The sequence below is a fragment of the Rhododendron vialii genome, chromosome 7a (assembly GCF_030253575.1).
Source record: "Rhododendron vialii isolate Sample 1 chromosome 7a, ASM3025357v1".
NCBI classification, from domain to species: domain Eukaryota; kingdom Viridiplantae; phylum Streptophyta; class Magnoliopsida; order Ericales; family Ericaceae; genus Rhododendron; species Rhododendron vialii.
The window spans coordinates 800525-927326 of NC_080563.1; the positions used below are offsets into that span (position 1 = coordinate 800525).

The following is a 126802-nucleotide window of genomic DNA, read 5'->3' on the forward strand; positions in this document are numbered from 1 at the left end:
TTTGAAAATAGCTAAAAAGTAAAAAAGATACATACCCTTTTCAAGAAGATTAATTTTGGGTGGGGACTAGCGCAGGATAAGCTTATTTGATTTTTTAAACTCTCGGTCGTTGAATTAATAAAATCAATTATCAACTATCGATACGAAGAGCGATATGTACTCACTACTCATATCTCATCCATCCGAGCGATCGCCCTACACATGTTTTACATTTTCTTTATAATTGCATCAGTTCAGTTTTTTCCAAATTGTAAAACCATATAGATTCCCTAGTGTCAAACACAACTTTATATGTGTAATGTGTACCATTTTATGGTCGGTACACAGGCCCGCACCGGCTGAGGAGAATGCTAGTGTTGTATGTAGGCCTCACAGGCATGCACCAAGGGAAGGTACACAGTATGTAATGTATGCATTATAGTTAGGACAATTCTTTCTTGAATCATTAGGTTTGGAAAACGTTAGTAACAAAACATGTTAGTAAAACATGTGCAAACTCCCGCAAGTCAATGATTAGGAAGGTGAAAATTCTATGCACGCCTTGTAATTCACGAACTTTATTTTGAATATTTCGAAAAATATTTGGATAAAATTCATAATTTTACTCTTTCGAATCGTCTTGACGAGACGAATCAATAATTCACAAAAGTTAAGCACAAAACTTACAAACACGAAAAAAAAATTGAATAAGGAGAAAACGAAAAAAAATCCAAAAAACTTAGCAGAACTTAGCCGCAGTACAATATTGCCTTACCAGAACATTAGAGATGATTGGGATTTTGAAAATAGCTAAAAAGTAAAATGATACATACCCTTTTTAAGAAGATTAATGTTGGGTTAGACGAGCGCATGATAAGCTTATTTGATTTTCTAAAATCTCGGTCGTTCAATTAATAAAATCCATTATATCGATACGAAGAGCGATATGTACTCATATCTCATCCGCCGAAGCGATCACCCTACACATGTTTTACATTTTCTTTATAATTTTATTAGTTCTTTTTTGTTCAAATTGTAAAACCATGCATATAGATTCCCCCATCTGACATTTTCTTTTTAAAACCGTCAATTTCTATTATATAAATGCATTTAACATAATAAAGGAGTGTCAAACACAATTTTAGATTCTAACTTTTTGTCATAGTGTGATAGAACACTATGGCGATCCATGTTTGAGGGTTGTACGTAGTGCAGTCCTTTGGTCTTGTTGCTTGTTCTTTATTTGTATTTATGTTTTGCTTTCATTGACCGATGTGTGAATGATATTATTCTAACTTTTTGCCATTGTGTGATAAAACACCATGGCGATCCATATTTTGTTTCATTGACCGATGTGTGAACGATATTATTCAAATGGTATTATTCAGACTTTTAAGCCATAATTTGATAAAACACTATAGTGATCCGTATTTTTTAGGGTTATATGTAGTTCAGGTCCTTTGGTCTTGGTGCTTATTCTCTTTATTTAAAGTTACATTTTGCTTTTGTTGATCGATGTGTGAATGAGACTTATTCAAATGGCCTTCATCTTTGCTTGTGTATTATCCTATAATACGCTCCTTCCAAACTTTGTATATAGTTTTTGATTGGTCATCAATTCTCCCACGTACGCGTTTTGACCATTTATAAGTATGACTTGAATCATTAGATGAAGCAACAAAACATAAAATGTAGAGAATATAAATTATTAGATGAAGACCAAAATTAAGCATAGTTTGTGCTCGACCGACAGATCGATTTGAGTATATAGTATGGATATGGATGTTGGACCAAATCAATGACATGACATTTTGTTATTAGCTAACTACAGTAATTAAGGTATGATCAGTACGGGAGATGACAGGGGAAACGGCTTTTTTATTCTCTTTCAATCAAGTACAAAAAGATAAGTGGCTGACCCTTGGTGCCACCAAGACGTGCAATTCATGCTACTGATAATCTTGCTCCCTCTTCCCTCAAAATACTAATACTCTTCCAACTCTACAACATTGGAATGCATGCACCTTGGTTAGGCCTGGCCTTTTCGATCATGAGACTTCTTCATTAGAACTGTTTAATTCAAAGAGGTGGTTGAGCACTTTATTGATTATTATAAAACTAGGGATGATAACATCCAAATTAAACACCAATTCTAACAACTCCCCTCTTTTCTTCTCCCGATCCTAGATCCTAGATCTAGGAGTTTTCCTCTCTTTCCTCCATCACCCCCCCCCCCCCCCCCCCCCCCCATCCTCCTGTACAGCCTCCGCTCTGGGTTGGGCTAGATCTAGGGATGCGATGATGCAAGGGTACGGTGGATTGGTCTTTTCTGGCGAATAAGTTGTCCAATCCTACGAGGCGAGTTCCGGCGACATTGACGATAGCCGGAGTTTATTCCTTGTGAAGTATTTCCTCCCCTCTGCAGGGAGTTTTTCTTCTCCTTTGCGGATGTTATCCGATGGTGGTATTGACAATTTGACATGTTATTTCTGTGTTTGTGAGTTTAATTTGTCAAATGTGTTAGTAATTGCGCGATTCATTGCTTAACTTGTAATAGTTTTGGAAGATAAGTGTTTCTACTTGGGAAGCATATGTGCCTTTGTTGTAGTCCACGCCTTTGTTAAAGGATGAACATGCTCTTTATTTATTTTCCTGATGATTATCAATGGTATCGGTTATCCTTTTGGAAAAGGGAAAAAAAAAAAAAAACAACAACAACTCCCCTCAAGATAATACTAGCCGATAAAGAAAGAAAAGTCCCCTCAAAATAAATGAGGACCATACCGTACGTACTGATGCATTCTTCATTCGCATGATGCAGCCGGGGAAAATTTATTGATCCTCCCAACCATCGCACATGCACTCACAACAAACACATCCTACTGTACAAGCTTTCTTTCACATTACCATTTTCTCTTGCATTGAATGACTCGCATTACCAAAATGATGGATGGTGCGGGAAAGTTGGAGTATTATTTAGGTAAGAGCCCCGTTATGGGTACAACACTTATCAATATCCAACTGAACTGATTTTTTAAAGGGTCTTTCAAAAACTATTCTGAATAAATTGAAATACTCGAAATATATGTGTTTGGGACCTCAAAATGGGTCCCACACAAGGTGGTGTACAAGTATTTTACCCATAGCAATATCGATTTTAGGCCCTTGTCTTCAAATTTCCATAAAATTTAATGGAAATTTTTTCTACTCTAGCCCCATTTTTGATGATTTGATCCCACCAATGGCCATATTGCCTCTTTAATTTAGTGGATACCCACCACTCCCCCAATTGTATCTTTCTGGAAGTTCAAACCTTGCAATTTTTGCCTAAGTGCAACATTTTATTCCAAATGGATTCCTCTTATCACTTCAATATTGGAAAGGAACCCTTTAAAAGTATCCTTTCCAATCACTTCAATATTCTAAAGGAACCCCTTTTTTTTCATTTTCATTTTTGAAATGGGAAAAGGAACCCTTCAAAAGTATCCCTTCTATCGTTAAAGTAGAAGTTGGAAACCTAGAAGGAGAATTTTTTTTTATTTTTTTATTATTATCACTTTGCTTCTTTCTTTTTAATATATTCATTACCCTGGTAAATTAATGTAAAAGCATTCAAATAGTGTTCTTGGGGAATTAAAATCTTGTAGTGTGGGGGTTCCAAACAGAGGTAGTGCGGCATCTCGACCATCCGTTTGGCAATAAATGGTGTAGTGCACCCTCTGCACTACAAAATCCCCATGTCTTGTTTCGGCTTTCTCAAATTTTCAAGAAAAAAAATTGCCGAAAGGATATATACAAACTGCATTTTGAAGCTAGGAAAATCATCATAACCTCTCTATTGCAAATATAGCCCCTACGTACTACAAATTAGAAAAAAATGCACGAATGTAAAAGCATAACATATGGTTGAAGATGCACAGAGAAAAGGCACTGGCCATGCCTTTAAATTACAAAAATCTTAATAAGGGGCCCATTATCCATCACAAGTCTGGGAAAAAAGGAAATCAGCCTACTAGTAGTGGATACGCAGCAAGCCTACGCCCACCGTAATATTTACCGCTCAATATCTCACTGTAATTAATGGTTTGAAATTTATAAAATTTCTTTCAGAGTTTTTTAAAATTCGAACCATTTAAAACACTTTTGGATAGTGAGATTCAAAGCAGAGGGGGAAACGGTAAATGTTGAACGGTGATCGTAGACTTTTCAGAGTACACCCGACATGTGGGGCAACCAGATGCAGAACTCCATATTGGGCCCACGTCGGTTGCCTCTTCTTTTTCTTTTGTTTCTTTGAACCAAATGCTATCTCATGCTTGGATTTGAAAGTACTGAGGAGTGTGCTAGTATAGTGCTATCCCTATCATCAGCCCACACACACAAAAAGAAAAGCAGTCCACTTTGGAGGAGTTTAGATGCCAAATGCCCTCCCCACTTCCCACACTTCCGAGTACCTGTAGTCTGTAGAGTTTTAATCATGCACTCAAGAGGCTTTTAACTGCATTTTAACTCTCTTTTTTAACATCTTCAGTGAACTTTTAAGGGGTCGTTGGCATGTCCTAATCTCAAATTTTTCACCAAGAATGTTGCCTGACCCTGGACACTTTATTATAAATGCGAAATGACTTAAGCTATTGAAAGTTTGTTGATATTACACGTTGTATAGACGGACCCATATCCATAATGAATTTAGTGCTATAAAAAGTACCGTCAACTTGTTCTGATCTCAAATTTTAAATTTTGACTATGACTCTATACACTGAATACGTTACAAAATGCCTTATAAACGCTCTACTTTATATTGATCTTATAAATATATGCGACCCATACTCGTGACGGATTAAGTATTAACGTAGCTTTGTTCCATTCATTATGCACTCTTTAAAAAAGAAGAAGGAAGAGAAATTAAGCTTTCCTCTCTCAACTACAAACAAAAGGAAAAAGGATCTATCTTTATTTCTCCCTTTCTTTTCCTCCATTTTAGTATTTCCTTTCTTTTTCTCCTGCCAAAAAAAAAAAAATTAGCATTAGTGTGAAATGAGGGAAAATGAGCCAGCTGTTTTTTTTTTTTTTTCAATCGATAGAAGAGATCATTTTACATTAGATATGAAGTACACGGTACAAACCCATGACACTACATCAAGCCCATTAAAGGGTAGAAAAAAATGAAAAGTCCTCCAAGAAAAGAGCATCCACACGCAGGTGGGAAAACTCAATCTCCTGAGCTACTAATGAGATGCAAAAGTCTTGACCAACTAAGAGCATCCACAATGTAATAATCAAAACTAAAAGATTGCTAAATTTAGCAATGTTTGCTCAAAAAAGTGCTCACATTGTAATAACCAAACTTAGCAACCTCTTAGCAACTCATTAAATTTTGACCTTTGAATAACCAAACTTAACAACTTTTACCAATAACCAAAACTCAATAACCAAATCCAATAACTAAATTCAAAACTAAAAAATAAAAAAACACCTCACATTAGAATCGTCTCATCGAGACGAATAATTTGGTGTGGTCGGATGCGTGATTGGAACTCGTTTGCAATTGGACATAGATGCATTGCGTATTGTGGGGGTTTTTTTTATAGGGATACAAAAATAACCAATGTGGAGATCAAGTTTGTTAGGTTTGATTATGAACTAAATGGATAATCAAATACTGACGTGGCACATTTTGGTTATCGATTTTGATTATTCCCATTGCGGATGGCCCCAGTTGATTAGCCCGCGGTTGTTTAACAATTCCAAATTTTGAAACTTTACACTTGCGTGGAGGAATGGTCGGTCCGAATTCTAAGAAATGGATTGTTGGGTAATTGAATAGGACCACCGGTCCAAAAAAACTCACGTGACACACGTGGTTCCAAAATCTTGAGTAAAATTAACAACTGCCGACCAGAAAGGATTTGGTGGTCCTACTAATTACTACTTATTATCATCCTTAATTAGATAGTGTGTGTGCTTAATTTGCTCATGGATGAAACTTTGGGACTCTTTACTAATCTACCCCTTCTCTTTTAATCAAGTTGGGAGTGTTCCACAACTTCGAAGATGAGTTTTATGTTTGTTCCTTTGCGCAATTTTGGTAATTTTCTAACGGATGAGTTTTATATTTGTTTCTTTGCACAATTTTGGTGGTTTTATATTTGTTTCTTTGTGCAATTTTGGTAATTTTCTATAAGTTTAATTATCGAGAACTTGTAGATGATGTTGGTTTTCTTATTTTGAGTGATCGATTATTTCCCCTCGTTTTTCACGATTGCATTTTAATTTAGCATTCCAACACGTGTTTTTTTTTTTATTTTATATTCAAAGAGGTTTTTTAAAATACATCATCACTTCATCGGGGCTATATACAAGTACGACGTTACTACTACTATAATCTTGGGTTTGATGGGACCATGGTCTCGTAATCTCCAAAAGGGATCCTTTGAATCTTGAAAAATAATGTACATGCCAAAATTTCCATTGAAACCCGCTCATGTTATAAGAGGATGAGCCCTAAATCTGTGGAGCCACACGAACAATTTTATCATACGATTGCGCATCGTTTTGCCGCCTAACTTTCGACATAAGCAGCATAGCTTGTTTTAATTTTGTTAATTCTATCACATGCGCCTTTCAGAAAAAACAATCAAAGGTGGACAAAAACAACAAGCTTTCAAGAAGAGTAGTTGGTTTTTGCAACAAATATGCTGCAAAACTAACAAGGGAAAAAGGAGTTCAATGAAATGAGAATGTAGGGCTGAGGAGAAATTTTTCGGTGCCGGGTGAGTATATCTCACGTGGTATCCGTTCAGTACATTCGGATCGTCCAATACACTTTTAAACTGTTTAGATTGAAATTCTCTCTCCTCTTCCCCCAACACTTTCTCCCTCGAGCCGTCCAAAAACGCAATAAACAGCTCGAATGCGCCGAGCGGGCACCACGTGGTACCCACCCGACACGGAAATTTTTTTCAGGGCTGAGACATCACAATCTCTATGGGGAGTAAATTCCAACGTTCCTCGGAGTATTGGTGTTCCTATTCAACGTGCGTTTTTGTTTTATTTTGCCAATGTGAGCTTCGAAATTTGTCATTTTGTCGGAATTTGTCCTGATCAGCCATTTTCAGTCGGATAGATGATCCAAAATCCGCCCACAACACTTGAAATAAAGGTTGTAGTTGGATCATGTAATTGTTGTGGGAATTATCATCGGGTGCCAAACACAGGAAGATTTAACTTATTGGTTCACTTAATTTCCACTTTATCTTTTCCTTTCGTTCTTGAGCTCTCAACCAAAGGTTTTTTTTTTTTAATGCAGAATATTCCGGATCGGCTTGAGCGCACCTTAAACTAATTCCTGTAGCCTCTCCCACAGTCGTTTCATACAATTACGTATGGGGGCCGATGAGGTGGCCCAAGAGTTGTTGATAAGAAGAATTGAACCTGAGACCAGTGACGAAGCCGGGATTTTGACCCGGGGGCGGCTTAAAAGATTTTTTTTTTTTTATCAGAACGTATACTTATTATACCATAAGATTTTTGTCTTTCCATTCATTACATTTGTATATTGAAATGATTGTTTAGGCTACTTCAACTGTCACATGCTTATTTTTTTATTTATAAAAGAAATTGAGAAATGAGAATATAAAATAACCAATTTTTTATCAAATCGAACCAAAATTATTAAGATTATAAGTAGCTATATACGAATAATTATCAATAATATTCAAAATCAGATATATACAAAATAAAAATTTTAAAACTCGAATGTTCGGGGAGCTTGGACCGGGAGTCCTGGGCCCCAACATAGCTCCACCCCTGCCTAAGACCTTAAGAGAGAACAAACCCCTAAATCCCAAACCAAGATCACTTTGCCAAACCCTTGGGTTCTCTCAACCAAGGTTTTTGAATCATGTACCGTACGGGCCAGTACTTACCAGCTAACGACTTGTCAACAAGTAGTTATTTCTCAAAACTTATTGCCTACCGAAAACACCTGAGTTGCAACTTTGTTTTCTTATTTTTTTTCCCTAGTGATAGAAAAACCATAAAACAAGAGAAAATGAGAATGCGAATTGGTCCAAGTGATTTTTATATTTTACCCAAAAAAGAAAGGGTCTGTCGTCTATTCTTCTATTAAAAAAAAAAGAATGCGTCTATCAACCTTCAATTCACATAGTGCTTGAGCAGCATGCAAAAACACAACAAATTCACACCACTTGATATTGGGCTGACGAGAAAACCACCAAGATTTTGAATGTATGAATCGACTGTCTTGCTCATGTTATGAAAAAATAGACTCGAACGCAACCACACATCGTCTGAGCTTTTTGAAGTTCGTTCTTATCGCTCCGGATGCTCGATCTGTATGACCTAGCTCAGGGCGGTATTGGAATTTATCATCATATATATCTACACAATTTATCTTCTAGATCACTGTCACGGTGAACATATGTGGTGCTTTGCTTCCCACTTGGCCTCGGCAATTTTCTCCAATAGCCAATAGTGATCCCTTTTGTTTTCTTCCACACAAGATTAATCGATCCACCCTTTTAACTAGAGAGAGAGAGAGGGAAAAAGAAAAAAGGAAAAAAAAAACGTTTTTGATAAGGGAAGAAGTTTCCATGATTCATCTCCTTTTGTTTCCTTCCACAATTATCGATATGTCCACCCTTCACATCAAAAGAAAAAAATTACTAACGTTTTCTGAAAAAGAGATTTCAATATTTGTTCATTTGCCCTCTCACTATCATCATCATATTAAAATAAGACAATATTGGAGAAGTAACAAATTGGAAATTAAGACAGATGCGGATGTGAAGGTTTGTTCACATATTCTATGTACTAAACATATAATATACTAGCGGATATCCGTGTCTTTAGGCACGTTAAAATGTACTATCATAGTCTCAATTTAAATAAAAGTTTCCGTACTACCGACTGCTCTACGGGATAATTATAATCTCCACAAAAGTGTTAGTTTCAATTTTGAGATATTTTTCTATTTGATCATATAAGACAACATTATTTTACATATACATTGCCTAAAAAGTGAGGATAGAGAGAGATAGATTTATTATAGGAGAAAATTCTTTGTATCTTTTAAAAAAAAATGATCTAATGGCTATAAATTTAACATGAAGCAATCTAACGGTTATAAAGGTTGCTCTCATTTATATATCTAGACATTTTTAACAAAAATCGCTCTATTTTTATAATACAAATGTTGCGAAAAAATACACATAAAATATATGTTTATGAATTTCCGAAGTATCAAAAAGAAAAATACTCCGTGCCTATGCACACAACATTGATATATGTGTAAATGATTTCGTGTTTCTTTCAGATGACGTATCTGTATCTGGCATTCAAAGATACAATCTGGGTGCTAAGAATATTGACCAAGTTTAGATATATACTATCCAATTGATGAACACTTAAACCCAAACGACCGCTCACTCATCCATCATTTCAATCAAATCCAACAGTACTTCCAAATTGAAATTAAGGACCTAATAATCGACGGGGTCAACATTCAATAGGAGTATTTTCCAGGCGGTATTAGCGGCGGTCGCAACCGGCCGATGACAGTAGAAGTCTATTTCGCTAAACTAAATAAACAAAAGCCCATGATTTATGGATTTTTTGACATGTCATTTTTCTCACATACATAAATTAAAATGTCATTTAGTGAAAATAATTTAACTATTGCCATTAGTTTGTAGTCCATTTAGTTTAACGAAAACACATCCTAAGTGATATAGTTCCAAGTGCGCAAGTGGGAGAGGGAACGCGAGCACGAGCGTGAAAAGCGCCTTCCAAAAACATCTCAAAGTACGAAAATTCATGAGAACGGAAATTGAGAGCGGAAGCAAACGATTTTTTAAAGGATTACAAAACTAAGAGCACAAGACTAGGTGTTTATAGAACTATGGGGAGGTCCTGGATTGTTTAAATAAGAGGCCTTGCAATTCTTTGCACAAATCTGGCCCAGTTGAGCATACAATAGAACTTCTCGAATATCATCCATATATACCTAAAATTGGGCCTCGACCTTTTTGGGCCACCTGAATATATTCCATATGACCCACCTTGTTTAAGGGGCCTTGCAGGCCCACTCCATGCATTATTAGCTAAGCCTACATCATGAGTTTCCTTCTTCTTCTTTTTTCAAATTGATGGGATGTTAGGGTTATAATAGGAATTAATGGAGCACGTGTTAGGGGTTACAATAAGAGTCGAACACCTCTTCCATGTATTTCGCTTGACCAAAAAAAAAAAAAAAAAGAACACCTCTTCCATGACCATGAGGACTCGAACTCAGGAGACCAACCACACTAGCCGTGGTGCTCTAGGCTCTTGAGTTTCAAGATTATAAAATTGCATTTATGATGATTTTCTTTGTGTAAAGTAAGTGATAAAAGCTTTTTGACAAGTTTTTTAAATGATTCACACAATTACACAAGAAAATTTAGTAAACAGATGATTATAACTAGAGTCTGGTAGGCATTGGCAAGGAATAAATAAAGACAAATAAGTACTATACGAAATTCATTTTCGCAATTTTTTTATCATTGAACTCTTTCTTAATGTGTCATTTATTTACGAGAAATTGAACAAGTACTTAAATAGTGGCGTATTTTTTTGAAAATGAAAAAAAGGGATATAGATTAGGGGTATAAATCACTATACATTTGAATTTTTTTAATCAGATATCTATGGTTAATTTTTGTAATTGAATACTGCATTTTTTGTAAAATTATTTTTATAGAACACTTCTTTTGTAATATTTTTTTTTGGCCAAGCCGGTATACATCAACGGGGTTAGAGGGATTTAATAGGTTAGTTCATGAGGGTTCAAAGGCTATCTATAGTCTTGAAACCCAAACCTCCAGACGGGGCTCGAAACCTAGCCTCTCACAATAAAGAACCGAAAAATACCCTTGGACGACAAGCCCTTTGGCACTTTTTTTTTTGTAAACTCACCTTCGGAACCTTCACGTTCATCAGGTTGTGGACTAAGAGCAAGTTTACCAGTCATTGTCTAAAAAAACTCTTGAACAGTGTATATTTTTCATTTTACCTACTCATATTTTTTTACACTACACCAATACAATCTATTTTACCTATTCTTTATTAAAATATTAATAGAGAGAGAGAGAGAGAGAGAGAGAGAGAGAGTGGGAGAGTCAAAGAGAGAGAGAGAGTGAGAGAGAAAAGGAGAGGAAACAATAAAAAAGTAGATTGCTTATGAATAGTTGTGAGCCATTTTTGGCTCAAAACCGTAGATGGAGGAAAATTGCCTCCCTCTTTAGCTACTCTGTTGTTCGGGTACATTTTCCCTTTTTGTGAGGTAAAATGGCGACAAAGGTACTTTGAAGTAGCTGGTAAAGTTGCTCTAATGATTTAAAAAAGAGAGAGAGAGAAATCAAGTTGTGGAGTAGAGTAAAAGTATTTGAGGAAAGCTATCAATACAATTTTAAAATAACTCCGTACACAATTTCGCTTGGAACTATTCGATGCGCATATGAGTATACATACATGCATCAAATTGTATTGGACGCAATTGTGTTGAGAGCTGTATTTATAAACTTTTTATGCTTTGTTTAGTTTGTGATTTAAGTAGTGTTTTTGGATAACAAGTGGAGAGAAAAATGAAAGTAATGACTGAAAATAGAGGTAAAAAGTGGAGAAAGATAGAGTGAGAAATGATATTAATGATTAGAAAGTTAGAAAAAGATATAAGAATAATAATTGAATTGATAAATATTTTTTGAGTAGAAGAATGAAATGAACAAGGTAGTATTATTAGTTGGAAAATTCTAAAATCAACCTAATGGGCTGACAATAATGAGTGTATGAATGTGTATTAAATGGTATAAAAAGTATATAAAAATGCGTGTCTTCTAATATGTTTATCGTCAGCCCAGTTATTGAAATAGCAAGACCCTTATTACTAGTTTTTGCAAGTGGAGTGTAGTATTTTGGGGATGTCCAGTAGATCGAGTCAGTTGAGCATCCAATCACAAGGTGACAAGTTGTGGTCGTGAATGGGATGCATTCTTCACTAGAAAGTGACGGAGTAACAGTTGGCGCAGGCACACCACGCAATGCAAACGGCGATCTAGGTTTCCGTTTTAGGATACTCTCTCTCTCTCTCTCTCTCGCTCACCAAATACTACTCCCCACTCCCCAGACAGTGCACGGAGTAGTACCCATAACAAAATTGGAATTTTATTGCCTAGGCGCATCCACCCACCCTTGGGTCCATTAACAGTATATGGACTCCCTCCTCTATCCAAACATGTGGCTAAAAGATGCGTTAACAGTGTATTCCCTCCTCTATCCAACATGTGGCTAAAAGATGTAGCGAGTACTTCTGCGAGTACGTAACTAAAAATTCCTGACTCGACGTATACATATCACACAGACACCATCTCGTTCAACAACAGACGCCGTCACGCACACAAAGCTCCCACTCCGGCCCGCGTTTCATCACTCTCTCTCTCTCTCTCTCCGTCGTAGCAGCAGACGCCGCCACCACCTGCGATTCTCGGAGAGAGAAATGCAGACCCTCTCTCTTCCGTAGTAGCCGCACCTCGTGATCGTACCTCGCGAAAATCTAGATCGGGCCTTGATTGATTGATCATTAACCTAGAGGGGTTTCGATGGCTTCGGAGGACGTGAAGACGAGCGAATCGGCTGTTTCGACGATCGTTAATCTGGCTGAAGAGGCTAAGCTTGCCAGACAGGGAGTTAAGGCGCCGAGTTATGCTGTACTCACTATCTGCAAGTCTCTCGTCGCCGGAGGAGTCGCTGGAGGCGTGTGAGTTTTCACTTTTTTTTTTTCTTTTTTTATGTTGCCAACGTTGGATATTATATTTGTTCGATGCCCTGTTTTGTTTTAGCAATTTCTTCTTCCCTTTTTTAATTACTATATGTTATTGTAATTGGATTTGATGGAATAAATTAGCTGAACCAAGTAAGTGAGTGACTGAAAGAATATATAGGCGTCCGAGTTTTTACTTCTTCATATCGTAAATTGTGTTTTAAAGTAGTTATTCGATGCCTTGTTTTGTTTTCCTCAAAATCAGGACATTGCAATTTCTTCTTCCTTTTTCTTTAATTACGTGTTACTGTAATTGTTTTTGATAGAAAATGGAAATGGGAAGCTAAATTAGCTGAACCAAGTGGCTGAAAGATTATTCGAGTGATCTGAATCAGGTGCCCCCTAACTGAGTTACATGTCCAAAATTTATATAAAAAAAAAAAAAAAAAATCCATGAAACTTCTGTCGAGAAATCGACCAAGCTAACAAACACACAATGCGAAGAGTATTCAAGAACGGACAACAAGAACAGAAGACACTGAGTTTTTTACGTGGTTGCCCAACTGTGTGGTTGAATACATCTATGGCTCACACTGATTTCCTCCGTTTACCGAATTTTGAAGAGTACATATATATAACATGCTTTGTATAGAAAGCCCAACAAGTTCCCCTGTTCTAGTTTAGATATTCGATTGCTGAACTTAAAAAACTTGTCATTTAGTCGTCCTATTAAGCTGCTTTAGACTCTGAGTCTACGAGTCTACTGGCCTGCCCCCTTTACAGTGGTGCAATTTGCTATCATTAATCTTCCAATGAATTCCTACATGTCTAATGCAGGTCACGCACTGCTGTAGCTCCCCTGGAACGGTTGAAAATATTGCTTCAGGTAAAGACCATTTACCTGTAAAGATTTGCTTCAGTGACAGTTGGAGCTTTTGCTCCCTACTCATGATCAACCTTTGGTGATCATGGGTAAATTCGTGCATTTTATGCTATATGAAATACTGAAACAATGCAGCAGTCAAGTCTGATTTTTTGAGGCATTGACAAGGCTTCAATTAGTAGGTCCTATATTCTCATCATTGAAGAATCCCCTAAAAGTTCTGCTTTTGGAAGATATCCAATATCAAGCTACAGTCATTTGATATGAGTATAAAATTCTTTGATCATGCTCTGTTGTACTTTATGGATGATCTTGCCTTTCTCTGTTGAAAAAGGAGATGTTCCTTTGTAGCATCAGCGTGTGCTGAATCCAGTCTCTAATTGCCTGGTGTACTTCAAGAGCATTTCTGCTGTGTCCTTGTCTCTCTCAGCTGATTTGTCTGTGGAATTGAATTGTAAATGATTGTGAAACTTATTTTTTATTGTGAAGGATCCCTGCAATTGTCAACTTCTATCTTATGAATGCATTGCAAACGATGTTTGGTCCACTTTACTGTGTCTTACTCTTGATGGCTCTTGTGATGTACAGGTACAAAATCCGCACAGCATAAAGTACAATGGTACTATTCAAGGCCTAAAGTACATATGGAGAACTGAGGGCCTCAGAGGGTTATTCAAGGGCAACGGTACAAATTGTGCTCGTATTGTACCAAACTCAGCGGTCAAGTTCTTCAGCTACGAGCAAGCTTCCAAGTACAATATTTGTTGGTCCCTTGACACCTTTGGGTGTCCTACTTAGTATTATTATTTTTTCCTTCTTTTTGACTACTGATTCCAGCATTTTCAAGTTTACTGATTCTTTTACTGTTTGTGGAACATGATTTGGTCACAATTTGAAAGTGAATTTAACTTGTTAGATTGGGACTATCTGTGTGCGTTTATTTGTACTTGAGAAATGGCTACATTGAAACCTCTTATATAATTTGCGGATCTCTCTTTTTATTGCCTTAGCTATCTAGGTATCGCTGATCCAATTCACTTATTCAGTATCTCTTTATTTCTGCTGGACAGGGCTATCTTATTGTTTTACCAGCAGCAAACTGGGAATGGTATGTCCATTTTACTTCCTTTCTGTTTCTTTGTTGTCTTCGTTTAGAAGCCTTTTTTTTTACATGGATTTACTCATCAACTCAATAGTTTGTGGCTTTATGCACATTGTAAGAAGCAGTTGTCATTTTGGTTTATTGATAATCAGAAACCCAAATTAGCTTGTTATTTCTTGTATGATGTGTTTCCAGATTGCTGCTGCCCATTGTTTGTATATGTTCTCTTTTTATTTAGTGTTTTTGTCGTGTGGAATTTGTTAAACTGCCTGTCTTTGGGTCATCTTATGACTATACTTCACTGCATTGATCATTGTTTAGTATTTAATTTTTAACCAGGATCAACGGGACAAAAATTATTCTCCTTTTTAACCTTACAATTTTTTCTTATGAAGTTTGTGTTTTCGATTATAAGTATCATTTATGCAGTAGTTAAGGTTTCTGCTTCATGTGCAATGGGGATTCCTAGTTTCCTTCTGACTTCCACTTTTGTCTGGCTGTAAAGTGTATGAACGTTTTAAATAAAATATGCTCATTAATTTCTGATATTCAGAGGCATCCTTGCGTCCATGTCAAGTGTATTGTCAAACAGTAATGCTGTAGCTTTCTTTGATTTGTTGAAATCTATCTGTCTATGATACAAAACAAAGATTGTGCGGATTGTCTGTGACATTGTTTTTTCTACTTCACTGCAGATGATGCTCAGCTCACTCCTGTATTACGCCTAGGAGCTGGAGCCTGTGCTGGAATAGTTGCCATGTCAGCAACTTACCCTATGGACATGGTTCGTGGCAGGCTGACTGTACAGGTACTTTGCTTCTCTCTATGGTCGATGATTCTCTTTGTCAGTGTCAAGGGTTTTGATTTCTAGTGAAGTTTGGGTAGCTCCTCCCATCATTTTGCAGTAGAATGACCCCATGTTCCTTTGTCTTACTTCTTCAGACAGATAAGTCTCCTTATCAGTACAGAGGAATGTTTCATGCTTTATCGACTGTTCTGCGGGAGGAAGGCCCGCGTGCTTTGTACAAGGGCTGGCTTCCTTCTGTCATTGGAGTTGTAAGTCTTCTTGTTCCATGATTAGCACAATCATAATAAATCCATGTATGTGAACTTCTAACCACCTAAGGTAAAAGTAGTGAAGTAAACCATTGTTAACGTCATCTTCATAAATCATAACCTTCACCTAAATGGGTAGTTTTACCATTTTATAGACAAGTTTAGAGGAGTTGTGTCAAGGGTAAATTCATCAATTGTCTTTTATTCTCTTTTCCCTTAAACTTTGCTTGATTGATTGTGGCAAAGCATGGACAGAACTGACAAGTAGAGTACATGAAGCAATTGCAGGCCAGTGTGAGCTCAGCCCGAGATTTTCCTACTCCCACCCCTAGAGGGAAAGGTCCAAATTCGACTTGAGCATCCAAAATATCCTTGACCAAAGTCTGTCAAGCTGTCAGCCTGCATTCCTCAAGCTCCTCTGGCTTAGCCCAACATAGAATAATTCCTTCTTAAATGTCGGGTTGAAATCGATGTTGAAATTACTTTGTTCAATTGATTGAATAAATTACCAACTCAAATGTAAATTGAGTGATAAAACATGTAGATCAAATGGGTGTGAAACTATTTGGATTAGAGTCATGGAAGTATGAGATGAAACTACTTTCAAAGCCTTCTTATGGCTTGGCTCTCATGTGAGGGATAGTCAATGCCCATCTTGTGTCCATATTCTGCTGAATGACTTTAGAGTCCTATGTGAAGTATACATGCTCTAACAATCCAGCATAGCTGCTTGCTCTTATAAGCAAATAGTTTCATTATGCGAATAAGACAGAAATAAAGTAGTCTGGTACTTCAGAGTACGAATAACAGGAAGCAATAGGACAAGGCAAACCATGAGTCCTTTTCGCAAAATTCGAGTACTCAACTGATGGGAACTCCTACTTATACAAGTAGCTTCTTAGCTTCCAGCTTATAAAATCTTTTGGGTCTCCAAGCTAAGTAATCCAGGTTTTCTAAATTGTAGATGGGCAGCTAATCACTGGCTTTTAGCTATTCTCCTGCCTGTTATGGGCTTGAAGGCAAATAGAGGTGGCTTGCTGTTTAGTTACTACGTCTTCAAAATTTGCAACTTTAGTACTTGAATTCAGCATGGCAGTGGCACCATCTCGCGCCAGTTATAGTTGCAATTGTATGCACTGGTACCCTTGGATTAGACTTCCTGCAGGCACATGACATTTTCCTTTGCCATCATGGTTTGGGAGTCGGGACGATATTCATTGTACTCACATGATCAAGCGTTGTTGACCTCCTATGCTATTTTTTTTAGAATGTAGCATGTGTCTATCTAATTCTTTTTTTGCGTAAGAGTATTCTTTCTTTCTTAGCTGGAAAGTTGAAGCCGGCAGTCTATTTTATTTGTCGGTCATACAAAAAAACATAGAACACCACTATTTCCCCTTCCACAGACATCATTAAGAATTTAATGTTTCCTTCTTAGGTCATGTACAACAACTTTATGCTCTGATTTGGTATTTGCAGGTTCCGTATGTGGGTCTCAACTTCGCTGTGTATGAATCTTTGAAGGATTGGTTGATTAAAACCAGACCCTTTGGACTTGCTGAAGATTCTGAGTTGAGTGTGACCACTAGGCTTGCATGTGGAGCTGCAGCAGGAACTGTTGGCCAAACTGTTGCTTACCCTCTTGATGTCGTTCGTCGAAGGATGCAAATGGTGGGATGGAACAATGCTGCTTCTATTATCACTGGGGATGGGAGGAGCAAGGCTTCACTCGAGTATAAAGGCATGATTGATACGTTCAGAAAAACTGTTCAGCATGAGGGTTTCAGGGCACTGTACAAGGGTTTGGTTCCCAATTCAGTGAAGGTCAGTCTTATAACATGCCCTCTTACCTTTCATTATTCAATATCCTTTGACCTTCCACTGAGCACAAGTGTTCCACACATATTTAAAGGGTGGAATTGTCTGGTAGAGTTTCTAGGTTTGCTAGAAACGTGTTGCGGGTCCCTCTTGAGACATAATGTGACCACAATTTGATAAGTTGGATAAGTTTAGACAGAATGAAATCTAGTTCTAACTTCTAACAGAAGAAAGTAGTTGATGAAAACAAGCAATGCTAGAGGACATGGTGGAAAGCCTCGAAATATGTGTTTTTGCTTTTTTTGTGTCAGCTTGACTCGTATAGATATCCTCCAGATAGTCTATGCGTCTAAAACCACCGTAAATGAGGCACGCACTGGTCAACTCTTGATGACACGCGATTACTATGGCCAGTAAATCTTATTGTGTGCAATGTGAATTTCTGAGAACAGGCAGTGTATTATAGCATGTTGTCTCCGTTAAAAATGTATGACAAACTTCCACTACTTGGCACCTGGACTTTTGTTTCCCTGCTGTTGTGCTTGGATGGAGGTGCGGGTGACAATTCTTTCATTTTGAATGGATCATTACAAAATCTGCTTCTGAAACCACCTTTGCTTGTTGGAATAGCTGGACTGTAGTTGAGTTATCTGTGCATCACCCTTGTATATGTAATGTCACAATAATGGAATCTGATGATCTCGTTAACTTTTATTCTTGTTCAGGTTGTCCCATCCATAGCTATTGCTTTTGTGACCTACGAACAGGTGAAGGACATCTTAGGAGTTGAGATGAGGATATCGGACTGATCATGCTGGAAACTCTGGTCTCTGTTCAACAGGGGTTTTATTTTTGCAGGCAAGGGGGAGGAGAGAGAGACAAGGTGAACTGGGACTGGGAGTCCCGTCTCCTTGTCTCAGAAAGAGAGAGGAGAGAGGGGGGGGGGGGGGGTGGGTGGGTTTAAAGACCAGTGTGAGCCTGTGTTTAACGCATTTCCTTCCCCTTTGGTTTAGCTATGTATTTTCCCTCTTGAACCTGTATCCAAGTTTAGCTGCTGATGCACACCCTTTACGTCAATAAGCATTTGTGAGGAACTATGTAACGAATGCAGTTGCATGCTTAGCAATTCAAGTGAATAAGGCTTTTCAACTGGTCTGGTGATTCTTGTAATTTTCTGTGTTTAGGAATCCTGTTTCTTCTCTACGGATGGTTATGCACACATTGCAAGAGAGATCATGTATTGCAGATTCATCTTTGTTTTCCAACACTGTTTCTATATTTTCCCGACAATGAGAACATAAAATTGAAACAAAACAAGGATAGCAATTTCTTCCGCAGAGGTATTCCACCGATGTGCATTGAATGGGGAATACACCAGGGAAGCGCTACAAAATGACCAGACCCTTAGTTTGCCGGAGGAAAGAAGGCAAACAGCAACAAAATTTTAGTCCTAAAACACAAAAATGCCTATTTGGAAGAAACGGCGCTATCAAGAAAATCTTCGTTCAACAACACAAATCTCATGAAAATTGCATGTAGATTTCTCCTAAGCAAGCACAAGATCCACTTTTGTTTCATGAATATGACGACGCACTCCGTCAAAATCGGATCAATTTGCAGCAGGTAAACTGGGGTGATTAAATCTCCCTACTTCCTTTCAAGACATCGAAAGAAAATATTCAGCATTTGGTCTCCAACATCTACCTCCTCTGTTGCTTGTTCTTGTACTATTTTCACATTCTTCTGCAGTGCCTGAAAGTAATGTAGAGAAACATTTAATCTCCTATAGACGTGATTGTTTTTATACTTGCATCTTTATAGGGTACCCTAAGTACACATCCTCTCGAGACTATATATATATTTAGTTTTCAAAGATTACTCATGTGATATCCGTGCAATAAAACATGAAAAACTACAAATGCAAAAATCTAACCTGCAATCTCTTATCTTTGTCTGAAACCTTGGTGTTCGCGATTCAACAACCTTAAATTCGTTTATTTCTCGCTTTCTAGCATGCAATCTTGATATGGTGTCTTTCGCTTCAGGAAACTTGACATTCTCATTTTTCTCAATCTCCTCAAAGTCGATGCACTCTTCCGCGGATAATGACATGAACGAGAGGATTAAAACGAGGTTGAGCTTGCCAAGAAAAGTTGTGCTTGTTCCCAAATATGCATCAGAGTCGCGATTCTCTCCGTTTTCTTCATTATCTGTTCCAACCATCTTGCATTCTTCCTGATTTTTTTCTATGGCAGTTTCAGCCATTTTTTTCTGGATCAAAGGCCTGCACAAAAAGCATTTACATTAAGAATGCCTAATTGCCTCAGAAAAAAGTGAGTGCTTATGCTACAGAAAATATAAGCAGATAATAGACGTAATATTTTGACAAGTGTATGGTGAAAAAAAGAAGAAGGAAGAAGAAGATGCCCCTAACCAGGAACATGGCTGGCTAATAATTGGGTTTGATCATTGGGTTAGTTGAGCATTTTTTTTTTGGTTCTTTTTCCCTCTCCATTGATAAAACTGGTATATGGGTTTAGCATATTTGATTTAGTTTTGTTTTCACTATCCTTTTTATTCCCTAATTTAATCTTGTAGTTTACCTCAATATTCTCAAAATACTAAAAACCGCGTGGAACCCTGGGTTATGGATAGACATTAATCCTACTACAACGGGTTTGTCTAGTAGGGACATAGGGGTTTGTTTAGTAGGGACATAGGGGTTCGAAACCTCATAGGTGCTATCAACTATTTGGGGCGAGTTTATACGGAGTTTTGGGAAGCCGTGCTATCCATACATACGAATTTTGCACAAATTTTGCCCTACAGGGAGAACCAATTTACAAAAACCAGTTCTTAATGACACCTTTTCCCGGAAACTAACCACAAACTTAATTACGTACCAAACAATTTTGTGAGTAGTTTCTATCTAAAGCAAACAATTTCCCGGAGTCTTATCTTCTCCAACTAGAATAGAGTAGAGAGGAACAGGCGAAATATTTTAGATTATGAAAACAAACCTTGAACGGTGAAGCTGTAGCCTCCGTCGTCTTGGTTGGGAGAGAGTACCCAGGTTTCACTACAATCGTTAGCAATCCATTAATTAAACCCATGGTTTTCCAACTTCTAAACTGAAAATAACAGCATCGCAACTTGCAGACACGAGTTTCCCAACTTCTCTAAAACGACGTCGGATCGTGGTCCTCATACCTCGTGTTTTCAACATGCGATGTCTTTCAAAACCTTTCTTGGGAGATTGCACAGCCGATTTCTACCTGTATCAGTTATATTTCAATGATCTGATACATTCATCTTGTAGATACTGTTACAGGAATGAACCATATAAAATATAATTCCAATTAAATTCAAATTAGTATCTAATCTTACCAGATCTTTTTGTTTTTTGTGTTTCTTAAAATGAGTTGGGCCACACTGAAGCAGAACCATCAACCCCGTTTCTATCCACCCGCGTTCCACGAGACTGGGAATTTGTACGACGCCGCTTCGTCGATTAGACCTCGCATCTTCAAAACCGGAGGGTCCCTACTTTCTCTTTTATCTCTCAATCCATTTATCAAAACCACTCTCATCCAGCCAAACCCTACTTTCTCTGGATGATTTGCAAATAACCCGTTAGTAGTTGAGGAAGATTATGGCTGAATTGGAAGTCGACAAAAAGTGCATGTGACTGGAGTAAGCTCTATGTTTTTAGCTCTTTTGCCTTTCAGAACTGATTGTCCTGTGGTATAATGTTTGCATTTTTTTTCCCGATAATGCAGATTGTCCCGGGCCGGCTTGCGCACACATTTTCATGGTCAGTTTGTGAGTTGGCCCCAAGTTGTATTGTTCTATGTTGGTAAGACCACTATCTTTAATTGGACGATGCTTATTCAAGTTCAGTTTGTGAGTTTCTGAACAGTGACAGTAAGGGGTAGTTTCCCTATAAATGTCTATTTGCCTTCATTTTATTTTTTCTTTATTCAAATTATTTTTGTGTTTATTAGTTTTGCTTGAACTTTTCTAGATTATTGATTTACAAAAGGTTAGTAAGGGCTTTAATTTTGTACTTAATGGCGATTCTCGTGTATTCATAGGCTCGGGCATGGATTTACTCTCTTAAAAACAGAAAATTGTTCAACTGTGAGAAACGGTAGATTTATTGAAATAGCCATGATCCATCCTTCTTGTGTACAAACACTTGAAGAGAAAATTGTAGACTATTATCCCTTGTTATAAAGAAACATCGTGAAAGGTAATTTCTTGTTGTAATTCAGCTTAAATAACTCGGCTAAAGTTGTGGCAGAAATAGCCTGCCGATGTTACAAAAAGGTGGTACCCAGCAAGCAAGCCTCCCACATACTGGGGCTATCCATAATCGGAAACTAAATGGGAAGATCTGTTTTGGGTGGGGGCAAATATCTTATGGAGGTAAGTCATAGTTATGGGGGCCTATGGTAGCTCAGAATCTGAGGCATGGCCTGATTTTCGTCGTGGTTTCGGACTCAAGGACAGTAGCTGCCCATCAGAATTCGTTCTTATACTGCGTCCACAAGTAGACAGTTGTGGAGGCTTTAATGACCGTCCTTTTGGTGTCCCTGGAAAATCAAAGCCACAGGAAAATATTAGTGATCATGGTTTGCCATTCTGCTCTAAAAAGGATGGCAAAAGATAACACACTGGGTTTCAGCTACCTAGGCACTTTGTTTGGGGAGTGTCTACGTATGGTAATATACAGGTACAATAAAGATGTCGGCATAGGATGAAATTTTTAGAAATCAGTCAAAGCGAGGACAAGCAGAAGTTACTAGAACTTGTTCTGTTTACAGGCGACTTATATTTCCATTTTCACACTTGTCTGTGTTTTAGAGAGTGAATATCTGTGAACTGTGCTCTAATTTAATCTAAATGATGTTGTATCTTATGAAGTCATGATAACGAGATATATTGAGATGATATGCATGGAATCGGTATTATTATGACTGTAGGAATCTTGAATGCATATCTCCTTTTGTTACTACTGTCCTATGTTCTCACAGAAGAATGAGAAAGTATGAGTTCTTGATGGAGATTTTATCTTCAAAAGATTAGAAATTTCAATCATGGATGAAATTGTTGTTGTCATCACAAAATAGTTTTGATCCTCTTGTAACTTCTGTCGAAATATTGCCGCTTCATGTGCTTGTCTGCACTTTTCAGAGAGAAAGATCTGGCTTAATCAATCGTAAAGCTGGAGATTACCTGGCTGTTTGTTGGCTTTGACATCTGTAGATTTCTTCAATGCGGATAGTTTCCTGTTCAAAGTTTCAGGAGAGACTAAAGACTTCCTTTCGCTCACTGTCGAAAATGGGTCGTCCGCACTCATATTCTCATCCCCACAAGCTGAGGCTCCATCACTACCTGATTCAGAGGTATCTTTTTGACATGTGCTTGTTCTCTCTTTCTCCACAACTCTATAAGCAAACATCTGGAATGGGATTTGCCATATCGGCAACATGTCCGAACTCCCCCACATGGAAAAGTTCTTTAAAAGGCCCGCCTCAATGTCAATGTAATCTACCATCGGCATTGGTGGGTCTGGATGGTTGAGTTCGTAGTTCATCACCAAGAACCTCTTAATATATCTGAGAATCCTACAAATGGATGAGAAACTTGGCCTTTGATTTGGGTCAGTGTGCCAACATTTTTTTGTCAAGCTAGTCAGATATTTTGGCGAAGGGAATGGGAACAGTGGCCTCTCTCCTGTCCTAATATTCCGGCTCATCTTATCTCCTTGAAGGTGACTATCCTCAAAAGGCACTTTCCCTGTTAAAAGCTCAAAGCATATCATCCCAAAGCTATACACATCAGCCTTTGCCGTATATCTACAATTTCCTATGCTTCCCAAATGTTCTTGCTCTGCTAAAATTTCCGGAGCATGCCAAATAAAAGGCATTGTCCCATTCTGATTTGGAGATGTCTTTTGGGTGAGATTAATGGAGGATGATAGGCCGAATCCAGAAAGTTTTGCGTGTAGGTACCCTTCTGTGGAGACGTTTCTTGGTTTTACAAGGATGTTAGAAGGATTCAAATCTCCATGATATATTTCTTTCGAATGGAGATATTCCATCCCTCTTGCAATCTGAAGCATCAGATCAACTGCAACAGGAAGAGAGAAAGGAATTCGTTGTTTCCTTGGGCCACAAATCTCCTTGATGTAAATTGAGAGATCTCTATTCATTAGCTCCATTACCAGAAAACACTCTTTCTTTTCCTCGTCAGTAAAGCCGCAATGGATGTGCATTACATTGGGGTGTGAGAGAGACATTTCTTTGGAAATCTCAGGAACTAATGCTTCAATGTCCCCATGGAAGTGTCTCAGAGCAAAACTCTCACCTAACCATTGGATCTCCTTGTGCTGACTTCCACTCCCTAATCGCCTCCTCACCTGGTAATCCTTTGACCCCACCAAGATGGAACACGGCAAGAGTTTACAATTCAATGATTCTGATTCGTTCAAATTCTTGGAAAGTAGATCAGCAAGTTGCCTCTCATGCTTTGTCAAACCGGATTTCCTCTTCTCCTGGATTTTGTTGAGAAGATTCCATCTATCTGCTTCCCAAACAGCTGCTAACCGATTACAGAAATCCTGTGATACCAGGTATTGCTTCCCGAATTTCCACCGGAAAATTTTAGGGTCTTTGCAGTCCTTTTGATACTTCATTGAATATATGACCCTCTTCCTCTGTGTCTCCTCATGGTCCCACCCGGATATTTCTCCCGCGGATTCAATTGCTTCTACGACGATTGGAATGCAACAGAGCAAGTTGTGGATGTGAAATTCTACACAATCAGTGTCTTGATAGAGGGTGATGGCCTTAGCCCACCGGTCTCTGGTTTCCAAGCTCTGCCTTATGTACATTTCTCCTTCTTTGAAAATCCTGTGGAGCTCTCTCAATGGCTGTTCGAGGATTTTCCATTTGGTATGTTTCTCTTCGAATCTCAGGTTCTGTCTCATCTCTTCTGCAATTGATTCGTAAGCGAAACAAAACATGTCAAGCAACAAGCCGCATTGCCGTGGATTGATCTGTATTTCGTCTCGGAATACCATTAGAGCCTTCAAGCTTCCCACTACCTCTCCAATCTGCCTTAGTTGTTCCATACCCAGATTGGAAGTCAAAGATTCTGGAAATGGGGAATTTTTGGTATTCAAATTGGTTGAAAATTAAGAAAAATTCAGAGATTCTGGGAATAGGAATTTTGCGTATTCAAATTACTTAAAAATTAACAGAATTTATGAACATGAACTTTGTTGAATTGAGACACGATCTTAGGACACGAAAAGAGATTATTATTGTTGAAATTCACTCACAAACTGTTTTCTTTGGAAACTCAGGCCTGCTAGACAAATATTTGTTGAAGCAGCAAATCCTTCAACCTGATGACAAATGCCCGGTAAGAACCTCAAAATTTCTTGGCCAATTCTTGCCAAACCATTACGAAATCTGACTGTTCGAATTCCTTGATATGATCATCAATGGCCGACAAACTCACAAGGTTATTGACAGATTCTTGCTTCCTTTGATCCTCTAACAGATGCCCAAGAGAAATGCAGAAATTTCTCGGTAAATTCTTGACCAAAATTCATTTTTTCTTTTGGGTGTGCTCCAATTGAATACATAGAATGACGGGCGAAAATTGGAAGCCCGTGGTTGATTCAGAATCTGGAGGGAAGAAAGAGATCCGCAGGAGGACTGCTAGGGAGAGATTTTTGATGACCCAACACTTGGCAGCCCCTTGGGTTGGAGTCATTGGCCGTTTTGTGTGAAGAGTTCCCACGAGTTTCGACCTTTTTAGTTATAGATAGATAGATATATTGGGGAGGTGATGGAGTGCTATAAAAAGATTTTCCTTTTGTGAAATCCTATTTGGTGCCAATTAATTCTTGAAGTTTGTGAAGGTTCTAAAGATGCGATTGTTGTGGCATTAGCCAAATCTTCTTAAGTTGTGTTCAGATCTTGAGGCTACGGATTATAGAGAAAATTGAAAGCGGATGGAATCCAAAAAGTTTCATCTCTCTTTGTTTTTCCTTTTCACATGCAAATCTCTTCACAAATCTTACATTCAAAGACTGAAAAATCCTCATAAATCTAGACCCGGGGCTCTGGCTAAGTGGTCATGGATGGGCTTAGTGGCTATGTGAGAGGTCTCAAGTTCAATTTGTGGTGCAACATCGCCTTCTTGTTGTAATTTAGTAATCACTAGCACACTAAGGCTAAACAACTTTAAGTATCATTATTAAAAACAACCAACTTAATCTTAAAATAAAAGAAAGAATGAGCCTAATAAATTTGCGTTATTTTTTTTTTCTTTTCCAAATATTTCTCTTCTTGGAGGCATCCGTTTTACTTTCCTTATGATAATCTTTTTTAGAAGAATTGACACGATTTTCATAATTGGTTCTTAAAAATAAGAAGTTTACACAAGTGAGAAAAACCTTCTTGTAAATATTCTTTTTCAAACAAAATCTTCACCTCAGTAGCGAAACTTTGTTTTGGAATCACTAATGAACCAACCAATCCTCTGGTCTGGACTCGATATGGCCAAATGGGTCACAACGTCAAGGAATATGTAAAGGAAATTTGCAAGGGAGATTATCATATCTTAATTGGTTTCTAAAAATGAGAAGTTTACATAAGTGAGAAAAACCTTCTTGTAAATATTCTTTTTCGAACAAAATCTTCACCTCAGTAGTGAAACTGTGTTTTGGAATCACTAATGAACCAACCTTTCCTCTGGTCTTGACTCGATATGGCCAAATGGGCCACAACGTTAAGGAATATGTAAAGGAAATTTGCAAGGGAGATTATCATATCTTAATTTTCGAGAAACATAAAAGAGTAGCACCGAAGTAGGGGGGTAGGATCAAAAAAAACCAAAGTAGGGGCCGTTTCGACAACTTCACAAAAATCAGGGATCTTTACGGAAGACAACAGAAATCTGTCCTTAAAAGGAAAATACTATGTAATTGGAAACCAGAAAAACTGAAAAAGCCCCCGTTGCAGATCTGCTGCGTAACAGTGTAGGAGATGCAGTGGTACGTCGTCGCTGGGCTTCTCACCATCCTCACCAGCTCTCAGGTCTCTTTCTAACCCTAATCTCTTTCCTCTGATAATTGGTATTGATGGTCAAACTTCATGATTCGTGGTATACACAATGCTACTTTAAGGTTTAGCGGAAGCAAATGTTTGATCTCAAAAACCAATGAAATTACTTCTGAAACGCAAAAAAAAAACTTGGGTGCATTTGAACCAATGGACATTTGAAACTGTTGGTCTGCAAATTATTGATAGGAAAGATAACAAAATAAGTAGAGAAACTGAGAGTGTAGAAAACGAAGCCTTTATTGTCTAAGTGAAGTCTTTATATTTGATTTCCGTCTGTTGGATGATGAGAAACTTGTATATGATTGACAATTCTGCCTGCTGTTCTTGAGCCCTTTAAGAAAGTTTGCTGGTTAAGTTTTTGTAGCTTGCTTTAGGCTTTGAACAGGCAATGTATGTATCTAATTGACCATTTGATCTAACAAACTCATTTACGGGTTGCTATTGTCTGTTGCTTTATTGCAGGGAATTTTGACTACATTGTCACAGAGTAATGGGGGATACAAATATGACTATGCAACCATTCCTTTTCTTGCTGAAGTGTTCAAGGTACTTTTGCAAGTTTCGGAAACCAAAAGCTGGTTTGCATTTTTTTTTTTCAAAGAAAAAACGTTTATACGCAAATTGTACAATGATATTCGCTTCCCCCATTGGACCTTTTTCTCTCTTTTTGACTATTTGCGACTGTTAAATTGCAGCTTATTGTATCTGCTCTTCTTCTTTGGAGGGAGATCAAGACATCAACTCCACCAAGAATGACAACAGACTGGAAGAGTGTTCGTTTGTACCCTATTCCATCGATCATATACCTCATCCACAATAATGTTCAATTTGCTACACTGACGTACGTGGATACCTCCACCTATCAAATATTGGGCAATCTAAAGATTGTCACAACTGGGATATTGTTCAGGTGTTGCTCTAAGTCAACAACATATACATCAGACCTAATTTTTTAGCACTTGAATTCCTTTCTAGATTATGTCAATTCACTGTTGTCTTAACGTTTTTAGGCTGTTCTTGAAGAGGAAACTTTCTAATTTGCAGTGGCTGGCAATTGTCCTTTTGGCTGTAGGAACAACAACAAGCCAGGTGCAACTGGGATTTACTGCCTCCATTATTTATCTTGCTTCCTATATGCATAGCATATCATACATTCTATAAACTTGCTTTCTGAACTCGTACTTTAAGTTTGTTTAAAGTGATTGAGCTTTTCCACAACTAGCTAGCACTGTTACAAACCAGGGTGGCAGGGTTGGCATGATAAAGGGAGGGAAACTACAACTCCTCGAATAGCTCGATAAATGGATGGTTTGCATGAGTATGTGTTCCCATATAAGAGTTGACGACTCACTATCCTTAGACAGCTGCAGTGATTCTGGTCATACGATGAGTACTTTCCTAGTTTGTGTTGGGACTCAACACAATTTGATAAACAAGGATGCAATTCACTTGTTTGACCTGTTGAATTAGACTGATGTATCTTGATAACCTGGTAGAAAGAGCTCAATAATGTCTTATAAGGACGGGTTGCACAGATTTGTCTTGACTTCAGGTTTCTTAGAGTGAAGATACACTATATGCTGAAATTGCAATCCTAATACGCATTCCTCTTTCTGTTTGCTGATCATTTAGGTTAAAGGCTGTGGAGGCGCTTCATGTGACTCTGTCTTCTCATCACCAATTCAAGGGTACATGTTGGGGATATTGTCAGCTTGTCTTTCTGCATTAGCTGGCGTGTATACGGAATTCTTGATGAAGAAGAACAATGACAGTTTATACTGGCAAAATGTTCAATTATACACGTAGGTCCCTTCTTTGTGAAAACATAGCTTCTCGTGACTTACACTCAAACTTACATGAACATCGCCACATCTTCCTTGGTGAATCACCAGGAGTTAGGAATGTTCCTGTTCATTGGTGTGTTTTTATTTTTACAGAATGGAAAAAGAAAAAGGAACACAAAAAATAAGAAGTGTGTGGAAGGATTGGTTGCAAATGGTACTTTATCAGTTGCTTTGTAAATTTTGGGTTGGGTTGGAAATGCCAACCTCTACCTGGGATATGAGAATGAAATATTGTCTGATTGAGATGTAACTACTGTATTTTATGACATTAGAGGATGACACAACGTAAGTGTCTACAGTCTAGTATTGTAAAGCAAGTGAAGTTAGTTCCACTGTAACAATTTGTTCAGAACTGAAACATTCGTTAAAGTTGATTCAGGAAATGGCATTCATATTTTCAGGTTTGGTTCAATATTCAACATGGGACATCTACTGTTGGATGATTTCAGAGGCGGATTTGAGAAAGGACCATGGTGGGAACGGCTTTTCAATGGATACACCATTATAACATGGATGGTGGTGCTAAATCTGGGTTCCACTGGGCTTCTTGTTTCCTGGTTGATGAAATATGCTGACAACATAGTGAAGGTATCTCCCTTAAGTTTTTGTTGTCTTCTATATCATTCTTCTTTCCATCATGGTGATATTCATCTCGCACATTATTTACTATGGATGAACCTTGATGAATTGGAATTTCAGAGTGTTCACTTCTCAGTGTCTCACATTTGGGCGTTATCCTCTGGATGACCTCAATGGGCACTTCCTTTTTGTTGCAATATTTTTGTCTCCTTGTGTTTACATGTGTCAGGCCTCATATCCATGCCCATATGTTTGTGTCAAGGCACATAGGCATCAAATATATTCTTTCAAGTTCTCCATCCCTCCGGAAAGTAACAAAATTTACTTCCTTGTTTTTGGGTCATAATTGATTTATGGATCAAGAAAGGTAGGTCTCGGAGTTGGGAGCACATACTCAGATAAACTAGGACTTAGAAGGATCACTCTAGATAAACTTGAGGAACTCCTGATTTTTGAAGGACGAAAAGAAAATACTTGAAAGCAAAGGACCTTGACCTTACAACCTCCTTTAATACAACCATGTGCCGAAACTTTTTTGCTTGTCTGGAACATGGACAACTGTTAAAATACCCCTTTTTTATGGGACTTTATAGGAAACTGACCTCATACTTGATGTAACTAATCAAAATATCAGACATGAATGACCATGGTTCTAATTCTTCTTACACTGAGATCATTGCAATTTCCATATTTGGTGCCTCATAGATAGACTTTTCCTCGCCCTACATAGAGAGCATCATATAGCCAACTCAACAAAGTCTTGTCCCAACTCTTGAGGTTTGGTTAATTTAATTCTTGTCCCAAATAGAAGAGTATGCGTACACACCTGCCTATGTACATATTCTCTCATATCTTTGTACTATTTGAATTAAACAGTTTCTACAAAACATTGCAACCCAGTTGCTTCCTTGTGACACCACTTTTACTGGCTTGCAGTCCTTATATGCTATTTGTTAAGTAGTTATGCCACTCTGTAGTCATCTTTAGATGTTTTAACTTTTGGTGTGCTGTTTTAACTGAACACTAATTGGAATTCAATATTCATCTAGCTTGAAAGTGCTTCACTGTCTATTCATCTAGCGGTGCTGGATGGATTTTGGTTGCTTTTGATGGTTTTTTTGGCATCTTGCCAACATTTTGTATTCTTATTCTGTGTTTTTTGTAGAAAAAAATCAAGAGGTGAGGGGTAGGTTGAGATTTTGAGAGTTGCAGCACTAGAAGAGTCTTGTGTACTCTTTGAAGCTCTCTCTATGCTTTTCTTTTCCTATTTTGGTGGTTTCATTTTTTTATCTTTATGGTAATGAAATTTTCCTTTGCCCATCAAAAAATAAAAATAAAAATAAAAATTGAGCTAGTGGGCAATTGCCAACAGTTATGTTCTTATCTATTGCAACATTAATATCATCGTTTTTTGTTATTTACTTGTAAGTTTTGGCTGCAACTTTTAGGTGTATTCCACTTCAATGGCGATGCTATTAACAATGGTGTTATCTGTATTCCTCTTTAGTTTCAAGCCCACATTGCAGGTAATTTCGCAATGGTTTGTTTTCACCTTTCCTTTTCCCCCCCAGTGGTCAAGCTCTTGTCCTTTTGTTTTCTAATGTTAAACATTTCCAGTTATTTCATTCGTATTAGATTATGATAGCTGATTGTTGAATAGCTTGATATATATTGTTGGACCCATTTCCCAATAACTTAAGCTTTTGGGACAATTGATAACTTAATGTGGTATTGGAGCTCAGGTTGGGAGAGGTCTCAGGTTCAAATAGTTGTCTAAATTTATTCAGATGTTCTCCATTTGCATTTTGATTCTCCACTTTGCAATCTGTTTCATTCCATGTGCAGTTGTTTGCATCTCCCGGTGCAAGATGGGGTTGCATGTGGGGGAGGTAATGAATTGCTTAATATGCATTGTTGGGTCCAATTCCTAATAGCATCTCCAGTCCTTAAACCTTTTCTTCACTCAAACTCAAAAATTGATCGAAACCCCACTAAAACTCACTCCACTCCTTGACTCAAACCTATACCAAATTGAGTTTTACTCAAATCAAGGGAGACTCCAATTTTTAATCAAATTTTGCAAGACTATTTTCTTCCTTTCAAATTTACAATCATGTTATTAATGAAAGCTTTTACTCAAATTTGTACTTAGATTTGGGTTTGCCCATTGGAGTGTTTCATACCAAATGAAGCTTTTGTTAAGTTTTTACTCGATTTTGGGTGAAAATATGAGTAGGGGCCAGAGATGCTCTAATAGCTTAAGCTTTGGGGACAATAGGTAGCTTAACAGACATGTGGTATAGGAAAGTTCATATAGGCTCGCCATAGTACTGTATTTATTTGGTTGCTGCTGTCATTGTTTCTCCATTGGGTACTATGAGCACATGTCTTTGTATGTTGCTAAAGGGACGAGTTAACAATTTCCATTTTAATAGGTGCCCACCTCTTCCATCATTAAATCAAATCATCTGAATTTTGTCCCCAAGGATCTATACATGTCAATAGATAGAGTTATATTGCACACATTCTATGCTTCTATATCTGCACGAGTAGATTGTGGTCCTGGTTTTGTCAGGCAACCACGTATTACTTTTTTCTTGCTTTGCAAGGCAACTTGGCAATTGTTGATCTTATGTAACTCGCTCTTTATCTTTTTCTTGTGTATGTGCAGCTCTTTTTGGGGATTATCATTTGCATTACGTCTCTGCATATGTATTTTGCCCCTGCAAACATGCTTGTAGATTTGCCATTGACTGCAAAAGTGGGTCCTCAGACTGTAATTGACGTTTCTGTTGATCGAAAATCAGATTCCTGATGGTTCATCTTCATTGAAGCAAAACATTTCTGTGGTATCAATGGTATGTTTACATTTTCAAAGAAAATCAATGTGGTGTTGCAAACCAAACCGAGCCTTACGTCCCAATCACTTGGGGTCGGCTACATGAATCCGTTTCCTCCATTGAGCTCTGTCAAGGGTCACTTGTTCACACAGACCCATTATACTCATATCTTTGCGCACTACAACATCTAATGTCAATTTAGGTCTACCCCTCCCTGTAACATTGCTACCTAGAGTTATCCTATCCGCTCTCTTAACTATTGCATCTTCTGGTCTACGGTAGACATGCCCAAACCACCTTAGCCTATTTTCCCTCAACTTCTCCTCTATAGGTGCTACACCTACCATCTCACGAACTGTTTCATTTATAATCTTGTATCGTCTAGTCTTACCACACATCCACCTCAACATTCTCATTTCCGCAACACTCATCTTGCTCACATGTTGTACATGAGATAAAGTTTTGTGAATTTATGAGCCTTAGCATAGAGTGAAATTTGGATATGAAACAAATGATAGGGATTTTAAGAAGACAAAGGATAGAAAAATACCTTTACCATTTTGGACTGGATTCACCATAATCTCTTGTAATTATCACACCCAGACGCATTTCAGTTTGTGACTCATCTAACTAAATTCCAAACAGGGAAATATAGACAAGCCAAATATGCATGTGTATTTTGGCTCTTAGTTTATGAGGCCTCTGCGGATGATGCCTTTGGACATATTCAAATATGGGAGGAATGTCATACTGATGGCTAGTTCTGAAGAGGTGGTCGTGGTATGAGTAGTTCAAAGTTGGCAAGGTGAAGGCCTCTCTAAATGCTGGTTTGGTTGTTTTGTAAGTGGCAGTGTTATGGTGGTATCAAAGCTGTCTGAAGATCATATAGACAAGTATCCACGTACAAGTCTGCTATTGGTCTGGTCAAGTAGTTCTAGCTTTAAGCATCATTTCTGCACAATGTTGGGTACATAGAAGTTGTCATGGATTACTGGATCCATATTGATCAGGATAGAATTTTTTGTTGACTACATGTTGAAGCTTCAAAGAATAAGTATGGAACGTTGATTAACTAGCAAGTATACTTATATTCGTTAATGTGGTGGTTCAATTGCTGTAACGTACAACTTGTGAGACTGAGTTTTACCATCTCACCTAATACCAATTGGTGTTAGGTAGGGCATCACTTTTCAAGTTTAGTCGTTGTGGTGGTCAGACCTCTAGGGCAGTTAGTCCCTAAGACTTTACGCCGGTTACATTGCTCAGTCCATTAGGGGTTGCTAGTTCCTGCGAGTTTAGGAGGGTATTTTGCTCAGTTCACTAGGGGTGGTTTGTCCTACGAGATTACATTTGTGGATTGTTAGTAGCGCACCCCACAAGCGGCTGGCCATCTTTTGATTTTTAATTTCCTTGGTGCTCTATCGGTCTCCCTATATGGTCATGTTTGATGCCATAACTATTGGGTTGGGTTGGGTGTGGGGGAACATATATGCCCTAGCCCCTAGGAGCAGCCGGGCCCGGGTGATTGTCAGAGAATTTGCGGGACTATTTTCTAGGCTACATAATTTTCTCGGGAGACAACTAGTTCAATGGAGAGGGTGGTATTAGCTAATGCCTCATCATCGAATTCTCTCTCTTCTCATCCTACAGTAAAAGATACTCCTGCTTAGCAAAAAAAAAAAAAAAAAACAGTAAAAGATTCTCCTCTGCTTTTATCCCACTCTTGCCAAACAAAGTAAAAGTATGTATGATTTGGGCCATTGTCCTGTGGACCCCTCTGGTTCTCTCCCTCCACATCCATTACCCTATCTTCTCCAAACCTTCTCTATTTAATCCGGAAACGTTGGGTGCACAGAGGGAAACAAAAGAAGGAAAACAAAGAGTCATGTTACAGCAATGGATAACGATAATTTAGCAAGAGAGGGAAATGATATGAGGAAAGGGTCGGATTTGTATGATAAGTCTCTAAAGTGCAACCCAATTGACGTTTTTGTAAGTGTACATAGTTATAGCATCTCAACATAGTGAAATCGCAGAAAATGTGCAGCCCAGAGGAAACAACAATTGGACGATACGTTTTTATTTTGGGGTCTAACCCATTTTGAACCTATTTTAAATCCATTTAAACGCATGGATATATGGGTTAATGTGGTTTACCCATATATGACCCATAAAACAATATGGGGGGATTTGGATGAATTATGAGTGGACGAATATGGGTGGCTTCATGGGCCGGGTTACAAATTGCCACCTCTACTTGGAATGCTCAACGGAAATACCAGAACTAGTAGCCAGCTATGGATCGTATGTCATATCCTTGTAGCTAACCCGGAACCGACACGAGCTGTGGATGGTGAATTTCCTCTTTCTCAAGTGAAAAAGAAATGATTTCCAGATTTTCAACCGTCACATGAAATATAAAGCCAGGTGGTATATGGAACACACTTTTGGTGTCATATTATGCTCTCATTCAAAAGGCCATTTGTATTCCTCTGTCAATTAGTTTGCAAAATCCAGCTAAGTCTGTGGCCTTTAATGTTCGGTAGTTGAGTAATATCTTCCATCACTAGTCATTAAGGTGCAGCCTGTCGATAACCACTATGTATACAGTTGACTCACGTACACTAAATACACTGATTGAAGAGTCGAACAAAGTGATTCTTGTCCATGAAGTAAAATTTGTGGACAAAAACAAAGCATGTACTTAATGTTTCATTGAATATGGGTGGCAAGTTGTTCTGGATTGTTGTTATCAAGCTTTGATATTATGTCATCTCAAAAAAGCAAAAAACAAAAGCCTTTGGTGTTATGTTGAATAGTTCATTGGAAAGGTTAGCAATCCTTGTCCTTCACCAACGCCATTTTATGAGTTCACTACTGCAGAGTGCAGAGTTAATCTAGCTTTGTTGCCTAGACCCTTTTGGTTGGTATTTGGTAAGGTTAAAACTTAAAATTATTTTTTACCATGCGATGAATTTTATCAGAGATGCCATCATTAAGTGATGTTGCATATTACAAACTCTTCTCTGCATTCGGAACTTGAAAACGTTTGTGTGCGCTAGCGTGCTTGTTGAAGCTCTTACCTATTTATCTTCACTCCCGTATTCTTTCCTACTTCCTTCTTATCTTTTTTCATAAGGCTTTGTATGGACATTGGAATTGTGGAGGGGTTACCCGCAGGAAAGGAATAGGAAAACTAAAGGGAGAAAATTTTATTTGTTTTCTGCTCGGTTTAGCTTATTCACATCATTTTCTTTACCTTTGCGAATCCCTTAGCATAAGTTTGTGATCCAATACAGCCTCAAAGAATGGGTTTGGTAGTGTTGCTTGGGAAAGACTATCATCCTATGGGAAGCATGGGTGTGGGGCAGAGCCCCTTGGTGCCCTCAAAGAAGGGTAAATTCTCAATCCAGATTGTAGAGCAGGCAAAACAATTGGTCCTACACTGAAATGAAGAGAGACACATTTTGTGGCCGAAATGAAAAACAGTACAATAATGGTTGATGTTCTTCCTTGGTTTCTCTAACCAACCTCATTTATTTTTGAGGGACATCCATTTTTTATTATTATTATTATTTTTTGTAGTACAGTATTTGAAGTTAATGTTTTCAAACCTAAATGGCAGCTACTCTGTTTTAACGTATGAGTAAATGGGGAATCAATCTTTAGTTTGTGAAGAAGTGGTTGTCACCACCTTAATAAAAAGAATCTCCTCTTTAATCTTTGCTTTCTCAGATATTAATTGCATGCCAACCTCCACGATGCTCTCTCTCTCTCTCTCTCTCTCTCTCTCTCTCTCTCTCTCTCTCTCTCTCTCCAATCTCTATAAATAGGCTGTAGTGTTGATATCAGTGTGTATACTATCACAACAAAAGTTGGGAATCATAGCAGTAAAGATAGTTATGAGTGGAAGACGTATGGAACCCTATGCCAGGCCACCACAAAAACTTGGCGGCAGCACAAATGGGTACCATGTCAAGGAGCAGTACGGATACTTTCAAATGCCTTTGCATTACCCAAGGTACTCCAAAGCTGAGTACGAGGCCATGCCGGAGTGGAAGCTTGACTGCTTGCTCACTGAATACGGACTTCCAGTCACCGGAGATGTCAGCCAAAAGAGGAAGTTTGCCATTGGAGCCTTCTTGTGGCCTCACTAGTAAGTTTTTAACTAGTGGAGGATAGCATAAGACAAGGATTCGCATGTGAGGAGTTATAGCAGCAAAACATTGAGTAGATGCATGATTTGAGCAAGCTGGAAAGGTTGTAGTCACCTGTAACAAAGTTGTGTGTAACCTGCATGTGTCTTACTATGTATTTGTGATCTTGACCAAGTAATGAATGTAATCTTCTTTCTAAATGGTTGTCAAAAATGTCCTTGAGAGAAAACTGGGTTCACGAATATGTCAATATGGATTTGAAGAACAACAGGAGTTGCAATTTTTATTTATTTTAATCGGCAACAAAAGTTGCAATTAATAAGGCATGAATCAAAAACACGAAAACCATCCCTTTCTTGAAAACATACCTGTGTTAATACTGGGTTTATGAATGAGTGATGAACATTTTCCATTAATCATTGGAGACCCATTCATTATTTTAGAGTAGTTTAAAATAATTTCAATAAACTTTCTAAAAAGATCGTAAAAATATGCCATCGTTTTATAGTTGTCTTGAATACTAAGGGAAATAATAAACGTAATTTTTACGATTATATGAAGTGTTTTTGAATGTTATGAATAGAAATATGCAATAATTCAGCATTGTTATTCTATAATTTTTAAACATTTGGAAAAAGGAAATTTTGTTCCAACATGGGCCAGGCCATTCACTATAGGCCTATCAGCATGTTTTGGCCCAACAAAGTCGGAGTTGTTGCCAGCCAGATGATTGTCCGGATTGGGCCTTCAACGTCCACCATGGGCCCAAACAAGTTCTTTACCGGAGTAGTATTTAACCAACACATACCGCGTAAGATAGCACCAACAGCTCACGTTAATATTGGCCGGCAGGCAGAGTTCATCATTTTCAACTTCCCCCACAGAGCGCCAGTGGCAGTAATCACTTCCTGGGAAAAGTTCGTCACTTTCCCTCTCTCTATCTTTTTCGAAAGAATACTCCCCAGTTGTAGTCCCACTTTTTCTCAGATCGGAGCCCTAGTTTTCACAGGAAAACGAAGAGAGAGAAGAAGAAGAAGAAGAATGCCGCGAGAAATTATAACTCTACAAGTGGGACAATGCGGGAACCAGATCGGGATGGAGTTCTGGAAGCAACTCTGCCTCGAGCACGGCATTAACAAAGACGGGATTCTCGAAGATTTCGCTACTCAGGTGTGCTGTTCACTCATTTCCTTCTTTCCCTTTTCTGTTTTGAAAATCCTTTTGGCTGACGAGAACGGAAATTATGTCGAAAGGAAGAGAAAATGAACGGGATTGTCAAGGTCTGTGCTTCATGTTTGGACTTGAAGAAAATAAGAAGCTTAGTTAAGCTGAATTTACTTTCCTTTGGTCTGCTTTTAGTGATTTCTTAAAAATAAGCGAGATTTTGTTGTGTTCTGGGTTCCATTTTATGACGTTGCCTTTGATGGGTTATCTATTGTAAAGATTTTTAACATTTCGCTTAAATTAAATGTTGTACATGTATATGCTATATAGAAGTATCGTAATAAAGGAAACTGATTTTGGCTCTCCACTTTTGTACATGGGATCATTAACTGTCCTAGAGGTTTAGCAGGTCAGCTACAATTCTTGCGCTGTGACTCCAGATCACAAAACAGATGTTCAAAAATTTACATTTTCAGTGCGGAAACTGGTGCTTTACTTGTGTATCGTATTCTTCGAACGAACCCTGGAATGTAATGTTCTAGTTGTGGAGTGGTATTATTAGTTACACCAATACCTGTGCACCATCATGTCTAATATTTGGGCTAAGCTTTGGCCTTTTAGAAGTGAAAAGAGTCACTTGGAACATATTGATCTTATTGTTCCATGGTTGAGCATTGTGGTTTTTGATAAGATAGTTTGAAATGTTGTAGGGAGGGGACAGAAAAGATGTGTTTTTCTACCAAGCTGACGATCAACACTATGTACCACGGGCTTTGCTGATTGATTTGGAGCCCAGGGTGATCAATGGTATTCAGAACGGTGAATATAGAAACCTCTACAATCACGAGAATGTCTTTGTTTCAGATCATGGTGGAGGTGCTGGCAACAATTGGGCCAGTGGATATCATCAGGTTCATTACTTTCGTATTCTCTGCTTAGATTATCAAGACACTCTCGGCTAATCTTATGGTTCTACCTGAGATGTTTCTTTTTGTTAAATGTTGTAAACTCGCAAGGAAACACTATACTTGTTATTTATAAGTGTTTGCTTGTATCTTCATTGCTATAAATTTGTTTGCCGTTAACTACATTTTCCATTATAATGGAATTGAGGTACATACTAATGTTTGACTTCTATATAACTACACTTCTTGGCATGTAAGTTATAAATTACATCTTGTTTAATGACCAGGGGAAGGGTGTTGAGGAGGACATAATGGATATGATTGACAGAGAAGCTGATGGAAGTGATAGTCTCGAGGGCTTTGTTTTATGCCACTCAATTGCTGGAGGAACAGGCTCAGGTCCAACTCTCTTAACATTTCCTTTTTGATTTTTATCATCAAGCATTGTTGAAGCTTGATGTTGTGAAAGTTCATTATTTCTCATGTACCGTCTCACTATGCTTTGTGCTTTTTCTGAACCTGAATTCTATCCATCAACTGCAATTGTAGAATCAACCAGAATGATATGCTTCATTTTCTACTCCCCATTTAAAGAGGCAAACTGACACTCACGCTAAACCAGCTTTGCTGCTTCTTTGTTTCCTTTCTTTGTGTAGATGACATGAATTGCACTTTTTAACTACCTGGCACGTTCTCTGTTGACTGGCGTTAACTTTGTGGTTTCTCATGAATAAATAATCGGCTGATTGCTTACAGGTATGGGTTCATATTTGTTGGAGGCTCTGAATGATCGCTACAGCAAAAAGCTTGTTCAGACATATAGTGTTTTTCCTAATCAGATGGAGACAAGTGATGTGGTGGTCCAGCCGTACAATTCGCTTCTGACACTCAAGCGACTTACCCTAAATGCTGATTGTGTCGTCGTTCTCGATAATACTGCACTTAATAGAATTGCAGTAGAGCGTCTTCATCTTTCAACTCCTACTTTTGCTCAAACAAATTCATTGGTTTCTACTGTCATGTCAGCGAGCACGACCACGCTGCGGTATCCTGGATATATGAACAATGACTTAGTTGGCCTTCTTGCCTCTTTAATTCCAACACCAAGATGCCATTTTCTTATGACTGGATACACACCACTTACAGTGGAGCGCCAAGTAAGTTTTACATATTATTATTGTCCAGTTCACTATATTTCATCTGCAATTCAATTGATTAAATATCAGTGCTTCTGTAGCACATGAACTGATCTATTTGCATTATTTGCTCAGAACTTGTTCTAGCTTTTGTTTAAAATGGTATACATTTCTCATCTTTTTTGGGGAGGCATTCTTGTCCTGGTGAAAGATGTGATACTAAAGTAACTTATCAAAAAAAAAAAAAAAGATGTGATACTAAAGTACAATGCCAATTTTGTGGCTCTTCATCAATAGCTTTGATAGTTGGAGAAATTGAAGTATGAACTGTTTTTAAGATTTAGGTACTTCAGCAAAACATTTATACATATGAGTCACACATTTCTATCATTAAAGCTGTTGTGTCGTCTGATACATTCATATATCTCTTCTTGGCAGGCTAATCTAATTCGGAAAACTACTGTACTAGATGTTATGAGGAGACTTCTGCAGGCAAGAGGAACTTGCTTCTATGTCTTTCAATAAAGCGTTGTACGTTGAACTGATGAATCTGACGGGTTTGTTTTGCAGACAAAGAATATTATGGTTTCATCTTATGCTCGGACAAAAGAAGCCAGTCAGGCCAAATACATTTCAATATTAAACATTATTCAAGGCGAAGTAGACCCCACTCAGGTAATGATAATATTTTACTCATTGCTTTCCAGAAATTTTTACATTGCGTAGTTTTCCATTTGCTTTAAATCCTATCATAGTGATGAAGTCATGGTGGATACAAAATTTAGTAGGTCATTGCACTTCAAATTGATTGTACATTGCCCATAATCCAGGTGTGAAGTTTGTGTTTTCCTATTAGGATGGTGAGTCGGTGACGGTCGAGATGAACTATGTGAGTGAAACAAATTCTGATACTTTTGCTTCTCAAATCAGGTTCATGAAAGTTTGCAGAGAATACGTGAAAGGAAGCTTGTTAATTTCATAGAATGGGGTCCTGCAAGCATTCAGGTATGGCTCTTCTAAGCATTTTGATGGACTACCGATCCGTGTGACTCATATTTTTTCTGATTTCTTTGAATGTGATGGTATCTTGTGCTTTCCTATTTATGCAGGTTGCTTTGTCTAGAAAATCTCCATATGTTCAAACTGCCCATAGGGTGAGATTTTGACTTGCTATTGGTTGTTTATACTTGATTGCTATAGGACATGGTACATCCTTTTTCCATTTGCCATTTTGGAAACAATTTTATGTTGGAAGTCTATTTATCGAAAATACATGTGGTGCACCTTTTATTTATTAGGTCAGTGGACTTATGCTTGCAAGTCATACTAGTATCCGGCACCTCTTCAGCAAATGTTTAAGCCAGTATGAGAAGCTGAGAAAGAAACAAGCCTTTCTTGACAACTATCGAAAGTTCCCTATGTTTGCTGTAAGTTTCCCACCTCATTACTACAAAATCGTATTTCAGCTCTAGCTCTAGTTTCCCACCTCATCACTATTTTGTATGATTACTATACATAGCTTGTAATCTTTAGGCTGCACCTGTTGTATGGGTTCTGTTGTATCTGATCCACTTCATTAAGATGACTGACAAGGTGGTCGTCTCTGGAAGTCATTTAACACACTCCTTGTCTTCTTCGGCTACAGTTCTCACATGTGATCAAAACAGAACTCTGGCTATTAATCAATCATTGGTTTCTTTTTAGTGACTGAAGCACTGTTCAAAAGTGACATGTAGGTTGAGATGGGAAACAATTAGGTACTTTTTTAATTCTGTGGGAGCACATTGCCCTATTTTTTCTGTTTTAGAAAACTTGAGATCAGACGTCCACTCATGCTTGTGTCCATGTAAAAAAGTCAATGGGATTGAAAACACAAGCGCCACACGATCTTGTTGGTGTTGAAGCTCATTTGATGGTTGTCCCATGGGTTCTTCACCATAGGAGGCATATTTACATGCGAACATGATGTTCAAAGAATCAGATTGTGATGGGGCAAAAGTAGCTGACGGTCCAGAACTGATATTGAAGCTACTTGTTTTTTGTTTTTCTCTGGGCTGCAGCCGGCAGTTAATTGTTTGTGAGTCTAGTCAATACCTTTTTCATCAAAGAGAGACACAAGATAGATGCGTCTCTTTTTAGGCTGATATCATAGTTCTGAATACCGTTTCAGACAGGGTACCGGTTTTCCTACTGGTACGGTACGTACCAGTACCGGTTAGGTACCGGGTACCGTTTCGGATTTACCGCACTACAATATATATAATAATTATATATAATTATAATTCAAAAAAATCCCTCATATCATACAATTCATCATAAAATATCTCTACTAGAGATTCTCTAGTCCCACATTGCTTAGTTACAAAACTCTTTTCCACTTTAAATGACTTTGCACACTAGTGATCTTGTGAATGAGAACCCAATAAGAGGTCTCGCACGCTCGAGAAAATGTGCCGTGGCCGAAGGCAATTTGGAAAAACTGATTCGGAAACCAATTAACCGGGTGCGCGTCACGGGTTATTCGTGCGCAGGGGGGGTGCAAATCCGGGATTTAAGCCTCGCGCAGGTACTATGGTTAAGCCCATGTTTTGTTAAAATTTTTAAAAACGTTTTTTAATTTTTTTGGGCCTGAAACCTTTTTTTTTTTTTTTTTTTTGGGACCAGAAAAAGTAAAAAAAAAATATCTGCAAAATTTCGGCCGGAATTTCCGGTATCCCGATACCGGCCGGTATTTCCCGAAAAGTCCGGTACTGACCGGTAAGGACCGGTATTGGGACCGGAACGAAATTGGGGGGTTAGGGTACCGGTTCTTCGTCAAAACGGTACGTACCAGCCGGTACGGAACGGTATCAATAACTATGGCTGATATACTAGAGTGCTTGCATAACTTTATGACATAGGTCTGATTCCCATACGATGTGAAACATGCAGGACAATGATCTATCTGAGTTTGATGAATCAAGGGACATTATTGAGAGTTTGGTGGATGAATATAAAGCATGCGAGTCTCCAGACTACATCAAATGGGGAATGGAGGTAAATCTGCCCTGGCCCCTATAGTCTTCCATCTCTAATTCTTCATAGCTGATCACTGATGTCAGCGAGATTTCATATGTTTGTGCAGGATCCAGACCACATTTTGACTGGAGAAGGCAATGTTTCAGGAACAGTGGATCCAAAATTAGCATTGTGAGCTGTTAACAAAACAAGTATGTTACGTGGCTTTTGCTTCCGGACGGAAAAGATGGTACAGTGGGATTGATATGCTTTTTATTTGGTTTTGCTGCCTTTTAAACATTATATGACATGTAACATATGACATGCAACTTGCCACTTTTGTTAATGTTTTGTTTGGTTAACCTTTATTGTATGAGCCTGCACCTGGGAAATTGAGTAGAGATTCTTTCTGTATATTTAGTTTTGCACTTGTCGGATGAGGAAGTTGTCTATTGTCTACTCAGAGACGCCTGCCATGTGGTACAAAATATTATTGAGTGGTCCTTGGGCACCGCCACATGGTGCCCAACATCCTTCTCCACCACACATTCATGTGGGGCCCAGGACACTTTGTCCTAGGCTTCACATGAATGTTTGATGAGGAAAGGTGTTGGGGGGGGCCCACCACCGAATGATTACTCGGTGTAGTACATATTGCGTTGCATGTTATATGGTCCCACTTATGAAGTATGGTATCACATAATGTTTACTGCCTATATTTCGGTGCATGCATGTTTCTGTGTTGTCCTCATGTTGGCTCCTGGTTGTGCTCATCAAGCCGTTTCATACATGTGGGGTGTTCCCATTTATCTACCAACATTTCGGATTATATGTGGTAACTATGTTAATGTGAGAAAATCTTGGATGATTTTTGCCATTATGTCCATTATATTAGTATCTTAGCAAGAATATGCTTCTGCTCGCATTTAGCCTGATATTTTTGCTTGTCATACTTGCTCGCGTCAAGTTCCTATTGCTCGAGACTGAAAAAACTGGAATCGGTCTTGATGTGAATATGGTTCTGCATTCGCTTGACCACTTTGGCATGGAAATTTTTAAGTTAATTGAGGTTAACATATGAACCGCATGTCTCTAAGTCAAAATAGGTGACTGATAGTAAATCCTAAAACTCCTTATAACTGATAGTGCTCTCGGTATTGTGACTCACATAATGTTGTATGTTATGAAACTTACAAATGTCTGATGCTATCAGTATTTATCTTTCAATAGCTGTTGGAGCCAGGGGACAAATGCAGTTTTTAGTTTGCGTTCAACATAGTTTTTGTGCCTGCTTTCCATGTGCCAACCAAAATTTAGCTGGTGTTTAGTCAGTTAAATGTGCAGGGTGAGCTCAAGTGCACTCTGGTGCAACCTTTATAAAGAAATTTTGTATCCAATTCAGAATTTGAACTATTCGATGGAGATGTCTGATATGTGTATTTAAATCATAATTTTCTCCATTCCCAATCGATATAAGTTTTGTTAACAATGATTCAATTTGTTTAACCATCTTTCAAGTTGGTAAGATTACAGATCAAATAGAAAGTTGTAGTAAAGAAAATACTTGCAAAGATTTACAAACTCGGCATTGCTCTTAACCAAGAGTTGTTTTTTTTTCTTTTTTCTTTTTCCCCTAATACTGATAACTAAAGAAAAGGAAATGCGGAAGGTAAGATGTTTGCAAGAGAGACGAGAGGGAATTGTAGTAGGTGGATTTTTGTACGTATCTACTGGTAATGCTAAGGTGCCTTTTTCTAGACGAGTACTGCTATGGGTACCGACGGTACCCATAGGGAAAATGCACCGACGGCCACCGGACGGCCGTCTCCGGTCACCGGACGGCCGATCCGAGCCGTCCAAAAATTTTAAAAAATAAAACCGAGTGGCCTTACGCGAGAATAAATGGCATCCGAGGTGTGTAGGGTACTTGATCCGAGCACCCATTTTTCGTGTATATTTGTATATACGTGTATATACACGAAAAAGGGGTACTCGGATCAAGTACCCTACACACCTCGGATGCCATTGATTCTCGCGTAAGGCCACTCGGTTTTATTTTTTAAAATTTTTGGACGGCTCGGATCGGCCGTCCGGTGACCGGAGACGGCCGTCCGGTGGCCGTCGGTGCATTTTCCCTATGGGTACCGTCGGTACCAATAGGATTTCTGTTTCTAGACCGCCTTCGGACTAATTAAAGATAACCAGGCCTTTAGGCTAGCATAATAATAGGTGGTCCATACTTGTTCCTTCTCCATAAATAATTTAGAGTTGTAAATGAACCAAGCAGTTCGTGAACATGGCTCAGCTCGGCTCGTTAAGGCTCGGTTCGTTAGTAAACAAGCTGAGCTCGAGCTCAAGTTTTCAACTCATTTAGCAAACAACAAAAGTTCGGCTCGTTAAAGGTGGCTCAGCTCGATTAAAGAGGCTCGTTTAGTAAATGATTCAGCTCGGCTCGATAAGGCTCGAGCTCGAATTTTGGACTCGTTTAGTAAACGAGCCGAGCTCGAGCTCGACAAAGCTCGGCTCGGCTCGTTTACAGCCCAAAGGTGGTCCATACTTCTTCTTTCTTCATAACCTCGTGTTATTAACCCAAAGAATTTGTTTGGGGTTCAGCTATCCAAGATTGTTAAGAACAGTAAATTTGACTCCACTTCGGCAAGGATTCCAATGTATGTTTTGTTTGAAAGTAGATAAGTTAAATTCATTTCGATTTGCATGTGCCAAATCAATTAAGTATCTATACCTTCGATCCTGTTCGTTTTGGGATTTTGAATTTGGATTTATAGGTAATGAGTGTAAAGAGAATAGAGTAATGAGAATAGAGTAATGATTGAAAATAAGGGTAATAATTGGAAAGAGATAGAGAGAAAAATGAAAGTAATGATTGAAATAGATAAGATAATAATTAGAATTCAAAACCTAAAACCCAAAACCGAACAAGGCCGAAGAGGAGAAGGAAAAGTGGAAAACACTTTAGTACAGTATTAGGTTATAAAACAGTATATCCAGTTTAAAATCCAATGATAAAGAGAGGGATAAAAAATTTGAAATTTGAAACTTTGGGTTAAAGCTAATAACGGATACTAAATGAAATAAATCAATCAACCTAACCCCATGAAATAAATGAAGTTCGCAAATTTAGTTACCAAACATGGCTGAAGTCTGAATTAGGACGCGGCACATGGCAGGTCATTTGCAAGTGGGCCCCAAACAAATCCTACTATATAACTAACCGCAATTCCCCCCAATCACAATAGCGAACTAATTCTCTCTCTCTCTCTCTCTCTCTCTCTCTCTCAGTTCCTGTTTTGCTGATTACTTTTTCAGAGAGAGAATGGCCTCGTCTAGGTTTTTCATTGGAATTTTATTGGCCGTGTTCGCAATTGTTTCCGCCGTAGTTCCCCCCTCCGCTCTTGCTCAGTCGATGGCCCCTGCTCCTGCTCCTGTCAGCGATGGTTAGACTCTCTCTCTCTCTCTCTCTCTCTCATATGTTTATGCCTTGTTAGTGGAGCCCCCGCAACTTTAAGAAATATCTCTGTGCTTGTTTGAACTTGGTTCGTAATTTTAGAGCACGGGAGGTCCAATTTGACTTGTCTTTCAAGGAACAGTTGTAATTGGACTACTTGTGCTCTTTTCCCTTTCTTTTGCTCGAGATTTTTTTGTTGTATCCTTAAGGTGGCTTGTGTTTTTCTTTTGTTGTATTGCAGGAACTTCAATTGACCAGGGTATTGCTTGTGTGTTGATGCTTGCTGCCCTTGTTCTCACATACCTCATTCATCCCTTGGATGCTTCTTCCTACAACTTCTTCTAAATTTCAGTACATGCTCAATGCTGGGTCATGGGGTAGTATATCATTTAGTTTGGAATACCATTTTTACTTTCGAGTTTTTTCTTTTTGGTGTTTTCCCATGTAAGTTCTTTTGCTACAATATTGCCAAGTTTAGTCTTTCGCAAGTGGAGTGGTACCACGGAATAGACACCATGTACTTCCGTGCATTTAATATAAGTGAACTTCATTAACTATGACTTAACAGTTCAAACTTTCGCCGAGCACAAAAGGAAAAAAATTTAGTCTTTACATACAATTTCTTATCCTTTAGTTTCTAATCAAATCGGGACCCTTAATACAGGCATGACGTGCATCATTCTCAAAGGTAGAAATAAGGTAAATATTGACTGGATGTCGTCTCAAGAAGTGATGTAATTCTTTTAAATCAGCAATCGAAAATCCTGCGCCGCATGTCATTCTCTATCACTTTATTTTCATAAATATAGAAAAGAAATCCCTCTTATTCTTTTTCCTTTGCATCTCAACAAAGAGATGAAAGTGACAAAGAAGTAATGCCGAATCATCTCTACTTAAGCAATAAATCAATCATCTTCCTGCTCCTGCTGTAATTAGCTTCAACTTTGCGAATTGCCGAATGCATCAACTCTTGCTCGAAGCAGCTGCCACTTCTTGAGCTGCAGCATCCAAGAAAAAATTTCACCTTTTTTTTGCTGAAGTCCTTAGTAACTTTAATGGAAAATGAAGAGGTTCTGGATACAAGGATCATTCATGTCCTCACTGAATTCATTGGACTGTCCGTCTTTTATACATAGCATACTTGACCACTTCATAAAACGAAACCACAATTCCAACCGAAGGGCCGGCACGAGCAACACGAGGACCAACTCCTGTAAATAGTCCCCTCATTCCTCCATCCCTGATTCACGACCATGACTTAGTAGTCGAAGCAATACTTGAATAATGAGACTGTAGAACAAGGAAGGACAAGGAAGGAGAGTGTTACGCACCTCCAGATTTCAAGCAATGTTTGTTTTGTGGTCATCTTCAACGCTCGGCTAGGATCCTTCTAATAATCCAATAATCAACAAGACCCAAGTCAGAACTCTTATGTTGTGCATGTACACTAAATTAACTTTGATAGAATAGTCTTACGACTGTTATTCTAGAAAAAGGATATATGTTCTTATTAACGTCATAAACTAAGAATTACACTAGAGATTACACAACATACTCCCATAATTTTCTTCGTAAAGGTCAAGGAGAAAAATGGAAAAGCATTTCAATATGCCGTGCACTGGAGTAAAGACAAGTGAATATGAAGCTGATCAGGAAAAAAAAAAAAAAGACAAGTGAATATGAAGATAAATGACTACGACTCTTTGAATGCATGTCTTTGGCGAATTGAATTAGAAACTTAGAAGGGTAAGTTGTCGAGATGAATTTTTTCCTGTTTCCATGACTTTCTTCTCCAAGGCCGAAGTGGCAGGAAGCAATGTAGACATTTAAAATTTGGCCCTATTTTTTTTATTATGATCAGAAGTTTGGTCCTAAATTGAAATACCAAAAATGTGTGCCAAGAGAGGTCAGATGAAAAAACCAACCTCTATCTGCCGCCTAGTTTTGGCAACATCTAAAGGACATGTAGCAGCAGCTGCAAGGCTTCCTGCAACAAAGCCAGCACAGAAGTTTGCTCCCAGTACATCGGCCACACTGGGCTCATCACCCATTAGACCCAATATTCTTCTCCTCATCTGCATAGAAGCAAAAACCAAAATCATATCATGTTGAATCTTCAGAATTCATTAAATTACAAGTAAGAACCACAGTGATCCCTTCGGTTCTAAAAAACAAAGAAATCTCACAGGCTCAAGGGTTGCCCAGCAGATGACGGAGAATGGAACGTCACGTGCAAGTTGTGCTCCAAGGCCTGTCCACAAGATGCGGTAACTTTGTACTGCCAGATAAAAGAATGATATCAGAACCAAGAGCTGAGCAAAAATATGCACAAATTACCCAAACGGGGTGTTCTTTCCCCTTTGCTTGAGGGGGTGTGAAATTACACAACACGTTTCTTAAGTGCCTATTGCCTAACATAATAAACTTAAAAAAATAGGGTTTTTTGAGGTGGCTGTCATACTTGTGAGTTCTGACAAAAATGCTTACTATACGGATTTGTTCATTGAGTAACTAATACGGTGGGACCTCCGTGTACTATTTCCATGGGGAAACTTCAGCATGTGGAAGCTCAACTTCCCAGTCCTTAAGGGGAAAAAGAAGTACAAAGAAGGCAAAAGAAGACATTGATATTGAGTTGTGTACCTACAACACCGTCGATAAAATTACTTTCACCACACCTTTAAAGAATTACTTGTTTCCACTACCTGCTACAAATGCATCTCATGAGCATGCGCTTTTGCATTGGTTGTAAGAGGATCGAAATGGAACAATTAAGCAAATTGAAAAGTTACATCAACTATTCCAACAAGCTTCCTCCATGATAAAATCCATCGCCTATCTTCCAGCAGATTTTATGATAAACATGAAAATATTTAATGCAGGGGCGGGGGGTGTTCACCACCGAGAAGAATTGGCTTGAACTAGTAGTCAGCTAGAGGACGGCCGCTTGATTACCCAGTCAAAAGTTACGTATGCTTATTAATATATCAGGTAGACCACGAAATGAAATTTATGTGCACATAACCTTTGACATCTGAATCCAGGGATCAACTTACAGTTTTGAAGGTTGTTTGTGCTCCTGACAGGGGAGACGACCCCAGCCAAAGTCTTCCAAACTCCTGGAGGCTTCACACCATTTTTAGCCTCTTTGAATGCCTACAGTCGAGAAGAACTTCAATACAGATCACAAACGTACTAAAAGCTGATATGGTAACTGAAAAAGTTATCTCCAACACCATGGTAGAGGAAATTAAAAGGTTCTCTAACCACCAAATTCAAGATCCAACATTGGAAGTTGTTCATCAAAACTAGGAAGTTTCATAGTGTAGCTCGTGATATCTAAATTCATTAAATCACTGGCTTTACCAAAACTAATGTATCCAATACACCTTTTTTGAGGATCATTGAAAAAAATGGGGGTCAATGAAATTTCCAACCACATAATATGCATACTGCCACTACATATAGCTCTACATGTCACTGATGTCAGAAATGCAGCAGGTCACACATGTGAGAAATACCAATTTCTGTACGACATGTATTTATACCTGCATACGTGTTCTGGCAAGTTCAATAGGGTAGCAAGTGATACAAGCGAAAGACCGTGCAACTGCGCCAGCAACTAAAGGGACATAGGGTGTAAGGATTGGAGCATTCCTTGAAGTGAATTCTTCCGCATAGTTGCGCAAAATGTCATAACAAGGCAAGTAGATCGCCACCTAGTGGTTTTTTCATGAGAAAATAAATGTCAGTAACATCTTGCTCGTAAGTTCTAAAGTAGAACCTATTCTAAAACCTATATGTGGGGCCCTATAAGAGACTTCAAGCAGGAAGCTGAAATTCTTGTCAGAACAAACTTACAGTTGGCACTGCCAATGCTAAACTTGCATTTGTGCCTCTCCAAAGTCTTGCCAATCCTTCCTGCACATTTTGATGCCCATTAAATGCCTTATAAGTTATAACATTAGTTAGCTTATACATGCACAAGCCAAATATTACAATTTTCTAGTAATCCGAAGTGGCAACCCAATTAACAAGAATTTGATAGAAACTTCTAGTTATCAGAAGAATAACTTGAAACCAAAAGCCAATCAAACTTGTTAAGGGTCACGTGATAATATCATGATGTTAATGCACTTGTTCAGTCAGTAACTTGACTTGAAACATCATATTGCTTCACATGTAAAGCCAAATACATTTCAAGGATGGGTCCACTTTGACTTGTTGGAAAGAATGACATTGTCTGGTTTAGTATGACTAACCAGGTCGCCAAGGCCAGTTTCTTTGGACTTTCTCCACAAAATAGTCTAATTGGATAGAAACTAATACATACAAGCACTTCAATCATAAACCAATTTTAGATAGATGTGATGTGATTTCTAAAAATGAAAATGTGAGTACATGCATCACTATTCCGTAAAATGGCCAACCTGGCGTACGACTTTGTAGAAGACATCCATTGTGCCTGTATACCGTGAACAATCCGGATGACATGCTGGTTCAGCACCAAGAACTGCACGAGCGCAGGACGGAGAACATCTCATATCTGGAAGCATCTAAAAACAATTGCACGTTTCCCCAGTAATTATTAGTCCTAAGTATTGAGCAGAGAAAACCAACAATTTCCTACGACAAACTAAATCCCAACATCAACAAATTAGTTGTATAGTGGAGAAAAACACGAGATAAAAAAATGACGGAATTACACGTTAGGACTAGTAAAATAAGACAAAGGTGGATGATAATGGTATTTGTTGCTAATAGTAGTTCTTAGTAAGCAAGGGTAAAAGAGTCATTCTACTGGTTTTGTGTCTTTCACTATTCATACAATATGTGTTCTGGTTACCCTAAACACTTTTCCCTCTTTCTCAAACAAGAATGATTTCAAACGATCAAACTAATGAGGGGAATTTCATAATTTGACCTAGGGCCAATGACATGTGAGCAGAATGCCACTCCAGTAACGCCAGATCTCCCCGAGGAGAAAAAATATATGCAAAGGTGTTCCTATCCCATATTGAACAAGGAGTCGGAAAATAACCCACAAACGGCAGTCAGTAGGTAAATACAAGGAGAAATGTCACGGTATATAGCTATAGTTCATCTTTGATTGACCGTCTAATAGAAAAGACATGAGAAACAACAATAAAGATTAAAGAGGAGTTTAGCAATGGAATAGGAAGGGGAAATGTATGGACGAAGTGTTTAGAGAATGCATTGCGATTGTTAAATGCCAATCAGATAATTTATAAAATGAAAACAAAAGAAAATTTTCATAAGATAGAAACAAGGAGACTTTTAGTGACACTCAGCCCTTCTTTGAAGAAATCAAGACACTTATCCATCAGATGTAAAACTGAAAGTTGTCCCACCAGCTCATAATTGAAATGCAAAAATCAAGATGTAACCTCTGCAAACTTACCGTGTTTGTTTCGAAACATGCCATACTGCGAAGATCATCGCAAGGGATGCCAGCAGCCTGCGCCTGCAACCTTGTCTGGAAACAGCCAGTAGAAATTAGACCCAATCGAGTTCACCAAACATCTGAAGTTAAATCATTCTAGTAATACTATCAGTGGTCCATATCTTTCCACTGCCAGATTCACCCAAAAAATTAATAATAATTGACGCAGCTAGAAACATAAAAGAAGGAGAATGACGTCTAATTGGATCCATTTGTTTAGTCAAAAAAACCAATATTTTTTGTTTTGGTTAATCAATAGGAGAGATCATTTACATCATGCATGAATTACAAAGTACAAATCACGGGACACTATATCAATTATGATTTATGAGAGTCCACGAGATAACCAAATCCAACAACTCAACCAATACAAGAAATAAACCCATCATATGGAAGAAACAAATAAAGAAACAAAGAGCCTCTCTAAGTGAAGAACACTCACACGCAGGTGGAGAGATTCGAACTGACCTCCTAGTGAGATGCAAGAGTCCTATCCAACTAAACTAACCCCAGTTGGTTAAAAAAACCAATATAATGAACCCTGAAACATTAATTTGACCTCATTTAAACAGAATGTAGAGAGGGCGGATGTTACAACTTCAAGCAAGTAGAGATATGCTACGTCAAGATAGAAACCACTATGGCAAAACGACTACAGCGAATGTTGGAAATTTTATTTGCTTGGAATTTGTTGAAGAGAAGGGAAATGTGAGTAAAATTGTAGAGAAAACTTTACTGTGCTCACCACTTAATTTTGCCATTTTCTCCTCACTTTCCTCTCAAACCAAACAATAAAAGTTTTTTTTTTTAAATTTTCCCTTCCCTTCTTTTCTTTTCTATGAGTTCCAAACAAAAGCGTCCTTTCTGTACAAATGAGAAACCAAGCATAGTACTCCCCCCGTCCCTAAATAAGTGTCCGGCCAGCCCGCAACCTAGGCCTTCGAAGAGATGCACTTTTTCGTTATTCAAAACTTAAAACTCATTGATATCTATTGTATTGTGGGAAAAAAACTGATTTTTTAAGCCCATGTTTGCTATCTGGACACTTATTTAGGGAATGAGAGAGCAGTAAACAGCTAAGCTTACCCTCAGTTCAATCAAATTACACAAATTAAAACTACAAATATGTGGAATAGGAAAATACAAACAAGTGGGTATAAATACTAATGAATTTGGGTGAAATGAAACACCTTGGCGACATCGAGAGGGTTGACGAGGACGGCCGAGAGGACGGCGGCACCGGCAGCAGAGAAGGCCCTCTCTGCGAAACTCAAATCAAAATCGGCAAGGGTTTTCTTGGAATGATGAGATTGCGATGATGAATCTTCAGTCCCCGAAACAGAGGTGACGTTTCCGTCGATTTCAACTCTGGATGATGATGCTGCCGCGCTTACCCACGGAGGAAGACCCTGCCTCGTGCTCACCATTTCCCAACCCGACCTTTTTTCTCTCTTTTCTCTAACAAAATGGAAGCTTGAAAAGTTGGGTTTGAATTACTAGAGAAATCAATGCGATTGAGGTAATGAGCTGTGTGAGAGAGCTGTTCGTGTCAAAGGAGGAGAAGGAACAGACGAGAAGACGGTTTACGTGTGTCTGTGTAGGTAGAGAGAGAGAGAGAGAGAGAGAGAGAGAGAGAGAGAGGTGATTCGTGGCGTGTAACAAAGGGCGCCAAACATTGGGGGGGGATGGTTAGAGGTGTCCGTCCACAAAGGCAACCATTTCTACTTTCGAGAGCGATAAACAAACAAATGAATTCTTCTACTCAGACAGGAATTTCCATCATTTGAGATTTTTATTTTTTCAATTCAATTGTCATCGGCACCTTTCCAAAAAAAAATTTGCCATCGGCAGAAAGAGAAAAAAAACAAAATTTGCGTCATCGCATACGTTTTTCTGTTTCTTTTGTTACCAATTACTACTACTTGCCTGTTCCAAAAAAAAAGAGAGAATTTTATAATGAATCACCATTAAAAATTGTCTTTACACGATTGATAATGTCCATATATACTGTCTTCTAGTGCCATTCAAAAGTCAAATGGCGGAGAACTAGATTCTTTTTTTTTCTTTTTTTTAATCCAAATCATCACACAGGTAAGCTTCAAATACAAAAAGAAAAGATAGAAGAACCTCAAAAAAATTGAATTAAACAGAAGGAAATTAATAAGATGTCTTTGGGTTTAAGTATACCGGATTATTCTTTGCCTTTACTTAATTTTTTTTGTGCCTGCATCTATCGATTATTCATTCGTCTCGACAAAAAATTAGAAATATAAGACATATGAACCAAACTTATTTTTTCAATAACAACGAAAATAATTCAAAAGGTTTGGTTGTATTGGATTATTTTTTTCATCAGTGAATTTTCTCATAATTTTGATCATAATTTTTTACTTTCTAATTCATCTCGTTAAGACAAACTAAACTCTACTAAAAAAAAGACTCGAGTAATACTGGATTTTTCTTCTTTCAAAAAAGGAAGATAGTAATATTTGATCCGCACAAGTACCTAGTTTTAAAATTTCAAAAATAACCTTTTAACATGTACTCCAACCTTTCTTCTTCTTCTTTTTAATCCAGCAACATGTAAAACTCAATAGTAAATTTTCATATCATCGGCACCTGAATCTGCGTAACATAGCTTCACAGTAATCAATGATGAGGACGACGGTAAGAATGAGGATGTAGTACATTCCAGTTGATAGGGATAAAATATTGCAGCAACATATCCAAACAACAGAAAATCTTATTTGCGGATCATTATGTAAACTTTACGGAAGCCAATCGCACGCATCCAAAGTATTTTTGGTTTTCCGGCGAGGATGGCTTGCTCTTGTCGATAGATAGGACTACATATTTGGACATCTTTTGAGGTTGTAGATCGGTGGTGTTTCAGAGGTGGGTGGCGGTGAGAGGAGGGGTGCCGCAGTGCTGGGGTTTGCATTAGGGCTAGATTCGGCCCTCCTGGAAAAATAAGTTTCTTCGTCAATAGGATATGCTTCTTGGAGATCCCCCTACCCTGTGATTATCCGTCCCACAAACCCCGGCATTCTAATTCATGGAAATTCCATCCACAGGCCCATTAGTTTACAAGGAGTAATTATTGCATGTCTCAAATTCTTCTCAATTACACATTTTTGTAGGACTCGTTCTGGGTTAGGCTTAGAGCTAGGGTCCAAACGATCCAAGCCTAGTTTAGTGCCAGCCCCGGCTTATGGATAGATTGCCTAAGCCCGATCTCAAATTTGGTTGTACACTTACTATAAAGACATAAAAACATAAAAAGACATACAAAAAATAAAAACAATATTACATTGTGCTTTTACCTTAAATTACATCACGAATTCAAAATCAAAATGCAACCCTGGTTATGGAGATTTATGATTAACACGATCCAATTAAAAAAAACAATTTCTTCTTGCATTTTTATAAGCAAATTCTTCAATTAAATTATCGTATTTTAACTTATTCAAATACTAATTTTCAATTGAGCTTACAGACAATCCATATAATTTCTCATATGTCATGGTAGTCCTAAGGTAAATTTTTATGAAATCCAATTTCGAAAAGCTTCTCTCTGCCAACTGAAACAACTGTAATCGATACAGTCAACAAAATTTGATAAACAAGCGAAAACCACCATCTTTTCAATAAGACCTTATAAAATCAAGATTGTAAATGGATTTTGTTACTTCTATAAGCAATATTGTTTTCAAATGTCCAAGAAACTTTCTAAAACTTTTTGGATGGAACATATTCCTAAATTTTTTCTTCATTGCATTTATCATTTATTAAAAAATTATGAATTTCTTTTGTCCTTTGCTTGCCCCAAGTCAGGAGTTGCCCAAACCTGTCGGCTTGGGTACCCCTAGTTGGCCTTGGCCAAGCTTTGTAGTATTCGAGCTCAGCTTATTTACTAAATGAGTCTAAAATTTGAGTTCAAAAAACAAGACCTTTTAGTTGGAAATTGATATTTACGCTCCATTTTTTGATATAGGCATTCCACTTTGTTCATGAAGTTACTAGTAACTTCACGTTATAAGTGGAGCGTCTGTATCAAAAAAGGGTGCGCGAATATCAATTCCTCTTACTTACTATTTTATTGAGAGTATTATTTTCATTGTTTGGTTTGGAGAGAAAAAATGAGAGAACTAAAAAGTAAGGGTGCACAAAGTCCGGATTGGTTCGGTTCTCTAGAAAATCAGTAATCAGACCATTTCAAACGGTTCTAGAAAATTAAAAATCAGAACCTAACCAATATATGCATGGTACCTAATCAGAACCAAACCGCAAGACTGATTCGATTTTGGTTCGGTTCCAATTCTATCCAATAAGAATCCAAACATTTATTCACAAAATACGAACTCATAAAATTAAAGAAATAGGAAGATAATATGTGGAATAGGAAAGGAAGGGAAAAAATAAAAGCTTTTCTAGCAAATGAGATTTCATCTCTAAATAAATTAAGTTTTGCAAAGAATAGATTAACCTGCCAAATTCAAATGCATATAGGAAATTTATATAGAAATGGTCCTTCTGGTTTCATCCGAATCTCATTTTCGTCCTCCAAGTATCAATTGCAACTCTTTTGACCATATAGTTTTGTTTTCATACCAAGTTGGTCCAATTGATATCGTCTGTTAGCCAAACTGAACGAAAAAAATCAGATTAAGGCAATATATCATCAATTGGACCAACTTGGTACGAACTGCAATGTCCAAACTGTCATCAATTTGATTTTTTCCATCTAGTTTGGCTAACAGAAGTTATCAATTGGACCAATTTGGTACGAAAATCAAACTTGAAGGTCAAAAGAGTTGTAATTGATATTTAGAGGACGAAAATAAGACTCGGATGAAATAAGGAGGACCATTTATATAAATTTTCCAATATGTATTTAATTACACACATATATTTTTATATGGGCGCCGCTATTCATAACCCTCTATTTACTCCCGTAGCCCACTAAATTTCGGTAAATGATTGTTGAAAATCGTAAATAACATTTCGGTAAATTGCTGTTGAAAACAAGATTATATTTCGGTAACTACATGTCGAAAATATGTTCAACTTTCGGTAAACAACTGCCGAACATGCATTTTCGGTAAACATCTGTTGAAAAAAATATTATATTTCGGTAATTGGACGCTGAAAATATATTTCAATTTCGGTAACTAACTGTCGAGTATAATTGAAAATTTTTAACGGGCTATGGGAGTAAATAGAGGGCTGCGAATAGTAGCGCCCTTTTTATATTTATCTTGGTTTTAAACGGTCCGATCAGGTTTTAATCACGATTCATTAATTGAGAACCAGTAACCAAACAAAAATTAATGATTCTTATTTCTTTGAAACCATAACATAACCGTAGAACCGCAGAATCGGACCAAATAGAACAATTCGATCTAGATCGGATTGGTTTTGCAATTCCGACGGTTATCTTCAACACCCCGGATAAAAAATAGGAGCGTAGAATTGTACCCAGTTCAATTTTTGCCCCCCCACCATTTTTTCCCCGCTTCTTTTCTCCCACCTTCCCAAAGTTCCAAACACTTCTCTCCCTCCTGGAGTAGTTCACATCTCTGTTCATCATCTCTCTTCCTGGTGCTGCTTGTTTTTCAGGGATAATTGAGTTGAGATACTTTGAACATTTTACTACTATATTTTCGTGTCCAGGCCTCAACCGTTCTCTCTCACTCTAGCCATGGCAGCCGTCCCTGGGACTACAGAATCTCTCGAATACGTCTGCAACCTAACCGACGTCGGATCAATAACGCGGCTACTCCACGAATACGTATCCTACCAGAGAACCCTTGGCCTCAACCTCGACGCCACCCTCTCCCACCGCATCGATCTAAACAACCACCTCTCCGACCTCCACAAATCCTCCGCCGACGTCCTCCCCGTCATCAAGTCCGACTCCGACCACACTCTCTCCAACCTCCGATCCACCTCTGACCTCGCCGACCAGGTCACCCGCAACGTCCGCACCCTCGATCTCGCCCAGTCACGCGTCAGCCGCACCCTCCTCCTCATCGACGCCATCGTCGATAGGGCCAATTGCATCGACGGCGTCGTTAAAGCCCTAGATTTCGAAGACTTTGAGTCCGCCGCCAATTACGTCCACACTTTCCTTCAAATTGATGCCAAGTACGAGGATTCGGGTTCTGATCAGAGGGAGAAGCTATTGGCGTACAAGAATCAGCTCGAACGCATTGTACGGAAGAGATTATCGGTGGCTGTGGATCAGCTTGGCCACCCCTCGATCCTCCGCTTCATCAGGTTTTGAAAATGCGATTCATTTATTTATTTTTTGATCGAGAAAACGTGTTTTAGATTAGTAGTTATCAAATAGGGAAATGCCCAGTAGGCAGCAGTTAATTGCAAAAATTCCATGAAAGATGTATAAATATATATGTGAAAAGTACGTTGTTTTTTTGGCATTATGTGTGCATTATCCACCCTTGGTGAGGTGGTTAGCAGAACGGTTGAAAATATGTTTGAAAACTGGACTATACTGCATTCCAGGTTATGTTCCCCTCTCGGCCTCGAGGAAGAAGGGTTGCAGGTGTACGTAACCTATTTGAGGAAAGTCATTGCAATAAGATCGAGGGTTGAGATTGAGCAATTGGTGGAACAATCCTCTGCAAATCAAAACCAGGTAAACTTCGTGGCATGTTTGACCAGCTTATTCAAAGACATTGTATTGGCTGTAGACGAAAACGATGAGATTTTGCGTAGTCTGTGTGGGGAAGATGCAATCGTTTACGCAATATGTGAACTTCAAGAGGAATGCGATTCTAGGGTTTCTTTAGTTTTGAAAAAGTACTTGGATTATAGAAAATTTGCTAAATTAACTGCGGAGGTTAAGTGTTATAAGAGTAATTTGCTCTCTGTTGGAGTTGAAGGACCTGATCCTAGGGAGATTGAGTTGTACGTGGAAGAAATATTGTCCCTTACACAATTGGGGGAAGACTACATGGAACACATGGTCTCAAAGATCAGGGGTTTGAGTTCGGTTGATCCGGAGTTGGGTCTGAGAGCCATGAAAGCTTTTAGGAGTGGAAACTTCAGTAAGGTTGCTCAGGAGATTAGCGGGTATTATGCCATTTTAGAGGGATTCTTTATGGTGGAAAATGTGAGGAAGGCTATAAACATTGACGAGCACGTACATGACAGCCTCACCACTTCCATGGTGGATGATGTCTTCTATGTTTTGCAAAGTTGCTGTAGGAGGTCCGTGTCCACATCAAACATTAACTCTGTGATTGCAGTTCTTGGTAGTGCAGTGAGTTTGTTGGGCAGCGAGTACATTGATGCATTGCAGCATAAAATGAGAGAATCCAATCTTGGAGCAAAGCTGTTTTTGGGCGGTGTTGGCATGCCAAAGACTGGAACAGAAGTTGCTACGGTTCTGAATAATATGGATGTCAGTAGTGAGTATGTACTAAAATTACGGCAGAAGATTGACGAGCAATGTTCAGAGGTGAGTGAGGTTTTCTCTTTCCTTTCATTTACTTTCTCATGTGATCCTTGCCATAAGTTCCAATTTGAAATAATGTTATGGCTTGCCAAGCTTGTATTTTTTTCTTTCTTTTTTGGGTTGGGGGTAGACTGGGTAGTTTCCATTTAAATGCAGGGAGGAAAGAAAGTAGTTCCTCAACGTTAATTATTCAGAAAAATGGAAATACAAAACTTTAGTGGCTCAACTTGGTTGTGTTGTCCTTGAAGTGAGCATTTGAAATACAGTAGGCAGTGGTATGATCACGAAGGATGGTGCAGCTCTAGAGCATGCGATGTTCCATTTGAGCAAGCTATTAGTGATATTGTGTCACTTGTAATGAGTTATGGTTATGGATTATCGGATAAAAAAGAAATGGTTATGGTTTAGGGCCTTTGTAGGACACGACACATTGGGAACAAGTCCAAAACTATATTTACGTAAACTTGTTAAATTATTGTGTAAATAAAAATCATTAAAATCCAATACTAAGGTTCTAATTATAGTAGAAATACAACATTTGCCTTCATTTGCATATGTTGTTACATCATTCGAATTTGTCATTAAATCATTAGATCATATTCCGTATGTGTCTTTATGACCTACTATCAACTATCTTCTATCACATAAAAAGAAATTTTCCGTAATGTCCCCCTTGACTTCTATGGAGTGCCAAAGAGAGTCCTACCATATCCAAAGCATGTTAGAGTGTCCTGCGACTGCTAGTGTCCAAACTCCGAAGGAAAAAAACTACAATAGCAAAAGATAGGGCTGATTTAAATGACGGACATGTGTCCCGGGAGTGCTGGTATTTGACAAAATCAGGTATTGTGACTGATGTTGAACTGAATAACAATCTGTTTTATTCCTTATCACCTTTGGCGAGGAAATGTTCATTTTGATTCATCAATAGCTTGTCTTGGCACTCCACTGCCTATAATTGATTGCCACTCAGTATTTCCCAAATAACTAGCCTACCTCACGGTGACACTGTTTTGCTAGCATACTTCACAGTTTTTTCTCTCCGATACAGTTCTAACAGGATGAACTTCTTTGGTGATGTTATGATGCCTCGTTGCCAAGTTACATTGTATCATCAGAGTTTTTCTGGATAAAAAGATTTCCCTCACATATCTATGGTCTTTTACTTCCTTTTTGTATTCTTTCTCATTATCGAGTTTTTTCTGTACTTTTTTAGTACCATATTTCTAAAAGAGTATGTTGTGATGAAGATCCTTAAAGGGTTTTTTTTTTTTGTGGCAGGTGAAATGTGGTAGTATTCTTAGAGTTGATACTTTTTCCATGTCCATGTGATATTTAGTTGCAACTTCTGCTAACTAAAGTAGAGATTCTCAACGTTGGTTTTCAATATTGGTGTAAATTTCTTTAGATCTCCTATGTGGGTGGATATCCTTAGTTGTGTGTTGAATGAATTGGTTTTGGGTATTTTCAGGTATTTGTTGCACCAGCAGATGTAGAGAGGGTGAACTCCTGTTTGTCTGAATTGGGCGAGATGAGCAACAGCTTCAAAAAAGCCTTGAATGTTGGAATGGAGCAACTTGTAGCAACTATGACAGGTAGGATCCGTCCGGTATTAGACAGTGTAGCAACCATAAGTTACGAGCTGTCTGAGGCTGAATATGCTGACAAAGAGGTGAACGACCCATGGGTCCAGCGACTTATTCATTCTGCTGACTCTAATGTAGCATGGCTCCAGCCGCTAATGACTGCAAATAATTACGATTCATTCGTCCATTTAGTCATTGACTTCATTGTGAAGAGGCTTGAAGTGTTCATGATGCAAAAAAGGTTCAGTCAGCTTGGAGGTCTTCAACTTGACAGAGATACGAGAGCACTAGTGAGCCATTTCTCAAGCATGACTCAGAGGACTGTTCGGGACAAATTTGCTCGCCTTACCCAGATGGCGACGATCTTGAACTTAGAAAAGGTTTCTGAGATTCTGGATTTCTGGGGTGAGAATTCAGGACCCATGACCTGGAGACTTACTCCTGCTGAGGTTAGGAGAATGTTGGGTCTGAGGGTCGATTTTAAACCTGAACCAATTGCTGCTCTTAAGTTGTAAACCCTGTCTATACAGAAGACATCATCCACCATGAAGCCCAACAGGATTTGGTGAACTTTTGAAGACCAATTCCCAATCCGACACCTCATGTTCTTGATTGACGATTTCTTCTACCAGATAGAATTTTATCCACTTCATTACAACTTACAATTGGTTCTTGTACTTCTTCCCACTCATTTAGAATTTTTATTTTGATAGCTGGTGTCTCGCTCAATAGTGAGATTAATTTGGGAGGCCAAACCGACCGATCAAGTCAAGACACAACCCCACATGGACCGGCTCAACACCGGAGTTGATAGTGCACAGGTGATAGTCAAACCCCTGATCAATGTAACTATATTTTGTAATCTTGGGACGCGCTTACTACTTTCTTTTTTTTCGCTATGAAGGGCTTGTATTTGGCAATTCCACTGTCAACTTCACTCATGTGTCAACAGATGCCAAACTTAGGTTAATCATGAATGCAATGACTTAAACTATGGAAAAGTGCATGCACTAGGGCCATGATTATATGTTTGCCGAACATATTTAGGCTAATTCAAGAAATTGATGCTGCTGCAAATTAGACCCTGAATTGGACACATCTATTACAATGCCAATGGTAGATCAAATGCAATGTACATCAAAATTTTCTAAACAAAATTATCTGTGATTTTGTCTAAGACTAATTACCCAGATGAAGTCTCGCGTCCCACAAATTTCAATTACTACCGCACATAATTCGGGTCTTGTACCCGAGACGGTTCAGGGCTTCATGGAATTTAACTATAGTCTATGGAGCCCATGAGTTATCAAAGAAAAAAAAAATTTCAGCAGCTCTAACTCCCTACAAAAAGTTTGATTAAGCTTTTCTTTTTTCTGTTCTTATTGTATGTGCATGCGCACCGATCAAGCGAATATATAAATGACCCGCAAATGCATATGCATATGTCATCGCAGAAAGAGAGTAGATACTATAACAAACTTTTATCGAGCATTTATCTTAGTCCTACTATAGTATTAACAAGATGCATGATTGTATCTGCCTACATTTGAAGAAAAATCTCTGAGATATGAATGGATTTCTAGTCATCAACAACTTTTGACTTGCACCTCTCATGCGCCCCACAAAATCTAAACCAGTAGTTAAGTACACACCAATCTAATTTCAAATAATTTTTTATTTTTCGCTTTGCAAGACAAATCATTCTTTCACAATTCATCATCTTTTAATTCAAACGGGGCCTAATTAGTAACAAAAAAACAACTCATCCCATGTACGGAAAGAAACTTCAAAATCAGCTCCAAATTCACAGATAGAACAGAAAAAAAAAAACAGAAGAAGAAAGAAGAACCACAACTGATAAAGTACCAAAGAGATCGATTAAAATTAAAATAAAATAAAAAACCTATGTACCGAATATATCTAGTCAGATTTTCCCCACATTTTCTTGGCAAAGCAGAAAACGAATATGTACCCAAACCAATTTTCCCATCCATTTTCCTTGCAAAGAAAACACTTTTTTTGTCAATTTAGAAGCAATCATCATCGGATCGGAGAGGGTGTTCTGTTCAAATAAGCAAGTCATCCACGTTCCACGAACAAGACCAAAATTCTTCTTCCAAGTTGACCGGTGGAAAATCACAGAAACCACCCTCCATAGTACCAGACTGAGGAGGCACGTGACTTATCACGTCCTCGTACAATTTTCCACCCGAAAGATCACTCAAATCTCCTCCCAAAACAGGGTGGTGCGCCACGTCACCAATCACTTCCTCGAGCAGTACCTGCGACGGCGACCGGTAATCGAAGAAATCATTCAAGAAGCATTCATCCAGCGGCAAGCAACCATCATCGTCCGGCAAACTCACAGCCTCCGCCGCTGACTCTGCCGGTCTCCATCCCCCACCGCTTCTCAACCGCTCTGTTTCTTCTTCTTCCTTATGACTGAAACACAGAACGGAGGTCGGCGACGAGAGGTCGCCGTAGTCATACCCTCCGGTGATGGACACAACCTTGATCTCAGCCGCCGGTGCCGGAGATTTCAAGAAATTCGTGATGGCGTTCTGTCCGCGTATCCTTATCGCAGCCTTGTCGTACACCAGCGCCGCCTCTTCTGCCGTGGCGTAAGTCCCCAGCCAAACCCTAGCCCCCCGCGATGGGTCTCGTATCTCCGCCGCGTACTTCCCCCACGACCGCCGCCGCACGCCTCGGTACTTCGTCCCATTCTCCGACTGCTTCTTCACCGTATTCTCCTCCCCTTTCTTTGGCCTCCTCTTCTTGCTAACAGCACGATTTTTATCGTTCTCACAACAAGCTTGGAATCTGATTTCAGTCACGCGTTTCTTCACTCCGTTACAACGCCTGAACGGCTTGTCCTCATCGCTCGACGAATCCGTCGCATCCCCGTCGGCCACGTAAATCCGAACAACACGTGGCGTTTTGGCGCTCATTTCCACCAGTAACCGCAGCTCCGGCAGTTGGCAGTTGTAGGTAAGTAACGTTCTGCCTCTTCTGCTTCTCTCTGTTTTCAATTAATTACTGCCCTGCCTCTTCTGACTTCTCTCTGTGTTTTCAATTGATTACAAAACGTTTGTGTTAAATTTTTGCAACGATGAGAGAGAAAGTTTGAATCTTTAAATGCGGCTTCAAGAGTGAGAGTAAAAATCTCTTGAAGTTACCTGAAAAATCGATAAAAGGAAGAGAATAAGTCACTCACACCCCAAATCTGAAATAAGAGGATCGACTGACTTAAATACCCCCCGCTCATCGTGGTGGATACTTGCACTCCAAGTTTTTCTTAAAAGGATAATTGACTAGCACCACCTTTTCAGTTAATTTCTCAACAAATTGATTTGTTTTGACTTGACTATATATTTAAGAATGTTTAGCCTACTAAAAGGAGTAATTGTTCGGCGTTCCCGGAATATCACGTGGCGTTGCCTACGTAGTACTCTCAACCATTTACGCAACGAAAATTTATGCAGTAATTATGAACATAATTCATTTTTGTTGGGTGATTGAGAGGGTGACGATCTTTTATTTGAAGGGAGTACTGCGTGACAGTACCACATGATACTCCGAAAACACTCAATAATTGGCCAAAAAGGAGTCACTGAGATGGTGATATCAAGCACAATTTTATAAGGCGGTGGAATTTACATAAGAACTTTCCTAATTTAAGGATATTCCTATCGCATAAAACGTGCTTTATTTAGAGACACTATTCCGTTTCCAAAATGAATGGGGTGCAGGAATTTCCCAAGTCTGCCACACATAAGATGTTTTTGACTTTCAAGTTTTTTAAATTGGACAAAGTAGAACATCATCTTATATGTAATACAAGTGATACAAACATATGTCTTGTGCTGACTGGACAAGCGTAATTTAAAAAATAAACGTTCGAAATACCAAAATACAACAATTCAATATCGTGAAACTAAAAAATTCTAACGAATACTTGTATGCAAGAATATGCTAATTCAGCAGTCCGACGTCAATCAAAGCTTTCAAGTATTTTTACATGAGTGAAATATAAAATCGCATGCATCAAGATGCACGGAGTATCTCAAATGGTAGTTTCAAAGGTATACCAGCAGAGTCCTATTATCCGTGTGTCTCATTATCATATTCCCATTTTAAATTTTATATCAGGTGCAGGGTATATTTGACTTTTACTAGTATAATAATTTATAGTAACAGAAAAAAAAATCTCTCTACCAAAAAAAATCTTGTACCAAAAGCTTGGGCTCCAAGCAAAGAGTCAGATCAGTTTGGTACTCTTTCAAGAATTTACTACTCCTAGGAAACCCAGTCTCTGACTCTATGTTTGGCTTTCTCCCCACGTGATCTCTCTTTCCTAAATTTTTCTCCCAACCGTACAATTTCTCTTTTTAGAAATTGGAGAACAGATTTATAGAGAACTTTGATTTTTACTGATGACGCTCCACTAAAATCAATTTCCTTTATAAATTGCAATCATGCATTACCTCTCCCTCTAACTTGAGCGAATTTGACTTCTCTTTAGAGATCACTGGCAATTTATTTCATGCCTATCGGCCTCTTAACTTCGTATCGTTTTCCATTGCAAACTGAAGGTTTAACTTGTATGAAAACTTTTAGGCGCTATCAACATGAATCATGCGTTCGGTTATTCATTCAAAGTTCATTTTTTGTGCAATGTCCAAGCCAAAAAACATTTGGCATTACAGATGCATGTTTTTGAAAATTAAATATGGACCGTACCGTCAAATGGCTTGTTATGATGGATACAATTACCTTCCCAATCAAATCGTCCACCGTGTCTCTCTGGAAGCCGTTGAACATGAGACTTGACCAAATAGGCAGAAGAAAGCAAAATTTAGAAGAAGAACAAAAACCCAAACTAACCATTATTGGGCTGAGACAGATAACTTGGAAACAATTCCAAATCATGCGGTAGAATAGGTACAAGGTTAAATAGACATTATTTCCTAGTTTCATAGATTAAATTCCATTCAAACAATCAAAGGATTCATCTTCGTTTCTTTTTTGGAGCATACAACTAAAGTTCAATCCCACATTCGTGCATTACAGGGGTAGAGAGGACAAAGCAAATTTCATTTCTACATGATATCAGACCAAGCTCCTAGAATCCTTATAAAAGGGGCAGAGACTATCCCATGGCATACTTCTGGGTCCAGCTCCTTGCAGTTGCCTCATACTTTCCCTTGTCTGTCTTGTACATGTGAGCAATCTCCGGTACCAATGGATCATCAGGGTTTGGATCTGTCAACAACGAACAGATCGACAGTAGCACCTGAAAATAGCATTGATAAATGTTTCAATAAATCCATCTGAAAAGTTTCGCTTAAGCAATAGAGTTGAATCAAGCAAAAACGAGAGAATGATTTGAAGCGTTCTCATAACAGCAGCTTTGGGCATATTGTGTGAATATCAGTGACTCAACCTAGTGTCGTGCTTAAGAAGTGTTTTCAGATAAATAAAACATACACACAAAAAAATGCATAGAGGAGGAAAAAGGGTCCAAATAGTTCAAAATCATGAGAGAAGAATTCGAGCCAAAACAAAAATGGAAGGCTACTGATGGACTACTAATCTGATATGATGTAAGCTACTATGGGATTTCCCAAGTACAAAATAGCTACGCGAATTGATTATTCCCTTATCAACGATAAACATTAGGCAACCATGACAACCATCTATAAAAGGAGATCCACGTGGTAAATTAACAGACTCAATATAATCTCCTTGACAATATCCTATTGCCTGATTCTCCAGGAATTGAAAACCCTCATATAATACACCGTAAGGAAACTGAAAGCTTATAAAATAAGAACCTTGGAAATAGTCAGAGCGGGACTCCACTGCTCCTTTAAGATATCAAGGCAAATACTACCATTGCTGTTTATATTCGGATGAAAGACTTTTGTCCTGAATGCAACCTGCAAAATAGTCACAGAAGGAAGCAGAAAGAGGTTAAAGCTGTAAAGCCACATCTAAAATTTCAGGAAATAGGTTGACCAATGGAAAAAGGTGTTGAAAAGTGTTAAATGTTATGGGCTCAATTGAAATTGATACGCTAACCCTACATGCCACACTGTAAATTAGCCAAGCAAGATTTTCATATGATAGACAGCTTGTCACTAAGCTTTGATTTATAATACTTCTTATATGATTAAAACAACTAAAAGCCAATTGAGGATGAGATTTTGAACATTCTTGAAAATCAAGAACTGTTCGAGAAACTTTGCAAATTGCAAATACTATCAAGAAACAAGCATTTGAACCAAAAGCAACGCGTTTGAACTTGGTCCATAGGAAGAGCGTATGAGGTAGACTTGAGCTTCCCCGCAAACGCAGCTCATCTTTGGACATGACCGGCGATTGGGCACCAGCTTCTTATACATTACTATGAGTGTAAGACGTTACTCGCTACTAGGCTTCATTTTTATTCTGCATTGCAAATGCAATAAAATGACAAGGTAAAATATCGTGCAATAATTGATTCCACATCCCCCACCCTGGTCAGCAGAGAGGAAAAAAGAAGAAACCATCCCATTTATGGTAATAACTAAGCAAGAACGAATCCCAAAAGGAAGAGCATGCTGAAGCGTTCAAATAAAAAGAAACTAGGAACATTGTCAGCCACAGACCCACTAAGGCCTCTATAATCGATATCTATACCAAGTGAAGATCCATCTCACCACATCACCGAAGCATATGCACCAATGACTCGTATCAAAGTAAATTTTTTTTTAAGATGAGTATCAAAGCATGTAGTGAAACAAAAAAATAACTAGTGTAGTACTACATGAGATTTCCAAAGAGCTGATCAAAGAAAAATTCCCAAAAGTAGGGCATAGCATGAAACTGCTAGTAAACATATCAATAAATAGCATTAACCCTTTCAAATTGAAATTCTTACAGTACCTTGGGAGGTTTAAATGGATAGTCAGGAGGAAAATGAATTGTAACAAGAAAAACACCGCCTGCATAAGGACTATCAGCGGGACCCATTATTGTTGCTTGCCAATGAAACATGTCCTCTGCAACAGGGCCTATCAATATAACGAATGCAACTTAAGACACTAACCAACAAATAGTTCTAACAGGATAACATACAGTAAATCGCAGGACTCCAGTATAAAAAAGCAGCAGCATTAAATAGGCATAAGAATCAAGTGGCAATATGGTTACCGCGAGGAAACAACTGTACATGCATGTCTAATTCTAAGATGTGTGTATTTTTTGTGTGTGTGTGTGTGTGAGAGAGAGAGTGGGAGGGGAGAGAGGGGAAACCAAAATATCTTGTTCCAGGTTGCTTCATTGGACAATGACTCGCCTTTCAGTCTTTGAGCTCTACAACAAGTCAACCATAACCTCCACAGAAAGCTGTAATTCGAGTCTCGGCCTATTTCAAGTTTTGAATCATCTCCCCATCATTCTGTACGGTGTCCATAACATATATTTGACCAACATTCAAATCCAACTTTAAAGAAGAATGATTGTTATGTTTTGCTCGAGTAATAAAGCAGCACTTCCTTATACTTTCCCTGAATCTGTGTTAGATTATGTAAATCAACACTATTAATAATCTAACTTCTCAATGCTCCCTCTTAGGTTTGAGGTTCGAAACTTATCAGGTGCCATCAACTCTTATGGGGCAAGTCCATACGGGGATTTGCCCCTGCTTTACATGGGACCCCCGGCCAGCAAACAATGTAATTGGTCCCCTAGAGATTAGTCGAGGTGCGAGTAAGTTGGTCTGAACACCCTGAGTTATCAAAATCTAACTTTTCATAATGGACTACTAATGCTACACATTCAAAAAGGATGGAAGTGAGGAATAACGGATTGTTATCAATTATTTCCACCAAGTGCAGCAACGATCACCTCAAGTAACCATGTGTCAGCCAGCATCCAAGTCAAAATACCTCCCAGTTCAGGGCACACCATACTACTTTGCTCCTTCTCATGTTGAGCTCTTACAGTCCAAATATGATGTACTTGGCCTCAAACCTGGAAATGATCATTAAAAGGAACTTGCATGACCTCGGGAAGTTATGTATTGATTACGTCAAGAGTCCTTTTGGAGCGACACCTAGGGTATCCTCTGAGCTCAATGCCTATCTTATGTACCAGCACTAAATTCATGAGGTTGCAGCCAAGGGACTCGCTATTCCTACCCTCAACTTGGTCGATCTAAAGAGGCAGAGGACCCTCAAAGTCTTTCTACATGGTTAAATCCATCAGGCCACAGAACTCCATCAGGCCACAGAACTCACTCCTAAAGTTCTTCAAAAACGACAGGAAGTAGGTCACCCCTTAATGGAGGCCCTGCCACAGCCCACGGGAATAAGGAGACTACCTTGGTCTCACCCAACTCGTACCCACTGTAGCCCCACCCTTATGACTTGTTATACCATCATCCCCTGCAACCTTATTGAGCAGAAACAAAAACACATTCCCAGTGTTATACAAATAACTCTTCTCAGTTATTTCCTTCTCTCCCAACGGGACCACACATATCGATTTATTCATACAACAAGCTCATATAGGAACAATCAAGTTGAACTCACATATGTGGCACACATCATGTAAACACAATCAGACATATACATGTAGAAGCATGCATGCATACATAAACTCATGTAGCTGTCAATTCCAGCTAATCATTAACAAGCAGTAGAATATCTGTTAATTTTGTTTTCAACACACTCTTCAATCACGAAATAGTCAACGAAAAAGCCAAAATCCCAAGGAATCCAAAGGAAATCACAAAAATATGCAATACAAGAGTTTTACAAGCGTTTATATCGGTATATAATCATAGATCGGCCTGAAAGAGTACTAGTAACGAATCGAAGCAATAAATTGAGGCCCAATACATATGGATATCGATATTTATACGTATATACCGGCGCTGCAGGAGGTGGGAGGATCCTTCTGGAGATCCTTGAGCTCCTTCAAGATCCGTTTGGAAGCCATCTGGAGAAACGCCGAGATCTACAACAACAAAAACAAGAACAAAGGACGATCGTTCAGCATATGCATAGATGTGAGCATATGTAGTACACACACATATATATACACGAATACATACGCGGATGAGAGCAGGGGATTAGGGAAGAAAACGAAAACGTGTTGAGAGACAGAGGAGGCGCTGACCTGGATTTGGGGGATTTGGAATCCAATTCGACGACTTCTTCGCTTTCAGTCTCTGGTTCTTAACGCGGCAATTATGTGGAAAAGAAAAAAAGAACTAATAACACAATTTTAAAACGAGGAGGAGAACGTGCAATCTCAACTGTCTGTTTTGGCGCTAGCGTTAAATGAAGGTAGATTTATATGCTTCTAATGGTTGTGTCCGAAATTATCCGAACATAATTTTTGCGTCCGAAATCAATTTTAGTGTCGACAGTTGTGTTTTAAAAATTTGTTTGTAGCATTGCTCTTTCGGGGTAGAGGGATTATAACCACTTAAGCTCGATCAGACACCAAAACGTATTTATTCAATTGGAGGATGGTTACTTTATGACCAGGTCCATCTGTGTGATTGGTGGGTTCCTTCTTGGGACCACTCGAGTTTGCTTGATCCAGCCCATTGGGCCAAAGACCTGTTTCCTTCCTTGTTTAACCTCACCTACTCTGAAATGTCCAAGAACTTCACATGACACAGACATCTAGGTGGTGGAAAGGACCAGTGGCAATGAAAAAGCACCAAATCTAGGGTAGGGGCATAGTTTAGTTTACATGGTATTGGTGAGGTTTTTTAAAGGAAGAGATTTTTGCACGGATCAGGAAACGATGCTGTGCACTGCTCATGTAGTATGCTTGTAGTGTAGCATTGTAGGTTCAAAAGTATTTTTAATAATTCAGATTAAAAACAAATCTTTTTAGGGAATCATTAGTTGATGAGATCGACGGTTGTGTACCGCTATACAGCGCAATATAAAAGGATGCACTATAGCACCCCGAATCCTTTTTGCACTCCCCAGATTGTTCACCGCACATGGTTGATTTTTGTATTATCCAAATTATAAACTTTTGGAGAGTGCGGTTAACAATTTAGAAAGTGCGAAAATCACTCCCCCTTATTAAAGTGTATTCTACATTGCAAGAAATTTACTTCATTCTACTTTAACTTAGGAGATTGATTCGGAGAGGCGGGTGGAGTTTAAAAGACCTAAAACAATCCCCTAATACAAAAGAGTACATAATGCCTATCCATTGGAGTACCACTCAACGAGCTACTACCACTCAAAAATAACAACTGAGACATTAAAAAAAAAATTAAAAAATAACAAAAAAGAGCACAACAAAGAGAAGCCGTGGTTGAAGTAGTTAAACGTAGTATTACTACAATATTGTGGCACTATCCGAAGCATTTCCATGAGTCGTCCTTGCAATGGGATGATGCTAAAGAACTTCTGTTCACATATCGATGGATGGTGTAGTAGCTAGGACTATAGCCTCCACTAATCAAAAGTAGTAGAGTATTTTTTACAAAGAAATTCAGCTTCTAACTTCTTTTCGTCTCAGAGCTAATTCATGCCACCCAAGCTGAATACAGGAAAATAATTTACGAGCAATTGTGAATTGGTGGCTACTGACAATTAACCTACTTACATGTTCAATAGGACTAAGGATACTTACAATCTGATAAGCATTGTGAATGCATTTTTTTTTTACCCTTATTACAATGACCCTTATGCTCTATGAAAGTTTCAGTTACTAATATCCGTCTGGTATGAATAACTAGTAGATTGATTTCTTGAAGTAAAGGAGGGGGGAAGTTTTCATTTTAGTTTCCTATCTTTCTCATCATTGTAGAAATTTATGAACAAATCCCGGTCCGAGAAGAGCCGAAAGAAACTAGTCAACTGGAATGGTGATTGATCACCTAAGAGAAGCTAAAAGCAGCATAAGAGAAGCTAAAAGCAGCATCATTTCAACAAAATCAGGCCAAATGCATCCAATAAAAGGGTAGGTACATCACAACATCTTTCCTTCACACATACTTGCAAATATCCTTGCTTCAAAGGCAGCCAGGTTTCAGTAACCTCAACAGGTTGCCCTTTCACTTTAGCACACCACCACAACTTTACACTTCTTGCTCACAATAAGAAACAGGTAAGCTACCTAGCAGTTCCATCGGGAATCTGAAGAGCCCCACTTCCGAACCCCACAAGCATAATAATTGACCAAAAATAATTTAAGAACATCATTAATAATGCCCATGATTCCCTCATGAAAGAGACACATAAATAGGTATATCATTTATGCATATGTGTGGATTATCAATATTATTGTCCCACAAAGCAAGCACCATGAGCCAATGACAGGTACACAGACAAATGTTAGGTTGCTATAAATGATGCATTCAACACTAATCTTTCCTCCACTACTTCCTTAATATAGTACTAGTATCTGTCAAGTAAAGGATAATGAAAATCCAAGATATAAAGTTAGGTATACAATCCAAATATGCAGTATTGCAGTCTCAAAGGTCCTCATCAGGACTCAGGAGTTACACACCAGGCCAGTCTCTCTCCTTTGAACTCTGTGTCGCACAAAAAACTGTATAAATAGGATTGGGACACACGAACCGTTTGCACACATTATATGGGTAAGTTGATCCTGCAGCAAGACAACAGTTTCAGATTCAGATTGTTAGCAGAGGGGAAGATGTGATCTCTAGACAAGAAGCATGCATGAGTAACTCACCACGTTCCACCAAAGTACATTTTATGACTCGATGAGAACTAATTTGCGCAACACTTCATCCAACGCAGTGGAACTCACTATTCAAGCAGACACAGTGAACGCCTCCTCAGTGAGAAGTGAGAGGAATAGTGGGACATGCACTCATGTAGTGCCTTTGAAAGGATAAAGAAAATTATACTCCCATTTTCATGGTTAACCACACACGGAAGTCTATACATAACTACATGCCTACTGTTTTTATGAAAAAATACCAAACAATGTATAATCATGAATCATCATTTTCCATGAAAACGAATGCTATGCACAGACAAAACAAGGAAAGGAGGTGGGGATGGGGGAGTCATGGGTGTCCACTTGAGACATGGAAGTGTTTTATCAGATTCTGTTTTCAATTTATAAATATCTCCCAACTGAAGAGCATGTGAAATAATTGGTACGCCTGAATACAATAATCCAAGGCTTCACGAATGTAAACAACTAAGCTAATGAAAATTGCATAGAATTATTCTTAACAAGATCTCGTTATCTTAACAGTAATCCTTTTTTATATGTTTTAGAAAGCACCGATGCAAACAACTAATGTTGTGCCAATATGTCTTTTGGTTTTTAGCTATATTGTTGTTTTTAGTGATGTATAATTTGTCATTTTTCATTGCTTGTCTCTTCAAAAAAGTTGACCAGAAACTACCAAAATTCACAGCGAATAAATGAATCCAAAAAAACAATCTGATTTGTAGACATCCCTAACAAAGCCCTACATGATAGACAAGGAAAGAAAGAAAAACATAAGGCCATGGTCAAGACTCAAAACAGTTACTAGTACTATCTAAGCGAATGGAAAAATGCACATTCTTTCTGTTAAATACGAGGGAGATGCAAGGTAACATAATCAAGCTAAGTTCTTGCACATCAACCCCAAAGATTGGTGTGGACCTCGGATTTAGGAATTTGCTCCTTCTAGGTCTCAGATTAGTCCGTGACTTTAACTTAGCCCTTTTAGTGAACCCTAGGGTTAATATATATCATAAATTAATCGAAGTGCGCATAAGCAATTTTTTTTAAAAACTTCGTGCACATTAGTTTTCTTGACCTAAAACCACTGCTGTTAGGATCAATCCATCAAAGCAATTGAAAGAGACGCAAATAAGGACAGAGAGGGATAGAGAGCATGGACAAATGGGTAGCAAAAACACTAGGCTCTAGCAAACTACACCCTAACGAAGATTATAAAATGTCCACAAACACAACTTTAGACACAATGGCATCTGACATTGTTCGATGCATGTCAACCGATGTGCATCAAACGTCTCCGGACGCAGATGTGTCCGGAATTGTATTTTAAAGTCGTGTTGGTGTAGCATTGCTTCAAAGACTAACCAATCATGTTGAATTGGAGTGCACATACCAGTTGAAAAGGATTTTGCATTTAGGCACAGCACCATTCTCAACCTCCTTCAAACTCACTCCCCCACACACCGCCTTAACCGACGCCCTAGCCGTGTTCCACCCGTTCGCACCCATCCCAATCCCAACCCTCACCTCCGTCCCCACCACCACCCCCTTGCTCCTCACCCCTTCCTTCAGCCTCTTCGCCGCCGCCTCGTTCCCAACCAACACGCCCTTCACCTCCGTCGTCAACTTCACCACCGTCGTGTTCTTCTTCCCCTGCGTAAACCCCGCCACCCCCGCCGTCCCCAAATCCACATTCTCCGCGCTCAAATCCGCCTCGATTCTCCCGTAATTCACGTGCAAAAAGTTGTTAGGATTTTTCACCTCGATCCTGACGACAGCTCTGGAGTTCACCTCCGGTCCGTCTGGACCCGAGGTGACGTTGAAGAGGGGGAATTGAAGGGACTGGAGGCGGAAAACCGGAAGGCGCGGCTCGTAGTAGAGGTAGAAGCAGCCGGCGGCGACGGCGGCGAGGAGGGTGACGAGGATTATGAGGAGGCAAATGTAGCAGCAGATGGACCGGCAATACCTCCGTCGTTTTTTTCTCGGTCGGAGCGATATCGGAAGGATCGGTTGGGGCGGTTTCCGAGCAGGTGGTTTGGGTGGGGCCTGGACCGGAGCGGCTGGGTCTCGGTAGCCCGGAGGCTTTTTCAGAACAGGCTTTGCTTGTTCCGTCATTTCCCCCGAAAACTCGAGCTCAATTCGAACAAGCGTCCTACCTGTGCTATATGCAATAGAGAATTTTAGTAAGAGGAATGAATGTATGGGAGGAATATATATATATATATATATATATATATATATATATATATATATGGGGCAATTGAATTGGGGAGTGTTTATTTATTTAGATACGAAAAGAATGCTAGATTTTTGAGAATTGGAACGAGATTACGTGAATGTGGGATTTAATGAGGGGGGGACTTGGGGAGATTTCCGAAGATTTTTCTTGAATTGCGGTAAATAATGGAATGGAATGGAATTGAATTGAGAAGAGATTAATAAGCATGGAGGTGATGTTTTTAATGTTGGAACTTGGACGGCATTTTGATTGATGGAATTCCTGGGAAATTAAAACCTTTGAATTTGCAATGGAAGCAGATCCCAATGAGGGAATGACGAGACGAGGAGGAAAGCATTCCCAAAACAAAAACTAGAGAGAGAGAGAGAGAGAGAGAGAGAGAGAGAGAAGGGGTTATCTGTCTGTCTGGTTGTGGGAGAGACGGAAGATAAACCGGAGGAGGGAGAAATTCAAGCGCGAGATTCACGCGTGGCTTGTAGTTGATGACGTGGCGCGCGGGAAGGCTTTGAAGAAACACTGCTGTATTTTCTGAGTATCTTATATTATTGGCAAATTAATGAGATGAAATTAAATTGATGGCATAAAAAACAGGCTGTCGGCTCATTGGATCTGGAATCGGATTCTGCTCACCCCATTTTATTCTCCCTTCAGATATCCTATTTTTGTTCCAGAAAAAAAATACTGTATTTATCATGTGTCATAAAATCCTAGTAAAATAACTAAAATCCTATAGGTACCGACCGGTACCGTAGGGACGGTCGTGCCGGGCCGTCTCTGGCCACCGGACGGCCGATCAGAGCCGTTTAAAAATTCTAAAAAAAAAAAAAACGAGGGGGCCCATGCTAGATTCAATGGCATCTGACGCGTGTAGGGTGCTCGATCCAAACACTCCATTTTTGTATATATTTTTGGACGGCTCGGATCGGCCGTCCGGTGGCCAGAAACGGCCCGGTACGGCCGTCTCTGCGATTTCCCTACGGTACCAGTTCGTACCTGTAACAATACTCGGAAAATAAATCATTTTTAGTACTATGGCATATAGTCATAAAATTCCAATATTCAAAGCCCACGTACGTAGTTTGGTTACAATTATAATAGCACTAATAAAAGCATTACTACCATCACATAGATATGGACAACATGGTGTTTTCGTAGAGCGGAAAACACGACGCCCAAGGCATCATCGTCATTATCCTCCTCCTTTTCACGGATCCTTCAAGAGGCATACGGGGAGAGAGAGAGATTGGAGACCAATTGGGCGGCGGGCCCTGTTTCTCCTCCTTTTGGATTCGTAGCCAGCCACAGTTGGTGGGTTTTCTCTTTTGAATATGCGGTATGTGTGGCCCTATAACATACATTTTTCAATCAATTTGATGGGTTTTCCCTACCTATAAAATGAACCTCATAAGAATCGTTTTCACATAGCAGACAACCTCCAAGTGATGTTGCACCCATCGAATATAGAATTGCGATGTTTATTGAGGCCAACAAACACAAATAAATGTGGAATTGAATATCACACAGCCACAGGAGTCATGGATGAAAGATGGCCTAACTAGTTAAGGCAAAACTGAAGAACGGTTCAGAAGGTAGACCTCAACTCCCTTGACTAATCATCGCACATCAGATAGTGAATGGTCAGAAAGAGATTTAATCAGCCTAATCCTGCTATTTGATAATTAACCACTCACATTATACTATCTTGATTCTTCTTGGCTATTAAATTTTGGAGTCGTTGGCGTCTAATCCTTAAACAAGATGATACGGCCTCAACTTAAGCGCAATAAGTTCATACAAAAAAACATTATGCATTATGTATTTTTCCAACAACATAGGAGGTGTTATTTGCGATTTGGTGCGACCGTACCAGTCAATGTATTAAGAGCAACAAATTCTATGCTTTTTGGTTAAGAACCTGTACTAAATACCAGATGCTTTCACGTGTCAATAAATTTCATAGATAAGTATTCTCCCGCTTATAAAAAAAGAAAAAAAGATATCTGTTTTTCTTATCGGAGAATTCTTGATTCCACAAACTTGAGACGTACTTTACCATTAATTTGATGTACTGGAGCAAGGAAAACGAAAGAAAAACTTCGTATTAAGCTTTGATCTTCAGAATAAGAGTTGAAAGAATTTCGCCTTGCCAACCCCAGGAGGTGTCCACCCGAATGCATCTTGCCAGGAGCCGGCTAGATAGGTATCTGTGCAGGTCAAGCGAAGAGAGAAAGATTAGAATCGAAAGTACATATTTTTACGATACATGTTTCTGAAGAAGGAAAAAAGCAGCAGCCAAAACAGATTCCTATTCTTGCCCGAAGAAAACTTGGTTATGTTTTGGTAAAGAGAGGTATAAGACTGCTCTGAATTTGTTAACCATATAAGCTCGAGCAATTAGGGATCATGAAAGTGCCGAACGAGCCGAGCAGATGGTGGATGAAGCTTAGTTTGAAAACTTAATAAGTTTAAAAAATGTGTACTTGTATGAGCTAAGCTTGTTCAGGAGAGGAGCCAATCTCGAGTAGCTTCATTTCTTTATACTTCTTCTGTACCATTTTGCATGCTCTCGTTTTCTTTTTGAGCTGTCCCAATGTGTTTGCGATTTTTCATAATTAGATATCACCAAAATGGAAAAGTTTAAATTATACCCCTTTAGTTTACAACTAATTAAAGTTATTGTTTGTATTTTTCTGAATGGTATTTTTCAAATTTAAACATTTTCCAACCCAAAAATTTTGAGTCAATAAAATGGAAGGTGAAGGAGGAGAACCAAACACCACCACGTCGACGTTTCCATTACCGCCGCCATCTTCAGCTGTTTTTTCTACCGAACCGCGCTTCCATCCCACCGTTTAATTTTCACAAGGGAGGTAGATTTATCGCACTCAAATAATTTCCCTGAAAAAAATGACATTCCGTTCAACCTTGCAGCCAGGTTCTTTAACATTGCGTTTAAGAGCCCGTTCGGTTGGGTATTTTGGTTTTGGATTTGTAATTATTACCCTCTCTATTTTCAATTATTATTCTCATTTTTTTCTCTATCTCTCTCCAATCATTCCCCATATTTCCAAAACGAACAAGGTCTAAGTGTTGATGCCATGCCCTTGAACCTTGAGATGTTGGGTTGGGCTGGGCTGGGCTGGGCTAGTAAAGACCTTATTTTTGTTGGAAAGTGGGCTTTATGTTGGTTTTTTTAGCAAAAGCCCGTTGTAAGCCCTAAATCACCCGCACTGTTCTGTTTCTGCGAAAACCTTCCCTCACTGTTACTGCGTCTCTCTCTCTCTCTCTCTCGTTTTGCAGATATGGAGTACGTGAGCCCCGAAGGTCTCCGGCTAGATGGCCGCCGCCCCCTCGAGGTCTCTCTCTCTCTCTCTCTCTCTCTCATAAAGTCTCAAGTTTTAGCAATGAATTTATGGTGATATTACTTCCTTGTGTTATATTCTTGTTCTTATTTGTTCCTTCTATGTTGTATTTACATGCATAATTTCCAACTTCAGATGAGACAAATTAAAGCTGAAATAGGTGCCGTTTCCAAGGCTGATGGGTACTGAAACTACTGGTTGAATTGGCATTGGTTCTTTCTTTCTTGTTTATTTATGTTTTCTTGTTTCCATTAAAGGTGAGGTTAATTCATCGGGTTTAGTGTGATATGTGCTTCAATTATTTCAGTTCAGCTGTTTTCGAAATGGGTAACACCAAAGTCATTGCTGCAGTGTATGGTCCTAGAGAGGTACCCTCTCTATGCCCCTTGACATAGTTTTCTTATATTAGCAACTCTTTGCTATATTAATTTTTTCATCATGGCATAATATTTATGCAAGTTTTATGCATTGCTCATTTCATACATGTATGCTTTAATCATTTCAGGTCCAAAATAGGAGCCAACAACTTAGTGATCAGGCCCTGGTACATACTTTAGTAAATGTTCTGCTAATTCGAAGATAATTAATATTTTTCCTGCTAGTTTCTAATGTGACACTTGACGCTGTAGGTCCGTTGTGAGTATAGCATGGCTAATTTTAGTACCGGAGATCGTATGAGAAAGCCAAAGGGTGACAGGTTACTCCTTTTTGAGAGCATCCATTTGATTGGAAACATTGTGAAATGCTTTTGGACATTTGGATGCTGTCATGTGGATTAAATATGCTGGCAATTTGGTTCTCTTCTTTGTACATGCAGGCGATCAACGGAGATATCTCTGGTTATTCGCCAGACCATGGAAGCATGCATATTAACGCACCTAATGCCTCGATCTCAGGTTCTACTGCAAGCTATGCGAAACTTTCCCATACGATTGGAAATTTCTTTGCTTAAAAGGTTTTTTTTTTTTTAATTTGTGTTTTTTTCCAGATAGACATCTTTGTCCAAGTTCTCCAAGCAGACGGAGGTAAGTGAAAACGGAAGCGAATCTAATGTAGTGTGTGGACACTTGCCTATATATTTGCACAGATCTTTACTCCTCTTCCACCGGTCCAACCCATATTCAGTGTAGTTGACATAATTGGGAGTTGGGACCATATTATGCTGTTTTCAGTTCTTTTTGAGGTGATGAATGTCCTCATAAGATGGAAAACATCCTTAATTTGGGTTTGATTGCCTGCAGGAACGAGATCTGCATGCATAAATGCTGCGACCTTGGCCCTTGCAGATGCTGGGATTCCTATGCGGGATCTTGTCACTTCATGTAGTGCTGGATATCTTAATAGCACCCCTCTGCTTGGTGATTCCATAAGTCCCACTTTGTTGTTATCTATCATTTGTTTCTTGACTCTGTATTTTTCAAACTGATTCTCATTTTTGTACGACCCAAGTTTTATAGACAAGGTCATGTTAATTGAGAAATTTCCTGAATGAACAGATCTAAATTATGTTGAGGATAGTGCCGGAGGCCCTGATGTAACAGTAGGAATTTTACCTAAGTTGGATAAAGTTACTCTGCTTCAGGTTATCACCTATCCATTTGTTGCCGTCATAGGATAACCTGCATACTCATTCACTATTGCAAATCTGTTCTTCTTGGCTTACTTAACATAACAAGTGTAAAGCCAATTTTTATGATTTGGAAATGATGCTATTTTATTCCAGTATCTTGTACATTGTCCATCATGGACTAATCCTTTCCTTTTACCTTTTCTAGTTATTCATCCAACCTGTTGATTACGCTCTGCTGTTTCCCTAGTTTAAATGAGATTCACGTTCCACATTAGAACTTGCACATCTGCGTTTCTTGTGTGTGTGTTAAAGAACTCATAAATTTTGGTTCTTTATTGCAGATGGATGCTAAGTTACCCATGGATACCTTTGAAAACGTAATGCAACTTGCAATAGAAGGCTGCAAGGCAGTAGCGAATTACATTCGGGAAGTAAGGACACATAAACTTTATTTGCTTGTATGGTTTTTTAATTCTTCATCCCAGTTCTTGTTTAAGAGAATTCATTCTCCAGGTCCTACTTTCCAATGTGCATGTAAGAATCACTAGTGGTTTTTTTTGGCAGGTATTACTAGAAAACACTAAACAGCTAGAGTGTCGGAGGGGCATGTAACATGTAAAGGGTGAGAAACTTGAGCCCTGCTGATGTTTTCTATGATATAGTGAATGAGAGAAATACATTGTTTCCCTGATTACTGCCCTACCGAATAGTATTTGATATCACTTTCAAAAATGCTGCTCAGTTCTTTTTATCTTTCTTGGAGGATAGAATTTTGTTCTTGTAGTCAATAATTAAGAAGGAATCACATACAATGATTCCTTTCCTCCTATATTGCAGGGATGCAGGCTCTGGCTCGGGATCTGGCTCTCTTGCTTATATGAAAGCTCAGCACGAGGAACTCTGGATACTGAATTGATGTATGAAATGTGTGTTGATATGAGGTTTTCTGTGTCTCTCAGAACTGCAAATATCAACTGATGTGGACTTTCGCATCCCCAGAAGGTTGCTTTTCGGGGGTGGATGATTTGTTACTCTTTTCTAGGAACGACATTCGGACTGTTGGAATTCCTCGTCTTAGCATATATCTATGTGAAAAGTTTGTTTAGACGATTTGGGCTACCTCTCTATGATTCTCAAATTCTCCATACATTGAATCCCCAATATCAAGCACATCTTCCATAAGTCATCCTCCATGTTTCTTCTCTTCTTTTTGTTTTTGCCTTTGTTTCCTTTGGGCATAATGACATCACAAAATAATTGCTGTTAAATTTGGAATTTCCGTTACCACCTGTGCAGGCTTCTTACCGGATGTGAAAGTCCGTGATGTTTCTGTCTTTTTTGCTTTGTTTGACATGGTTAATAAAGATGGGAGGATGAAGGTGCTACTAGTTTTGTATTAGAACAGGGAAAATGTAAATGAGATGGGAAAATGATTGGCAAACACAAGGACAGGTCAGAACCCAATTTCCAAAACATTTCTGTTTGTTTGGTACTACATACATGCAAACATGAACATTTACAGAGACAGATGACGTTTGTAATTTCATGCCATCTACATTTGCAATAGCGATCAGAGAACATTAATAACAGAAGTTAGCAATAACCAAGAGACGAAATAGTGAAGAATGTGGATATTTGACTGAATAAACTCCAAATTTTCCCGCTAAAAAGAAAGGAAAACAAAACAAAATTGGAGCAGCATGCTAGCAAAAACATAGGCTTTCTGCTCTCCATTAGAGATCTATCACGATCCCAGTCACACAACTCAAACTATACTACCAACCGTACAAACCCTAGAGATACCACCTATGCCGATATTTTTACCCGAAACAGTTATACTATTGTAAAGGGGATCCAAGGCCCTCACTACAAAAACTTGAAGGCACAGCCGTGAGTTCCAAACGTCCAGTCCATTCTTCACCTGGCTTCAAAGTGATTGGTTTCTGAATTGCTGCCCCATTGACACAAAGCATCTGTTTGTACTCCTCATCCCCAAAATCTGACATTGCTCTTGATTTCTTCTCCCATGGATTCCACACCACTGTCTCAGAAATGAAATAGAAACCAATCAGGACAGAGAACAAAAATGATGGCCCCCGTTGACAGGTCCTTTGTTTATCTTGATCTCTTAAATTAGTCAAAACTAGTCATTTTCGACTAAATGTTTGCCATTTGATTCCAGCTAAGTTGATTGTGCCTAAGCAGTATCAGAAGTCTCAATTTTTTCTTTCCCTTTCCTTAGGTATGAATAGTGAAAGCATTGTGTGGAGGGCGTGGGGCATCTTACCAACATCCGGTAGCCCTTCCTTCCTTATCACATATGTTCTTTTCCTCTCATGATCTAGGACTGCGATGACATTGGGAGAACTAAGATAAAGTCGATCCACCTGTAGAAGGAAGAAGAAACAATTACAACCGGCAGACTTATAGGCCAAAACCCTTCACCTTGCTTTGATACAGATAAAGTTAACTATTCCTACCAGTAGTCCTAATATGGCTTTGAGAAGTAAATTGTTTCGTTTCAATTACAAATATTTTACGTCATAGTAAAATTCCCCCATTCAATTGAACAATATGTTGTGTGTTTTGCAGACCCATTATTAGTGGAACTGCCCTACGGATACAAGTTAGAGGGAAAGGATTGGAAATTCAACCCATCCCCCTAACTTCATGTCTTCCGAAGCAACTCCATAATATCACTACCCAAATAATAAAAAGAAGTTTTTACCTCGGATTCAAAAGTTATGGCATCTCCTTGTTCTGTGAAACGTTCTCTCTGGCAAAGGTTGTCCAGATAGTCCAGTGTTTCTAACCCTTCAATCCTCACTTCACTGCATAAACAACTCACTTTCATGTAATTCCAGAAATATTACTTATCTTTAATAGAAAGGAATAGTTATTTCAACATCAGAAAAACTGGTAGTAGTCATCACTATCTTGTCCTGGAAATTCAACCCATCTCCTTTGCCATCGCAGAGAAATCCCAGCGACCTTTGTTTATAATGCTTCCTATTTGTTTTGTTCTATGAAAAAAGAGTATGGACACAATGATATATACATCTTTATCATGGTTCGTTAGGCAAAATCTGTTAAAAGGGTTTGTGGAACGAAACTAGAACAAGAGTTTGCGCGATACTTCTGCATTTAAACTACTAGGGAGAGGAGAAACAGCCATAGTACAGTAATAAATAGCATTACATGCCAGAAGTCAAAGTTCAAGAGAAAATATAGCTTACCTTATGTCAGAGACAGACAAGTACGTATGATAAGCAAATGAGAAACTAAACGGCTTGCCATTGATGTTTCGGATGCGCGATATCAAGGTCAATTTTCCATCTGCTGCAAGAGAAACCCTAAGACGGTACTCGAAACTGACAAAATAAGGAAATTCAATCAGCCCCATATGTAAACATAATGAACACAGGAACATCATGTTGGTGGAAATCATGTTGAAGAATGCATTGTAAACATCCTCAACCAACTATTTTCTGAAGTCAGGACAACTATGACATGAAAACAAATATTTTACTGTGATTTTGAGCCACTTCAAATAATTTAAAATTTCATGTAGACATTTTGAAATCATTAATCTGAACGAATCCTGAAATTTACAGCAGGTCTACCAAATTCCCCCTTTAAACTTAAAACATTGGAGCCCACGTGATAATGGATCTTATATGCCTCTTCCCTGCTCTAAGAACCTCTATCTACGATGCAGAATGTCATAGGAAAATCTGAAGATAAGAAACCAGAGAATCAAACAGCACAGTGGGCACTGGACGGAGAACCATAGGGATTATTGAAAACCAAGAGCAGCGCAAACTTCATTCTATTAAGTAACGGAATTATTAGAGCAAAAAGTGGGTATTGTAAAGCATAAAAGGTTGTACCTATGTGGCCAGCACTTCAGATCTTCTTCAGATGGTTTGAGTACCAGGTCAACAAAGGATTTTCCAAGAGAATCATTTGGGTGTAAAGGAGGAGGATTCTTGTCGATGGTCCAGATTTTGTTCCTTGCAAATCCATGTTGCTCAAGTGATCCGCAATTTCCAAACTGCACTAGCATTTACACAGGCCATCGATTAAATCCAGACCCCATAAAACAAACCACAAAGATACACGCATGGTATGTAGTCAGAATCACAAAGGAATGGTTGAAGAGACCTGAGGGAAACATATAGGAATTCCTCCCCGCATTGCTTTTGGAGGCTTAAAGATAGCCTACAATCCATAAAAAAGATGAAGTCATTCTCTTATATAGATATCAAGTCTCAAGTAAATCATTACATGTAGACATTCAAGTGATGATCCACACTGATGGGCAAACAATCAAATTACTTCATCGGCAATTGTTCTCCTAAACATCATGGAAAGGCAGAACTGAAAATTAGAGGCAGTCCTGATTTCATTGGGGAATTTGAACTAGCATTCTAGCAAGATAAATTACCATCGATACGGATTACCGCAGCACGGACCACAATAAGTAAAGAGAAATATAGTCGGACCAAGATTGGTGTCAACCACCCTTTTTCTTGACACACTCATGACACAGCCATTTTATTATGAGATGATGCGGACTCGACACAACTAAATTGTATTATTCTCCAAATATAAGTTAGTACCCGAAGGTATTTGCAATTTTGAATCAAAATGAGGCACCCGGTGTTGGAGAATATTCCTACTCTCTGGAATAGTTCATGAGATCTTCCCCCCTCAAAAACCAATTAAGGTTACAAACTTACAATATACCTATTTTACTACAAATCCCCACCATTAAGCACTAGTATCATTTATGAAATTATCCATGACACCGAGAGAAATTGGACTTCTCTAAAATCAACCTTGGCTCTGGACCACAACTAAGATGTTGAACATAATGCTAAAGCACACAACAGCAATACAGACAACCATAAACTCGAAAACTCTACCTTGTTACTAGTGAATAGAAGTTCTTCACCTCTATCACTCCGCCACGAAGTGACTTGACCTCCGTGCAAGCTCACCTAAATCACACATTGATAAGCATTGAAGTATTGGACTAACAAATCGAGAAGTTTTCCCGTATTTGATTTACTACCAAAGAAAATCAAGAATCAGAGGTACAATGGACTCGAACTTAAAAAAGTTATGATTGAAGAGGATCTCACCCTTGCAGAAGCCCCTTGTGGGTTCCGAAGATCGATTTGATCAATCCCATTCCAATCCTTTGTCAATTCAACTGCTGCCTTGTGATCCCAAACTGGAGCAGAATGTCCCATTTCCTAAAAAACAAGAAAAAAAGAAGAGAAAGTTTCTAATGCTCTCCTACTTCCCTTTATCCAAACAGACTTCCCAAAGAACTTCGAGTACCCAAAAGAACAACTCAAAAACAACAAAAACCAACAATCATGAATGAATGGAAGCACATGTCACTAAGATAGTTGGTAAATTTGAACTCCTCCTAACACCTTTCTTTTGAGGAAATTGGAATCTCGTGAATGAAATTCAAAACCCAACTACCAATTCAACTTTCCCAAGATTTCCCTCTTAAGTATCTGGATCCAAGAAACCCCTCAACCCAGAAACTCCCAAAACAAGTTAATACCTAAGAAGATTTCCATTTCTTGAAACCATTTAAAGATGCATCCAAAATGCAAGATTTGGTAAGTGGGTGGTAATAATGCTAATCCTGCCACCCAGAAATAAATCCCAAGAAGTTTGCCGTTTTTTTGTTAAATAAAGACAATCACATGTGGTAAAAGACGGAGAAACAACTCAATCAAGAAAGGCTTTGAATGCACCCTTTGCTTTGATGACAATTTGCCAAAATAACTTCACCTTTTCGTCAAAAGAAAACAACCCAAATCCCAATTTCGCATCCAAATCTCAAAACTCGAAGAAACCGACTTCAGTGAGGGATTAAAGTCTAAATTCCTAAAACACTGTTAAAACCCACTTGGAGACGTGAAACAGGACAACCAGAGCCTTCAAATTTCAAAATTTTTAGAGAAAACAGTTCTCTACAATGCTCTCACTGGAAATGGAATCTGAATAAAAAACAAAGAAAGGAGAGAGAATGAGAATTACACTGCATGCCGATGAATTAAAGTGTGAAGCAAAAGTACGCGCTAATAAATCAATGATGCATAATTGAAGGAAGTTATAGATTTGGGAGGAGAGGCAATAGCATGGAAGTATACGCGGCACTGTATAAGAATATATGGAAATAGTTGGTGAGAGAGGAAACGAATTTTTTATGTGTTGTGGAAAACAAGGACGTGGATATACGTGAGGTACCTGATGCTGTACAAACGGTCAAATTTTGAAAGGGCATTTTGGTGACAGACAAATCGATCGAATCCATGGACACAGGGGCGCAATTTTTGAGTGGATAAAGAGGGAAGAAGATAAAAGAATGGATTAGGCCACAAATGGGGTCCTTAATGTCGGTCCAAATTGATGTGCATGAATATCTAGATACACTTAACAGAATAGTGGGGGTCTTTATTGTTCAACTCTTGATATTACAACAATTTCATTACACTGGCGAAGTGAGATATCTAATGCAAAAAATAGCCACCACTTATCATTAATTTGAAACTCTCCGATGAACGATGTCCAAATTCATAAGTGGCTAAATCATGAGTTATATACATTATACTTTATTAATTATTTACAATTTTGAAAGTAATATTATATTTGTTGATATAACCCACAACATCAAGACGAAGTTAGAGATTTAAGGACAAAATTTGTAAAGAAAAGTGTTTTTTTTTTTCGTTTCTAATTGGATCAAGATTGTTGAATATTGACATTTTAGTTATTGTGTATCTAATGGCTCTAAGACTTGATCCGCTGGAACAATTCAAACAATTGATTTGTTTTGATAGTCTATGGAATTATATCTTTCTTTGTTAATGTATTAGCTATTTTATATTATTTTTAGAACAAACGTTCTTTTATTATTTTGGCATTGCTTAAAAGTACAACTTTTTTTGTTGAAGTGTGTTTAAAAGGCGCCCTCACTATTGTCAATTCTCAGCTACGCCACTAAATTCAAACCGGTTCGCATTTTGAATGGGCCCACAATCACTTCCTCATATCTTAAAAAATGTGAAAATATCCTCATTTAAAATAAAAATAACAATACTAGCATCCATTATTGTTGGAGTCATAAAAGTAATAACTTTGCCTAGGTGAATTTGGTAGGTGAAATTACCCTCTTGCCCTCTCTCAAAAAAAAAAAAAAACTAGAGGATGAGAGTTGACTTGGTAGTTTAGATGCTAGCTACCTCATCAAGTGTAATTCTTGATCGATGCCGACTAAATAAAACAAAGATACAAACATCGAAGGTGGGAGGAACTTTTTCCTTTTTTGCCTTTCTCATTTGTTATACTATCAATTAAATGTTTGCAGAGTTAAATTTACGAGGAAAAAAGCACCAGAAAAAATTGCGACATAATAAGCTAAGATGATAATGTCAATTTGTTATCCGTATTTTAACGGGTCAGTTAAATAACGACTGACACCGTAATTTCTAGTATTAGAGGTTGGGTCCAATCTGATACTACTTTTTTGCGAAACTTTGAAAATATAGTTTACACTTTCTATTACCACAAGAGTCTCAATGATGCATCATGCATGAGCACATAGTTATTGAGAATTAGTCTATGATATGGTTGAAAAAATCTAAATCTTATGATAGCAGTCATGCATGAGCATACTGCACATAGTTATTGAGAATTAGTCTATGATATGGTTGAAAAAATCTAAATCTTATGATAGCAATCAAAGAAATTAACCCAATGAAAGATATTGATCCTCTACAATCATAGCTTGTGGTTGTACAAACCAAAAATGGGAATCAAACAATGAAAATAATAAATACTATGCATTTGAACAGAGTCAACAAACATAAGATTCAAAAGTTGAAAATCTCTCTAAATACTAAATGCATTCATTTGTCTATTCTATTCTATTCTATTCCATGGACTAGCTCTCAAGGATTAACAGTGAAAAGGGCCACAAGAGTTTAATTTAAGGATTGTGATTTTGGCACTCCAAAAATTGATGGAGGGGCTCCAAAATTGCACAGTGTTGATACGCAAAATGATATCGTTTTGAAGTCCCCCATCAATTTTTAGAGTGCTGAAATCAATTTTCTTAATTTAAATGGGAGTCGGGACTCCAAAGGGGCCCCCATGTGTAAATATGGATCCAGCGTCCATATGTTGGGAATCTAGGATGGATATGCAGGACTATCCTGTCTATTTCGCTTCGGACCAGTCTAGTTTATTTAGTGTATTCGGACCGTTCAAAACACTTTTGAACAACTCAGATTTAAAGAAAGTGCTTTTGATTTATTTATTTTTTTGAAAAACACCATTTTAAATTTGGGCTGTCCAAAACAATTTTGAACGACTCGAATGCACCAAATGGCCCAAAGCAAATGGACGGGATCCGGTCCGGATATGCATGTATGTACCACCAACAAAATAAAAATCGTGGCTGAATACGTACGTACGAAGAATAAGTGGGGACTTCATTAAAAGCCGTTAAGGTCGAAATAAAAGCATTTTATTGGTGGGTTCGTCTTCACCAATTCCAAACTAGTGCCTGTAACTGTAATGAAATAGTACTCGGGTGTAAGAGCCTGTGGGACCAATATCGGGCCAACTCGGGTCCGGTTAGTTGATCTGAATTGTGCATTTTACGAGTCCAATTGACAATCATATATTTGGCGGGCTGAGAGGTATTTCGGTAAGCTAGAAGTAACATATAATTGGCGGGCTGAGAGGTATTTTCGATAAGCTAGAAGTAACTATTTGTAGTCAAGTTGTTCCGATTAAACTAAAAGTTGTAAAAAATGTGATGGATGTTTGTGAAAGAAAATGTGTTTGATGTTTAAGTTTAGGTCCCATTCTACTAATTTTCTTATTTTTTTTAGTACTTATTTTCTGCTTTACGAGACAGATCATTCTCTCTCAGTACATCACTTTTAATTCAAAAGATAAGTATTTATTTTAATTAATGGAATACCCAATCGGTGGAAACTTAATTTTTGACAAAAGAAATTTAGTATGAACAACTTTGAAAAAATAAGTTGTGGTGGAAAATTTTAAGTAGTTTACTTGGGAGTCATCATCTAGGGTAGATAGATGTACGTGAATGATACATGAATCACATGGGATAGACCCAAGTTGGCTACTTATTTTTCTTAGACTAGAGAATCAGAGGGGGACAAAAGCCGGAAAATCTTTATGAACCTGTCTTTTACTGAAAAATACTAGGTGGCCTTGGGGCCAACACGGGGACCTGTAGTGCAAGGTTGCAATGCGAGAGTGCAGTGCATCATTTTAGTTGTTCACTTTGATAATTAATGATTTAGATTTTTAAAAATATTTTATATGATACATATCTTTTCTGTAAGATATCTTATTTTAATTTGGGGACTATAAAAACACTTTTGGATAATCGAGATGATACACTTCGCCTATGTAGTGCACTCTTGCACTTCAAGGTTTAGTGCCGTCACACATTTTTGTGTAACCAGTAGTAAATGTATGAACTCTATAAAAATGGGGGTAGATAAAAGATTGGTGCGCCAATGGGCTCTAGCTAAAGCCCATTGGCATCTCTTGGTCCTTCTCATGTAGGAGGCAAGGATTCGAGTTCCATCGCAGGCGTTTGGAATTCAGGATTATGGTTAGCCTCTGAAATTTTTTGTAGACTAACCTACTAATATCCCGCTAACACCCTTGCACTACAAAGGTTCCAGATCCGTCTTGGAGCACAACCCGTCTTGGAGCACCGTTGTGTATTGTTCCAACACCTTAATCCACTACACATTTTTGTGTAAGTAGTACTCAATGTATGAACTCTATAAGAATATGGGGACCCGTGAGTGCTGTAGTGCACTCCTCGAATCCGACCGTTCATCTCAGCAATAGACGGCTGGAATTTTCATCCAAACAACGGACGGCTAGGATTTGTAGGAATTCGGATTAAATTCAAGCCGTCCTTGCCGAGATGGACAGTCGAATCAACCGTAACAAGTGCACTACAACCCCTCATATTCCAAAATATGGGGTAGATAAGGATTGGTGCGCCAATGGGCACTAGCCCAGTTTGTATCTCCTAATCCTTTCCATGTGGAAGATTAGGGTTCGAGTTCTGTCGTAAACATTTGTGATTCAAAATTATGGATACCTTCTAAAATTTTTTGTGGACTTACCTACTAACTTCCGTGTTTTGGGGCAGGGGTGTATGTTGGCAGCTTTGGGCTATGTGGACCCAAGTCAACTTAACAGTAGGTGCACGTTAGAATTCCTTTCGCGTGATAAAAACTTACGCCAGATGCGCATTGCTCATTCTGTTGGCTCCATCATCCGGGTCCAGTCCAGTCACCAGACACCTCTGTTCAACGCTCCTCTATGATTTTGGGCTCTCTCGTTCATTCGAATTTGGTCCGGTTTTGTTCGGACGCAAGTTCGAAAATGACTGGCGGAACATTTTAACTATCCTGCGCTCTGCGGCCTGATGTTGACTTGGGGTTAGGGTTATTCTGAGGTCGGCTTAACCTGCTGTCCTGATGCATGCATGGGTGGTGTAAACACAAAAAGTTAGGATCCAGAAAAAGATTATTTTTTTTCCCCGAAAGTGAAGTTAATGATTGGAATTTACTTTGGTGTGTAGGGCTCAAACATCAAAATGAATCATTCATTTCTCTTTTTCGGGAACATTTTCAAGAAAATTTTTCATGTACTTTAACATTGCTCATTGGTGTAAATTGTGTAATTAGCCTTTGTTTGAGTATATGTTGACTCCCAGAGACAGGTTGTTTGATAATGATAAAGGCTATGAGAGATTTTTGGAATAACGAGTGGAGATAGATAAAAAAATAGGCTTGAAAAAACTTATTGAAAATCGTGTGGGGAGAGTGCGAAAGGTTCTGAAACCCGAAGCGAACAAAAATATTGGGTGGGCAAAGACTAAAAAAAAAACTCAGAAGATATGAGAACAAATACTTATCATTTATGCCAATGCAAATTGCAAAGTTACCATAAAAATTATCAAAACTTATCCGATTACAAGAGTATGGATATTTACTACATATACGTATTATTGTGCATCCATACCTATTTCAAAAGGACAATATAGAAGTTAGTGTTTCATCTCTTTATAAAAGGATAATCAAATTTTATGTTCATTGCTCTTGCATGACGTAAAATTCATTTGCAATCGAATTTCGATGGACGGCTGTTAGATTTTATAAGAAAATGTTGAACGGCCGAATCTATATCACTCTAAAATTTTTGGAAAATAAATTATAAGGCCGGTTGTCCCGAACTCATCCGCCCGCCCTTTTATTGACTCCCATTCTATTATAGGCCGGACATAGACCTGTCTACAAAACATAGTCTGAATCTAAGGAATATCTAGAATTTTGAATTCAATTTGGAAAATGGATCTCAGTTTGGTCAAGTTATGAACAGATTATATCAAGATTATATTTGGGTCTGCCAAATATCCACAATCCAAATTCAATTAAGATCCAACTGCGGTTGAGGAATCAGATAATCCTTGTTAAAACCTCCAACCACCATTTTCACAACTTTAGAACCAAACAAGAAGTCCCCAAGATAGAAAAGTACTGCAGCAAACATACATCTACTTCTCCATTGTCATAAAGGGTGTCATAAAACAGCTCATTAAGTTACAGAAACCAGGTTTATGTAGTCTGACAATATGCCTAACCCAAATTTTTTGTTACACCACCTTCTTGCGGCCTTCCCGGCACTCTGAACTAATAAAACACACCAGTTCTGCCCAGAGAGAGCTACATCACAAAGTGAAAGTAAGAGTCTTCCGTTCGTCAATCCTAACCTGTTATTCCATTCCTCTACTACTGTTAGTGGCAATTTTGGGCTTACAATTATGCCAAATTGCACGATTCAGCTTAACACTTAAATTAAAATCTGCCAAACAGTTGTAAATTCCTCAATCAGCGAGCAGCCACAGCATCTGCCCTTGGACTTGCATCCAGAAGCTGATGGAGCTTTGTGCCTGATTTGGAGCTTTTCTCGTACATTTCATTGCCTTCATCACTTCCATCTACAGATCCAGAATTGTTGACTCTAGAAAGCAGGTTCTCAGTGCCGCCAGGCACCCTCTTCTCACTTACCTTAGTTGAAATAACTGCATCCGTTCGTCCTCCTTTTGCATTCTTCATTTTGTCCTGAGTTACAAAGTACAAACCCATTCATGAGACCCAGAGAGGAGATAAATTCAAACAAGCCGCTGTTGAGTGTTCAATCAAAATCAATCAAGAAAGCAAAAGGTGTACCATTAGCGAAGCATTTTCAAGCTTCAGTTTCTCTGAAATCTCAGTGAGTCGACTAATTTCAGACTTGAGCGTCATATTATCAGCATTGAGTGATTCTACTTTCACTGAAAGTTCTTCAGCCTCAGCCTGGACAAGAAAAATGAAAGCAAGAGTCTCATACACCAAGATCCAGCATGAAGTCCTGTACTGCGCAAAAAGGATCAGACATAACGTCAAAGTTGTCTGTTTTCATATTTACTACACCTGTCTCCTCAATCTGGACCTTCTTGCAGATTCTCGATTAGATTGTTTCCTCCTCTCCCGTTTCAGCTCTCGCTCATTCTGATCATAGAATATAGAACACCAAAAAAGAAATTAGATTCAAAGAAACAAGTCCGATTCACAGCATGGAATGAGGCCATCTGAGCATCCATGATCGTAGCATGGACAACTTAATTAGCATTACTGATGCACATACATTGATCTTATCTTTTTGAATGAACTCAATAAGCCCAAAGCATATATATGTGATGCAGAAGAGGGGAAAGTATAAGCATATAAAGAGGAATATGTGAAGAGATTTGTACCTGTAACCAGGCTTCATTAGGTGGCATCACCGCAGGACCAGCCTTGTTAACACCAGGAGGAACATCTGGACTATTGTGTGTTTCAGTTTTCCCATCTCCACCTGTCGGTATGACAATAGGGCAATTAACAGGAAAACAAGTTAATTGTCGTGCACTGGTTCATATGCATATGTTCAACATTGTACGACAGAACCTCTTGCACTATAAAAGATTGATCTTAGTGAAGAAATTTTACCGAGTGTTGGTGTTTTCTTGTGGCTCCTCTTCCTAACACGACCAGCCTGCAAAAGAGGCGGAATCCCTAAGACTTTCAAAACTCTTCCTCATAGTAAATAGAAATACCACTATGTGTAAATTAACAAACTGATGAGAAAGATCTAGCCGATGGAAAGAAAGGCATGAGCAGAGAGACAGATTCTTACCCCTGCTGTATTACCATTACTTGTATCACTTGAAGTTTCTGTCTCTAGACTGTTCACATGAGCAAAACACTTCCAAGTTAACCTTTCTAAGTGAGGCCTATATCTAGGAAGATAAAGAAGGCAGACTTCCAAATCTGTAAAGGCACATATAAAAACCATTTAGTTGAACACCAACCTCTGCGATTGCACATGGTTAGATCCACCGTCAGCACTGTTGGCATTACTGTTGCCTATTGACATTGCTAGCCCATCAAACCCTTTCAATTTCTTCACTGTGCCTTGATCTGTATGTCCTGATGACTTGGTAGGTGTTTCCATGAACGGAGTACCAGCCTGCATTGCTAAACAAATGAGATCCAAAATCCATCCCAATGAGCCTACGCAGCTAGAAAACATAGTAGTCCCTACCCTAACTAATGCAGCTCCTTTTTCCTATGAGCAGATAAATTGCTTAAATGAAAGATCATTGGGAATCTAAATTCTTTGGCCACTGCATGACTCATAGATAGGGAAAACAACCACTTACCAATTACAACTTAATTTGCCATTACATTCACTGTTAAAGCATCCAACTCAAAACCAATGGGCAATGAGTGGAGAGGCCGCCCAGGCTTATATACTAGGTTTGGAAGTTGTAACACGTGGAGAGGTAAACAACAGATTCATAAAATAGGGACCACAACAAACAACGAAACAAGGTGCGCTTAAGGCACAAACAATCAAAAGAATCTTGTCCAAAAGCCTTTGAAAGCCTAGCTCTGATACCATGTCAAAAGGGACCCAAACTCAAAACCAATTGGCAATGAGTTAAAAAACTGCCCAGGCTCATATACAAGTTTTGGAGGTTCTAATTAACCAATGTGAGACAATCTCTAACATTCACAATTTCATTTAATTCATGAACTTAATTCCATTAAAGTGCTCATCATCAGCATACGGGATATAGTTGGGAGAACAAAAAGAGAGGACAGAACATTCTAAGGTGAACTCAGTCTATTGTGATTCCCGGACATAAAGAAAACCAATCGAAAGCGGACTTACAAGAGGAACTCCGGGATGTGCATAAACACCTCCATGTGCATAGATTGCAGCATACGGCGGTCCATAAGGTGGCATCATATGCTGAGAGAACGTATATACAAATCATTCTCAGTTAACAGTGCGGAATTCTTGCTTCTGCAACTTTATATGGCTCGCAGTAGCTAAAAAGTTCATACAAAATTATAGAAATGCCTATGAATAGGATGATACCTGTGGTGGCCCCCACATATAGGGGTGAGGAGCATGACCAGATGTAGCAGCTGAGTTGAAATATGGTGGTACAGGAACTCTGGGGCCATAATATGCCTGTGTATACCACACACTATCTAGAATCACTACTTCAATTATACAATTTGAAGAAAATGATCACTTTAACTTTGTGTAGGATACTCATGTTTGGGCAATTATATAGTGATAAAGGAAGAGTGTGTGCAGTTGGTGAAAAACCTGCACGGCTGCCCAATCAGGATAGACATGAACGTTGGGCTGATCCTGAAATATGAAGGGAATGACCATTCAGTAGCCTTCAGGTGATGATACTACAAAGTAGTAAAACCATACGCTTAAGACTCATATGTTGATAAATACAACTGTTGCACTTGATGAAGTTGGGAAGTCCAAACATCCCAACTGAAACAAACAGAATTTATCAGCTTACCTGTGGAGGTGAAGATGGTTTCTCAGGTTTAGAAGGCCTTGTGTCGTCACTTTTTCCCATGATCAACCACCAAAGTGGTTCTCCTGACAAATAGAGAGATGCCGCAGAGGAAAAACGTTTGGACAGCCACGTCTTCTAGTTCTCTGACTGAACAATCAGTCAGTTGTGTTAAGGACAGCTATATGAAGCAGCAACTTACAAAATGAGTTGCATTATAAACAGACTGTGCCACAGAATAATAGTAATGGCTATCTACCAACGTCTCGAAACATTGCAAGTTTGCAACCCCCCACACAAAAAGTAAAGGTATTGTTAGCAACCTGAAAATTATGGAGTTCCTCGTATGGCTGTCACTGCAAACATGGCTAACCAGACAAATGACTTGCCGATCTAATGATAGATGCCGCCTCTAGGGACTAAGAAACTCATGACCACACAAGCATAGTAAAATTCAATTCTACACGACACTAGCAAAGGTCAAGGTTAATAGCAGAAGAAGCGCTCAAAGTATTTACTAATTATAAGTCATGCATAGAATGGTCTCGGGGCTGAGAACCGAAACAAAATACTTGAACTAGCATTCACAGTTACTCCTAGAACTCAAACTGAAGATTAACAAACCCTAATAATGACGAATCATAAACAGGATAATGATTGATCTCCAAATATAAGTAGCAACAAGAAAGGCCTTCCCCTTACCATCACAAGCAAAATGAAGTATCATCCAAAAAATATGATTTCAGAGCCGTAAATAAGACCTTCAATTGACCAGAAACCATGCCCAAGCAACACTATAACAGAATATCGCTCAACTAAACTCTAGATAGCCCAATTATTCATCATTAGTCATTCTTACGTAGTAAACGAGAAGGACATAAATGCTTCCTTTCTGCATCCGTACACAATTATCCGGAAAAAAATTGCCAGATCATGAGGTATTGTCAATCTAACATGCCAAGGAGGGAGTAAATGAAAACTACCCTTGTAGTCAATCACTACATATTTTACATAAGACAAATGATATAATCTCATTACGAATTACCTAAAATCTATTCTCAGTGTTTCTCCATCATAAGCCATTTGTTATTACCAAAACTCGTGGATCAAAAGAGGAGCTGGACGAATTTATTTATTCTTTGTTAAAACTCCTCACACCATCCTAAACTTTAAGATAATCAAAAGGATCCCAAACTTGGAATCCCACGCCAGACACTTGAACAAAACCTCCAAAAAGTCCCTGAGCACTCAACAGAAACAAGGACAACGAGTCTTCCTAGTGCAGTAATGCACTAGGGATACGGGGTATAGTGCGCCTCGGTAGGCTTTATATGGAGATCTCATCATTGTGATCTGAACTGATCTAAATCGTTCAATTTGTAAAGTTCCCAAACAGGGGGAAATCAAAAGCTTCTATGTGTCTGCAATCGATTCTTTATCCGGAATAGATCCAAATTTTCCTACTCTTTTTCCTTTTTTCCATTTCTTTGGTCACTATCTCTTTCTCCAAAATAATAAACCTGATTAACAATATCTGTGATACAGAGCAAATTTACGGCTAACGTGACGTGAAACTAGGACTTAAGTCAAATCATTAAATAACATGCTCAACATTCACAATCCTCAGCAGAAACAAGACAAATTCGAGAAAACAACCAAATTTTCAGCTCAAAAAATAAAAATTCGACAAGTAAACCCGCAATTCCAACACCTACTAATAACAAAATCAAAATTCTAATTCACAATACCTGCAAATCTCAAACCAGCTGCTTCTGGGGATATAAAAGTTGTGATAATTAAAACGAAGAAAACAGTATAACACCAAGAGCTCCGACAATTCTCCGATCCAGAAAAACAAAAAAAAAACTTTTCTTATGCTGTGGCCTGAGCCCTAGCTTCTCGAATTCTGCATTAACTATCTACTTTCTCCCACTAGAAATTTGAGGAGGAGCGAAGAGTTCAGTTCTCACGGAGGGTTTGGAGAGAGAAAGGGAGGAGAGAGAGGAGGGTGATGGAGGGAGGAGGAGGAGGAAGGAGGGCGCCAAGGCAATATCCACGTCACGGACACGTGTTCGTATATTGACGCGCGTATTGGTATTGCATATCAGATCGTATATAATGACAGTGAAGTATTACTCGTCACATCACATTATTATTTGTCAGATTTTTTTTTCTCGTAATAAATGTATGTCTGTGTCAGTTTATTGACATCTCGACTAATTTTGAGGTTTTAAAAATAACGATCGGATACAACTCTCATTAGCCTGTTTTGGAATGACTGGCTTATGTAGGATTCAAACATTCGATCTCGTGTCAAACACCCATTTTGCCGATCCCTTGTGATTATTATTTGTAGGAAATTCCACCGCATGTACGTTGAAAATTCCGTGGGATTGGGCTTATTGTGGTTGTTGAGTTGGCCCGTCCACATTCCCGTTGGCAACATTTATTTATTCGAATGCCGTTTCAGCCGTACACGTGTATGTCTACCGATGCGTAGCGGGCTACGGTTCTTCTACGGCACCGAATACGCACACAGTTTTGTGTATGACGTGGCCTTGGATGTAGTTAAATTAAATGGAATGGATAGGTCTTCTGAATCCGCGGTGGGCCCCGTACGAGTAAAGGCTCGTTTGCTAGCTCAAGATATTTTTTAGTAGGAGTACTTTTTAATAGGCTTGATGCGGTCCATTTCATGAAGAAAAATTCTGCTGCCATATTCAAATACACGTGCTTTCACAAAATATAAAGGTTTCACATACACTATATTGTGTGTGATTTTGGATGTGGTTGTAGCATCTTTCTTTCATGAATGCCTCAAATTTGCAACAATTTGAATTAGCAGTGAGTTTGTGTTATTAACAAAAACTTTGAAAAAGATGTACTACTAATTAATAGAAAATTGTGTAAAATATTCATTCCATTAACTATTGAGTTACTTGTTAGTAAAAAGAAAGGATTACAAAATTTTCGCTCCTTATCAAATTTTGCTCTACTAGCTCGAGATGCAAAACATCTTAGCTTACAAAATTGTGATATATGTGGGAGAAGAGATTAAACTGTTAGTAATTTATTTTAATCAATCAGTATATGTAATCTTAATGTATGGAGATTAATAAGTATTTAATATTAACGGAGCTCGTAATATAATTGAGATAATGATGAGATTGTAATTATAATTCTGTAGTGGGATAAATTATAATTTGTGAAATAAGAAATAGAATCCTGATGGGATTAAGTTTTCTTATTTACACTGGGAGTCCAGACTTATTACTCAATATGTCCCTATCGTAGCCCTATATATACATGTTATGTTATCTAGGTCTGATACACGTTTTTTTATTATTCACAAAATAGAGGCAGGTTTAGAGAGAGCAAACTGGTCACGAAAAAGTCCACACATAGTTCGTGTTCTAGATGTGCAGGGAATGCTATAAAGATCACACGATAGAAGATCATAAGATACGGTCGAGCAATATTCATAGTTTATAGCAAGGCGTGCTATAACAAGTTCAACCAACGTTCATGTGTAGAACCCTAATTCTTTCTTGTAAAATTTTGCAATTTTTGTTGTTTAATCTGTACATGTCATTACTGATTTTTGGGAATCGTTTCCCAACATAAACATGGAAACTTGTTAGGGCGAAAATCTGAGACGCCCTCACCAGCAAATTTGATAAAGCTTTTGGTAGAAGTATTGTGATAGATATTTGTACTCAATTGGAGGATTTTTGCTCTCAATTCCCGAATTTGTGATAGATATAATAAAGCTATTGCAATTCTGAAAATATACAACTCCATATCGATGTTGACTTATCAAAATATAATTTCTCCATTTAAAAACCTACACATTCTATTTCACTTTCACGACATTTAAGAACCTGTGGGGAAAAATTTTTCCAACTCACTGTCACGACAAATATTTCACCATTCATCAATTGGATATACCTGTCTTTTTCGTTGTGAATATGAATAAAAATGTACTAACTTCCTACGTGTAGTAAAGCATTTGAGCGAATTGGGGGATCGTGCCACGATCCGAGTCGAGATGAAATGTGAGTCGTCAAATGCATGATCCGACGGCTTGGATCGTGAGCAGCACGTCACACAAACCAATTAATGTTATGGATAGAACTCCAAAGTGCAATTCCAAATTTGAATGTGTTCGAAATCTTTCGATGCCTATGGACCCCGCACGTGCACACATTCAACGATTCAGAACACATTTGTATACTTCACTTTCGTCAAAGTTGTGTTTTGAAAGGTGTTCCCACTTTTCTTTTCTTTTCTTTTTTCTTTTTTTTCCGGGGAAAATTGTAGGTGGAGTGAAGTTGGAAATCAACCTCAAAAAGAAAATCCAATTTCGTTGGCACGTTGGCACCCACTCCTTCCGACGCGATGAGCACTTCACCATTCGACCCCATCCCACTTACCAGCGATCTCCTATCCCAGCCGTCCAATCTTAAGATCCTTAATATCAACGCTTTCTGCGTCGCGTCACGTCACCGGCGGACCACGTGTAGCCTCACCTGTCGTACAATAAAATAAAATAAAAAACCCAATAAGCTACTAGTACTGCACTAAAAAAAGAAAAAAAGAAGAAGCAACAATCAAGGCTCTGGGACCCACTTTACACTCTGAGATTTCAATCCAATGGCAAGAGTGGACAAATCCTACTGTGAAAAACCAGCCACGCCGCTTGATGATTTTCGGAGCAATTTGTATCTGTGCCAACGAAAGCCCAAAAGGCATCTATCTGTACACGTATTTCCGTGAAGTGGTCCCCACAAGCTTTTTTTTGCTTATGTCGGTGAGGGGTTGTGGTCCAAGCGGTGACGTGTCACCTGCTAAGGAGTCAAGCGTGGGTGGGTCCCACTAGCGGGGTTTGCGGGGAAGGTTGCGTAGCCAGCTCACCAAGAGAGACTTTTCTGAAAGGAAAAGATGGCTCAACAATACTACTCACACAATTATTTAAACACAATAATTTACACAATTTCTTACATACGTATGGAACCCACATATAGTAATATATATGAAGCCCACATATATGCGAAAAGTTGTATTTGGTGTTGTGTGAGTATCATTTTTAAAAGATGGCCCACCTGTTACGTCGAGAATCCACGTGGTTTCCTCGGCGTGCTGTCCTGTTATTGGCCCACTCCCCTCGTACACTCCCGTCCAATCAAATTATGAGCAACCTTTGCCAATGTGTGCGACTCAATTAATATACTCCTTCCGTCCCACTTTGTTCCGCCTGTTTTCTTTTTGGAACATTTTAAAAAATTGTCTATATCTCATAATCTATAATGTTTTTTATGATTTCGAAAACTTTGTTTAATAAAATAAATTGAGATCTATCAAACAAGATCTATATTGAATATATAAAATATTATAGATTGTGAGATATAGACAATTTTTTAAGACGTCAAAAAAAAAAAAACAGGCAGAACAAAGTGGAAAGGAGGCAGTACACCACAAATATTTACATACATTCATATTTTTTGGCGGGACACATATGTAAAGGCGTTATGTGTGTAGATCTCAATATGAATGAAAGTAAATTTGTATGAATGTTTGTAGCTTTTGAATGATTATTAATATACAACCACACACACTACACATACAATTATATAAACTCATTCACATTAAGTATGGGGTCCACACAAATTGTGTGTGTGCGTGCAGTGTGTAGGTTCTATGTTTGATGTGAGTGAGTTTGCGTGGTTGTAGCATAACTCGTATGCTACCCCATGGACTTCTCATTTTCATCTCTCTGGCCCTAGTGTAACGTTTGTAATCGTTCCTCCCTGTCATATTAACAAAAGTGGTAACCCACAGGGTTGACCTAGTGCTCAAAGGTTCACTCATGGCGTTTGCTTCGTCGAGATTTCAGGTTTGAAATCAGGGACAGAATCAAAATTTTACTCTAACAATGATGAAATATATACTAATAAAATAAAAATTGCATTGTAATCATCGACTCTAAGAAAAACTCAATAAGGGATTTTTTTTTAATATAGTGCAAATATATATTATCTATTGCTCAATACAAACTCAATAAAGAATTTAAAACATTCAATTTTTTTTTATCCCCTCTCTAACTTCAATTGAACATTGAAAAATTGAAGAAGACTAAACATTTTTTCAATGAGTTTGAGAAATTCACACAAGGCACCAAAAGATAAATGATTTTTAATTTTTTTAGAAATCCACTACTGCACAGTGCCGACATTGGAAATTTGGAAGTCCATTAAACGAGAAATCCACTATTGCCAAGTTGTGCACAGTGCCGATTGTTTTGGTTACTTATTTATTTTTTAGGTTAAGTTGTTTACGTTAAAGTGTGGAGTTTTTTCCCCCTTAATTAGACCTCATCCTTTATATTATTTAACTTTGGCCAATTGAATTTAGTTTTGTATACTAATTTGGATCTCCTTTCTTGAGAAAAAAAAGAAGATGATTTAGGACTAGTATATAGCAAAAAATTAAGGAAAAAATATAGCGGTGGCGAGTCTATATAAGTTGAGGATAAATATTTTTTTTTACATATAATGATTCCATTTTCTAAAAATCGTGTCGTGGCAGCCGCCCCTATTAGACCCCCTGGCTCCATCCTTGTTTGAAACCTCCTAAATGCTGGCAGTGAAAGTTTGTCAATAGTAAGCTTCAGGACATCAAAAATTAGTGGAGGTGCCCAGCACTTGGGCTGATCACCTGGCTATAAAAACAAAAAGGGAATAGTGACTAAGGTGGTGCCCCTTCAAGTGTTGTTTTTGCTTGAAGATCGTGCTGCATGCTTCTACTTTTATTACCGACTCAATTGGCGTGTTTTTTTCGTTTTGATCTCGAATTGGCGAGGTTTTGGTTACTTAGACAATTAATTAGTCCATCTTCAACTGCGGGCCCAAACAAACACACGTAGCCCAATGGAAGTGAGGGTTGTTTGCAGGGCCTTCTTTTTGTTCAAGGGCACACCTACGTGCGCCCATATATTTACAGCTCTTCAAATACAGCGAATTTCACCCAAGTTAATTTCTGGTCGGTGTCAGGTCGGGATATCATCTTTGGGTTAGATTTTGGTTGATACGGGGAAATCATTGAGAAGGATATCACAGGTACACACACATACATATCTCCCATACATGGATGCTATATTACTACTATATATGCACACGTTTGTACACGAACTGTAGTGTTTTATTTTATGAGAAAATTGGGTTTGGTTGGTTGACTCTTAAAGAGAGCTGCTACTTCCCCCCCTGACGCACACACACACACCCCCCCCCCCCCCCCCCCCCCCCCCGGCCCCACCTCAATTCCCGGAATTACCCCCTCTCTCTCTCTCTCTCTCTCTCTCTCTCTCTCTTCCTTTTCTTTCTTTCTTTCCAGCTTCCTTCTTTCTTTCTTTTTTTTTCCTTTTATTTCCAGTTTGATTTTTTTTATTCATTTTATTTCTTTTTCTTTCTTTCTAGTTTGATTTTTTTTCTCTTTAATAATAGGTTCAAATATAATTCTAGGCTTTGTAAAGTAATTGAGAAAAAAAAAAGTGTTTCAATTGATCATGTTTATACGACTGTTTTATTTTTCTTTTTTTGTCCTTTATAGATTAAAAAATATAGTTACGAAAATAAGTGTTTCAATTTTCAATCCGTTTGAACTAGTGCAAAGATATTATTTTTTTGATCATTTCATCCTAAATGGTCGTGATAAATTTTTGGCTCCTAGGCCTTTCAATGAACACCCTAACCCTAAGAGAGTCCTGAAACTAAATAATGAGTCTTAGGGTGCTCGTTGAAAGGCCTTGAAGCAAAAAATTCATTAAGATTACAATTAGTGTTCGGGAACTAATTACGAAATGTATTTTGCAAACGACGTACTAATCCAGAATACAAATGTTATATTTAGGATTACTTTTTTTTAACTATAGTACAATTTAATAAATTTATTAACCATTATTTAGCATAGATCCTCTTAACTGATTCAGTAGTATATTGCTTCAAATCACGTTTCTACTCCATAGGATTGCAAATGGCTGGTTTCTATTTTTTTTAAAACTAAAACGGAAACGTTTTAGGGGCTTCGTAGGGGCTACTGTGCCAATGGGAACAGCAGAGCCCTCGGGCCCCCCTACTTTTTAATTTAATTTTTTAAATTACTTTTAATTATTTAATTTCTATAAATACACCCTTTGTATATTTAAAAATATAATTCAAGAATTAAGTGCTTTAATTTTCAATTCAGTTAAATCAGAGCAAAGATCGTTTTTTTTATTATTTTATTTTAAATGGTCATAATGAATTTTTTGGTTTAAGGCCTTTCAACAAATACCCTAAAACTCATTATTTAGTTTCAAGACTCTCTTAGGGTGTCCATTGAAAGGCCTTGAAGTCAAAAATTTATTACAACCATTTAGGATGAAATGATCAGAAAAATAACATCTTTGCACTGGTTCAAACGAATTGAAAATTAAAACACTTATTTTTGTAACTATATTTTTTAATCTATAAAGGGCAAAAAAATAAAAATAAAACAGTCGGATAAACATGATCAATTGAAACACTTTTTTTTTCTCTCAATTACTTTACAAAGCCTAGAATTAGACTTGAACCTATTATTAAAGAGAAAAAAATTTCAAACTGAAAAGAAAGAAAAGGAAATAAAATGAAAAAAAAACGAAACTGAAAATAAAATGAAAAAAAAAACGAAACTGAAAAGAAAAGGAAAAAAAGAAGAAGAAACAAACGAGAAAGAAAAGAAAGCAAGAGAGAGACAGAGAGTAGAATGGGAAAAGGGAGGTGGGACGGGGGGGGGGGGGGGGGGGGGGGGGGGGGGGTTGTGTGTGTCTGGGGGGATTAGCAATTTACCTCTTAAATTTGTGTTTGTTGATTTTGATAATTTGTGGCCCCTTATTGGTTGACTCATTGTAATAAGCAAATGAGCGTGGATAAACAAATTTAACAATAATGCTAAAAAAACACCTCATATTGTAATAAGCAAAATTATAAGTCTTTTAACAAATAACCAAATTTCACCAATTCCATAACCAAACTTGACAACTTTTACTAATAACCAAAACTCAATAACTTAATAACTCAAAAACACCCCACATTGGAATTGTCTCCTCGAGACAGATAATTTGATGTGGTCGGGTACGTGATTGGAACTCGTTTGCGATTGAAAAAATATGCATTGTATATTGTGGGGTTTTTTTTGGTTAGAGATGCAAAAATAACTAATGTAGAGGCAGATGTTATTAAGTTTGATTATGGACTAAATGGATAATCAAATGCTAACGTGACACATTTTGGTTATTGATTTTGATTATTACCATTGCGGATGATCTAAGATACTTACTTCTTTTTTTTCGGTCAAGCGGAATATCTAAGATACTTACTTTTAACTGTTTGTATAGCACATTTTTCAAAATTTGAAGTATGAGGGGTACGCGGTGACTATAGGGGGAATGCATACATAATGTTGCTACCAAAAAATTACAGTCATGCTAATATCTGCAATATCTTGTTTCTATTCCTTACATTTATAGTTTTGTACTTGTGAATGTTCTTTTTTCTTACCTTAACCTAAATGGGATATCTTTGAATTGAAGGAATGGAATTAACTAGTGATTTGGTTAAGTACACCTATGAAGACTTGAATTCTATCACTGAGGGCTTCAGTGCCGAAAACTTTATTGGGAATACCCAATATGGAAAGGTGTTCCGGGGAAATATTCAGCAAGGTTTGGAGACTCAAGTGGTTACTGTGAAAATATGGGTAGAGTTTGGTTGTTGGTCAACTGTTCCAAGTCGTCAGGTATCTAGATGGGAAGTATGTATCCCCGTGGACTTTTTCATTTGATTTTAGTTGGCTTTTTCTTTTGTCGGGTTTTTGTTGTCTGAAGTACGATTCATATATGTCACAGAAAGAAATCAAGCTACTGACAGATCCAGATGTGAAAGTGCATCCAAACACGGTAAAGTTGATTGGGTGCTGCGGTGAAAATGGACAGCTTGGTGTTGTGTATGACTTACAACCAATTAACTCTCTGTCCAACATAGTTCTTCAAGGTGATCTAACTATCTAGTATTCATGCACAAGTAATAGGTTTTTCCCCTAATTTCCAAAAAAAAGAAAAGAAGAAGGAATGGAGTTGTCAGCTGAAAATTTGTGTGTGTTGGGCCGGTGGTGTAAGAAATTATTTGGTCATGATAGAGTATGGCACAAGTAGAAAGTAGTAATTGGAAAAGAGCATAGAGACATAGGGAGGAGAAGCTAAAAAAATAAAAGGAATTCTTCCACTAGTTGTTATGATGCGCATTGTAACTAGCGGTTTTGTGTTTCTAGATGATTTTAAGTGGATTCATCGAATCAAGGTAGCTCTTGGGTTTGCACGCCTCCTTGATTTTTTGCATGATAAAGGACTTTGGGTTCACAACATCACTCCGGATCATTTACTGGTTGACCAGGTATCCCACATTACTCTTGCTTTATCAACCGCTGTGTTCTTGTTGCAACTTTTTGGAATGATTGTACAATCTCGAACGTTATACTATACTGCATGCAGGCTTTCAATCCAAAACTATTTGACTTTAGTATGCTTGTTGGTGGAGTTTTTGGTGAAATTTCTGACCATAAACGTGAAGGGGGAAGTGCTGGCTATATTGATCTGCATGGTGCTGAGATAGGTATATCGCAGTGTTTTTTCCATACATGTTATTTGGAACTGAGGACACACCTATATTTAAATGTTGTGTCTATTTAGTCACGTGACTCACGTGGGGAGTCGCTGACGGAGGAGAAGTTAACAACAAATAAAACAAAAAATTAAAGTATGACATAGTTTTTAATAGATCTACCTTCTAATTTTCGAGTCTCGTGGTCTGAGATTTTCCCTTTCATAGGTTGATTGATGTGTGGCGAGCAAATGGTATGTTCTAATTCCAGTAACAAAACTGTAGAATTTCTTTGAAGTTATGGGTTAGAATTGCTTTCGTGTGACAGTTGAAGTGAAATTAAGAAATTTAGTGATTTTCCGCTTGACCCAAAAAAAGAAATTAAGAAATTTAGAAGATAACGCGATTCTATTTTCCTCTCCAGTTTTTCTTCTCTAATTCTTTTTTCTATTCCCCACGAGGATTAGCACCAAAAGGTTCTTGTCCCTGGCATTTTTATGCTCCCCCGTCCTTTCTCCACTTCAACATTTTTTGTTGCCCCATAATAGTTGTTCCTTTCCAATAGTCAATGGGCCAAATTTGTAAAACTCCATTTTTGTCCCTTTATGTGGATTGATGTGACAGTTCAACGAATGACAGTGTTGGATTTGAATGAGCGTTTTAGGTGTAATAGTTTTGTCACCTTTAAAAGTTGGACTTTTCAGAAGTGGACAAAAAATTTGGGACAGAGGGAGTATGGTTTGTTAATTACTTTCAGCACATGCTCTTTTGTTATTTTTCCCCCGGTAAATAGCGCTCGCTCTTCAGTTATCTAAAATAGAACTAGAAAAAGGCATGTATGTCTTAGTGCTTAGCTAGCATAGCTGCATAGGTTGACAATTAATGATTTATTTGTGCAACCCGAGGTGGAACACAAGTTACACAAGCTACTGCCTCAAGGAGGGCACATTGGATCACCCATGTAGAGTTGGAGACCAAGTACTTGAAATGCTGTGGCCTGGGGAGTTCTTCATTGGCTTCATTTGCATGAGCTAGTTTGGACAAAATATGAAGATGCTCGTGGGAGATGTTAATCGCCACGAAGAGTGTTATAAGAGAGCTTTAATTTATTGACATAATGAAAGATATGGACCAAGGAAGGACGGAAAGATATGATGCGGACTAGCTTGAAAAAGTCTAGGTTGCGCGCACTTGGTCCTTCATGGCATTTGGTTTGTCATTTTATCTGGAACGTGAACAATTTCAGTTCTCTGTATGATTAACCATGCCTCAGTCTCAACAAACTCAGAGTGTGGTCAACCAACTCACCATCATAACAAATAACTAACTGCTAGAAGTTGGATTACAAAGTCTCCCAACACACAAATTTTGGTTTCTTTATGGTTCATATTTCATTAGCTATCTAGGTAATCATAACAACACTCTTAATCACATTTTCAAGTCAGGTGTTTATTAAACCTTGTCCGAGAGATTGGTCTTGAGGTACCTTCTACATCCATTGGTGTTGAGACCTTACGAGTTCTCATTTCATGGTAAATGTCTACTCTATTGGGCAAAAGGGTGATTCAAAAGATTAATTCATCCTATGTGCCCGGTGAAAACTAAGGGGATTGCGGTTGTTCACTCAAGGCAAGGGGAGCCAAATGAGAACTCACTCTATGTTATGAACTTATGAAGTACTTTTCTGCCACCCCACACCCAATCTTTGGTCTGTCTTATAGACACACAATCTAGAAGATATTGGTGTAGCTTGTTATAGCAAAGTGATTTGGTCAGTAATCTTTCTTTTTTTGTGTGATTTGCAGAGGTTTGTGGGTTAGTTTAGTGAAATCCCAAGCCTCTGCTAAGGTTTTTTAGGTGAACATGAATGAAAACCGTTTGTTTTTTATGGCGAAATTCAATGTGGTAGAGTGGGAGTTGATGTAGGCACGAGTGTTGTTCCAAACACTACAAATCCGCCTGTTCATTTACCAAATCTTACACTATTTTGAATCTGGCCATTGTAGTATTGAGTGGTTCATCTCTACTGGAACCTATGAGAAGTATGAGGCATTTCTCCAAATAAACGAAGATACAACTAGAACCAATGATTATTAATACTTCAAGACTTTTCCCACTTTCCAATTAGAACGAAGTATTAATAGTCATTAATACTTAAAGACTTCACATCAAGAATGAATGATAGAGTGCGTGATCAAAAGTTGAGCGATAAAGACCATACATGAGGAAAATAGTGCTGAATACCTTATAGTGGCTTCCGCATTCCACGTACAAGATCTTCACCACCACTGACAACATAACGTTGTGGGTATCCATATACGCTTCTTCCTTCAGGTCACCGCGTAGAAATATATTTTTGATATTAAGCTGGTATAACGGCCAAGAGTGACTAGTTGTTAAACAAAGTAGGATCCAATTAGAATTAAGGTGAGCAACTGGAGACGAAATTTCCAACTAATGAATGCTCCATGGTTGTGTGACGTCTTTACCTTTTGCATTCAAGTGAGCCTTAAGCAAGGTTCTGAGTACTGCTACTGTATCGTTTAGTGGTATGGTAAGTACGGGGCTATTGTCTTCTCCGGTACTGTTTCGGATTAGTTCTAGAGTAAGCTCAAATATAAGGTTAACATGTTTCATATGACGATATAAATTTGCACATAAAGATAAAATTTTTATTTTTGGGCTAAGCAAGATACCATTTCAATCCTTTGCGTTCCTAATTTTCATATTTTTGTCATGTACCTCTTAACAGCTTAGTCACAAATTTGATCTCTTTTCTGTAAATGTGTTTAAAGGCACATATAGATTTTCTTCTGACTATCATGTTTTGTTTTCCGTGCTACGAGCAGGTGATAGGTCGGACAAAACAGATGTCTTTGCGTACGGTGCTGTACTTCTGGGGCTTATCACAAAAACAGTGTATGATGGAGAGGAGCATTTTCGTCTGGGATTGGAGCATTTAATTTGTTTCTGGGCCTGGGTAGAGTACAATAAAAAACCCAAGTCTAAGTTCTTATTGTTTCGCAGCAAAAAAGACATCAAAGAGATCGCTCGCACGTACTGGGGAGTGTACAAAGAACGCAAGTCTAAGTCACTCGTGCACGAAAGCCTTAGGAGTGATCCATCCTTTGATGCTGGTGACGGAGTTGAAATCACAAAACTGGCTATTCGCTGCGTGCAACGAAGCTTAGAGCAACGACCAACCATGAAACAAGTAGTTTCTTGTTTGAAAAATCTCAAATGTTTTGGTGATTCTCATGCCATGAGAATCTGACCAACTATGAATTACAACTGTGGCGGTGTGGGTTACAGTAAATTTCTTCCCTGCGAGTATGTGCCCTTGATATGGTGCTGTGCAACTTGCTACTGCAAAATGTTTAGGACCCCTGACTTTGGCCTGGTCTGTTTTCCCGTTCCTTTCTAGCAATATGTTAAGCTCACCGATGTGGTGAATTTGATGAATTTGATGATAGTCGAAGGACATTTCTTAAAAGTTAGGCTCCATTTCTCCTTTTACTTCATTTTACCTAAATTTGAGTAAAAGCTTAATTTATTTTCTATGAAGCACTCAGGTGGCAAACTTAAATAGCTCAAGACTGAAAGTAAACCGATATTAGTAGCTTACTTAAGATTGAAAGTAAACCGAAGTTAAAAGCATACAATTCAGCACTTTCCTTCTTCTAGGATAATAATTTTTTGGGACCCGCTAGTGTACAATAGGATTATTCCAGATTAGTCGAGGTGCCCATAAGGTTGATTCAAAAATTTTGAGTTTTGAGAAACGTACTAACATGTAATAGTAATTAAAGTAATAAAAAATATTTAAGCTTTTTTTTAGTCCTAGGCCACATGGAGAAGATAGCATCATGCCGTATTTTCTAAAGTCTATTCATTTCTATTTCAACTAGTACAATAGCACCAACCAGATAGACTGGAGTCACTAGCTCGACCCATTCAGAATTGTTAAAAATAAAATTCACCTGGCTATAAAACAAAAAGGGAATATTGACAAAGGTGGTGCCCTTCAAGCGTTGTTTTTTTGCTTGAAGATCGTGCTGCATTGCTTCTACTTTTATTACTGACTCAATTGGCGTGTTTTGGTTAATTAGAAAATTACTAATTAGTGCATGTCTCTAAGATTATGGAAAAAGAATGGCTGAATATATGGGCCCACGTAGCCCAATGGAAATGAGGGTTGCTTGCTGGGCCTTCTTTTTGTTCAACTGGACATGCAACCTTCCTTTAGCCCAGCAGGGCCGAGCATTATAGTGTACGAGATCGGCTCGTTTTCGCAACGAGTCTAAAACTTCAGCTTGAGCTCGCTCATTTGTAAACGAGTTGGAGTCCAGCTCATATACTAACTAAATGAGCTAATCCATACAAAGAAGTCGAGCTTAATCGAGCCTAACTTTTAAGAAATGTCCTTTGTCTATCATCAAATTCACCACATCGATGAGCTTAACATATTGCCAGAAAGGACGGGAAAATAGACTAGGCCAAAGTCAGGGGTCCTAAACATTTTGCAGTAACAAGTTGCACAGCACCAAATCAAGGGCACATACTCGCAGGGAAGAAAGTTACTGTAACCCACCACACCGCCACAGTTGTAATTCATAGTTGCTCAGATTCTCATGGTATGAGAATCGGGTAGCATTAACACCAACATCCACCTAACCTAAGGGAACATCACCAAAACATTTGAGACTTTTCAAACAAGAAACTACTTCTTTCATGGTTGGTTGCTGCTCCAAGCTTCGTTGCACACAGTGCATGGCCAGTTCTGTGAATTCAACTCTGTCACCAGCATCAAAGGATGGATCACTCTTAAGGCTTTCGTGCACAAGTGACTTAGACTTGCGTTCTTTGTACACTCCCCAGTACGTGAGAGTGAGGTCTTTGATGTCTTTTTTGCTGCGAAACAACAAGAACTTAGACTTGGGTTTTTTGTTGTACTCTACCCAGGCCCAGAAACAAATTAAATGCTTCAATCCCAGACGAAGATGCTCCTCTTCATCATACACCTTTTTTGCGATAAGCCCCAGAAGTACAGAACCATACGAAAAAACATCTCTTTTGTCTGACTGATCACCTGCTCGTAGCACGGAAAACAAAACATGATTATCAGCAGAAAATCTATATGTGCCTTTAAACACATTTTACATAAAAGAGATCAAATTTGTGACTAAGCTGTTTAGAGGTACACGAAAAAAATATGAAAATTAGGAACGCAAAGGATTGAAACCGTATCTTCATTTACATGCATAGCCAAAAAAAAAAAAAAACTATCATTGTTTGCAAATGTATATCGTCTTATGAAACCCTTGTGACATTGAATATCACAATGTTAACCTTATAAGTTATAATTGAGGTTGCTCTAGAACTAGTTTTTACAAGGTTCAGTCATCTATTTGTCAAACCATCAGGGCCTGAATATGTACTCAACTCTAAGTTTCTCTGCCAAAAGGTACTGCCGTACTGGTTATGCAGCCAATGTTTGGGGAATGAAGAAACTTTACAGGATAACTCCAGGTACGAGATTTACAAACCAAAATGGAAAAGCATAGTCACTTGCAGAAACACATTCAACAACAATTACGAAATTGTCAACCTGATCGTTTTGCAATATAAAAATGTACGAGACATTATTCACGGTGAAATCCAAAACAGTACCGGGGAAGACAATATATAGCACCGTACTTACCGTACCACTAAACGACACAGTAGCAGTACTCAGAACCTTGCTTAAGGCTCAATTGAATGCAAAAGGTACAGACGTCACACAACCATGGAGCATTCATTAGTAGGAGAATTTCGTCTCAAGTTGCTCACCTTAATTCTAATCGGATCCTACTTTGTTTAACAACTAGTCACTCTTGGCCGTTATACCAGCCTAATATCAAAAATGTATTTCTACACGGCGACATGAAGGAAGAAGTGTATATGGATACCCAAAGCGTTATGTTGTCAGTGGTGGTGAAGATCTTGTATGTGGAATGCGGAAGCCACTGTAAGGTCTAATGCGGTCTCCTCATGCTTGGTTAGATTAATTCAGCACTATTTTCCTCACAAAATTGCTATGGGTACACCATTTGGTGTACACCAAATGTACACTGCCTTCTATAGAACCCACTTAGAGATCTCATCTAAATGATCAGAGCCGTTCAACTTTTTCAAAATATTTTTTTAAAGCATCCTTGTAAAAAATCAACTCCATTGGATATCGGTAAATGCTTATCGATTCTACGCCTAATTTGCTGATAGGAAATTGGGCGTAGAATCGATCAAGTCTTTACCAATATCTGACAGAGCTGAATTTTTACATCACTGCTTAAAAAAATGTATTAAAAATTTTGAGCGGATCTGATCATTTGTGTGGGACCCTTAAGTAGGTCCCACAGAAGGCAGTATACACTTGGTGTACACCAAATGGTGTACCCATAGCAGGTCTCTTTTCCTCAAGTATGGTCATCATCGCTCAACTTTTGATCACTCTATCTGTAGCCAGCCTTCAACTGGGAAATGATAGTCTTTTAATTGCTTTTTCTAGTCACAGACTTTTGTCAATCGGGGAACCTTTCCTAATTTGCACTATGCCGCTTATAGTGTAAATTCAAATGAAGGCATATTCTCATTACGAAGCCCTAAACCTATTTCTCTGAACTCTCTGTCTCTTCTTCTTCGTACCTAACCCCCCTAACTCCATATAGTCTTTCATTCTTGTTGTGAAGTCTTTAAGTATTAATAGTCATTAATATTTCGTACTAATTGGAAAGTGGGAAAAGTCTTGAAGTATGAATAATCATTCGTTCTAGTTGTATCTTTGTTTATTGGGAGAAATGCCTCATACTTCTCATAGGTTCCAGTAGAGATAAATTACTGAGTCCTACGATGGCCAGATTCAAAATAGAGTAAGAATTAAGGCAAGATGAACAGGAAGATTTGTAGTGTTTGGAACAACATTCGTGCCTACGTCAACTCCCAGTCTACCACATAGAATTTCGCCATAATAAACAAACGGTTTTCACTTCTTATTTATGTTCACTAAAAAAAACCTTGACAAAGGCTTCGGATTTCACCAGGCTAACCCACAAACCTCTGCAAATCACACATAAAAGAATGATTACTGACCTAATCACTTTGATATAACAAGCTACACCAATATCTTCTCGATTGTGTCTCTATAAGACAGACCAAGCCTGGGAGTGGGGTTGCAGAAGATTACTTCATAAGTGCATAACATAGAGTGAGTCATTTGGCTCCCCTTGCCTTGAGTGAACAACCGCAATCCCCTTAGTTTTGACCGGGCACATAGGATGAAAATATTTTGAATTACCCTTTTGCCCAATAGAGGAGACATTTACCTTGAAATGAGAACTCATAAAGTCGCAACACCAATGGATGTAGAAACCTCAAGACCAATCTCTCGGACAAGGTTTAATTAACACTTGACAATGTGATTTTGAGTGTTATTATGATTACTTAGATAGCTTATGAAATATGAACCATAAAGAAACCTAAATTTGAGTGTTAGGAGAATTTATAATTCAACTTCTAGCGCTTAGTTATTTGTTAAGATGGTGAGTTGGCAGACCACTCTCTGAGTTTGTTGAGACTTGAGGCATGCTTGACCATGTAAAGAACTGAAATTGTCCAGTTCCAGATAAAATGACAAGGCAAATGCCATGAAGGACCAAGTGTGCTCAACCTAGACTTTTTCAAGTCCTCATCATCTCTTTCTGTCCTTCCTTGGTCCATATCTTGCATTATGTCAATAAAGCTCTCTTATAACACTCTTCATAGCGATTAATGCTCCCACAAGCATCTTCATATTTTGTCCAAACTACCTCATGCAAATGAAGCTTCATACTTCACTGCCGATGAAGCATTTCAAGTACTTGATCTCCAACTCTACATGGGTGATCCAATGTGCTCTCCTTGAGGCTAACTTGTGTTCTACCTCAGGTTGCACAAACAAATCATTAATTGCCAACCTATGCTAGCTAAGCAATAAGACATACATGCCTTTTTATAGTTCTATTATAGATAACTAAAGAGCGAGCGCTACTTACCAGAAAAAAAAATAACAAAAGAGCATGTGCCGAAAGTATTTAACAAACTACACTCCCTCTGTCCCAAATTTTTTGTCCACTTCTGAGAAGTCCAACTTTTAAAGGTGACACAACTCTTACACCTAAAACGCTCATTCAAATCCAACAGTCATTCGTTGAACTGTCACATCAATCATCAAAAAGGGGAAAAAATGAAGTTTTACAAATTTGGCCCATTGACTATTGGAAAGGGACAACTATTATGCGGCAACAAAAAAAGGTTGAAGTGGACAAAGGACGGAGGGAGCATAAAAAAAGCCAGGGACAAGAACCTTTTGGTGCTAATCTTCTTGGGGAACAGAAAAAAGAATAGAGAAGAAAAACTGGGGAGGGAAATAGAATAGTGTTATCTTCTTAATTTCACTTCAACTGTCACACGAAAGCAGTTCTAACCCAGAACTTCAAAGAAATTCTACAGTTTTGTTACGGGAATTAAAACATACCATTTTCTCAGCACACATCACTCAACCAATGAAAGGGAAAATCTCAGACCACGAGACTCGAAAATTAGAAGGTAGATCTATAAAAAAACTATGTAATACTTTAATTTTTTATTTTATTTGTTGTTAACTTTTCCTCTGTCAGCCACTCCCCACGTGACTAAATAGACACAACATTTAAATATCATACAGGTGTGCCCTGAGTTCCAAATAACATGTATGCAAAAACCACTATGAGATATACCTATCTCAACGCCATGCAGATCAATATAGCCAGCACTTCCCCCTTCGTGTTTATGGTAAGAAATTTCACCAAAAACTCCACCAACAAGCACACCAAAGTCAAATAGTTTTAGACTGAAAGCCTGCATTCAGTATAGTATAATGTTCAAGATTGTACAATCATTCCTAAAAGTTGAAACAAGAACACAGCGGTTGAAAAAGTAAAACAGTAATGTGGGATACCTGGTCAACCAGTAAATGATCCGGAGTAATGTTGTGAACCCAAAGTCCTTTATCATGCAAAAATTCAAGGAGGCGTGCAAACCCAAGAGCTACCTTGATTCCATGAATCCATGTAAAATCATCTAGAAACACAAAAAGGCTAGTTACCATGCATCATAACAACTACTAGAAGAATTCCTTTTATTTATTTAGCTTATCCCCTATGTCTCTATGCTCTTTTCCATTTACTTTCTAGTTTCTACTTGTGCAATTCTCTATCATGACCCAAAAAATTCTTACACCCCCGGCCCAACACATACACAAATACACACACAAATTTTCAGCTGACAACTCTATTCTTTTCTTTTTTTTGGTAAATAGGGGAAAAACCTATTACTTGTGCTGTCATGCATGTCAATTCACCAAGATCTACTGCTGATCAAAGAAAAAATTCACCAAGATCTACCAAAACAATGGCATGCTAATTAATCATTAACCAATAATGAATATTAGATAGTTAGATCACCTTGAAGAACTATGTTGGACAGAGAATTAATTGGTTCTAAGTCATACACAACACCAGGCTGCCCATTTTCACTTCAGCACCCAATCAACTTTACCATGTTTGGATGCCCTTTCACATCTGGATCTGTCCGTAGCTTGATTTCTTTCTGTGACATGAATCATACTTTTAGACAACAAAAACCAGTTAAAAGAAAAGCCAACTAAAATCAAATAAAGAAGTACACCGGGCTACATACTTCCCATCTAGATACTTGACGATGTGGACTAGTTATCCAACTCCCAGCATCTACCCATATTTTCACAGTAACCACTTGAGTCTTCAAAACTTGCTGAATCTTTCCCCGGAACACCTTTCCAGATTTGGTATACCCAATAAAGTTTTCGGTACAGAAGCCCCCAGTGATAGAGTTCAAGTCTTCATAGGTGTACTTAACCAAATCACTAGCTAAGTCCATACCTTCAAAGATATTCCGTTAAGGTAAAGGTAAGAAAAAGGAACATTCAAGTACAAAACTACAAAATGAATACAATAGAAACAAGATATTGCAAATATAACATAACTGTATTTTTTGGGAGCAACATTATGTATCCATTCCCTCTATAGTCACCCCTCACTTCAAATTTTGAAAACTATGAGATAAAAACAGTGAAAAGTACGTATCTTAGATATGTGCTAGTAACATAAACACATATCAAGCAGAACATGCGATGAGCATACATATCTGTCTGCTCCTATTATTAAGAGAAAATCTTTTGCTGTGCAACAGTTACTGTAGCTAGCTCACGCTTTTTTCCCTCCAAACTTGTCCAATCGGGATAATTTATGTATCTTCAATATACATCTTTGCTTCCAATAATTGAGGGCTAAATATGACAAATCATACAATCACAACAACTGAAGAACGCTTCTTCCAACCCTCACACGACTCTTATTTCCATATAATTGTTTTAAAATCAAACAAAAGCATCTGCACAACAGGATTTTTTCTTTTTCCTTTCCGCAATTTACTGATGGTAATGGAGATTGTTAGAATCCTTCCATATTGGGCATGATTTGATTCTTTGTATAGTAGCTGATTCTTAGGAGTTAGGATAGTTTATAATCTTTGATTCTTAGGAAATCAATCCCACCAATCATGGGATTGAACCAATCACCATATTCACTTTTGTATTGTATATAAGTTGTTGCACACAATGAATAAAGTATCTCCGAAATCTTCTTCTAATCTTTTCTCTCCTTGGTCTACCATTCTTATCATGGTATCAGAGCACCGTTCCTGTGTTGATCCATCGCTTCCGCTTAGCATTTGTAGCTTGAATTTCTAAGCCTCGTTGTGGTTTAATCGTTCAACCTATACTAATATCCGTAGTCAGATCCTTGTCATGGATCCACTGCCTAATGGTAGCAAAGTCTATGCCATCATAAATCAAGAGGAGAAGCAGCGTCTCCTTCATCTCCCTTCAATCAACACCTCTGAATATGTGGCCATGGCAGCCAACAAATCATTCCAAAATGGTGGACATGGATCTAATCGGCCCCATGGAACCAATCAAAGCACCGTTCGTGGGAAAGGCCGACCTAAATGTGACTATTGTGGTGAATTTGGTCACTATAAGGAGAAGTGCTACGAGCTGGTTGGCTATCCAGCAACATGGAACCAATCCAGTTCCAACAAGAAAGCGTCAACATCACGGCATTCACCGCACAATGCAACCAACTCAGTTGTGACACACTCTAGTGTTCCTACTCCAAATCCAACTGATGCTCCAATACCTGATTTGTCCTCTGCTCAATATCACCAGTTGCTTGCGTTGCATCTCGCCAAAGGAGATGCCCACGGCTAACCTTGCTGGTAAAAGCTCTTTTCTTTCTTATCAGAGATAAGGGTCAAGAAAAGGAATCCAGATCCCACTCTGTCGGTGTGCCCAAGGGGAATTAAGATACTTCCAATAACCTCAAGGCTATTTTATCATAGGCACACACATATTTGTTAACATCTCTTTTTCAAAGACGAAAAGAAGATGGAGGAGTATGTTTTTGGTATTTTCACGTATATCCTATGTGCCTTGGTTTATTTGCAACTAAAAATTTCACATGCATCTCGTGTGCCATGGCGGTAAAAATGCAGCCAAGCACAACAAAAAATAATAATTTGGAACCCTACTAACGAGTGGCCACAAATTATCAAAATCAACAACCAGAAATTTAAGAGTCAACCAAACCAAATCGTAAAAGTGCAGTTTGTGTATAAATGTGTGCATATACAGTAATATAGTATCCATTAATCCATGTATGGAAATATGTATGTGTGTGTACTTGTAATATTTATCCCCGCATCAACCATAATCCAACCCAAAGATGATATCCTGACCTGACACCGACCAGAGGCGAACTTGGGTGCCCCAACCCTGGCAAACTGAAACCCAAAAATCCAACCCCGACCCGAACCCGGAAAAAATACAAAAAATAGTTTCCTCCTGTTCTGGTAGAAAAATTTCACTGTATTTGAAAAGCTGTATTTTTCAACTCTATATCCTCTCGTATTTTAATTATCCCGTGAAATCAAACACTTCTCTGCGGAATAATTTTGAGGAATCGTGCGGGTTCCTTCTCGGACGGATTTGAGGAATCCGAAGCAAATGGAGACACCCCAGAAATTGGGGAAACAACCCAGAATAAAACAACAGACATCTCGGCTCCGTTCAGTTGCCAGGAATGTTGTACAGGAAAGTTATTCTCAGGAAAAGTCAAGTAAAGTGAAGTAAAAGAAAAAAAAAATTATTTTCCTGTGAGTGTTCATTTGACAAAAGAATTTTGCAAGAATAATTAAGGTTTAGTTGTTCATTTGTCAGGAAAAAGAAACTTTCGGGAAAATTTTGTGAGTGTTCACTCATTTTCCTTTTCCCGCGACGCAAAATCCTGTGTTTTTTGCAGGATCACTTTTGCAGGAAAGTAATTCCTGCAGGAAAACTTAAAAACATGTTTCCTACTACTTTCCTGCCAACTGAACACTACAAAAATCATGGAAAAGTTGATTTTTCCATCATTTCCTGTACTTTCCTGGCAACTGAATGGAGCCCTCGAAAATTAAAAAATCATGATGCTATGAGCACTTATCTGAAAATGATCGCGAAACCCACTAGATTTAAGAAGAAGCCCAAAGAGTAACTCCAATTGTACGCACTAATCGCTACGAATTAAATTCAAAAGACCCTTGACTACATCCATCTGCTGGAAAATAGAAAGCGATCATTCTTTCTTTCTTTCCTTTCTTTATCGGAAAATTCTGTTTTTGTCAAAATCATGATGTTATGGGGTCCCGTTTCGCATTCCTTTTGGATATCCCGGGCTGTTTATTAAAATTACTATGAATTTGAATTCATTCCTGGAGTCGACTTGTGTGTCATGTTTTGGGGCTGGGTGCCGTGCAACTATTTATCCAATGTTTGGATCGGTTTTTGAAATTTTTTTTGAAAAATAGTAGGTTAGTAAGTGGAAAGAAATAAAGAGAGAAATGTTGATAATAGGGAAATTTTTTAAAAAAATTCTATTTGAATTATAAAGAGAATAAGGCATTAATATGTGATCGAGTGAAATTGTCTATTGTACTAACAGCCCAACAAAGCCACTTAATAAGCTGAGTGTGACAAGTGAGGCCAGTCACTAGTCATATATTGAGGAAGACTCAATATAAGGTCGAGTTATGTGAATTGTTGTTGACTCCGTGTTGCTATTTGGTTGGCCTTGTTTATTGTTGAGTATATCTATTCTCGTCGTGTTGTATACTTCTTAGGGGTTTGTGTTGTTGGTTGGCTGCTGGCACGAGGATGACAGCGCAGGATGAGTGTTAGGAGTTTGGGCCGTTGCACAATTTTTTATTTATTTAAAACAATGTTGTAAAAAATATTCTTTTTAAAATAAATGATTAGAAATTTATTACTTTACGTTGTGGTGCTTGTGGATTTGGGTCGTCACACAGACATAAAATGGTATGCATAAATACGTGTTTCGTTTGTCCCAAATATTAGTATGTACTGGACCTTACCGGGTGGCACAAAAAAATTGACATGTATTTTATCTTTTGCTTAAAAAATGCTTGAATTTTAAGATAACTCAACAAAATTTGGAGTCTATAACATTTTAATCATCTTAATTTGTTATTAAGACTAATTTAAAAGTATATCAAAGTGTTAAAATTTATTTTATACCTCTATTTTAAGTTTTTGTTTTTATTTCTTATACCAGTTCCATTTCTGAATCCGTACTTGGTCTGGCCCGAGTTGTACACGGACATAAATTGTTGTCTTTATTTATGCTAAGTATTTTTATAGCAACTAAAATTTTATTCTGATGCCCAAATAAGTGAATCTATCATTAAAGATATATCATACATTGATACATGTGTTTGAGCTTTAAAATGGCAAACGAAATTGAATAAAGACAAAGAATTACTTTTATCTTTAGTAATTTTTTTATGATTTTCATCATAATTTTATATTTTTTTAAATTCCTCTTGTCGAGGCAACCCTATAATCCAATCAAACTAAATAAAAAATAAACACAAAATTAAGAAAAGGACTTACACAACAATAAAAACAAGAATAGTAAATTACTCACGTATCAAGGACAAAAAAAACAATAAAAAACAAAAATGGTAATATTTCAGATTCTCACATTTTTATTTATTACAATTATATTGTAAATTACTCACGTATCAAGGACAAATTAGTCAACATAGTTGTAAAAGAATTTAGACATTTATTAAAATATTAGACGGTAATAAATTCATACTTGAGGGCTTAAGGTGGAAATGCGGGGAAAAAAAACTTAAGAAATTTTTTTTTTTTGCTTTTTTTTTTCCCACTTATAATCACTGTGAGACTTAGTTCTATAGTGTAATGATTATTGGTTGAAAGACAAAGGATTGTAGCGTGTAAGATAACATTAAAACTATTTTTTTTCAATGTTTATTAGCTAGGCAATTGGTTAAGTTTAGCAGAGTAATTGATTATTTATAACATGTAATCACTAGCTAAACATTAAATTAGTATATAAGAAAAAAAATATTTAGGACAAGAATTTCAATTAACATATATCTATCTATCATGATACCTATAACTAAATACAAATAAAGATATGTGTATTTACAAAAATCTTGAAGTTTCATAAAAAAGAAAGGGAAACTAATTATTTTTTACATTAGACAAATGTAATGGCTTAAATTTTTTTTTTTTACCTAAAGCTTCATCAAAACTTAGTATTGGTTAGTTTGAAGATAAAAGTAATTTATATTAAATTATATTTTAAAATGACTTAAGCAAAATTGTTGACTCAAGGAAGGGTAACATGGGTAGTATCATAGATGTAATTTTAGAAACCTGAGGGGAGCTTTCTGTAATTGTTGAAACCTCCGGGGAGGTAAGTGAAATTAACCTTAGGGTTTTGTATATATATCATACTTTTCAGCACCGCAATCATTATCTCAGCACCGGCAACCACAGCGATTCGATAGGGTAATCTCTCTCTCTCTCTCTCTCTCTCTCTCTCTCTCTCTCTCGCTGGTTAGTCATAGAGCAAGTACACTAGAGAATCTAAAATGCCGAAAAAGCTATTTTACCGAAGAAAAAGAGGAAAAACAAGTTGCAGCAGGTGAGCTAGAAGGGAAGCTAAAATACATCCTGGTGAAATGGTACTGTACTAGTACCGATGCCCTGTTCATGAGCAAAGCTATAAACAATTAGTTTCTCTCTCCTCCTCCTCCTCCCTCTCTCTCTCTTTCTTTCTCTCTCATTTAAAAAGAGTGAAAAATGTATATTTTAATACTCCGTAGGTGTTAGTTAAAATAGATAATGTTGGTGTAGTTGAGAAAGAAAAAATTGATAGGTAAAATAGAATTGTGTACTATTCACAAGGTAATTTAGCTAACTATTGGTGTACTTGCTCTTATATGCATTATGTTGCGAAATGGACCGAGGAAAAGTAACTCCAATTGCTTAGTTTATTTATCCCGTTAGGAAGTTCTTCATTCAACTTATGCTCTTTTCCTCTTGCTCTTTTCTTTTCCCTTCTATAGGTATGTACTCGGTGTACAACGGAGTTGTTGTGCCCTTTTAATGTTTTTATGACGAAATTCTTTTTCTTAGGTTTTTAAGACTTCACCGGTTCATTTAAGAATATTTTGCAACATGCAAACTTCCATTGAGCGAGTTGATCAAATCTTGAAATTGGAAATTACCAAAATCGACCTTTGTCCAGGGGTTTTTCTTTTTTGACAACGAAATTGTTTCAAGTCCAGGGGTTTTTCTTTTTTTCTTTGTACTACTAAAGGTTTGTGGGGGGTTTTTGGTCTCAGAAGATGGGTTTTCTGGGGGACCTTTGTCCAAATGTTTTTGGAAGGGAAAAGTAGAAAAAGAAAAAAGTGAGAATACAATACGTTAGGTTAAGTAATTAAAGTTGGAGGAGAAAAATAGTAAACAAAAGATAAAAGTAGGGTAGAAATTGTACCTTCTCTCTTATTTTCTTTCTTGAATTGGCAGCCATGGTTTTTGGTTTTTTCCTCTGAGAAAGATAACAGTTATGTGCAAAGTGCAGAATTGTGTAACTGCCAGTTCTCTTACTTGGGGTTGCGTGGTTGTGATTTTACCTTTTAGTCCTTGTGGTTATTTGTGCAGACCAAAGGGTGCTCCCCTTTATAGATTAGAATAGATAGATTTTTCCCAAGATTTTTTTTTATCTTTTGTGCATGGCTTTTCCAAAATGTTTTATTTTCATTGGTGTTTTTTCTTTTTTAAAATTTTCACTGTCACTTTGTAGCAGGTAATTGCAGTAAAGGCGTCTGAGGTATCCGAACCAATAGCAATGCATGCCTGTGACTGAATTTACAGGTCTTTTTTAAGAAATGAGCAATATGCAGAAAGCTTGTTTTTTTCTTTTTGTGTGTGCATGTGTGGATAATTTAAAATTTTAGATTGGTAATTTGTATGATTTGCAGTTGGACAGTTGAGGGTCTTCACTAATGGTTTCACCGATCCAATTGCTGAAGGCGCTCAAGGGACTGTGTTCAGAGGGCACCTCGGGGACACCGAAATAGCTGTGAAAATGTGCAGCATTCGTGAGGATCATGAAAGACTAAGATGATGGCTGGTAAGTTTAAAATTGTACTACGTTTTAAACAACCCAAAACAATTTGACTATCTATATACTAAGGGAGGACTTTACTAAATCAATTTTTTTCCTCACAATTCTTTGATTCAATTTCTGCATTCATTTTGCAAATTGGGCTTTACTAAATCAATTTCTCTTCCATTATGCTTACTTATCCTGTTCTAGGTTGATTTACTTACCGAGTACTATGAGTGATTTGTTGAGCAACACATGTTTGTGTAATGCTGGGGAGAATAAAATTGATGTTAGCATGTCATTTGAACGATAATAGGAGTCTTTAGGTCCAACTTTACCTCGACGATTATGATGCCCTTAAAGCCTATATGCGATGGATAGATGGATAGACTATGCAATTGCTTTAATGATTAAAATGATTTGTTTTTTGGTTGCAGGATGAGATACGTTTTTTATCGGAATTTTAATCATCCTAATGGGGTCCAGTTGTTGGGCCATGGTGAAGATGTCGAGAGGGAGATATGGCTTTTCTAGTCTACCCCTTCTACAATGAGGGGACCCTGCACGCCAAATTACAAGGTTTTATTTTTCTTGTTTTTAGAGTTTTTATTGAAGGGAGGAAATATGTGTAGAACTGATATTTAAAACTGGACTGGACCGGACTGGATTTTTTTAAATTTGTTCCGGTTCCAGTTTGTGATTTTTTTGATTTTTATAAATCTGTTCTGTGTTTTCATGGCTTACAAACTGAACTAAACCTGTTTGGATTGGTATTACATGCATAGAAAAAATGACGGTTTCGGGTCTCGAACCAAAGACCTATCCAACCGTTTAGTGAAAATTTGCCCCACCAAATCCAATCTCCCCAGTCTTGTTTCGACCGGTTCCCAAAAATAGGCCAAAACCGAACTGAACTGGACCAGTATCACTAATGAATTGGAAAAAAAACGAACTACTGAAACTGAACTATCGTAATTTATACAAAAAAAAAAAAAAAACTACTTTTTACCTACTATATTCTATTATTAAAATAAAATATTAAAATTGCTAGAAAAAAGTTTTAACATTACTAATAATGAATTATATAAATACACATTTTTAATTCACGGTTCAGTTCGGTTATCTACGGTTTCGTAATGAAAATCCGTAGATCGAACTGCAAGTCATAGTTTTTTCATTTTTAATTTTTAATCCGTGTTTAGACCATTAATTCAAGGACTAAATTCAAAAGATACGGATTTGTTCGGTCTGAACCGATTTCATGGTTCACCGAATTTTTTGAGCAGCCCTAATAAGAAGGAAAAAAAGATTAGAGAAGGGGGAGTGAAAATTACAAAGGGGTGGGAGTAGGGCGGTAAACGAGTCAAATCGAGCCGAATAGTAGATTGTTTAGATTCGTACTTTCTTTAAGTTTTTAAGTGAACTTGAATTCAAGCCGAATTCAATGAAAATTTTGAAGGGACAAGGACTTCAAAGGTTAGGGAAAAGGACTTTAAAGGTTAGGGGGAAAAAGAAGAGAAAAACAAAACATGTGCTATTTTGGTTTTTTTCCCTTGAAGGTTGAATTAATTGTGCAGAAAGTCTACCCATACAGACACGCTGTGCACGGATTCTACATAAATTGGGATGTGGGGCCCACTAATGAATTCTCACAAATAATCCAAGTCGTTCATTAAATTTAAAATATTTTTTTAGTGTCCCAACAAAAAAATCAACTCAATATAATACCTTCAAGTGTCCAATCATACAAGTTTTCATTCAAATGTAAGGATCCTAAAATTTGAATAAAAACTTATATGATTGGATCCAACACTTATAGATATCGTATTGAGCTGATTTTTCTTAGCAGCACTAAAAAAAATATTTTAAATTTAATGACCATAGTGGGCTCCACATTCCAATCTGTGTAGAATCTATGCGCAGTTTATCCATGTTGGTAGCACACTCTTAATTGGGTGATTTAGGCCCCGTTTCAGAACGATGTTTAAGTATTTATTTTTAAAGAATGCAATTTCAAGCTCAAAAATAATGTGTTAACGCAAATAATTTTCCTAGCAATATGGATCTTATTTGATAGATCTTATTGAGATCTTTTATACGGTGCAAAAAAAAATTTTATTTACATTATTTTGAGTTTGAAAATGTGAAATAAGTACTTATTTTTCAAAAAGGCGTTCAGGAATGGGCTCTTAGGCCTAGCACTACTACAACCAATTCATTGCTCTTTAAGCCCTGTTTGATGGGAGAGATTGAATTAGATGGGATTGTGGTCAAGAGATTATTAGTGAAAGGACTATTTGGGAGTTTCCTATGTTTGTTTGTACATGGGATTTAACAACTGACAAGGTCAATCTTGTGTGTCCTATTTTTGTTTTGAATACTGCTTAACAAGAATTAATGGTTCAATTTGTCTATATTGCCCCTAGTACAATTTATAATTGAGTGATTCCATGTAAATGATAGAACAATAAAGTATACGAGAGAGTAAAAAATTAATAAGTAGCTACAGTTTTTGAATCTTATACATAACCAATGGTGTAGATTTATCCCCACTTTATGCATAAATCTCAAACCCTTCATTCTACAAAATGGACACCATAAAGCTCTTAGAAAATTGACATTCCTTTTATATGGTTTCATGATTCATCCCACAAGCAGGTAGCGATCAAATTTTCTATTATCCTTGACATGTTCCTTTACTTTTTGTTGGGCTCTTTTTATCCATAAAAAACGCACCAGTCCAAAGTTTGAGGATTTCAAGGGGTTATTGTAAAAAATGCCTAATGGTTCGTTGTATCCAATATGTTGATTTAATGAAATATGACTTTTTTTTGGTGCGAGAAGATTGCAATTGAGAGGGTATGAATTTCATCTACAGATGGTTGATGACAATTAGGGCTGCAAACGAGCCGAACCGAGCTTTACTATGTTCAAACTTGTTTATTAAGTTTTTAACGAATCCAAGCTCAAGCTTAGTAAAAACTTAATGAGTCGAGCTCGAGCCCAACGGGTCTTGACTCGAGCTCGAGCTTGTTTATGAGCCTCAACAGACCAACAAAAAATGTGTATATATATATATCATCGCATAGGCCTAATACAAACTGGTGTGCTTGTGCTCTCACTTCTCTTGGTTGATTTAAAGATGAAAACGGAAAGAACAAATTATGAAATAATAATAAAAATCCTAAACTTAAGTATATATGACCTGGCTCACGAGCCTACTCGAACCGAGCTTATTCTAGCTCGAGCTCGGCTCGTTTCGTTTACAAAACGAGCTCAAAAAATCAGCTCAAACTCGTTCGTTTAACTTTCGAACCGAACTTAAATGAGCTACTAACGAGCCGCACAGCGAGCAGCTCGACTTGTTTGCAGTCCTAATGACAATGTACGGCTGTAACCTTTGTGGATTTAGCTTGATTGGCTCCAAGTTGATTGAAAATGTTAGTAGAGATTTGGATATCCAGAATCTAACTCCACCACACACTCTCCCTCTATCTCTCTCTCTCTCTCACACTACACACACACTCACAGTGAGAGTTAAATTGATTGATGGAAAGGAGAGAGAGTGGGAATTTTTTTTTTTTTGATCCGCAAGAAAGTGGGAGGTTGATTTGCCTTGGATTGCAAACTTCCTTTATGTCTGATGGTATCTATCATTCAAAAGATTTTGTTTTGAACCCTTTTTAAACCCCTTTCCCAGTAACATGCCACGCCTATCGCATGGTATTGGACATAGCCCAAACTAGTTACTCGAACTTGACCGATAATTTGTCCAAGACACATTTTAAAAATGTAAACATAATTTCCAAATGTTGTTAGCTTGAAATCAAATTTTAAACAGATATTTTTGAAACCTGATGAGTTTTTAGTTGCCAAGACATAGAGATGGCCCCACTGACCATTGCAAAAGGGGTCCATTATTGGCCTCTCATGTACATCTATCCTAGTCTGTGTCTAAAATCCCAGCTTGAGGTCACAATCCAAAATTGGTTCTATCCCAATTCCAGAGAGATGAATTTATATGCTCTAGCTTTAGTCATTATTCTCAGTTTTCTGCTTTAATTCATGAGAGTTGATGCATGTATTGGTATGATGAATTTTTACTTGATGTTTTCCTTGCTGAAATTAAGAGAATGTTAAATGGGTATGTTGGTATACGTCACACTGAAATTATACAGACTTGGACTGGGTGCCTTTGCTACATATTTTGAGGGGGATTGCTTCTGGACTGGAGCACATTCACACATCTTCACTGGCAGTAGTGCACTCCGATCTGAAACCAGCTAACATTCTGTTGGATAATGTAAGCAGAATATTTTTAAACTTGAAAATTTAGGTAAAATTTAGGAACTTAATTTTTAAATGGGGCTAAGTTGATGCCAATTTGTTGCAGGATCAAAACGTTGAGATGTGAAGACAATTTTAAAGTCGCAGTAAAAAATGACCCGGAAGGTTTTGGGTCCCGCCCAACACAGGTTTTAGAGTTTTTTAGGGTTTTCTAGTATTAGCTTGCTTGCACATATAAAAGCAAAGCTAGGGCTGCCTCTTTTTGTAACTCTGACATATTTTCATCATAGTGAAACACCCCAGCACCTCGTGGACGTACGTACGATTAAGCAATCAGCTTAAGTCGGAACCACGTAATCTCTGTCTTGTTTTTTTTTTCTTGCTTTATATTGTTTTTTGTTCTTGGTTTGTTCTTGGTTTGTTCTTCGATTGTGTGCGTTTGTTTGTGGGCTTGGACGTTTGAATCCCCAACAACTGGTATCAGAGCTCCGGGTTAGGAGGTCAAGGGTTTACACAATGGCTGAAGAAAAATACAAGATCGAGAAGTTCAATGGTACAAACTATGGTTTCTGGAAGATGCAGATGGAGGATATTTTGTATCAGAAGGATCTATATCATCCGATCAGTGGCACAAAACCAGAAAGCATAAAGCAAGCAGATTGGGATATTTTGGATCGCAAAGCTTTGGGGACTGTGCGATTGAGCCTCGCGCCGTCGGTTGCGTCGAATATTGCCAAAGAAAAGACTTGTTTTCTGTTCTTGGTTTGTTCTTCGATTGTGTGCGTTTGTTTGTGGGCTTGGACGTTCGAATCCCCAACACAAAATCCCATAATATGCGACTTTAGACTTGCTGTCCAAGTAGGGTTTCC

General features: G+C 38.1%; 19 protein-coding genes across 34 annotated transcripts in view; 9 read left to right on the forward strand and 10 right to left on the reverse strand.

Annotated features, from left to right (window-relative positions):
• Positions 1-12084: 12084 nt before the first annotated feature.
• On the forward strand, positions 12085-18807 carry LOC131334588 (mitochondrial adenine nucleotide transporter ADNT1). 2 transcript variants are annotated; one of them, XM_058369695.1, is made up of 8 exons: positions 12085-12796; positions 13637-13685; positions 14271-14434; positions 14753-14790; positions 15480-15592; positions 15727-15840; positions 17320-17664; positions 18384-18807. In XM_058369695.1, exons 1-8 carry the CDS (start codon positions 12639-12641, stop codon positions 18465-18467), a joined length of 1065 nt encoding a protein of 354 aa, XP_058225678.1. In that variant the 5' UTR covers positions 12085-12638; the 3' UTR covers positions 18468-18807. The 2 variants fall into 2 exon arrangements, with proteins under 2 accessions (XP_058225678.1, XP_058225677.1); XM_058369694.1 differs by having other exon boundaries at positions 12145-12796; positions 17320-18807.
• A 106-nt stretch (positions 18808-18913) lies between these two features.
• On the reverse strand, positions 18914-20016 carry LOC131334590 (uncharacterized). Its single transcript, XM_058369696.1, has 2 exons — positions 19592-20016; positions 18914-19410 (listed from the first exon to the last, which is right to left on the reverse strand). The coding sequence occupies exons 1-2, from the start codon at positions 19921-19923 to the stop codon at positions 19392-19394; spliced, it is 351 nt and encodes a 116-aa protein (XP_058225679.1). The 5' UTR covers positions 19924-20016; the 3' UTR covers positions 18914-19391.
• Positions 20017-21427: 1411 nt separating this feature from the next.
• LOC131334591 (receptor-like kinase LIP2) lies at positions 21428-25375 on the reverse strand. Of its 2 annotated transcripts, none has more exons than XM_058369699.1 (3): positions 25007-25375; positions 22897-24819; positions 21428-22253 (listed from the first exon to the last, which is right to left on the reverse strand). In XM_058369699.1, exons 2-3 carry the CDS (start codon positions 24794-24796, stop codon positions 22108-22110), a joined length of 2046 nt encoding a protein of 681 aa, XP_058225682.1. In that variant the 5' UTR covers positions 24797-24819; positions 25007-25375; the 3' UTR covers positions 21428-22107. The 2 variants fall into 2 exon arrangements, with proteins under 2 accessions (XP_058225682.1, XP_058225680.1); XM_058369697.1 differs by having other exon boundaries at positions 25003-25375.
• A 1245-nt stretch (positions 25376-26620) lies between these two features.
• Positions 26621-32106, forward strand: LOC131334593 (CMP-sialic acid transporter 1-like). Its single transcript, XM_058369701.1, has 8 exons — positions 26621-26774; positions 27264-27347; positions 27497-27711; positions 27812-27890; positions 28434-28603; positions 29047-29233; positions 30673-30750; positions 31896-32106. The coding sequence occupies exons 1-8, from the start codon at positions 26724-26726 to the stop codon at positions 32037-32039; spliced, it is 1008 nt and encodes a 335-aa protein (XP_058225684.1). The 5' UTR covers positions 26621-26723; the 3' UTR covers positions 32040-32106.
• Positions 32065-36421, forward strand: LOC131334594 (uncharacterized). The gene is made up of 2 exons (XM_058369702.1): positions 32065-32082; positions 35898-36421. The coding sequence occupies exons 1-2, from the start codon at positions 32080-32082 to the stop codon at positions 36219-36221; spliced, it is 327 nt and encodes a 108-aa protein (XP_058225685.1). The 5' UTR covers positions 32065-32079; the 3' UTR covers positions 36222-36421.
• Positions 36422-36875: 454 nt separating this feature from the next.
• LOC131334592 (tubulin gamma-1 chain-like) lies at positions 36876-42857 on the forward strand. Its single transcript, XM_058369700.1, has 11 exons — positions 36876-37391; positions 38096-38296; positions 38578-38689; positions 39047-39447; positions 39865-39918; positions 39997-40101; positions 40357-40431; positions 40536-40580; positions 40725-40853; positions 42358-42462; positions 42551-42857. Exons 1-11 carry the CDS (start codon positions 36876-36878, stop codon positions 42617-42619), a joined length of 1812 nt encoding a protein of 603 aa, XP_058225683.1. The 3' UTR covers positions 42620-42857.
• Positions 42858-45558: 2701 nt separating this feature from the next.
• Positions 45559-46446, forward strand: LOC131334596 (arabinogalactan protein 20). Its single transcript, XM_058369705.1, has 2 exons — positions 45559-45878; positions 46131-46446. Exons 1-2 carry the CDS (start codon positions 45758-45760, stop codon positions 46232-46234), a joined length of 225 nt encoding a protein of 74 aa, XP_058225688.1. The 5' UTR covers positions 45559-45757; the 3' UTR covers positions 46235-46446.
• Positions 46447-46606: 160 nt separating this feature from the next.
• LOC131334595 (mitochondrial carrier protein MTM1-like) lies at positions 46607-53148 on the reverse strand. Of its 2 annotated transcripts, none has more exons than XM_058369703.1 (10): positions 52544-53148; positions 51312-51386; positions 50320-50445; positions 49751-49810; positions 49438-49608; positions 48946-49045; positions 48076-48167; positions 47815-47964; positions 47221-47279; positions 46607-47129 (listed from the first exon to the last, which is right to left on the reverse strand). In XM_058369703.1, exons 1-10 carry the CDS (start codon positions 52778-52780, stop codon positions 46997-46999), a joined length of 1203 nt encoding a protein of 400 aa, XP_058225686.1. In that variant the 5' UTR covers positions 52781-53148; the 3' UTR covers positions 46607-46996. The 2 variants fall into 2 exon arrangements, with proteins under 2 accessions (XP_058225686.1, XP_058225687.1); XM_058369704.1 differs by having other exon boundaries at positions 50320-50402; positions 52544-52685.
• A 3700-nt stretch (positions 53149-56848) lies between these two features.
• Positions 56849-61425, forward strand: LOC131334597 (conserved oligomeric Golgi complex subunit 4-like). 2 transcript variants are annotated; one of them, XM_058369708.1, is made up of 3 exons: positions 56849-57632; positions 57879-58836; positions 60305-61425. In XM_058369708.1, the coding sequence occupies exons 1-3, from the start codon at positions 57055-57057 to the stop codon at positions 60932-60934; spliced, it is 2166 nt and encodes a 721-aa protein (XP_058225691.1). In that variant the 5' UTR covers positions 56849-57054; the 3' UTR covers positions 60935-61425. The 2 variants fall into 2 exon arrangements, with proteins under 2 accessions (XP_058225691.1, XP_058225690.1); XM_058369707.1 differs by having other exon boundaries at positions 56862-57632; positions 57879-58845.
• A 766-nt stretch (positions 61426-62191) lies between these two features.
• Positions 62192-65278, reverse strand: LOC131334599 (pathogenesis-related genes transcriptional activator PTI6-like). The gene has a single exon (XM_058369709.1). It carries the CDS (start codon positions 63365-63367, stop codon positions 62486-62488), a length of 882 nt encoding a protein of 293 aa, XP_058225692.1. The 5' UTR covers positions 63368-65278; the 3' UTR covers positions 62192-62485.
• Positions 65279-65368: 90 nt separating this feature from the next.
• Positions 65369-69737, reverse strand: LOC131334601 (ubiquitin-conjugating enzyme E2 10). 3 transcript variants are annotated; one of them, XM_058369712.1, is made up of 5 exons: positions 69585-69737; positions 69335-69422; positions 67347-67474; positions 66254-66358; positions 65369-65712 (listed from the first exon to the last, which is right to left on the reverse strand). In XM_058369712.1, the coding sequence occupies exons 2-5, from the start codon at positions 69402-69404 to the stop codon at positions 65569-65571; spliced, it is 447 nt and encodes a 148-aa protein (XP_058225695.1). In that variant the 5' UTR covers positions 69405-69422; positions 69585-69737; the 3' UTR covers positions 65369-65568. The 3 variants fall into 3 exon arrangements, with proteins under 3 accessions (XP_058225695.1, XP_058225697.1, XP_058225696.1); XM_058369714.1 differs by having other exon boundaries at positions 69520-69635; XM_058369713.1 differs by lacking the exon at positions 69585-69737 and having other exon boundaries at positions 69335-69525.
• Positions 69738-71121: 1384 nt separating this feature from the next.
• Positions 71122-74832, reverse strand: LOC131334600 (NDR1/HIN1-like protein 6). Of its 2 annotated transcripts, none has more exons than XM_058369710.1 (2): positions 74488-74832; positions 71122-74311 (listed from the first exon to the last, which is right to left on the reverse strand). In XM_058369710.1, exon 2 carries the CDS (start codon positions 74268-74270, stop codon positions 73524-73526), a length of 747 nt encoding a protein of 248 aa, XP_058225693.1. In that variant the 5' UTR covers positions 74271-74311; positions 74488-74832; the 3' UTR covers positions 71122-73523. The 2 variants fall into 2 exon arrangements, with proteins under 2 accessions (XP_058225693.1, XP_058225694.1); XM_058369711.1 differs by having other exon boundaries at positions 71122-72056; positions 73549-74829.
• Positions 74833-77591: 2759 nt separating this feature from the next.
• Positions 77592-80508, forward strand: LOC131334604 (exosome complex component RRP41 homolog). Its single transcript, XM_058369720.1, has 12 exons — positions 77592-77750; positions 77892-77938; positions 78064-78124; positions 78262-78300; positions 78386-78453; positions 78574-78652; positions 78745-78781; positions 78998-79114; positions 79253-79338; positions 79668-79757; positions 79891-79948; positions 80164-80508. The coding sequence occupies exons 1-11, from the start codon at positions 77697-77699 to the stop codon at positions 79936-79938; spliced, it is 726 nt and encodes a 241-aa protein (XP_058225703.1). The 5' UTR covers positions 77592-77696; the 3' UTR covers positions 79939-79948; positions 80164-80508.
• A 434-nt stretch (positions 80509-80942) lies between these two features.
• LOC131334602 (putative glucose-6-phosphate 1-epimerase) lies at positions 80943-85560 on the reverse strand. Of its 5 annotated transcripts, none has more exons than XM_058369715.1 (9): positions 85393-85560; positions 84474-84587; positions 84255-84329; positions 83491-83547; positions 83217-83380; positions 82563-82697; positions 82055-82157; positions 81614-81713; positions 80943-81367 (listed from the first exon to the last, which is right to left on the reverse strand). In XM_058369715.1, the coding sequence occupies exons 2-9, from the start codon at positions 84582-84584 to the stop codon at positions 81165-81167; spliced, it is 948 nt and encodes a 315-aa protein (XP_058225698.1). In that variant the 5' UTR covers positions 84585-84587; positions 85393-85560; the 3' UTR covers positions 80943-81164. The 5 variants fall into 5 exon arrangements, with proteins under 5 accessions (XP_058225698.1, XP_058225699.1, XP_058225700.1 ...); XM_058369716.1 differs by lacking the exon at positions 85393-85560 and adding an exon at positions 85144-85378; XM_058369717.1 differs by lacking the exon at positions 84255-84329 and having other exon boundaries at positions 85393-85552.
• Positions 85561-90960: 5400 nt separating this feature from the next.
• On the reverse strand, positions 90961-96419 carry LOC131334605 (common plant regulatory factor 1). 4 transcript variants are annotated; one of them, XM_058369721.1, is made up of 12 exons: positions 96085-96419; positions 94340-94486; positions 94129-94173; positions 93892-93987; positions 93682-93762; positions 92816-92973; positions 92641-92689; positions 92454-92499; positions 92219-92319; positions 91896-91973; positions 91653-91778; positions 90961-91544 (listed from the first exon to the last, which is right to left on the reverse strand). In XM_058369721.1, the coding sequence occupies exons 2-12, from the start codon at positions 94397-94399 to the stop codon at positions 91311-91313; spliced, it is 1074 nt and encodes a 357-aa protein (XP_058225704.1). In that variant the 5' UTR covers positions 94400-94486; positions 96085-96419; the 3' UTR covers positions 90961-91310. The 4 variants fall into 4 exon arrangements, with proteins under 4 accessions (XP_058225704.1, XP_058225705.1, XP_058225706.1 ...); XM_058369722.1 differs by having other exon boundaries at positions 94340-94482; positions 96085-96382; XM_058369723.1 differs by having other exon boundaries at positions 94340-94517; positions 96085-96382.
• Positions 96420-103902: 7483 nt separating this feature from the next.
• On the forward strand, positions 103903-108502 carry LOC131334606 (L-type lectin-domain containing receptor kinase VIII.2-like). 2 transcript variants are annotated; one of them, XM_058369725.1, is made up of 5 exons: positions 103903-104164; positions 104259-104403; positions 104681-104802; positions 104901-105021; positions 107859-108502. In XM_058369725.1, exons 1-5 carry the CDS (start codon positions 103946-103948, stop codon positions 108281-108283), a joined length of 1032 nt encoding a protein of 343 aa, XP_058225708.1. In that variant the 5' UTR covers positions 103903-103945; the 3' UTR covers positions 108284-108502. The 2 variants fall into 2 exon arrangements, with proteins under 2 accessions (XP_058225708.1, XP_058225709.1); XM_058369726.1 differs by having other exon boundaries at positions 103903-104149.
• A 1177-nt stretch (positions 108503-109679) lies between these two features.
• On the reverse strand, positions 109680-114172 carry LOC131334879 (probable serine/threonine-protein kinase PBL4). The gene is made up of 3 exons (XM_058370181.1): positions 114023-114172; positions 113802-113922; positions 109680-110098 (listed from the first exon to the last, which is right to left on the reverse strand). Exons 1-3 carry the CDS (start codon positions 114170-114172, stop codon positions 109680-109682), a joined length of 690 nt encoding a protein of 229 aa, XP_058226164.1.
• Positions 114173-114330: 158 nt separating this feature from the next.
• Positions 114331-115545, reverse strand: LOC131334607 (probable serine/threonine-protein kinase PBL16). Its single transcript, XM_058369727.1, has 2 exons — positions 114763-115545; positions 114331-114672 (listed from the first exon to the last, which is right to left on the reverse strand). Exons 1-2 carry the CDS (start codon positions 114979-114981, stop codon positions 114601-114603), a joined length of 291 nt encoding a protein of 96 aa, XP_058225710.1. The 5' UTR covers positions 114982-115545; the 3' UTR covers positions 114331-114600.
• A 10904-nt stretch (positions 115546-126449) lies between these two features.
• The window catches only part of LOC131334880 (salt tolerance receptor-like cytoplasmic kinase 1), an 849-nt gene continuing 496 nt past the window's right edge, over positions 126450-126802 (forward strand). The window contains exon 1 of the mRNA XM_058370182.1: positions 126450-126802. This exon is cut by the window's right edge and continues 44 nt beyond it. Within this exon, the coding sequence (XP_058226165.1) occupies positions 126450-126802 (353 nt within the window).

Excerpts from the sequence above, each read along its gene's own strand:
- LOC131334588 (XM_058369694.1), top strand. The coding sequence starts at position 12,639 with ATGGCTTCGGAGGACGTGAAGACGAGCGAATCGGCTGTTTCGACGATC. Across the intron at positions 15,593-15,726 it reads GTGGCAGGCTGACTGTACAG|ACAGATAAGTCTCCTTATCA; the intron begins GTACTTTGCTTC and ends TTACTTCTTCAG. Across the intron at positions 15,841-17,319 it reads TTCCTTCTGTCATTGGAGTT|GTTCCGTATGTGGGTCTCAA; the intron begins GTAAGTCTTCTT and ends TGGTATTTGCAG.
- LOC131334590 (XM_058369696.1), bottom strand. The coding sequence starts at position 19,923 with ATGGCTGAAACTGCCATAGAAAAAAATCAGGAAGAATGCAAGATGGTT.
- LOC131334591 (XM_058369699.1), bottom strand. The coding sequence starts at position 24,796 with ATGGAACAACTAAGGCAGATTGGAGAGGTAGTGGGAAGCTTGAAGGCT. Across the intron at positions 22,254-22,896 it reads CAAAGCCAACAAACAGCCAG|GGACACCAAAAGGACGGTCA; the intron begins GTAATCTCCAGC and ends TTGATTTTCCAG.
- LOC131334593 (XM_058369701.1), top strand. The coding sequence starts at position 26,724 with ATGCAGTGGTACGTCGTCGCTGGGCTTCTCACCATCCTCACCAGCTCT. Across the intron at positions 27,348-27,496 it reads TTCTTGCTGAAGTGTTCAAG|CTTATTGTATCTGCTCTTCT; the intron begins GTACTTTTGCAA and ends GTTAAATTGCAG. Across the intron at positions 27,891-28,433 it reads TAGGAACAACAACAAGCCAG|GTTAAAGGCTGTGGAGGCGC; the intron begins GTGCAACTGGGA and ends CTGATCATTTAG.
- LOC131334592 (XM_058369700.1), top strand. The coding sequence starts at position 36,876 with ATGGGCCAGGCCATTCACTATAGGCCTATCAGCATGTTTTGGCCCAAC. Across the intron at positions 38,690-39,046 it reads TGCTGGAGGAACAGGCTCAG|GTATGGGTTCATATTTGTTG; the intron begins GTCCAACTCTCT and ends GATTGCTTACAG. Across the intron at positions 40,102-40,356 it reads GCGAAGTAGACCCCACTCAG|GTTCATGAAAGTTTGCAGAG; the intron begins GTAATGATAATA and ends TTCTCAAATCAG.
- LOC131334596 (XM_058369705.1), top strand. The coding sequence starts at position 45,758 with ATGGCCTCGTCTAGGTTTTTCATTGGAATTTTATTGGCCGTGTTCGCA. Across the intron at positions 45,879-46,130 it reads TCCTGCTCCTGTCAGCGATG|GAACTTCAATTGACCAGGGT; the intron begins GTTAGACTCTCT and ends GTTGTATTGCAG.
- LOC131334595 (XM_058369703.1), bottom strand. The coding sequence starts at position 52,780 with ATGGTGAGCACGAGGCAGGGTCTTCCTCCGTGGGTAAGCGCGGCAGCA. Across the intron at positions 48,168-48,945 it reads CACAAACAACCTTCAAAACT|TACAAAGTTACCGCATCTTG; the intron begins GTAAGTTGATCC and ends TTTATCTGGCAG. Across the intron at positions 47,280-47,814 it reads AAACTAGGCGGCAGATAGAG|AAGGATCCTAGCCGAGCGTT; the intron begins GTTGGTTTTTTC and ends TTGGATTATTAG.
- LOC131334597 (XM_058369707.1), top strand. The coding sequence starts at position 57,055 with ATGGCAGCCGTCCCTGGGACTACAGAATCTCTCGAATACGTCTGCAAC. Across the intron at positions 57,633-57,878 it reads TCGATCCTCCGCTTCATCAG|GTTATGTTCCCCTCTCGGCC; the intron begins GTTTTGAAAATG and ends ACTGCATTCCAG. Across the intron at positions 58,846-60,304 it reads AATGTTCAGAGGTGAGTGAG|GTATTTGTTGCACCAGCAGA; the intron begins GTTTTCTCTTTC and ends GGGTATTTTCAG.
- LOC131334599 (XM_058369709.1), bottom strand. The coding sequence starts at position 63,367 with ATGAGCGCCAAAACGCCACGTGTTGTTCGGATTTACGTGGCCGACGGG.
- LOC131334601 (XM_058369712.1), bottom strand. The coding sequence starts at position 69,404 with ATGGCTTCCAAACGGATCTTGAAGGAGCTCAAGGATCTCCAGAAGGAT. Across the intron at positions 67,475-69,334 it reads TCCCACCTCCTGCAGCGCCG|GCCCTGTTGCAGAGGACATG; the intron begins GTATATACGTAT and ends TTATATTGATAG. Across the intron at positions 65,713-66,253 it reads CCGCTCTGACTATTTCCAAG|GTGCTACTGTCGATCTGTTC; the intron begins GTTCTTATTTTA and ends TGCTATTTTCAG.
- LOC131334600 (XM_058369710.1), bottom strand. The coding sequence starts at position 74,270 with ATGACGGAACAAGCAAAGCCTGTTCTGAAAAAGCCTCCGGGCTACCGA.
- LOC131334604 (XM_058369720.1), top strand. The coding sequence starts at position 77,697 with ATGGAGTACGTGAGCCCCGAAGGTCTCCGGCTAGATGGCCGCCGCCCC. Across the intron at positions 77,939-78,063 it reads GCCGTTTCCAAGGCTGATGG|TTCAGCTGTTTTCGAAATGG; the intron begins GTACTGAAACTA and ends CAATTATTTCAG. Across the intron at positions 78,653-78,744 it reads ACCTAATGCCTCGATCTCAG|ATAGACATCTTTGTCCAAGT; the intron begins GTTCTACTGCAA and ends GTTTTTTTCCAG.
- LOC131334602 (XM_058369715.1), bottom strand. The coding sequence starts at position 84,584 with ATGGGACATTCTGCTCCAGTTTGGGATCACAAGGCAGCAGTTGAATTG. Across the intron at positions 83,548-84,254 it reads TTCTATTCACTAGTAACAAG|GCTATCTTTAAGCCTCCAAA; the intron begins GTAGAGTTTTCG and ends TATGGATTGTAG. Across the intron at positions 82,698-83,216 it reads CTGAAGTGCTGGCCACATAG|TTTCGAGTACCGTCTTAGGG; the intron begins GTACAACCTTTT and ends TTATTTTGTCAG.
- LOC131334605 (XM_058369721.1), bottom strand. The coding sequence starts at position 94,399 with ATGGGAAAAAGTGACGACACAAGGCCTTCTAAACCTGAGAAACCATCT. Across the intron at positions 91,974-92,218 it reads CTAATGAAGCCTGGTTACAG|AATGAGCGAGAGCTGAAACG; the intron begins GTACAAATCTCT and ends TTCTATGATCAG. Across the intron at positions 91,545-91,652 it reads TTGAAAATGCTTCGCTAATG|GACAAAATGAAGAATGCAAA; the intron begins GTACACCTTTTG and ends TTTGTAACTCAG.
- LOC131334606 (XM_058369725.1), top strand. The coding sequence starts at position 103,946 with ATGGAATTAACTAGTGATTTGGTTAAGTACACCTATGAAGACTTGAAT. Across the intron at positions 104,165-104,258 it reads GTCAGGTATCTAGATGGGAA|AAAGAAATCAAGCTACTGAC; the intron begins GTATGTATCCCC and ends TATATGTCACAG. Across the intron at positions 105,022-107,858 it reads TCTGCATGGTGCTGAGATAG|GTGATAGGTCGGACAAAACA; the intron begins GTATATCGCAGT and ends TGCTACGAGCAG.
- LOC131334879 (XM_058370181.1), bottom strand. The coding sequence starts at position 114,172 with ATGGTAACTAGCCTTTTTGTGTTTCTAGATGATTTTACATGGATTCAT. Across the intron at positions 113,923-114,022 it reads ATCATTTACTGGTTGACCAG|GCTTTCAGTCTAAAACTATT; the intron begins GTATCCCACATT and ends TACTGAATGCAG. Across the intron at positions 110,099-113,801 it reads TCTGCATGGCGTTGAGATAG|GTGATCAGTCAGACAAAAGA; the intron begins GTATATCTCATA and ends TGCTACGAGCAG.
- LOC131334607 (XM_058369727.1), bottom strand. The coding sequence starts at position 114,981 with ATGGACTTAGCTAGTGATTTGGTTAAGTACACCTATGAAGACTTGAAC. Across the intron at positions 114,673-114,762 it reads GTCAAGTATCTAGATGGGAA|AAAGAAATCAAGCTACGGAC; the intron begins GTATGTAGCCCG and ends TTCATGTCACAG.